The sequence below is a fragment of the Rattus norvegicus genome, chromosome 10, assembly GCF_021556685.1.
Source record: "Rattus norvegicus strain SHRSP/BbbUtx chromosome 10, alternate assembly SHRSP_T2T, whole genome shotgun sequence".
Lineage (NCBI taxonomy): Eukaryota > Metazoa > Chordata > Mammalia > Rodentia > Muridae > Rattus > Rattus norvegicus.
Window position 1 is genome coordinate 68290271 of NC_141543.1, and position 144179 is coordinate 68434449.

General features: G+C 41.4%; 4 protein-coding genes across 25 annotated transcripts in view; 2 read left to right on the forward strand and 2 right to left on the reverse strand.

Moving 5' to 3' along the window:
• Positions 1–7731, forward strand: part of Git1 (GIT ArfGAP 1) — a 14325-nt gene extending 6594 nt beyond the window's left edge. For 2 of the 10 annotated variants that reach the window (XM_087574648.1, XM_087574651.1), the window contains 16 exons: positions 306–523; positions 605–699; positions 1034–1076; positions 2851–2899; positions 3186–3258; positions 3751–3848; positions 4190–4301; positions 4415–4548; positions 4695–4847; positions 4965–5195; positions 5269–5322; positions 5449–5535; positions 5623–5696; positions 5822–6004; positions 6125–6188; positions 6319–7685. In XM_087574648.1, coding sequence (XP_087430774.1) covers positions 306–523; positions 605–699; positions 1034–1076; positions 2851–2899; positions 3186–3258; positions 3751–3848; positions 4190–4301; positions 4415–4548; positions 4695–4847; positions 4965–5195; positions 5269–5322; positions 5449–5535; positions 5623–5696; positions 5822–6004; positions 6125–6188; positions 6319–6531 — 1881 coding nt within the window. In that variant the 3' untranslated portion in view covers positions 6532–7685. 10 annotated transcript variants of the gene reach the window in all.
• A 342-nt stretch (positions 7732–8073) lies between these two features.
• On the reverse strand, positions 8074–14145 carry Tp53i13 (tumor protein p53 inducible protein 13). 6 transcript variants are annotated; one of them, XM_087570588.1, is made up of 8 exons: positions 13887–14145; positions 12977–13092; positions 12039–12107; positions 11802–11828; positions 9691–9819; positions 9042–9248; positions 8426–8960; positions 8074–8348 (listed from the first exon to the last, which is right to left on the reverse strand). In XM_087570588.1, exons 6-8 carry the CDS (start codon positions 9210–9212, stop codon positions 8236–8238), a joined length of 819 nt encoding a protein of 272 aa, XP_087426714.1. In that variant the 5' UTR covers positions 9213–9248; positions 9691–9819; positions 11802–11828; positions 12039–12107; positions 12977–13092; positions 13887–14145; the 3' UTR covers positions 8074–8235.
• A 149-nt stretch (positions 14146–14294) lies between these two features.
• On the forward strand, positions 14295–19681 carry Abhd15 (abhydrolase domain containing 15). The gene is given in 2 exon segments (NM_001107025.1): positions 14295–15227; positions 17531–19681. Coding segments are annotated over 2 exon segments (1380 nt in total). The 5' UTR covers positions 14295–14373; the 3' UTR covers positions 18057–19681.
• A 4476-nt stretch (positions 19682–24157) lies between these two features.
• On the reverse strand, positions 24158–116393 carry Taok1 (TAO kinase 1). Of its 8 annotated transcripts, none has more exons than XM_087570092.1 (23): positions 116347–116393; positions 115717–115773; positions 110095–110157; positions 104011–104080; positions 83926–84147; positions 79955–80026; positions 75263–75364; positions 74386–74431; positions 73001–73097; positions 71037–71150; positions 69232–69323; positions 61997–62090; positions 60068–60149; positions 56836–57003; positions 56333–56536; positions 52121–52255; positions 47215–47451; positions 44639–44767; positions 42808–43011; positions 38806–39045; positions 36343–36555; positions 35211–35393; positions 24162–33436 (listed from the first exon to the last, which is right to left on the reverse strand). In XM_087570092.1, exons 5-23 carry the CDS (start codon positions 84055–84057, stop codon positions 32975–32977), a joined length of 3006 nt encoding a protein of 1001 aa, XP_087426218.1. In that variant the 5' UTR covers positions 84058–84147; positions 104011–104080; positions 110095–110157; positions 115717–115773; positions 116347–116393; the 3' UTR covers positions 24162–32974.
• Positions 116394–144179: the final 27786 nt, after the last annotated feature.

Sequence of the window (144179 nt, forward strand, 5' to 3'; positions counted from 1 at the left end):
GCCACTTGAAAGATAGGAAACCCTGGAGTCCTTGCTTAGCTATCCAGACCTTCATTTCCTCACCTGTAAAATGGGAATGTAGTAACAGGACCTACCTCTGGCTAGTGTCTGCTCCAAGCAAAGACATGGAGGGTAGTGACTGGCAGCTGCTATTATTAATTGGCATTGTCCTCTAGTGGGAAGCCCTCTGGGCCCAGGTTTGGCAAGGCCCCTTGGAGCTGGCAGGTATGCGAGGAGCAGCCAGGTGGGGGGTTCTTGGGTACACGTGTGTCTGTCACACTCACTGCACACTCTGCTCCTCGCAGCAACTGCACTCGAGTGTGCGAACAGGCAACCTGGAGACCTGTCTGCGCCTGCTTTCCCTGGGTGCCCAGGCCAACTTCTTCCACCCAGAAAAGGGCACTACACCTCTACACGTGGCTGCCAAGGCAGGGCAGACACTGCAGGCTGAGCTGCTAGTAGTGTATGGGGCTGACCCAGGCTCCCCTGATGTCAATGGCCGCACACCCATTGACTATGCCAGGTGAGAATCAGCTAAAGGATGAGGCTTAGGTGGAAGGGAGTGACTGCTGCTGTGTGGCTGAGCCATGTCCCCTCCCCACAGGCAGGCGGGGCACCATGAACTGGCAGAAAGGCTAGTTGAGTGCCAGTATGAGCTCACTGACCGGTTGGCCTTCTACCTCTGTGGACGGAAGCCTGGTGAGCAGAGAATGGGCCTGACTAGGTCCGGGCAGGTGGGACCAGACACACCCAGCAGCAGGTGCCATAGTGACAAAGCCAGCTGGGGAACTGTGTTGCTAGGCAACTGGCTCCTGTGAAATTGCTGCAGGCTCTGGGTTGCTGCAAGTATGTTGGGGCCAAGGAGTGGGGGTGGGCCTGACTTGCAGCCAGCTTCCAATGCTCTTGGGGTGTCCTGCCCACCTCCATTCCCTTTGATACTTTCAAGTGTCACACCCTGCTCATGGTGGGAAGCGGGCTCCTGGATGCTGGTGCCACCTGCTATCAGTGACTTGGCATTTTTATTTTTGTTCAGATCACAAGAATGGGCATTACATCATACCACAGATGGCTGACAGGTGAGTGCCCACCTGATGCCCTTTCCAGCTATTAGATGTCAAGGTGACTTGACCCAGAGCCCTGCCCCTTTCCAGGCTTCAGAGGCCTGCCCTCCCACCCTATTCCTGCACTGACTAGCAACACAGAATTTGTAGCCTAGTCCCTATTACTGTAGACCTCAAGGCAGGCGAGAAGTGTCAGTTCAACATCCAACAGTCCGCGTGAACCTTGTGATTATTATCTGGAGGGTTTAGGTACAAGGAAAGACCTAACTAGGTTCGGCCATTGTGTACTACCTGCCATGTAGGCTTTGAATGAAGTAATTCCCTCTGTAGGGAGAAGATAACTACAGGGAATTTGTTGACTTTGGAAATACTGGCCAGACCTCCATTGTGCAGTGTGCAGGGGAATAATGGTGAATTTTTGCCTCTGATCATAGCAGCCCCAAGATAACTCAGCAGTGGAGGATATCCCCAGTCACTTACTCAGTTTACAGGACAAGAATGAGCTGGCGCCACCTAGTGGTCCTCAGGGGACTACAACTTGGTGCCAGGCAGTACCCCTGGCATTAGGAGAGGTTTTCCATCATAGCCTGTGCAGGCAGATGGGTCAGGCTGTGCAGCTCAGATTCCTAAACCCAGAACTCCCCTGTTCCAAGAGCCTGAGACTCAGTTCTTCTTCTCTAATCTGATCTGCCTAGGGGTGGGTGGGTGTGTGTGTGTGTGTGTGTGTGTGTGTGTGAGTGCGCGCGCGCGTGCAGAGTCAACACACACACAGGGACATAGAGTCAGTGGTTGTAACTTAGCACCTCCTCAGAGCCAGCTGCTGCTCTAGAGACACCAAGGTAATGCAGACGTCACCTTGCCCTGAGCTACAACTAAACAGGCAGGACATCAGCAAGAGGTGCTAGGGTGCAGAGGTAGGAACTGCAAGCAACTTGTGTACTACAGCGTAATGTGAGGGAATGAGACTGGGAGAGCCAGGTGAGCATGAACCTCGTGGGGAATCCCAGCAAGGGCACAGCCATCCTGACGGAGTTCAAGCATGGCTGGAATGGATATGTGGCAGTAAGTTACTGTATGACTTGAAGCAGGTTGCCTAGCCTGAGCCTTGGTCATCTCAATGCTAATACTTACCCTTTTGGGAATATTGAGAATAATTAATACAAAAAATACAAAGTACTTAGCATTTTTTAAAGAAAGCATTGTGAAGAAGTATGGTTGAACTATATTTATATTTGGTGTACACATTACTATTGAACTGTTTTAAGACAGAGCGTGTGGCCAGACATGTAGGCACTCTGCCGCTGGATGAGAAAAGGATTTTAAAGACAAGCCTAGAAGTCTAAAAGCCCAGACCAGAGGAAACAGGGCAGAAGTGGGAGGCGAGGCTAGGGTCTGAGGAAGAAGGAAATGGGGGATGGCTTCTTGTAGCTGAGAGTGGACAGAGAAACAAGCTGGGGAGGCAAAGTCTCTTGCGTGTTCTGTTTTGGGTGTGTGTGGAGATGTGTCTGAGCTTGACATGGGAAGGCAAGAGCCGCCTGCCCCTGGGTAATTGCTGCTCTGTCCTGTTCTTCCCTTTGCTGCCTTCCTGGATTAGATCTCGGCAAAAGTGCATGTCTCAGAGGTACCCACACCTGTTGGCTGCAGGCTGTGAAGTTTGGGTGTTGGGGGGGGGGTTGGTGTGTGACCTCGGGGTCTCATCTCCCTGAGTTCCCTGCATGCTTGGGAGGTAACCAGCAGGGCCCAGACCGTCCCTCATGTCTGGCCTCTCTCCTCCCTCCTTTGTCCACAGTTTGGATCTGTCTGAATTGGCCAAAGCTGCCAAGAAGAAGCTACAAGCAGTGAGTCTGCCTCAACAAGCTAGGACTTCTTAGAGCAGCCCTCTCCAGCCTTGCCAGGCTCCTCCCTCCAGTCACCTCCCCATGCCCTTGTCTTGATCCTGGTTCTGCCCTCCAAGTGTGTGTCCAGAGCCTCGCCTCTGGGAGGAGGAAGTAACCTGGACTCTTCCTTGCACATAGAACCTCACCCACCCCTCAGTTCTAGGACAGGCTGGGTGACAGCGGGGTCATGAAACTTCCCACATCACACAGCCTCCTGACAGACCCTGGGCCCCCTCTCTGCCTCTAGCTCAGCAACCGGCTCTTTGAGGAGCTCGCCATGGATGTGTATGACGAAGTGGACCGGAGAGAAAATGATGCAGGTGAGGGAGAAGGGACCTGCCACAAAGAGCCAGGACCCAGTGAACCAGGGAAGGGGGTGCTGCTCAGAGGCCACTGGAGTCCCTGTCACACACGACCCCCTCCCCCATACACCCTTGGGCAGCGCTAAGCTGTCAGCAGCCAGCCGCCTCTCTACCCACCAGGCACTGGGGCTCATCTTGCTCTGGCTGCCTCCCACTCTGGCTGTCTCCTCAGCCATGCTCCACCCCTACCCTGCATCACTCCTCCCTGGCCACAGCCAGATTCCAACCCAAACTCTGGGTCTGGCCTGGTGGGCCCTGCCTTGTTGTGTTGTCAGTGGGCGGGCCTCACTGGGCCTGGCCCAGAGTTTGTGTTGGTGGAGACCCTGCTTCCTGCCACACTGGCCCAGTCTGAATAGAGGAGGGCCTGGGGGGCTCTGCTCAGTGCTTCTCCCCCTCTTCTCTGAGGGTGCATTCACAGTGGGTGATCTGCTCCCTGCCCTTCCCCCACAGTGTGGCTAGCTACCCAGAATCATAGCACCCTGGTGACAGAACGCAGTGCTGTGCCCTTCCTGCCAGTCAACCCTGAATACTCAGCCACTCGGAATCAGGTGAGGAGGGATAGGCAGGAGGCCTGGATGGTTTCCTCTCTGAGAGCCCTGCCCTTCCTGCCAGAGACAAGCTGGCACCCAGGCAGGCTCTCCTGAGGCCTCCCTCAGGATCTGACTAGGAATGGCATGAAGCTATTCTCTAGTACTGGTGGGTACTTCAGCCTCCTAAGGGCTCCCTTGGGTGCCTTTGCTGACCTGGGCTGCCACACTGCTGATGTGGGGCTGGGTGTTTTAGCTACAAATAGGCGGATGACAGGGTCCTGCTTTGTTGTCCTGTTCCAGCCCCTGAGCCAACCAGACCTGTGGTCCCTTATTCTGGCCTTGCCCTTTCTGCCTTGCAGGGACGACAGAAATTGGCTCGTTTTAATGCCCGAGAGTTTGCCACCTTGATCATCGACATCCTCAGTGAGGCCAAACGGAGGCAGCAGGGCAAGAGTCTGAGCAGCCCCACAGGTGGGAGCACGAGCAGGCCACGGCGGTGCTGCAGGCCTCGGTCACCTCTGCCCAGGCACGCGATAAATGTGTGTGACTGAGCAAGCCCTGAGACACAGGTCTTCTGTCTTTAGACAACCTCGAGCTGTCTGCACGGAACCAAAGTGACCTGGACGACCAGCACGACTACGATAGTGTGGCTTCTGACGAAGACACAGACCAGGAGCCCTTGCCCAGTGCTGGCGCCACGCGGAACAATCGTGCCAGGGTCTGAAAACTGACCCTGCTCTTCCCTCCCGTAGTCTCCTCTGTTCCTTCTGGCCTCTCTAGACCCAGCTCCATGTTTTTTAACTCCATGACCTATAGCACTGGTCAACCTCTGTCCCTGAGACTGACTGGCTTCTGTCCCTGCAGAGCATGGACTCCTCAGATCTGTCGGATGGGGCTGTGACGCTGCAGGAGTACCTGGAGCTGAAGAAGGCTCTGGCTACCTCCGAGGCCAAAGTGCAGCAGCTCATGAAAGTCAACAGCAGTCTGAGTGACGAGCTTCGGAAGCTGCAGAGGGAGGTGAGCACTGTGGCCGGGGAGTGGCAGAAAAGCATCCAAGATTCTGGGAGTGGGGTCACCCTTTCCAAAGGTGGTACCTACCTTGACCCAGAGGTGGACACCATTATGTACACTCAGATCCACAAACTGCAGGCAGAGAACCTGCAGCTCCGGCAGCCACCAGGACCAGTGCCTGTACCCTCACTTCCCAGTGAACGGGCAGAACACACACTCATGGGCCCTGGTGGAAGCACCCATCGCAGGGACCGCCAGGCCTTCTCTATGTATGAGCCAGGCTCCGCCCTGAAGCCCTTTGGAGGTGCACCTGGGGATGAGCTCGCCACACGGCTCCAGCCTTTCCACAGCACAGTGAGTAGCCTGCTGGCCTTGGTTGGGGAAAATAGGGTCACAGCTTATCATGACACTGTTCTGCTTCCCTCAGGAGCTGGAAGATGATGCCATCTATTCAGTACATGTCCCTGCTGGCCTTTACCGGGTAAGCAGGACCTGGGGACGGAGGGTGAACCCTGCACCAGTGAGTCACCAGCCCCAATAGCTGTGAAGCTGCACTGGGACACTGAACTACAGTGGGAACTGACTCTGGCCCTTCCCTGGTTTTCAGATCCGGAAGGGGGTGTCTGCCTCTTCTGTGACCTTCACTCCCTCCTCCCCACTACTGTCAAGCTCCCAAGAAGGAAGTCGCCATGCGGTAATGTTCATCCCAGTGCCCAGGGATGGTGTGGGCTTTACAGTTCCAGAATGTGTGCTCACCCATCACCCTTCCCCCCCCCTCCAGAGCAAGCTTTCACGCCACGGCAGTGGCGCAGAGAGTGACTATGAGAACACACAGAGTGGAGAGCCTCTGCTGGGGTGAGCGTCTGTGGGTCCTCCCAGCTCTGCCAGCACCGGGGGGAGGTGGTGAGGGCCCAGCCGTGCAGGTGCAGGCAGGCCATCAGTGACTAGAATGGCTCCTTTTCTCTCCACACGTGGATTAGACTTGAAGGGAAGCGATTCCTAGAGCTGAGCAAGGAGGATGAGCTGCACGCTGAGCTGGAGAGCTTAGATGGAGACCCAGACCCCGGGCTCCCCAGCACAGAAGATGTCATCCTAAAGACAGAGCAGGTCACCAAGAACATTCAGGAGCTATTGCGGGCAGCCCAGGAGTTCAAACATGACAGGTAGGGTGGGCACAGGTTCTTGTTAACCTGTGACTACTGGGTGGAGGGTACTGCTAACTAGGGTCCTCTGATGCTGGGACTCTGAGAAATCCCTCATCCAACTTCTCTCTTCCCTGACAGCTTTGTGCCCTGTTCAGAAAAGATCCATTTGGCTGTGACTGAGATGGCCTCTCTCTTCCCAAAGGTACAGGGGCCACAGATAAGCAGAGTGGGAGGGCCTTCGGGTGGGGCAGAGGCAGGTAAGCTGCCTGGGTGGAGCCAGTCAGAAACCTGGCTTAAAGTCCAGGGCTCATCCTCCTCCCTCCTCCCTCCAGAGGCCAGCCCTGGAGCCTGTGCGCAGTTCACTGCGGCTGCTCAACGCCAGCGCCTACCGGCTGCAGAGTGAATGCCGGAAGACAGTGCCTCCAGAACCTGGCGCCCCTGTGGACTTCCAGCTACTGACTCAGCAGGTGATCCAGTGCGCCTATGACATCGCCAAGGCTGCCAAGCAGCTGGTCACCATCACCACCCGAGAGAAGAAACAGTGACCACTTTCCCTGCCCTTACCCACACCCTGGGACCTCACTGGCCATGGGAGCTGGGCCACTCCAGACACTAACCCACCCCCAACAGAGCCACTGGCACAAGTGCCCTTAGTGCCACCATTCTCCTCTGGCATCCAGGTGCCCTGGTGTCCACACCCCCTTAAGCCCCAAGGATGGGAATGTGAGGTGACAGGACCATCTGTCCCCCACATTCCACGCCCCTCCCTCTGTACATAGCATCCCTGCCCTGCTGATACGCAGGAGCCTCAAGGAGTCCCTCCCAGCTCTTCACCTGCCTTCCAGGGCCCCCTCAGCAAAGGGTGGGACAGGGACACTCCAAGTGGGGCAGCCCCGCCTACTGCACCCTATCCCCATGAGCCAGTTCAGCCCTGGGGGGTCGAGCAGAGGCACCCCCTCCTTTGTGCATTATCTCTGGGTGTCTCTGCCCCGTAGCCAGCAGCCCCCCCGCTGCTCTTTCATGACAAATGGCCCCTGCCAGAGCACAGGCCCCAACTTGTGTGCCAGGGTCCCCAGCAGCAAACACTGGAACGTCTTTCTCTCCCCTACCCCTTAATTTTAACTTTGTGGTAACTGAGTGTCCCTGCGTTCTTACAACTGAGTGTGTGAGCGGCAGTGCCGTTCCAGAGACCTGGTCCACCTGGAGCTCTGAGGGGCAGGGGAACCAGAGTAGTGGGACCAGCATTGGAAGTCAGCTTCCCTCTACCCAACCTGGGACGGGGACTGTCAGGGTCACCAGCTGTGGTCCAGTTGCTACCCCTACTTGTATCCCTATCCTATAAACTTAAAAGGAAAACCACTTCCCTCCATCTCTCCCCATCCCCTGTGGGAAGTGTGCTGACCAGGCAGAGGACAGAGCACCTGCGCCTGGGGCTGGCTCCCCGGGTCCCCAACTCAGCTGGTGGCTGTGGAACTGAGCCCCTCTCCCTAGCCTCTGCAAGGCCAGCACCCACATCACTACCTGTACCTACAGTGACCCACCCAGAAGGCCTGGGGATCTGGCTGCAGCTGAAAAAGCTGGCAAGGCACTGACAGCACCCACCAGCTATTCCCCCAACCACCTTCCTAGCCTGTGGTGGTGGGTAGCTGTCAGAAGGTGTGTCATGTACATTTGTATCAAAAATAAATAAGTGACCATGTGCCACTTCTGATGTCTAGAGGTCAGAGGTGGGGCTCAGCCCGGTATTCAGTTCTTGGTTCAGGTCATTGTCCCTGCTACTTATGTGTCACAGTCCCTGTCTGCAGTCCTTGCGAGGCTGAGGCAGAAGAGCAAATTTAAGGTTGTCTGTGAAGAGTCAGGAGCGTGTGTTGAGCGGGGGACACATGCAAAAAGGTGAGCAAGTGAGGAGTGCCAGCACCGGGGCTGCGCAGGCCAACTACTTCATTTGAAACCGGCCTGATGTGATTCTGATAACCCTGGGACACTGGGTGCCTCGGGGGCCAGCCAGCTCCACTCTAACTCCCCCCAAGGGCTTGTGGCCTGAGGGGAGTGTGACTGCGGGCAGGATACACTCACCCGACTCCGAATTCTACTAAAATAATTTAATTAGAAACAGGAATTTGTATCAGGGAGGCTAGAAGGATGATACTCCCAAGAAACCAAGTGAAGCCTCTCAGGCCTCTCCGCCTGCCGCCAGGGGGCGCCCGCGGATGGCCCACGTGGCAGCGGTCGTAGAGGGGCGGAGCCGCTCAGTCCGAGCTCTCCGAGTCAGGGCCACTATCCGGTGTGGGTGGGAGCAGGGGCCGTCTTCGAGACCGCTTGATCCGGCGCGAGGGCAAGGGCAGCCTCCGTTTCAGGATAGCTGTGGGAAGATGAGAGGTCAAGGGCAAGAAATTCCAGAGATTGGGCGTACCTGCTGGGGGTTGAGGGGCTTCTCACCAGCCACGGTGTCCTGGCTGTCTGACGTGGGCCCCCAGTAGATACTCTCGCTCCTGCGGAAGTTCCGGTGCAGTCTCGTGCAAAGCGTAGCCAAGGTGAGCAGGACCAGCAGGAAGGTCAGGGCCATGGCAGCCCAAGCGGCCTCTTCAGTACGTGGAGTGGGCCCTCGAGCTACCCGGGGAGGCACTGCTGCTCGAGGAGCTGGGGAAACCTGACCCGGACAAGCACAACCTCCAGGGTTGCCTTGCCCACTGGGCATCTGAGCCTCTGTCCTGAACCTACCATTGCCTTCAGTTACCCCAGTCATCAAGGAGACCGGGGCCACAGATGAGGTTCCCAAAGTCCGCTGCTGGGCCTTCAGGCTCTGTGAAGAGGCCAAGGAAACCCTCAGGCCTGAGGGAGTGGATTGTAGACCAAGGGCAGCACGGAGACCCCTTTTCTTGACAACACTGAGTGAGGACCTCCTGGGTCCTCTAGATGTCACCTCTACACCAGGAGGTCGCCAGCTCCGCAGAGCAAAAGCCAGAGTCGGGGCCTAAGGAGAAGAGAAATCAGCCCCTACTCTCTGTTAACCCAATATTCTCTCGCCTCCAAGCCCGGTCCCAGCACCCCTCACCTGTACACAGCGTCTCCCACACAGCTTCCCTCTTCTGGGGGCTGGCATCATGGGAGTGGGCCCAAAAAGATTGTCAGAGAGAAACCACACACTCTTTCTCTGCTTCCGCCTCCGTCGCCGCCACTGCCTCTTCAGCCATTGGGCAGCCCAGGCTGGCTCTATCCAAGCCATCTCCAGTGCAGTCCCCCATGCTGTCAGCACCAAGGGCTATGAAAGAAGGTAAACAGCTAAAAGGGAAGAAGACCCTGCGTGTTTCCCTTTCTCTGCCCATAGTGCATAGCACAACACCCTGGATGTTTTTTTTTGGGGGGGGGTTTGTTTGTTTTTGGGGGGTAGGGCAAGGAGATGAGACAAGTTCTCACTACATAGCCCCCGCTGTTCTGGAATTCAATATGGAGGGTAGGCTGGCCTCAAACTCACAGAGATTTGCCTGCCTCTGCTTCCAGAGTGCTGGGGTTAGAGATGGTGGCTACCAAGCCCAACTTTTTTTTTTTTTCAGAGCTGGGGACCGAACCCAGGGCCTTGCAGTTGCTAGGCAAACGCTCTACCACTGAGCTAAATCCCCAACCCCCCAACTTTTTTTTTTTTACTTTTTACATTTTTGATTTCTTTTTGTTTTTAGCACAGCTTTCACTAACCACTTACTTACCCGGTCCCAAGGGAGACTGAAGTCAGGAATGAGTGTGGGCTTAGCCACACACAAATGGGCCAAGACAGCAAGCTGGAGCTTCAGCCAGAGGTGGGCACAGGGGTGGTAGAAGAAAGTGATACCCTCAGCCTGGAGGGAAAGCAGAGATACAAAGTCAGGCCCAGCCGCTCCCAAAGAATCACAATTTCCCCCATCCTAGGCTCCAGGATAAAGGGGTTATCAGAAAGTGCCTGTCCACTTTCAGGAAAAGGCAAAGGCCTTGAGTACTGAGACATATGCCTCTCTAATTCACCTCTCTTCTCCATCAAGTGCACTGCCCCCACCCCTAAAGATGAACCTCTGGGAAAGGCCTCATAGCTAAGTAACCCCATTAGACTCCAAACATGCTCCCTCACCCCCACGCACACATGGTGCTGGGAATCAACAGCAGGACTCTTACCACTGGCCTGCATCCCTGGCCCTCAATGAACAGGCTTCAGCTGTACATCTGACTGTGCATTAATGGTTCTATAAGTCCCAACTTTAGACTCTACCCCTCATATGAAGACCAAGTCTTCTATTTCTTGATCTAATCCATGCACTCTCCCAGGAGTATCCATTTTGTCTTTTTTTTTTTTTTTTTTTTTTTTTTCCCGGAGCTGAGGACTGAACCCAGGGCCTTGCACTTGCTAGGCAAGCGCTCTACCACTGAGCTAAATCCCCAACCCCTCCCAGGAGTATCCAAAACACAACTTGACTGCACAATCCCAGGATAGGACTAAACCAGAGAAAAGAAGGTAGGTATCTCAGAGGAAATGAGCCTGAATCCACATGTGTGGTAAGAGCCCATCAAGATGGAGATAAACTAAATCAGATGAAGATAATTTACATCTTGACAAGTCAGAAGGGAATTCAGCTACAAATGTGAATTCTAAATATAAATCATAAACTCCAATGGATTATGAACGGAAATAACTGGAGAGGGACTATCTGCAACAAAGAGGCAGCCAAGTCCGACAGTGCGCCTGCTATAACCCTAGCCCTTTAATAGGCAGAGGGATCAGAGCTTTAAGATCATTCTTGGCTATATAACAAGTTCGAAGCCAGTTTGGGCTACATGAAACCACATATTAAAAAGGGGGATGGGGCTGGAGAGATGGCTCAGTGGTTAAGAGCACTGACTGCTCTTCTAGAGGTCCTGAGTTCAATTCCCAGCAACCACATGGTGGCTCACAACCATCTGTAATGGGATCTGATGCCCTCTTCTGCTGTCTGCAGATGGCTGCAGTGCACTCATGTACCTAATATAAATAAATCTTTTTTAAAAAAAAGGGGGGGGGGATGGAGGGACCTGGAGATACAGCTCAGTGGTTAAGAGCTTTTGTTGCTCTTCCAGAGGATCTGGGTTCATTCCCAGTACTAACATAACAGTTCACAACCACTTATAATTCCAGATCCAGGGGATCTGACCACCTCTTCTGAACATACAAACACAAAGTCCCCAGGCAGTGACACACAGGCTTCTAATCCCAGTACACATGCAAATGGATGTCTGTGAGTTCAAGGTCCGGTCTACAGAGCGAGCTCAGAGACAGCCAGTGCTACACAAATGCTATCTCAAAAAAACCAAAAAAGCAAAACTAAACTAAATAAAAAAACAACAAAAAACCCACAGGCAAAAATTCATACCCATAAAATAAATCTAAACAGTTTTAAGAGCATTCATAAAAATTGAACTCGGTTTACAACACATTAAGCGCACACTGCTAACATGATACAGTGTTTTGCGAGCCAAACACTATTCATTCACGTCTCTTGCAGAAAATCAGAGCCTAGAAAGACAAGAGAATCCCAATCACACCAGCATTGGGATGGGGGTTGTCTTGCTACCTTCAGAGTTCCTCTCGGTGTTACTTGCCACGCGTCTAGCTACTCGATAGAACACCTGAGCCCAGACTACCGATCTGTCCTGGGACCCACAAGTGGAAGAAGCCCTACCTCTTTTTGCACAAAGTGGTAGAGGGGTGGAGCTGAGAGCCAAGAGTGACAGAGGTAACCTATGAGAAACATTCTGTCGCCAGGGAAGGATCCCAAGATGAGCCCCTGATTGTACTTACCTGTCCTTGTCTCACCTGTGTGTAAGTCACTCTTGGTAACACCTACACATGGGGAAAGAAGAGAGCAGCTGGGGACTTCGTGTTGGGTGTGAAGAAGGGGACAACTAGCCCCAAGCCCTGGGCTGAGATGCAGACGCTGGAGACTGAGGGCAGGAGAAACCAACAGATGTCCCAATCGGGCGACCACCGAGGGTGCAGCGAGGCCGTTCATAGTTCATACCCTTCTCGTCCTCGGCCGTACAGGGTTCCTACCTGTGGAGGCAGAGGCCACAGGCCTTCGGGACAACGGGTTCCTGCCTCCTCCGCCGGCTCAGCCACCACCTGTGGGTCCAAGGCGAGGAGCTGGGCGTTGGTCTCTGCGAGGGCCCCGCCCTTTCGGTTCCAGAAGTAGAGGCGCAGACCAATGAAGGGGCCTCCGAAACCCCTCGCACGCGCCACTCTTTCCAGGACAAAGTTTAAGCAAAGCGCTTTGAGATCCTTCGGCCAAGACCTTACCAGGAGCCGGTCGCCTTACCTCGTGAAGACTCAGGAGACACACCAGGGCTACCAGAAGCAACCGGGACGGAGGTGGAGGAGGAGGAACCATTTCAGCTGGGCCAGCAGCAGTCCCGCCAACCAGCTAGCTGCAGCGCCACTCGCGCGCGCCCCCGACCTCGCGCCGCTCGCGCGCCCACGTAGACCGCGGCTCGCGCACAGCCCTGCTCCCTCCTCGCCCCGCCTCGTGTCCCGCCCCTCCTACCCCAGGGCCGCCCCCGCCCCGCCCACCGCCTAGCACGCCTTACTCGCCAGGCCGGCGCACGCGTCCTGAGCCCAAAGCCGGAAAAGTTAGTCCCAAAGATCTCCTGGCCTCCAAGCCAGCCGGACCAACTCCCTCGCCCCCGAGATGTGTCCCGGCGCGTTTGCGCAACCATCAGAGCACAACTGTATCGCCTGAGTGGAATCCCGGAATCCCGAAAAGGGCGGGAAGTGAGATCCTTAAGGACCGAGTGACCCAGGCGGAGACTTGTGTGCTCTTCTGGCAAACCCGCTAAGCAGAGAATTATGAAATCCTAGCTGTCCCAGAGAGAGGGTTCAGGCTCTAGCGCTTCGCCTTCTCGCTGCCCCATTCCTGCTCTCGCTAATAATAAGTCCTGAGCCTCGAGCTGTCTTGGGGGTGGGGGGGGCTGGGGGGGGTCTTAGGCTCCTCTTACCTCAGGCCCAGAAGTCCCGAGAAGCCGGAGCTCTCCTGGTTTCCGCTCTCGTTCTTTGCCCAAGATTGATCTGGGAGACAGTGGTCCGAGGGGCTACAGTGCTCAGCTGGGCCTCCCTGCAACGGAGCGCCCGGTTAAGGATTGATGATCAACACAAAAGTTTGAAACAGGCCTGCTAGATGGCTCAGTGGGTAACAGTGCTGGCCTCCAGTCTGACTACCAGAGTTTAATCGGTGAACCTAAGTGGTTTAAGGAAAGGCCTGATTACGGCATGTTGTCCTCTGACCTAGACACACACACACACACACACACACACACACACACACACCTAAATAAATCTTTTTAGGTTCGAAATACATAAAAAAAAAAATAGCTATTCCAGGCATCTCCCCTGTGCCCTGACGTACCAAGGAGATCCTTGCTCATCCACCCTTGCGGGAATGACCAGGTGTTGATCTTACCGAAAGATCCACAATGCACCTCTTTACCAAAGCCCCACCTCGGGGCTAAACATCCCTCAATTCTCTCCCCAACTTATTCTGCAAAATTTGAGGCTCTTTCCTTTCTTGCAACCCTTCCTGGTGAGGAAGTGGAGACGCCAAGCTCTTGAAGAGCGTCCTTGGGGGTGGGCTGGGGAGACCACAAGTGTCTATGGGCTAGTGCCCAGATGCGACAGCCACCTCCCTCAAACTCGCGGTCAGTATCAGATGCTTCAGTCAGCCTCTGGCCAGGTGCAGAGTCCCAACCCTGCTGCGTTACAGAACAGTTCCCGGTCCTGGCTGGGCCGCAGAGCCAGGCAAAGGAGAAGGATTTATATCTCTAGCTGCAAATGCAGCCGCGACTGGGAAAAGTGAAGCCAGCGAGAGATCGGCACTTTGCTCCCTCCCTTCTTGCTTTTTTTGCTACTCACCAATAGTGGATCCTGAGGACGCAGTGACCCAGGGTCTCCCCTGGCAGCCAGACTTCATAGAGGGCAGGGGTAGAAGCAGGCGCCTCACGTTCACCCCGGCCTCCAGGCTCACACACACACCGCCCCCCTCCTCCCACCCCACTCCTTTCCTAGCACTCCCCTTTATTCCGCTCTCTCTGGTTGGCCCTCACGTCCCCGCTCCCCCTTTGCGGCCCGGCTCCCTTTCACCCTCTGCTCCTGCTTGTCGCAATCGCTGTACAAAGGGCTGGGGGCGGGAGTGGGGGGGCGGGCGAGGGGAGCTCGACCCGAACTGGCTGTCTCCGCAGGGCCACGACCAATCCGGAGCGCGCGCGCCCTCCCGCTTGGGAGGACTCTTGACAGCCACGGGCGGCCGGGCGGAGCCGCGGGCAGAGCGGGGAGCTGGGCGAGGGGACAGCTCCGCTCCCCGAAGCCCAGTGCCTCCCGCCGGGGACTGTCCTGCCGAGCCATGCCTCCGTGGCCAGCCGCCCTGGCGCTGCTGCTGGCAGCGCTCGCCCTGCTCCTCCTGCGCCCCTGGAAGCGCGCTGTCGGAGCGCGAACCTCGGTCCGGGACCACGAGGAGCAGGAGGTGGTGAGCGGAGGCCCCGCCGACCACTTCAGCGACCGGCGCGAACCGCTCCCCGGGGGCTGCAGCCTCATTTGCAAGCCGTCCGCTCTGGCCCAGTGCCTGCTGCGCGCTCTGCGACGCTCGGCGGCGCTGGAACCGAGCCCGCGCTCCTGGCTGTCGGGGCCCCACCTGCAGACCTTCTGCCACTTCATCCTGCCTGTAGGGCCTGACCCTGAGCTAGCCCGCGAGTACCTGCAGCTGGCAGATGATGGGCTGGTGGCTCTGGATTGGGTCATAGGACCTTGTGCCAGGGGCCGCCGTGTCACCAACCCTGGGAGCCTTCCTCCAGTACTACTGGTAATCCCCAATGCATGGGGACGCCTCACCCGCAATGTACTGGGGCTCTGCCTGCTCGCCCTGGAGCATGGCTACTACCCGGTCATCTTCCATCGCCGCGGCCACCACGGTTGCCCACTAGTCAGCCCCCGACTACAGCCTTTTGGGGACCCGTCCGACCTCAAGGAGGCTGTGACTTATATTCGCTTCCGACACCCGGCGGCACCCCTGTTCGCGGTGAGCGAGGGTTCAGGATCCGCTCTGCTGCTCTCCTACTTGGGGGAGTGCGGCTCCTCCAGCTATGTAACCGGCGCTGCCTGCATCTCGCCAGTGCTACGCTGTCGCGAGTGGTTCGAGGCTGGCTTGCCTTGGCCTTATGAACGTGGATTCTTGCTGTACCAGAAAATCGCTCTCAGCAGGTGGGTAACGGGAATTGAGGTCTAGAGCTCTGCTTGTATGAAAACAGACCATTGTGGTTAGGTTGGGGCAAAGTTCTCACAAGGTTTCCCAAATTGTTCAAACCCTATAATTGACATAAAGCTATGAAAGTGGGTTTCAAGCCATAGATAGCCCCAGGGCCTCCATTAGGGCCCCATCAGTTCATCTCAGTCTTAGGTGTCCTAGCAACCGGTGGTCAGCAGAGGCCTGCACCTGACATTTACCACTTAGTCCACAGCCAGATAGGTCAGCAAACAGGGCTCTGGAGGCAATTGCAGCCGAGTATCTGTCCAGAATGTTTACTTTCCGACTCTGAGGCAGGAGGCAGCACGAATAAGAGATGTGGCAGCATTTGATTTATTTAATTCTTTAAACTGACAGATGTTTTACATATTTCTAAGAGGCGAGTATGCAACACTTATTCGTGTGTTTGTTCTTTCTGAGTCAAGGTCTCACACGACTCAGGCTTTACAGCTGAGGGGGTGTGTGCCCCTGAACTCCTTCACCTCCTGAGTGCTGAGATTACAGGCATCAGGCACCACACACATCTACTAAAAACAAACAAACAAACAAAACCACTAAACTCTTAGATCTCCAGAGAGCGCGCGATTTTAACACCAGGCAAGACTGTTGCACAGAAACCACTTGAGCACCATTCCAGTCTTCCCTAAGAGATGGCAAAAATGAGGTCAGAGGCATTCTGGCAACAAATAGGAAAACCCAGGACATGGGGTCGGGCCTGGCTGGGGTCAAACCCTGAATTTATAGGCAATCAGCCAGCCCTTTTAAGGCTCACCCCTCTTTCCGTCAGTGGAGTTAATAACACCTCAGCAGGTGGCTGTGACCATTACAGGAAAACCCTGACCTGCCAATTAGAACTCTTTCTTTTTTTCTTTGCCATTTTACCTCCTTCTATTTTGGAAAGGTCAAACCCTGAGGCTGAATGAGAGGTGCTGCCATGGCAACTCAGAGGTGGTTTGGTACAGGGACAGGGTACTCTAGTCTAGCTTAACTGCTGTAGTTTCCACTCCAAAATGACCACCTTTAGTGCTTACCATAGACTCAAACCAGAAAGTTGGGGAAGGGAAATGAAGAGGAAACCAAGGCATTTAGGAACCAGCCACCCTTCCTGTGGAAGTCTGGGGTTGGAAACTCATGCACAGATCTAAAGTCAACTAACAGGGCTGATTAATCTCCCTAAAGGACTGAGCTGGCCACCTGACCTCCTTGTGACCCTTCCAGGCCCTCTCCAGGGATCGGAGAGCCCCCGGCCCCCCATTGTCCCCACTCCCCCCCAGCTCCCCCTCCCACTCCCTGTAATTTGCAGGCCCCTATTTAGGAAATCATCTGATAGACTGATTCTGGTCCCAGTTGTTTTCTCTACCACCAAGCACTTGCTAGGAGCACGTGAGTGCCCCAGGGGTCGGTGTCCCCAACCAAGGTCATACCACCAGGCATCACATCAACCAAAAAACGGGAAGGCAATGGCTGGAATAGAACGGTGATTGATTGTGGGAGAGGGAGAGGCACCACCTCCTAGTTTGGATCGTCTGAGACAGTGAGTTCTCTCAGGAGAAGCCTCAGAGGAGGCAGGTCATGAGTCCCTTACAAAGGGTCAAAAGGTGAGGTTACAGGGAGAGCTGTCTCTAGTCAGCAACTGCAAAGTCAAATGTCCCAGGGACAAATAGTAGGAGTGACAGAGAAAAAATGATCACCCCTATGGAGGAGCCAAACATATGCATTATACCAGAAATTGTCTGACCTTAAATGATGGTCACAATGTGAAAGGGGTTTGGGGGACCAGAAAGATGGTTCAGTGGTTAAGAGCACCATTGCTTTTGTGCAGAGGACCCTGGCTCAACTTCCAGCACCCACATAATGACTCACAACCATCTGTAACTCCAGCTCCAGGGGAGCTTCTGGTTTGCATGGGCTCATGGTTCACATATACATGCAGGCAAAACATTCACACACATGAAACACGTCTTTTAAAGGGGCTGTGTTTTCTTGTGTGTGCAGGGGTAGGGGGGTGAGGGGGCTCTGACTAAGAGACTGAGACTCATTGATTGTCATTGCCTGGAACTCCCAGAGAGCCACTGGGCGGGCTTCTGCCTCTTGAGAGCTGGGATCAAGGACCCTTGCCACCAGACTTCTCTTTTCTGTATTTCAAAAGCCCAACGTCTCTGTGGCTAGACTCTGGCCTGGATGCTGTCTCCACAGTAACTTTACCTGTCATCTAATGTTCTGATTTCTCCATCTCGCTCTCTCATTCACCTGTGGTCAGGTATGCTTCTGCCCTGGAGGACACAGTAGACACCGGCAAGCTCTTCAAGAGCAGCTCCCTTCGAGAGTTTGAGGAGACATTGTTCTGCCACACCAAGAGTTTGCCCATTAGCTGGGATACCTACTGGGATCTCAACGACCCACTCCGGGATGTGGATGAGGCTGCTGTGCCTGTGCTGTGCATCTGCAGTGCTGACGACCCGGTGTGTGGACCACCAGACCGCACTCTGCCTGCGGAACTCTTCCACACCAACCCGTATTTCTTCCTTCTACTCAGTAGCCATGGAGGCCACTGTGGCTTCCTGCGCCCTGAGCCCTTGCCAGCATGGAGTCACGAGATCATCTTGGAGTCCTTCAGGGCCCTGACTGAATTCTTCAGAATGGAAGAGAGAATGAAAGGGCTGAGCAGGCGCAGGACTTCATTTTTAGGGGGCCGGCGTCGCTGGGGGGGCCTGCAGAAGCGAGAGGTTTCCCCTTCTTCCAATCTGGAGGAGATCTTCGACTGGAAGCGTTCTTACACGAGGTGAGAGGTGAGGCTTACCTAGGGAAGACCCTGGACCTGCGAGATAGATCCCACAGTATCACAGCGAAGGGGGAGGGGGGACCTGCACCCCTCTCTTAAAGTGGAGAAAGAACTTCCACCCTGAACGTACTACCTAAAGAAGAATTGCCCTGGCTCTGAGAAACATTGCACATCCTGCTCGGCCCCTGGCCACTGTCTTCTGTCATCAAGTCACAAGCAAAGCAGCAGCCCTGGTGAAGTTTCAGACTGGAGAGAAATTCTGGCTCTCCTAGCTGGGAGTCCAGGCAGGATGAACTTATGAGAGTCGATGGGTGGTTCTGTCCCACATAAATAATCATCTTGGTGACTCTGAGTCTCGAGCTGGAGCCACTCAGTACAGAAAGGACAGGATGTTTGTGTCTCTGTCCCATTTCCCTCATGTGCTCTGCGGTTGTGGTTCTGCTCTGACTCGAATATCAGCAGCTGGGGAAGCAGGCTGTCCCAGTTGCCTAGCTCTCCCCAGTCTGAAAGCCAACAGAGGCAGGAGATGCTGGGCCGAGGCCAGGGTGGAGAGAGCTAGCTAGAATGTGAGTGTCTGTCCCTGCCTCTCATGGTGGATAGAAGCTCCAGGGCTAACCTAGGCCTCTAAGCCAGGCTCTCAAGCTGGTTCAATCCATCTCCTAAAAGTGTTTTAGAAGTAAGAGGTGCTATTACCCAGGGTCTAAGGGTTCTGTTAGATCATGGCTGTGGTAGCCAGGTTAGGCCAAACACACACACACACACACACACTCACACACACACCCCTTCAGTTCTGATCCAGGAGATTCCTCCAGAGAGCAGCAGCCAGATGTCCTCCTCCTGAAATGTGGGCTTTCTCACAGTCAGTGACAAGAGTAACAACCCTCATAAGAGTTTCTGATCAGTGTTCTGGCACTAGCTTCTCCCTTTCCACAGCCAGGCAAGAGATATGGGAGCAGAGGAGGGCAAAAACTCCAAGAGCACGGTGAAGGCAACCCCACTATTCCTGAGTGTCTCACATTACAGCTTTGTCTGCTCAATTATTCAGAAAGCCAAAGCTGTTTTCTGGATCCATTCACTCAGCCAGTGAGTGGCCATTTGGTTTTATGAGGGATAAGGCTGAAGACCAGAGAGCAGTAAGCTAGACGTACATAGCTTGGATTGGACTGAGCCTTTACAAATTATTTTGACAGCTGGACATCTGGATCCATGTATTGTTAAGATTCATAATCTACCCTGAAATTTTGTTTTTTATTTATCCATGGTGCTTGGGCCTTGCTTGCTAGGCAAACCCTCTACCACTGAGCTCTACATCCAGTCCAGAAGTTATTTTTTTAGTTTATCAGTGGGAAAGAAGGCACTTGGTTTAGACTTAAAGAAACAAAACAGTTTGAAAGAGGCCTTCACAGCCAAAGGACAAAGAGAGCTCACAGGTGCACCAGGGCTTCCATTCCAGGTTTGGATAACCTTGTCCTACCTAGTCGGGTTTTCTGTTTGCTTGTTTTGGGCTTTTGTTTTCTGCTTGGCCAGGAACTCACTATGTAGACCAGGCTGCTCAGTACAGAGATCCACCAGAGAACTGGAATTAAAGGCTCTCCACCGAGCCTTCTAATCTTGTTCTTTTAGATTAAGAAACAAGGAAGTAAATCCAAGATATAATCCAGACAACATTCAATCATCTAAGGCACATATCCTATTGTGAAAGAAGTTTTTTCTCTCTTCTCTACTTCTGGCCCCTCCCCCACACCCTCTTCTTTCATCATTTCTGAGCAAGAGAACGAAAAGGAACTGAGCTCTAAAGAGGAAGCTCCTCAGTCGCTGGTGAACCACAGCCACGGTGGAAGGCTAGGTTGGGGGATGGCTGGCATATGGTCACTCAACCCCACCCCCACATTTGGGACAGTAGGGATTTCAGTTAATTAGGGTCCTGCTGCTATTGGATCCCTCAGAAATAATGATAAGATGGGAAACAGCCTGGTGGCAGTTCAACCCTAAGGCTTAAAGTGTCTCTAATGGCAAAAATCTGGGCAATTTTTCAAGATCAGCTACCACAGGACCCATTTCTTCAAGAGAACACTTATGTGAGAAAGCCTGGTTAAGCTCCCCCCCCCGCCTTTTTTTTTTTTTTTTTAAAGAAAAGCAAGCTTGCTAGAGAGGGAGTGTAAAGACTTCATAGTAAGGTTTCTCTTCTTTTTTGTGGAGCTGGTGGTTAAACCCAGAGCCTTGCACAGACCAGACAGCACTTCACCGCGGAGCTCCACCCTCTCCCCTGGCATAGGTCTTGCAGTCCTCAGAGGAATGGCAGAGTAACTCTCCTTCAGGTTATTTGGGCCCCAAGTCCTACTGATTTAACCCTAAGACATTTCCCCTTCTGCTCTTTACACAGGGAGCTCTCAGGGAGGGACCTATTACTTTTTGAGATGGCATCTCACAATAGAACATTGACTGCCCTGCAACTCACTGTATAGACGAGGCTGGCCTCAGACTCACAGAAATCCCCCACTTCTGGATACTGGGATTAAAAGTATGCACCACCATGTGCAGCCTAGGTGATTTACAAAAAGAAAATTCTACCCATTGCTGTGCAGAGACTAGGAGTGAAGGCTAGACATGTAGTTCAGTTAGTCGAGGGCTTACCCATTATTCACAAGGCTCTGACTTCAATCCTTAGCACTGCATGAGCCAGTGTGATGGTGCAGACTTGTAGTCCCAGAGGTAGAAAGCAGAATTGTCATTAGTTCAAGGTCTGCTAGTACTGAGCTTGAGGTCAGCATAGGTTACTTGAGACCTTGCCTCAAAACAAAACAAAAAAAGCAAACAATACACATACACATACACACACACACACACACACACACACACACACACACACACACACACACACAGAAACTAGGGCAAAGGGTCATCTTTGCCAGAAAGTGTGGTTTCTGTTGAAGCAGGAAGGGTTTGGATGACTGCCCTTCATCCAGATTGGGTCAGTTTGGGTAAACAGCTAATCATGTGAAACATATAAGGAGACCCAGGCACACTACCCGGAGAAAGTATGGTTCTTTGGACAATGACAAACAAAAAAACAAGTTCTGATTTTGAGGAAGCAACAACAAAACAAATCCCAAGAAATTCCAAACACCATGACTCTCTATGGTATCCCATCGTTCTGATCCTTGCGTTCTTCCTTCCTTCCTGCCAACCGATTGGTCTCTTCATTACTCACAAGCACCTTTAAAAGGGTAAAGGAAGATGAGCGTGGGGGACTAAAGACTTCAGCAGACATTATCTCAAGAGTAGAGATTGAGCAGAGTGTGGTGCTTTGCCTGTAATCCCAACACTTGAAAGTTTGAGACAGGAAGATCAGAGGCTCAAAGTCAGCCTCAGCTATGTAACAACCCAGGGCTATGTGAGATCTTGTCTCAAAAATCAAAAATAAGTAAATAATGTGAGAAAGAAATGGAGACGAAGTCCTCTGTGTCTATCTGGGAATCAGAGTACAGGAAGCAGACAGTTTGCCTCTGGAAGGCTTTGATTTCTGCTAAGTTCTTACTGCTGATAACAAGACTATGCTAAAGGTTAGGGAGGTGGCTCAGTGGCTTCTGAGCCAAACAAGCATGATGATTTGAGTGAGTCTAGATTGCCAGTACCCAGCTAAACAGAAGGGCACAGAAGGTGTCCTCTGTCTGTAACCTCACATCCTGAGAGTGGGGTGTGGCAGGTAGATTCCTAGAGCTTGATGGCCAGCTAGTCTAGTTAATCAGCAACTCCAGGTTCAGTGAAAGACCCTAGGTCAGTGGGTCAGATGGGGCTAGAAAAGCATTGGCTGCTCTTCCAGAGGACCAGGATTCAATTCCCAGCACCCACATAGCAGCTCATGATTGTCTGTAAGTCTAGTTCTAGGGGATCCAACACCCTCACAAGGACATACATGTAACTAAAATACCAATCAATACTCATAAAGTAAAAATAATCTAAAAAGTAAAATGGAGAGCGATGAAGAACAATGAAGACACCTGACATTCACCACATTGGCTCCACGTACAGCTGCATACATTTGTACACATACATGTACATATGCACACATATACATACCCATCACACATATCCACACAGACCTGCACACATATGCTCATACATGCACACACCCATACCTGTACATGTATACATACATCTGCTCATGTGTACATGCATATATGTGCACATACACTTGTACACATATGCTCATGCATACATGCACCCCCATGTGCACACACATACACCTTCATACATGTGTACATGCACAAAGCATAAACACATATGCATCCATACACATGTATGCACATACATACACTGAACACATGTATACACACATGTACACAAGTAGACACACGTGCATACACATCTGCATGCACATTATATGCAAATGTACACACAACTGCACATGAGTACATGTGGGCACACTCAACCACACACGTGTACACATGTGCACACACCTGTACAATATGTACATACCTGTACAAATATGCACATACACATACAAACACACCCACACAGGTATGCACATGCACATACACATGTACAAACACATACCTGCACACAAGTACAGGGACACATAGCTGTACACTGTAATAAGCTGCATGTACAGCTTTATGATATCAAACAGTACATTAGAAACACTTAGAGAAGTGGCTGGAGACAACAGTATGAGAAAGAGAACACCAAAATTCTCAAGAAGACATCTGCTTTGTGTAAAGACCCAAACTGTTTAAAAAGAGGTATTCAGACAGGAAGTGCTGCCTTGGCTTCACCTCACAGCCACCTGCATCACATACTCCTCTGGGCTCATCTTCCACCTGAACCACAGAGCCTTTGTTAGTCAGAATCACAAAAGTGTGAACAAGCAGATACATGGGGTCGAATGACTACAACTTTTTTTTGCAAGGCCATAGTCAAGGCCCCAGAAGATGAGGTCAGAACATTTTATGAGTTATCATGGCTTGCTTTGAGGAAGATTTGAGAAGGTAGAGCCAAGGAATCTTTGTGCTCCCAAACAGAATGAATGCCTTCATGTTTTCATTGAAGATATTCAAGCTAGACTGCTCTTTGGCATGAATGAGGGTACACACAACTAAGACATGAGAATGGCCTAGATCCAATTGAAGGTATTGTTTTAAGATGTACTTTTATGGAGGCTAGAGAGATGGCTCAGTAATTAAGAACACTGACTGCTTTTCCAGAGGTCCTGAGTTCAATTCCCATCAACCACATGGTGGCTCACAACCACCTGTAATTGATGCCCCCTTCTGGTGTGTCTGAAGAAAGTGATAGTGTATTCATATACATATTTTTAAAAGATCTATTTTTATTATCCTTTACTATCTATGTGCAGATGCTCTGAGAAAGTGAGAGGCATTAGATGCCCTAGGTCAGGAGAGTGGGGATGAGGCTTAGTGGTAGAGCACTTGAATAGCACCCTAAAGACATTGGGTTTAATCCCTAGAACCACTATCACCAGCTAAATCCTCCACGCTGAGCCAGGAGTGGAGGCACACACATCTAGCACTGTACTTGAAGATCAGAAATTATATTTCAGTGAGCTGAATTCTTTTTTAAGGCAGTGTAGCCCTGGCTTTCCTGGAACTCACTCTGTAGACCAGGCTGGCCTCAAACTCAAAGAGATCTGCCTGCCTCTGCCTCCTGAGTGTGAGAATTAAAGGCATGTGCCACCACTGCCCAGTAAACCAAAATATCTTTAATGAAAAAAATTTACTAAAGAAACTGAGTAGGGGGCTGGAAAAACGGGTCAGTGGTTAATAGCACTTGCTCTGCCTAGCATGGTAGAACACGCCTTTAATCCTAGCACCTGGGAGGCAGAGGCAGGCAGAGCTCTAAGAGTTCAAGACCAGCCAAGGCAACACAGAGAAAAGCACTTTCTGTTCTTTCAGAAGACCCAGGTTCAAGTCCCAGCACATGCATTGTGGTTCACCAACAGTCTGTAACTCCTGTTCCACAGGACCCGATGCCTTCTTCTGAATTCTTCAGGCACCAGGGATGCATATAGTGCACAAACAAACATGTAGACAAAGTGTTAACAGAAAAATAAACAATTCTAAAAAATAAATTAAAATGAACAGACACTCTGTGTACTAAAATTACTTTTATTACAGTTGATCTTTTAAACATTTCCTTTGCTATGATACAAAGGATACTTACAAACAAAATATTACATATGACCTGTTTTCGTTCTTAAGGTTCTGACAACTTGGTAACAGCTTTAAATGCACAATCTATACAATTAATACAGGTTATATACGAACTATAAGGTATGCTGAACCAGAAGAATACTGACAATATACTGTACAATAATCCTTACCAGTTAGTGCTGCGGACCATTTCTACCGAAAGGAAAATGCACATCTGCACAGTCCCCTTTACCAGCTGGGCTGACAGAGAGGGAGAGGCTTCCTCCTCATTGCAACCTTTGGTAAGCCTCCACTGTGGGCATGTTTAATCTAAAAATTGAAAGGACTGGGTTTACTCAAAATTATCCACTGTTAAAAGTATTAGGATACTATATGTTCAATATGATAATCTCTTGCCCTTTCCCCAAAAACTATCCCAGTTTTAAAAGACCATTTAAGTCCTTTGTCCACTATGAAAACCCTACAGGCTCAAGGGCTTTAGGAAAAGATGAAGGCTGCCAAAAAAGGAGGCAAGAAACCAAGCCAAAATCTAGGTCTTGCAAAATCATCATTTTTCCCTTCACCAAAGGGAACTAGAAATGTACAAATTCATTGACGAACCTCAATGATAACATATCAGTTAGCTGATAACCCTCATTTATCTGGACCTGACTTATGGGAATAACTGAAACAGACTGTGGATAACATATACCACATTTTGTACAGAACATCTTATCTTGTGAAGTTAAAATATTCCCTTTAGCCACCAAAGCTGGTCCTGGGCTGACAGGTGTGCATTTCTCTCAATGGTCTACTCAGAAATGATAAGGTTACAGCTTTTTTTTTTCTTTTTTTTTCCTTTAAATTTTAAATAAAAAAGCAATTGACTGAAGCATTGTCTCTCTCTCTCTCTCTCTCTCTCTCTCTCTCTCTCTCTCTCTCTCTAGGTAAATAGCAAAAATAAAAATAAAAACCACCCCTGGCATTTGCACAAATAAAGCAATGGAATGCCATGGCTTTTAAGAGGTTAGTACAAAGACTGAAGTGAAGAAAATCTAGAGAAAAACCATGTATTAATTTCCTTCTTTTAAAAAATTTCTATATGTGCAAAAAAAAAAAATCAAAACAAAAACAAAAAACCCCAACAACAACAACATGCTGTTTGAGGAAAACAAAAAGAAATGAGTACATAAAACTAAAAATATAAATAACGTTTGGTGGTTCAGTAAAAGCAAAGACCAACCTGGGTTACAGAAGGGTTATACATTCAAGATGCTTTCAAACCCAGTGGGATAACTTATGTTAAAACTGTGTTAATAGTTAACTTTAAAAATCTCAAGTTTGTTCTTAAATCTTCACAATACAAGCAAAGCTGTTTAAAATATACACTATACATATTTCTCATAGTCTCTCCAACCTCACTAATGCATGTTAGGCTTTTTTCATACACTAAAGAGGGGTTCTCAAAGCTAACTTGCTCATAACAACCTGCATCATTTAAATGTTTTATATGGGTTAAAAACCTTTTCAGACTTACATAAATAGTATTTAGCAACAGAAGTGTTAATTTAAAAACTCTAAAGCATTTACAAATAGGTTGGAATAGCCTAGGGAGTTATGTGCACTGTACTTTAAAATGGTATTTACATCAGACCATTATTTTTGTAAAAATTTCCCTAAATAAAAAAAAAATAAAAAAATTAACCTATTCTAAACTAGCAGAGAAGAATCATAAAGAGTAAACCAAGAACAAAATTATTTTCCGATGGAAACCCCACACATCCCTCCTCACTTGGGTTTTACTCTATGAAACAAACCACTGTGACTCCTAATAGGCTCTTCTATCAAGTGTCAAGATAATGTGGTAAAACGTTTGTTAGATAAATTACTGGCCAAGTGAATTTGAAAAAAAAAAAGTTTTTCCATCTTGTCTCTGGCTTGGATTACATGTGTATTTAACTGGAGGGGCGATCTAAATAGGCACAATTCCCATTTATTGTGAAATAAACGACAAATAAAATAGGAAGAAAGGGTGATAGTTTCTTGGAAGAGTATGAAGTGCAAGGAACAGCACATGTGGAATGAACAGGCAGCAAAAGACAACAGCGTGGCAATACCCCAGGGGTAGCCAATGCCTTGATAACTGACATACCTGTTTGACCCCAAGAAGGGCTAGAAGGGTTCCAATACCTACGCTGTTACTTGAGATAGAGACTGTAAATATTGGGCAGCTGCATCTTTTCAAAATTTTATAATTCGCTCGATGACCATGTGCAATTTATATTAACAATAATGTTCATGCCGAGGCAATGTATTTGAGGGCTAAGAAAAAGCAAAATGTGCCACTGAGAGAAACCTGTTTCCATATAACTGGTCTTCATGCTTTCCAGTGGCTCTAATATACCTTGGATACTAAGCCAAGCCATGCAAAAGCAAAGAGTACATACTTTTCATTAACATTGGTACCTCATTTCTAAACCACTGACTTCAAAGTTGCCATAGAAACATATAACACAATACTGAAAGCATACAATTGAGGGTTCATGGATTTTTAAGAAATGCACTCCCCTCATCTATGTTCAACAGTCTTTTAAATCTTAGCTACAAGGCATATCAGAGGAAGGGAGGTTACGTGGGGGTAATGTCTGAGGAACATACGGAATTCTGGAAGTAGGAAATGTTCCAGAAATGGGATCAATGTGCCAGCAATAAGCAAAGTTCATTTCATTTGAAAATGCAGTTAAAAGAGCCCATGAACAGTCCCAAACCATAAAGTTATCACCTGCATAATTTACATAAACATTAACACACTTGCACTTTATAGACAACACTCTGTAAACATGGCCACTGGGGGAGGAAGACTCCCTACACCTCACTCATGACTGACATGTAATCATATTAAATAAAATTACTTAGCTTCAAAAGATTTCAAACCTGACCAATGATTAAGCTCCATTTCCCCATTTAACAACATTTAGGCATTAATTCTAAAATGTCACCTAGGATGGTCTCAGGGTTATATGCCAGAAGCACAACTAGCAATGGCAGCAACTCCTCTCTAGCTGGCACAGACCTATAAACTTTAGTACAAAACCAGAAACTAGTACAGAAACTAGGTCAATTTGTTAGCTACATATTTACAGATAATTACATGATTTTTCACTCATAATTGTTAAACTACGAGTGAAAGGAAACTGTGCAGGTTGAATTACCCGTACTTTGGGGGGGGGGGGAGATTCTTGATCATCAAGACACCCTTTTTCATTCATTGAGAAGTCTTACCTTCTCTTCTCTCTACACTTCCAACTACCTACAGATGTTAATATTATATCCAGTGGGCATCCTGCTGGAGAGGACTAACCTTTTCCTGTATTAAAGAAGAACCCCTTGTATATTTAAAAGCAAAGCAAAACAAAACCCCCAACACACACACACGCACACACGCACGCACGCACGCATGCACGCGCGCATGCACGGACTTCAGTTTGGATTGCTGGAAACAGTAACAGATGGTGACATAGTACATGGCTCCCCGGGTTCTGCTCTCTGCGTCTATCTCCTAAGATACTTATTTTTGCATGGAGGGCAGTGCAGGTTTCAGAAGCCTGCAACAGGCAGATATGATGCATATTACTTATGCTTATCATCTGAAGGCCAGCACTTGTCTGGAAATCTGAATATAATCAAAGAGGAGAAAAAAGCCAATATAACTTTAAAAGTGGGCTACCAGAATTCAGTAGGAAACATAAATGCACAAAAGGAAGAGTTCTCAGCTTCACTTTTTCTACAGTGTTTAATAAAATTTTCTTTACAAATTAATAGTTATTTCCAACGTAGATCTACTGTAGTGATTTCATAAAAGTGCAGACAACATAACCAGACACAGCAAAACAGACTTCCATCAGTAGTCCTTGCATACAAGAGGCACATATGCTGAGTGGACAGCACACTCTTCATCCTTTAAGGAATCTGAGGGTGAGAAATTTCCAGTTTGTAACAACTCAGGGTGAGTGCCTTTTTAAAAAGGCAATGCTAAAACCATGGAAGGGAGACTTCTGTTATTAGGGACAAAATAAAACAGAATTTGTTTATATTCAATAATGATCTGTATTTTGATAAGCAGCTCAAAGATGACAGCCCAATGCTCCTTAAGACTATTTCTTCCATCATTATAGCAGATTCACACTTAGTAGACCTTAAATATATTATTTTCTGACTTTAATACACATTAGGACACTTCACATTCTGAACATGAGACAAATGCAAAACTATAAAACCTCCAAAAAGAATGGGTTGCTGTGGCTATTGGCATGGTAGCTCATGCCTATAATCCCAGTACTTGAGAGGCTTACAGAAAGACTGCTAGGAATTTGAGGCCAGCCTTGGCTAAACATCAATTACTCCATCAGAAAGGATACATGTCTCGAGAGAAAAGAAGCAAAACTAAGAAGGCATGTTGTGTCAGACCAAATCTCTGCTTGAACAGTATTGAATCAGAAGGGGTAGAAGGTGCACAAAGAACTTACTGTTAGCAAGAAGGTAAGTCAAAAGGAGGCAGCCCTTCAAACCAGTCTACCTTCCCTGGGTGATCATCTCCTGCTCATTTTACAGCTGAGGAGAGCCTCGGTTGTGTTTTAGTTGTAATTCTTTGCTTGGCAGTCTTGACCCTCGACAATAAACATGACTATTAGTATTAGGGATAAAAAGCAAATGAGGATCATGGGACCAACACTAAGAGACCCTAAGTCCGTGAAGACTGTGACTCAGTGGCTCTCTTAACCTCTGCAGAACAATTACTACCAGTGTTCATTGCAGAGTTCATTTCTCTCTGCAGCTTGTAATTTTAGTTGCATTGTAAAACAAACTCAAAGAATAACTGGCTCCTTCCCTAGCACACTTTTACTGCATTGTAACTTATGGTTTCATAGTTGATTTAACTTTCTCCTCAGGCATACAAGTGCTAAAGGGATAGAGAGAATGTATCTACTCATCACCTTCCATAAGTATCAACCCAGAGTACTCACTCTTGCTGTAACATGGGGCGGGAGAGGTGGGGGACAACAATAAAACTTGAGCCCTGGCAGACATGTTTAAAATGAGTTATATCCATCCATCTATACAAACATATAAACACTCATATGTATATACAATATATACATACAAATGAAAATAGCTATACCCAAAATGTGCACATGTAACAGTTTTAAAACACCAGTAGATCATGGTATAATACAATTTATTTCCACTTGTAAATGGCACAAATGGAGAAATGCAAAGGTGTTCAAGTACAATGAAGTCATCTTTACAGGTGAAAATAAATCATATTATTCCAGTGTCCAAAACAATGTACTTAGTTTAAAATGCTAGACATTTACAGAAGCATAAAATTACTAAATTCTGCCTTGTGATCTAAAAATTTTCAATTTTTGAAAAGGATGCACAGAAAAATTGTTAGTAGCAGGATGTGATCTCCAGCTTCTTTAGTGTTATGTTTACTTGATGTCCAGGCAGCCAGAAATCGTAACTATGGACAAAGATTCATTTACTAGCAAGGCCTTGACTTCAGGCTGTATTCCACCTGTGCGTGTGACTTCAAATTCAGGAGTTTTCATCTCTAGATATGGAAATGTGCAGAAGAGCAGGAGCTCTTTTAAAAATAAACATGCTTTCAGCTAACGTTGTTTATACAGTGCAAACACTTTCTGATGTCAAAATTTAGGGTTAGAACTCAGTTTAGAAGAAAAGTTATGTGCAAAGGGCAGGGAATCTAATTAGAAATAAAATGTCTTTTTTTTTTTTTTTTGGTTCTTTTTTTCCGGAGCTGGGGACTGAACCCAGGGCCTTGCGCTTCCTAGGCAAGCGCTCTACCACTGAGCTAAATCCCCAACCCCTAAAATGTCTCAACATATGAGGCTTTGCATTTTTAAAATGCTGACCCCGAAAAAGGGAGAAAAAGAAACATTTCCCTGTAGGTTCTGGATACCAGATATAGATCCACAACTTCTGGTGTGCTACACAAGTTCTCCATGCGTTCATTTTCTTAAACACACACATGAGTGAATACCAGTAACTGGGGAGGAGGTAGTGTTCATCTGGTCAAATGTTGACATTTTTGCATTTTTTCTCTATAAAGTACTTGCCCCATTCAGGGCATTTCAAACCCTTTCAAATTTTCCTGCTACCAGTTTTTACTGTGACAATTCCTGCTGTGTCCATGGTTCCTCTAGAGTTGTTATAAACATAACCTGTTCACTTTAATCACTGTGCAAACTACATGCATCTTAACTAAACTGATGGTACAATTCAGGTATAATGAACAACATGAAAAGATAGGGTGCCACACGATTAGATGAGGCAGAAATTCTTACTGGACAGGACAGTCAGTGTTTAATCACACTAGTATGCGGGCATTATGATCAAAATGGACTCAGTAAATTTGACCAAGTGATGCTCACAATGGGTGATGATAAAGTGTTTCTGGTCATAGTTTGGAGTTTGAAGAGATGTCTTACACACACCTGATCTGCTTTCTCAATCAAACCCTCTGGGAACAGATGGTTGCCGGAATGGTTTTTAAAGATATTATTTTACAGTTTTGAATAGTCTACTAAACTCTAAAGATTTCCTTTATTTTCTCCAAACACAGAATTTTCAATTTGTTTGAAACTCTTTAATGATATTTTGAATGGGGAAAAAAAACAAAAAAAACAAAAAACAAATCTAAAGGCCCTTTTCATTAGTTATAACTTGTCCATGTTTACCTAAAAACTAATGGGGAATATGTTTAAAACCCTGCTTAGAAATGTGTAACTACCATTAACCTTCCACTAGATTTTTAAAGGACTTATACTATAGCATTTACCTTTCTTTTGTTCCTTCTTTTTTTTTTTTTTTTGGAGACACCTGAAGGCAGCCTTGAACCTGAGATTCCTTCCTACCCCTGCCTCCCAAATGCTGGGATTATAGGCATTTGCTACCACATCCTGATCTAATTTTTCTTTTATTTAGTGTTAGAAATCCTCAAACCAGTGTCAGAAGCTTTTGAAGGGGGTAAGTCATGGAGACTGGACTCACATACCTGGACAAGACATAGAATGTGGTTAAGCAAACCAAGAACTTCCATCGTAGATAACAATTTGGTCACGAGTTTGTTCTAATTGTGATTAAGAGAATGCTTACTGTCTACATAAATGAAAAGCAGGACCCAGAGTTAGTAGCAAGAGCTCTTCAAGACAACTGGAAAGGGAGCAGGACAATAACTTACTAAAACAAAAAACAAAAAACTCTGGTCTCTGGCCCCGGTCTACCACCAACTCAAGCTCCACACAAACCATGGGACATTAACTAACACTGATGCAGAACACTGGGTTGATCCTTCATTGAAGAACAGACAAAACACACTCCCCAAATATTAGTGGTACCTGACCACTGCATATTATTTTCAATTTTTGTTGTTTTCTTTCACTCAAACTACCTAGTTTCTTTCTCAGTAGTATTTTAGCACTAAAGCTAGAAACTTCTGAAAGGGAATTTGCTATTATGTGATATTAACATGGACCCGGATGGTCACTAACTCTCAATGAATTAAGAATTTGTAAGGTACTACGGCAACAAAAACAGCAATTAAGCACAGAAGACCTGCAAATGAAGCAACTACAGTGTGAAGATTAGTCAGCAGCTGGTAGTCATTGGCTCAGTGACTCCTGGTGGCAACTATTTAAATAATCAACTACTGCTACTTGTAAACATGGAATCCCAAAGCTAAAAAGGGGATAATAAAATCATGTCTATGTAGTGTGATGAATATTCTACTAGATGGCTGTTCACAATATGGCATCATTCAATGCCTCTGGCATTGGCTTTGTGTTGGCTATGTCTTGGTTTTATACAGAGCAAAGGTACTGTTTGGGGTCTTATAGACGGGGTCAGACGAGATATAGCACAAAAACACAATGTCAGGCAATACAGGCTTTACCTCCTTCTCCCTGCTGAACATTCCTATCTACCACAGGAACTCTCAGGGGCCCATCTGGCCCTCTAGTTTCTCCTCTGCAAGCTCACAGGTTGTTAGTGCAATAGCCACACAGCTTATATCTCTGTAAGCAAGTCCATCTTATACGACCTACGAAATCTGACAAGTTTCTGAAGCACTTAGCAAAGAACTAAGTGATTTTCTACCACTGAAAAGGTAAATGCAATCGTTTAATGTTCATGTCCTTCTGTTTTTTAGTCCAAATGAGGTTGAGAAATCAGATCAATCCATAGATAAAGAAAGCACACTGGTGAGGAATGGAGGTATATTTCAGTAAGAATGTGTTTCAGCATGGATACTGCCTGCTGTCAGTGACTCACAGAATTTGGAATATGAAGGAAGGCTTTACATCTTCCAACAAATTTCTTAGGCTGTGGATACCCTAAAGTGATGATCCAGATTAGTTTGCTTCATTTTATTTTTATATTGTTCAGATAATACCCCTTCTATAAAGCCAATTTTTTTTGCCACATACATGAAATAGTTATCTATTTCCCACTTTAAAATTTTTCCAAAAGTTAAAAACAAAGAAACAAAAAGCCAACCACAAAAACCCCCGGCAGCCAAATACTATGACATCCCAATTAGTAAACACAAAACATAACGCTTTACAAAGACGAATAAAATATACCATATGCACAGCTTCCACCCGGTAGTACCCAAGTGAGGAGGCTGCTGTGCTGATGTCTGTAGGCAGTTTCTTTTGGCAGACAGCTCCAGCGGAATTGCCACTTTCAATTATTATGTGTAAGACATGTGTGACCCATTGGATATTTGTGAAGTGACACTCGTGCTTCTGCTCATGCCCTGTTCCGTCCGTCCCCCAGAAGCTGTCCGCCTCAGAGCCTGGGGGCTATTGCGGACTCCTATACTGCTACCTCGAGGTACCCCTTGCATTGGCCCTGAGGGGTGACCCCATGGTTGGGGTCCGCCTTGCATCGGATGACCCCAAGCTTGTGGTGTGCCACCCATGGGATGACCCCAGTGAGGTCCTGAACCCCCAGTAGGATTGTGAGACCAGCTAGAAGCTCCTGGGTAGCTGTGGCTGAATGCCTCAGGGGAGAGATTAGAAAGGACCATGTTACTAAAACCTAATCTCATGCTTTCAGAGTCAAAAGCTTCAATTTCTCTGGCCTGGCGCTCGAGCAGGCTACGTATTCGTTCTGTGCGTTCATTCTGCAAAGCCAACATCTCTTCTTCAATCTGTCAATAGGAAAAGGGAGCAAAAACATCATTTTATGTTTCAGATCTAAGATCTAAAGCAGCAATACTACTCAAGACAATCAACAGCTATTTTATGGATACTTTAATAATAATAATTATTATTATTTTGGTTTTTCAAGACAGGTCTTCTTTTGTAGCCCTGGCTGTTCTAGAACAAGCTCAATAGAACAGGCTGGCCTGGAACTCATGGAGAACTGCCTCTGCCTGTTCAGTGCTGGGTTTAAAGTTGTGTGCCATCACTGGTGGGCTCCTTTTCTTCCTTGTCTACACAAAGAAACCCTGTCACACTCTCAAAAATAAATAAATAAAATAAAAATTTAAAAAAATGGAGCTAGCATTCCTCCTCTCATAATTCAATAGTCTTCACATAGCTTTCTGGTTGTATTGATACATGATTTCATATAGCCAAGGTTGGCCTCAAAGTTATATAGGCAAGGATGATCCTAAACTCCTATTTTCCTGCCTTCATATCCAAGGGCTGAGATTATAGCTTTGTGCTACCACGTCTGGCTCATTTGTTTGTTTTAAAGTTTTGACACACACAGGCCTTGATAAAAGTAATTGCTTGACAGGTATGGCCCCTGCTTCCTTAGTTTCAGCTTCTCCTTGTACTGAGTGAGGCAGTGGTACATGGCTCATTTTCCTTCTTGGGCCACAGGAATAAGGGTTTGTCCCCACAGCATTTTTTTTTTCTTTTTTTCGGCGCTGGGGACCGAACCCAGGGCCTTGCGCTTGCTAGGCAAGCACTCTACCACTGAGCTAACCCAACCCCCGCCACAGCATTTTTTGTGGTTTACTTTGAGTGTTAATGATGGTGAGGACATGAATGATGGATTTACGGCCAACTCAAACCTTGGAGTGCTTGAACTCAGCAGTGCATATGAACTTCAGCATATGAGAAAGTGCCACCTTCAGAGCTGTTTCAGCAGCTCCACTGTACCTCCAGAGGCAGCCTGTTCTACAGAGCTAGTCTCAAACCTTAGTCTTCCAGTGGCTCATAATCTACCCATTAATTATATTCCATTGAGTTTTAAATGTCATTAGTTAAAAAGTTCATTATTGAGCACAGTGGCTTATGACTTTAATCCCAGGATCAAAGAAGCAGAAGCAGGAGGATCTAATCAATTTGAGGCCAGCCTGGTCTACATAGTGTGTTCCAGGACAGCTAGAGCTATATAGTGAGACCCTGTCTTCAAAATAAAACAAAAAGTAAATAAAAATTACAAGTTCATTATTGAATACTTGAAAAAAAAGGAAAAAAACCCAAAATAACAAATCTACCAAACTCGAATTAAAAAACATTATTATGAAAGAAATCTACTACGAGCCCTGTTGATATCAGTAGAGTTCTTGCCTTGCAAGTGTGAGGCCTTAGGCTCAATCCTCGGGCAAAAAAAAAAAAGCTGTGAACCTGGGTTCACTTGCGCGTACACACACACACACACACACACACACACACACACACACACAAACAAACAAACACATACACACATACACATCATACATATACAATGAAAGAAAATACACCACCACCCAACCCCAAACTTGTGGGCACATACATATATTTAGTTCTTCTGATAAAAACAAATACTAGGAGGGTTGGGGATTTAGCTCAGTGGTAGAGCGCTTGCCTAGCAAGCGCAAGGCCCTGGGTTCGGTCCCCAGCTCCGGAAAAAAAAAAAAAAAAAAAAAAAAAACAAAAAAAAAAACTGAAAAAACAAACACTAGAACAGTTCCCTTTCATTATCTATACCTTCTGTTCTAAGAGTGCTCTCCGAAGGGAGACCCTTTGTTCCAGCTCTCGAAGCTCTCGATCATGTTGGGCCTCAGCCTGCATCTTGATTTTGCTCTGATATGCATTCAACAGCTCCAGTTCCTGCTGTAGCTGCATCTTCAAAACCTGGCATTCTGCTTCCTGTGCTTCATCCAAACGCAGCTGAGAGAAAGAAGAGGAACTGATACATTCTACTGTGAACTATCCATTCGTGACTTACAGAAAAGAAGAATGAGAGAAGACAGACTATATAGTTATATAGTTTGTACGCTATATAACTTCTTTCTTGTAGCATGGCATAAACATCTCCTAAAAGAGAAAGATAATAACCAATATTACATGACAAAAGATCCTATCATAAGCTATTCTTAAGATGCCTGGATAGCGATGCTTTTTCTTAAGAAAAACCTAGAATATTACTGGGTAAAAGGATTCAATCTCTTCTTCCCTAGTGGAAATAATTGAGGACAGAGTCAACAAGCACAGCACACAAGCTGCTTATTTATCTTTGTTCAGTCCAACATCTAAAAATGAATTTTACATTCTTAATAGTTAGAAGCACCTACACAATATCCTGCATTTTACCTCCTGGCTTGCAAAGTCTAAAATATTTGCTATTTCACCCTTTAAGAAAACACTTGCAAAGAATTTCATCTATGCCCTCCAATGTAACCATTTAGATTACTATTCAGAGAATTACATTTCTGAGTCAAGGTTTCTTTTTCTGTATAGCCTTGGCAGTCCTGAAAGTCACTCTATACCCCAGGCTGGCCTAAAACTGAGAAATATGCTTGGCTTTGCCTCTCTAGTGCTGGGATTAAAAGCATGTGCCACCATCTCCCTGCTTACTCATTTGACCTGGATAAGCTGTTGGAACCTACACCTGTATGTAGACATAGGCTCTTATGTCTAAATGTATCAGTGAAATTCTATATACACTATGCTTTTCCCAAACAATGCTAAGAACAGGAAGAGTTTGGATGACTACTATTTTTTCCTGAGCTAATAAAGAGCTATCATCCCCAATTTATCTTTCAATTGCTAGGATTTCATTTGGGTGGTAGTAAGAAAGGGGTACTAAATTTGTTTTGCCTAAACAAAGCAAACTCACAGCTTGTGTGGAGAGCATTTCATTAATGCTATGATCATACTGCTCAGCCAAGATGGCTAACTTCCGAGTCTGTTCCTCCTTGAGTCTTTTCAGAACAGCTTTGTGCTCACTCTTTGGTGTAGTCTCCAGTAGGTGATTCCTTAATGCTTTGTACTGTCTGGTTTGAATTTTGCAGGTATCCTGAAACTGCTTTTTTATTTGGAGTTCTTTAGACTGGAAAGACAAAGGGGGTTGGGGATGGGAGATATGTGAGTGAGTGTCTCAACATACAGCATTTGGCACATGTATACTAAAACCGATATATAAATAAAGTCAGAGAAGAAAATCACAAAGTAATATAAGATTGCAAGTAATTCTTGTATCTGGCAAATACTCATGATGTAAACCTAAATTTCACCTCAAAAATTAAATATTGTAGTTATAAACACTGACAGGCTAAAGTTTCACCAGATGTGTGAGGCAGAAAATAAAACAGGTTTCTTTGGTCATTTAGAACACTTCACTCCAGTTTCTTTTCTTTTCATGATAATCTCAACTCTAACCACTACCTATAATAGATCCTACTTTCTATGGTATCTATGTACAAAACCTCAGATTAATTTTGAAGTGTGCAATAGTAAATAGTTATTACAACTATCTTTTCTTTAATAGAGTTAAGTTAGAATACTCAGCAAGGGTTCATTCCCTCTGTCCTACAATACTAAAGTCCAAACCTGGGGCATCATGACAACTCTCTACCATTAATTCACCAAGCCTTTAAAAAAAAAAAAGATTTATTTTTGAAACAAGGTTTTGAGCTAACCAAGTTGTCCTTGAATTCCTTGTGCTTTAGCCTACTCAGTGCTGAAATTACAGGATGTATGTGTCATCTCAGAAATGGTTTACTTTATTGTTTAACATCTGAAGAAAATCTCTAAAGTCAGTTAACTATTCTTTTAATGCTCAATAAAAGTTAAGGTGCAAGGCAGGGAAAACCTCCTTGGAGTAAAACAAACTCAAATATTTTTTTTTTTAAAGATTTATTTATTATATTTATATTACACTGTAGCTGTTCAGACACACCAGAAGAGGGCATCAGATCTCACCACAGATGGTTATAAGCCACCATGTGGTTGCTGGGATTTGAACTCAGGACCTTCGGAAGAGCAGTCAGTGCTCTTAACCACTGAGCCATCTCTCCAGCCCTCAAATATTTTTGAGAGAGAACTATTGGAAGACTTTGCCTTTAAAAAGTTTTATTCATTTGTTTATTAAGCTGGTTATAAAAATTTACATTTTTAACCCCTGCAATCAGTGGGCCGAGAAACAAGGATCTCTGAGTTCAAGACCACAGAGCAAATTCCAGATAGTCAGGAAACCATGTCTTGAAAAACAAACAAACAAACAAACAAACATACATTAAAGGGAGATATATTTCTATAGCGAATATTAGTTCAGCATAAAAGTGAGAAATAGGGGGCTGGAGAGATGGCTCAGCAGTTAAGAGCACTGACTGCTCTTCCAGAGGTCCTGAGGTCAATTCCCAACAACTACATGGTGGCTCATAACCATTTGTAATGGAATCTGATGCTCTCTTCTGGTGTGTCTGAAGATAGCTACAGTGCACTCACATACATAAACATACACAAAATAAATTAATCTTAAAAAAAAAACTTTAAAAAAAAGTGAGAATATATTCACTTACTATACTGAGACAACAGAACCTATGTTAAAATTAAGTATAATTAAATGAAATTTTTACATATTTGTTCAGGAAATTTAAGAGTCCCAGACGTAGTTACTTAGAACAAAATGAAACTAATAGGTTAGCATGTTGACCTGTAGACTTCAATGTCAGCATCAGACACTGTGCATATTTTTAAAATACTGATTAAGAATTCCCAGGGCTGGGGCTGGAGAGATGGCTCAGAGGTTAAGAGCACTGTCTGCTCTTCCAGAGGTCCTGAGTTCAATTCCCAGCAACCACATGGTGGCTCACAACCATCTATAATCAGGTCTGGTGCCCTCTTCTGGCCTGCAGGCATACATGCAGGCAGAAAGCTGTATGATGTATACATAATAAATAAATAAATGTTTAAAAAAAAAAAAAAAAAAAAAGAATTCCCAGGGCTGGAGAGATGACTCAGAGGTTAAGAGCACTGGCTGCTCTTCCAGAGGTTTGGAGTTCAATTCCCAGTACAAACACGGCAGCTTATTATCTGATATCCTCTTCTGCTATACAGGCATACATGCAAACAAAACACTTATATACATAAAATACAGAAATAAATCTTAAAAGAATTTCCACAGTTGAATTTTCTGGTCATTCTTTTTCTTTGGTACAAAGTATACAAGCAAAGGATGAAGCAACAGGCATTCCATACAGGAACTCAAGTAAGCATGCTAAAAATCAAAGGACTAAGTCAACTCAACCTCTAAATGGTCAGAAACATGCTGCTGTCAAGAAGCTGACACTAACAGTACCTTCAAACTCTTAGGCTGCTGTCGAACTTCCATGACATGTTTCCGTCTTAGTTCCCGTTCCCTTCTCTTATTGTATTCCAGCTGGTTAGTAAGCTCAGTTTGATGTTGCAGTCTGATCAACTCACAGCGCATCTTCTGAATAGTGTTGAGGTGGCGAAACTCCAGTTCTTGCATGGATTCATGCTGTCGCAGTAACATTGCATGTTCTAAGTCCTTCTGAGTCTGCCTTTTGTTTAACTCCTAAAATATAATTCAAAAGACAAAGGTATAATGTATAGCTTTACAAACCAGGAGGGGAAACATTAAAAAGCAAAACAGAAAAGTAACATTAAAGTGTGCATGGAATTAAGCCAGTGCTTCAATATAAATATTAAATTCCCGTGAGTTTTGTGTCTGTTTGTGTGTGTAAGTATTATTTGAACTAAGAACTCTCCCTCCCACTAGGTCTAGTCTATATATTTAATAAGGAATAGATAGATAAGTTCTTAATTAAAAACTTCTTAGAATAATATATAGCACAAGATAGTGTCTAGGAAATGTTATTCTTGCTGGCCATGGTGGCTTACACGTATAATAACAGAATTAGGATTGATAGCTGAGGTCAAGTCTAGCCTTGTCTACATATCAATTTCTAGGTCAGGGCTGTATTGTGAGACAACTGTCTAAAACTAAAATATAATAAAATAAAAAATGTTTAAAGTTATTCTCTTAAACGATTTTTGTCCAAGCCAGGCTATGGTGGTGCATGCCTTTAATCCTGCACTCAGAAGCAAAGGTGGAATGATTGGATCTCTTGAGTTCCAACCAGCCTGGTCTACAGGGCAAGTTCCAGGATAGTCAGAGCTGTACAGAAATCCTGTCTCAAAAAACCAAAACAATTTTCTTGTCCAGATAAAAAGGGGGAGGTGGATTAGATGACTCAGTAACTAAAAGCACTTATTGCTGATGCAAAGGACATGGGTTTGGTTCCCAGCGCCTGCATAGTAGCACATAGCCTCCTCCACGACATTGATACCTGTTCTCTCCATCAGTCACTCTGCAGGCATATGGTGTACATACAATCACTCACACACACACACACAATTAACAAAGTGATTATACACATACATCAGCCCTGCAAACCCTCTCCCTAGGGGCCAACAGTTTATTGCAGATATTTCTCCACTTTATCTTCTTCATTAATTATGATATATCCATTTAACAGAATCTCTCATCTCTCCCTCAAGCATTGGGATTACAAGTGTATGCTACCATACCACAAGACATTTTATTTTTACTGAAAGCTACCACTTTGTGATACAATTTCCAACCATTTCAACAAGACTAGTCATTTAAACTGGTTCCTTCTTTTATTTCTAGGATAGAACTCACAATGTAAATATGATACGTAAACATTTATGGGCATATTTATTTTTTAATTATGTGTACATGTACACACACACACACACACACACACACACACACACACACACACACACCCCAAGACATGTCCTGAGAGGCCAGCTGTCAGATCCCCTTGAGCTGGAGTTATAAGCTGTTATGAGTTGCCTAATATGAATGTTGGGAACTGAATCAGGTCCTCTGGAGCTAAGGCAGCTCTCTTAACTCCTGGACCATCATTTTAGTTTTTCTGTGCATATTTTTAAAAGTTATAGTTCAGGCAGGTGGTAGTATCACATGCCTTTGACCCCAGCACTCAGAAAGGAGAAGCAGGCAGATCTCTGAGTTTGAGGCCAGCCTGGTCTAATTCTAAGACATCCAGGGATACACAGAGAAACCCCATTTTGAAAAACAACTACAGAAAGCTATAGTTCAATCATTTGCTCAAGAATGTTACTAACAATGCCCATTAACAACTAAGCTTACACCTAAGATTGGATGTTAGCATTTTTCTTATAATGTAATTTTAATTTTAAATCCAATCAGTATAATATTTAATTTAAATTTCTTTCTTTTTTGTGGGGTGACATGGTCTCACTATGTAGTCCTGGTAGCCATGAAACTCAAAGATCTGCCTGCTTCTACTTCCCAAGTGCTGTGTCATCCTGGCTAAGTTCAAAAGTCCTTTTTTTTTTTGAAGTTCTCTTGAGTGACATGGATATATGTCTGTGTGTTGTATGGACACTTGGGTCCAGGATCCTGAGTCCAGAGGCATCATATCTGCTACGAATTGAAGATATAGGCAAATATAAGCCTCCCCTCCCACACCCCCCATGTGAGTGCTGAGAACTGAGCTCATCCTTATAAGAGCAGTATATACTTAGAGCTGAGCCATCTCTCCAGCCCCTAAACTTGTTCAGTGAATATATAGCATTAAACTCTAAGTTCAACTTATTTTATTCTATTCTTTGAAATAAATTTATCTATGTTGACACACATTCTGATAAAGATTTTTTTTTTAAGGCAAGACTGGGCTTGGTGGCACAAGCTTTTAATGTCAGTACTCAGGTAACAAAAATGAGTAGATCTCACCATCTTAAAAGAAAACCAGGCTGGTAAGACTGGCAAGATGTCTTAAAGGATAAAGGTGTCTGCTTGTTAAGCCTGAAGTTTAGTCTCCAGGACCCACAAGGTAGAAGGATACAACTAACTCATGTAAGCAGTCTTCTTGTCACTTTATATGCATGTGTCCACCAAAAATAAATATATATAAGCAAAAAAAAAAAAAAAAGACCTTTAATAACACCTGCCCAAATAATAAATATTATTATTAAAAGTGTTAAACGACTTAAGAGGCAGAGGCAGATGGATCTCTGAGGTCAGCCAGATTCTGAGAATACCAGAACAGCCAGGCCTACATAAAGAAACCTGTGTCGAAAAACAGAACAAAAAAACCCAAAAAAACGCTAAATAGTAATACATACCCCTCATGGTACCCATTCCAAATCAGAGATATACAAGTTGCCAAATTTATTTTCTTTCTTTCTTTTTTTTTTTTTTTTTTGGTTCTTTTTTTCGGAGCTGGGGACCGAACCCAGGGCCTTGCGCTTCCTAGGTAAGCGCTCTACCACTGAGCTAAATCCCCAGCCCCCAAATTTATTTTCTTATATTCAAAACTAGGTATTTTTGTCATTCACTTATTATTAATGGGCTATTTACTGAATGCTTGCTATAGACTACACAATGGGCATATGAAAAACTGAACAAAGTCTAACTTTACACAAAGTCAATTCTAAAAAGGGAGGTAGACACACTGACCTCCAAGGTGCTGGTGCATGTGTTATAATATGTATTTATTCTTCATGTATATATAAGGGGGAGGGCACTTTAAAAGATATATTTATTTTTATTTTATGTGCATTGGTTTTTGCCTGCATGTATGTCTTAGGGTGCCAAATGCCCTGGAATCGGAGCTGTAGAGAGCTGTAAGCTGCTATTGAAGGTTTAGGAACTGAACCCCAGGTCCTCTGGGAGAGCTCTTAACTGTTGAACCATCTCTCCAGCTCCAGCAGAATACTTCTAGAGAAAGGAACCGGTATTCAGGGGTTTCTTTCATGTGCTACCACAGGGAAAGAGCTCTTGTGAACATGTATACAATAGTGATTCAGGTACAGAGATTACATGTATAAAAGTGGAAACTTGGAAGTAACTGAAAATTGTCAATTTTCTTTTTCTTTTGAGTTCTCAAGACAAGGCTTCTCTATACAGCCCATGCTGTCCTAGAACTTGCTGTGTAGACCAGATCAACCTCAAACTCAGAAACCCACTTGGCTCTGCTTCCTGAGTGCTGGGGTTAAAGGCATGGCCCACCATGCCCAGTAAGATTTTCAATCTTCAAAAGAGATTCATCAGTAAGGAATTTTATTATAGTTTAAGTTAAAGACCAGTTTGACTTAATTTAGGACAGAAGAGGGGGATGGAGAGATGGTTCAGTGGGTTAAGAGCACTGACTGCTCTTCCAGAACCTACAGAGTAAGGCCTTGTTGAAAACAACAACAAAAGTTTTAGTTTCCAGCATTAAAAGACTTGTTTATTTTTATTACGTCATTTAAATGCACATACCTCCCTGACAAGGTCCTGTTCCAAGTTATGCCGACCAAGTAACATTCTTCTTTTGAAGCGACGACATTCTAGCTCTAGATACTGCCTTTGACGTCGAAGAAGATTAGCTTCTTCTTCTGCCTGAAAATGTTGAATATTCTCCTTCTGCTTTGAAAGCCATTCCTGCTTTTCTTTTTTAGGTGTGCTCTGGTTTTCATTCAGCTCCTGGAAATAAAAGCAAAAAAACAACAACAAAAAAAAATTCAGTTACATAAAAATTAACTATATGAATGTATAATGTAGCATAGTACATTTAACTAGTAATTTTGAGTTTTATTATTGCTAATACTATGTATGCAGCCCAAACTGGTCTTGAATTTACAATCCTCCTGCTTTAGCATCCTTGGTGGTAGAATTATATAACTGGCTATGCTAAATTTATTTATTTATTGTTTGCAGTGAAGGGAACTTAAGTTCCCTTACATTAATCATGCTGAAAGCCACATCTCCCATTTATTACATGGTGAAATTAAAAGCACTTAATTGTGTTTTGTTTCTAATTGTGTTTACTAGACCTAGAAAAAGTAAATATTATGTTCCCTATGTACATCACACAATACATAAAGAGCTTTAGTTTTGCAGTTTAACTTTCATGGTTCCTGGCTTTAAAGCATAGAATGGTCAAAAAATAAAACACCTTTAAAAAGCTTACTAAAACCAGGTGTGGTAGTACATGCATTTACTTCCAACCATTGGGAAGCAGAGGCAGACAGATCTCTGTAAGTTCGAGGCCAGTTTGGTCTACAAAGTGAGTCCAGGACAGCCAGGGCTCTGTTACACAGAAATATAACTGTCTTGAAAAAAAACAAACAACAAAAACAAACAAACAAAAAATGATGATGACAACAACAAAAACTATCCAAAAAGAGACAGGAGTGCTATCAAGTTAAAAAAATTGTTATTTTTAATTGGAATTATAGATAAAATACAGTTAAGCAACATTTAACTCCTTTGTTTTTCAAGATTCTCAAAATTTCTTTTATTTTTTTCTGTAGACAGGATTTCTCTCTATAGAGCTGGCTGTCCTGGAACTCAATTGGTAGACCAGGTGGGCCTTGAACTCAGAGATCTACCTGCCTATGCCTTGAGTGCTGGAATTAAGGGTGTGTTGCCACCACTGCCTGGCTCAAAATTTCGTGAATGGAACTACCATTCATATTGGGCAAAATTGAAAAAATAAAGCAAAACAAAAAAACAAAAACTAATACCATTATTTAAAACAATAAACTTGAAGATACTAATAATTAATACTGGTATATATTTAACCTAATGACCATCAACACCATACAGAATATCAATTGGTTATCTTTCTCAGGTGTAACCTTCTTCAAAAACTATAAAACTGAATCTTTTCCCTGTCATTCAAGAAAGGAATTCTTTATACCTTTATTTTATGAAACATGAGAAAATATAAAAACAAAAAGCACAAAATCTACAAGTATTTTTCTACGTGGTTTTTGAAATAGGCTACTGTTATACAGTCTGGGTTCAAAGTACCAGACTATGGGTGTACAATACCATATCTGGATCAAGGAAATTATTCATTGAGCTCCTATTTCACTAGAAAACTAAGTAAATTATAGATAAGTAATCAATTATATACTCAATACCTTCATGTAAGCAGATATGTATTTTGTGGTCAGAAATAAAATTTTTTTTTTTTTTTTGAGCTGAGGGCCTTGTGCTTGTTAGGCAAGTCCTCAACCCCCACAAATAAATATTTATGCTATCGCTATTGAGTATAGAACCATTAAACACAACTAATAGCAGAAAAACAAGGATTTTTTTGTACCTCCTTAAGCTGCTCTTTTCGAAGTTTATATTCTCTTTTTTGAGACTCCAAAAAGCTATTCAGTTCTTTCTTCTGTTGAGCCTGAATGTGTTGTTGGAATTTTTTCTCCTCGTTGGCCATCACTTTAGCCTATACAGAATTTAAAAAAAGAAAAAATATCAAGTTAGTTAAGCAGATAAATTTAAAGCATAAATTTAATATCACTAAGGAGTCTTTAAGAAAAATAAGAAAACAAAATAAAACAAAAAAACAGAAACAAAAAATACCCAGAACAATAATCTAACCAATTCACTCTCTCATCAGTCAAATTTCAGAGATCAATAGGGTGGAATTAAATTTTTTACATGTGTTTATTGGATCAAAATGTTTTCCTTGTTTTATTTAATAAGAAAATAAATTCCCGTCAGCATGCACTTCTTAGCTTCATTCATCTTCTCTAGTTTTGGTGGCTGTATATATATGGGGCACATGTAGGGCAGTCTCTGAATGGCCGTTCCTTCAGTCTCTGCTCTAAAGAGGAACCAGATACAGAACTCTCCTGAGACACAGCCAGAGCACATCCAATACAGAGGAGAATGCTAGCAGCAAACCACTAAACTGAGAACAGGACCCCCGTTAGAGGAATTAGAGAAAGGACTGAAAGAGCTGAAGGGGCTTGAAACCCCATAAGAACAACAATGCCAACCAACCAGAGCTTCCAGGGACTAAGTCACTACCCAAAAACTATACATAAACTGACCCTGGGCTCCAACTGCATATGTAGCAGAGAATAACCTTCTTGGGGCACCAGTGGAAGGGGAAGCCCTTGGTCCTGCCAAGATTGGTCCCCCAGTGTAGGGGATTGTTGGATGCTGGATATTGAGGACCCCTGGAGTATATGCTCTTAATTGCTAAGCCATTTCTTGGTCCCTATAAACTAAGTCTTTTTATCCGGGCTAATTTATATATAAAATAATGAGTCAATCATCTTCATATTAGATCCTTACCTGTAAGTCATATGAAAATGAATGTTAAATATTATATATGGAGCACATATAATTTGGGGGAGTATATGTTGCTTGAGTATGCACAGGCGGAGGCCAGGTTGATTTTGGGTGTCTTCCTTAATCACTCTCCATATTTTCTGAAATGGTCACTGAACCAAGAGCTCATCTATTCAGATAGAGCAGTTTTAACATTTTGCTGGAAAGCCACTGTTTTGCAGAATGTACATTTTTAACCTTTATATTTCTTCTATAGTGCTGGGATAAAATCTTGAGCCTAGTACATGCTAGGGAAGTTCCCTATCATCTTTATTGAACTCCAGACCTTTTTCTAAAATATTAAACCTTACTGTATGACTGACTCACTCAGGTCATTTGTAAATTGCTAAGTGTGTAGCTCCAACTAGCTTTCCTTCAACTTTCAATCCTGCTTCAGTCTCCCAAAAATGCTGCAGTTATAGTGGGTGCAATGACACCTGGCCTAACCAATTTTAGTTACTTTTTGTTTTTTCAAGACAAGGTTTCTCTGGGTAGCTCTGGCTGTCCTGGAACTCACTCTGTAGACCAGGCTGGCCGCCAATCACAGAGATCTGCCTGCCTAGGCTTATGCTGAGATTAAAAGTGTGCACCACCACCCAGCTCTGAATCACTTTTTAATTTTTAATCGCAATGTAAATCCTATTTAAGGAGTTGCTTTCCTATATATGTCAGTATCTAACACTTCTCAAACTAATACCCATTTTCTCATCACCCAACAGGACTCTGAATATCTGTATATTGTTTCATAAAATTATATCAAAATCAAGTATTAATATTTATGCTATCATTTTCCTAATATTTTTTATTTAACTTGGATAGTGGAGCAGAATCCAGTAGCTATAAAAAATTTTCAATGTAGGTGAGATTATATAATCCCTAAAAAAACTGTTTATGGGGGTTGGGGATTTAGTTCAGCGGTAGAGCACTTGCCTAGCGAGCACAAGGCCCTGGGTTCGGTCCCCAGCTCTGGAAAAAAAAAAGAAAAAAAAAAAGAAAAGAAAAAAAAAAAAAAAACAAAAAAACAAAACAAGGGGCTGGGGATTTAGCTCAGTGGTAGAGCGCTTACCTAGGAAGCGCAAGGCCCTGGGTTCGGTCCCCAGCTCCGAAAAAAAGAACCAAAAACAAAACAAAACAAAACAAAAAAAACCTGTTTATATCTGCATGTCACACATCTGTGGGTACTATACTCTAGGAGGCCAAAAAAGGCAGCTGAAGTTAGGAAGCAGAGGCAAGAAGATCTCTGGCATTGTAAGGCCAGTCAGGGCTACAAACTGAGACCAGTACACCCAATGCTGCTACACAGAGAAACCTCGTCTTGAATTCACCCTGAACCCCCGAAAGCAGCACAGATTCATTTATAAAGCTAAAAAAAAAAAAACATATAGGATTTTTTTTTTTAACAGAAAGCTTTATACAAGTTTACATAAATGCTTCTCTTTCCTGGGTCAATTTACTTAGTTCCTAGGGCTAGATACTTTAAACACCAAAATGCTAATCTAGATAATTCAGAGATGGACGTGGGCTAAAAGAATTTCCTAATACTGAATTGGTCACCTCTTTTTCCATAGAAGCTTGGTGTTTCTTAATAAGTTTCTCCATTTCTGCAGCGAAATTGTTGCGCTGAGTTTCAAGATCTTTGTCTAATCTGAGCCGATGTTCGTCCATTTCTGCCTTCAGTTTATTTTCCAGAGTCATCAGCTGCTTCTGATGCTGTCGCCTCATCCGCTTATAACCAGACATCTGTTCTCTAAGTTCAGAGTCCTGCTCATGTTCTTGCATCTGTCTTGTAACCTAGACATATAATTGAGGAGGAAAAGACAAGAATGCAAAGCAATTTTCTTTCACAAGCACATAGAGACTGTCTAAGAAGAAAAATTGCCAAAAGTTCAAGTATAGATGGGTAGTATGACATATAATGAGTGTAAGGCCAAACAAGCCTTTTTTTTATGTCACAAGACTGTCCCTACTAAACAAAACAATGATAAAGCATTTAGAATATTAACATTACTTAAGGAGATAATTAACAGTTTAAAATTAAAATTTCCAGCAGATATCTTAAAGAAATAGGCTGATTCTAAATGTATATGAAAATATAAAGCATCCAGAATACAAAATATTGATGAAAATAAAGCAGGAAGATGAGCATTATTACACCAACGAAGACAGTATGGTACTAGCACAAGGCTAGGCTAAGTGGATTAAGAAAGAAAACAAAGGGGCTGCCATGGCAGCTCACGCTTCTGACTTAGCACTAGTCAGAGCCAAGTTTTTGAGGCCATTCTGGTCTATAGAGTTCCAGGACAGCTAGGGCTACACGAAGAGAATCATTTGTGTCAAAAAACTGGGGGTAAAAATGGAAGGAGAAAAAGAGAAACAAAAATTAGAAATACCTGTACACAAAGTGTATGCCTAAAGCCTCAACTACTTGAAATAAATCTGAAGTGAAAGATCACTTATGCTAGAGTGCAAGACCAGCCTAAGAGATTGACATAATCTAAAAACCTAACCACAACAACAACAAAAAAATCAAGCCGGGGGGAAATGACCTAAATCAAACTAGACTAGAGCTATGGTTGTGAGCTGCCATGTGATTGCTTCGTTGTTGAATCCTGGTCCTCTGGAAGAACAGCCTCTTCAATGTTGAGCCATCTCTCCAGTTTCAAAAATGTGTTTTTAACAAAAAACAAGTGATTCGCAGCATAGAAAAGAGAAATTATTTTGACCCTCTCAGTTATCATTTTGCATTTAAAAGCTAGTGGAAAAGGGATACCAAACAAGCAAGAGAAACAGAATTAGATTCCAGAATCCGTATATAAAAAGCATGGCATAGTAGTATACTCTTATAATCTACCTTGGTAGACCATGCTTCAAAAACAAAGAAAGCAGAATGATCATTTGGGGTAAAACAAGACTTTCTGTATGATCCATTGTTTTAGAATTCATTACTTTTCAAGATTTAATGAAGAGTAATTTACAAATGTACAAATGAGTGTTTGGCCTACATATGTGTCTCTGTGTACCACATGTATAGAGTGCCTCAAGAGGACAGAAGGGGTGTTCAATCCTCTAGAAGTGAAGGTAGAGACTGTTATACGCCACCATGTGGGTGCTAGGAACCAAATCTGGGTCCTCTGGCAGCAAGTGTTAACACCAGAGCATTCTTTGCAGTCACTATTAAAACTTTTTTTTTTTTTTTTTTTTTTGGTTCTTTTTTTCGGAGCTGGGGACCGAACCCAGGGCCTTGCGCTTCCTAGGTAAGTGCTCTACCACTGAGCTAAATCCCCAGCCCCTATTAAAACTTTTTAAATAATATTTAAATTATGTATGTGGGGAGGGAGTACGTGTACGATAGTGCGAGTGTTCAAGAAGCCTAGAGGTGTGAGCTAGAGTTACAGTCACTTGTGAGCTGCTTGACAGGGGTGCTGGGAACCAAACAAAATAAGGTCAGTATACAGTCTTTTTTTTTTTTTTTTAATTTATTTATCATCTGTGGTCTTTTTTTTTTTTTTTAAAGATTTATCATAAGATAAATGTGAGTACTCTGTCACTGTCTTCAGACAACACCAGAAGAGGGCATCAGATCTCATTACAAGTGGTTGTGAGCCACCATGTGGTTGCTGGGAATTAAACTCAGGACCTCTGAAAGAGCAGTCAGTGCTCTTAACCACTGAGCCATCTCTCCAGCCCCAGTATACAGTCTTAACTGTTAGAACATTTCTCCAGCCTGGTCTACATTTAAGTAGAGAAATACTTCTTGGTCAGGTCCAAAAGAAAAAAGGAAAAAACACCCAACAACAAAAACAACACCCACTAACCATAACAAAGAAAAAAAATAAAGAACTATACATGATTTTAAAATAAAAATTTTTTACATTTACACAGGGGAGTACATGCTGTAGTATATTTGGGCAGGGTAGAAAACCTGAGGCTTCTAGGATCAAACTCATATTGTCAGGCTTGATGGCAAGGTCTTTTATAAACCCATGAGTATAAAGAAATCTTTCTGAGATGACAGAAATTTGACAGCTTATTTGGTGCAAAGGTTAACATAGTTAACAAGTATATAGTTAACAAGTATATAATTATAAAAACTTTAAATTGAGTATAAGATCTATGTAATTTATTATACACAGGTAGAAGGAAGACTGAGTTATTGTATGAAAGTGTAGCTATATTTATTTGTGTAAAAATATCTATACAATTTCAGAATGAAATCTCCTTGAAATAGATGGAGAGATGGCTCAGTGGTTAAGGGACTGACTGCTCTTCCAGAGGTTCTGAGTTTAATTCCTGCAACCACATGGTGGCTCACAGCCATCTGTAATGGGATCTGATGCCCTCTTCTGGTGTGTCTTAAGATGGTGACCATGCACTCATATACATAAAATAAATAAATAAAATCTACTTGAAATAAGTGAAATAACTATTTAAGAATATAAATCATTCCTAGCTTTTTAATTTTTTTCAAGGATTTATTAGTTTCTGTCTACAGGTGTTTTACTTTATAGACAGCTGTACAGCAATGCATGTCTGTCACCTATGGAAGCCAGAAAAGGGTGTTTGATCCACAGGAACTTGAATTACAGATGGCTATGAGCCATCGAATTGAACACAAATCCTTGGGAAGAATAGTCAGTGCTTTTTAACTACTAAGCATTTTTCTAACCCCCTTCACATTTTTACTGAACTTATAACCTAAAAGTGTCTTTAAGTCTAGGAAGCCAAAAATTAGAAAAGAAGAAACTGACATTTAATATGTGTGAGGTCACAAAGACGTTTTCTTGGAAGTTAAAGAGATGGTTCAAAGGTTAAGAGCACTGGATGCTTTCCCAGAAGACCCAGGTCTCTAGTACCCACATAGTAGCTCACAACTTGTGTTGCTAGCACTTTATTAACAGACTCGTGTTCCTAGACCCATAACCACTGTGTTCTTGACTGTACAACATTATCATTTCATGGCCATATATCACTGTATATTTGGCAAACCAGATAGACAACTTTAAAATATTTATTTTGGAGTGTGGTGTTGAGGATAGAACTTAAGAGTCTGGAATATAGGATTTAAATGTTTAACTACTAAGGAAAATTGTCAATTCTTGTTTTGTTTTGTTTCAGGTAAGGTCTCAACTATGTAGTTCAGACTGGCCTTGAACTCAAGATCCTTCTTTATCAATCTTTTAAGTGTTAGAATTACAAATATATGCTGATACTTACTTGGCTCAATCTATATATTCTACTAACATTCATATGGAGTATTAATGTACTTTCCTTTAACTTGAGAAATATTTTATCATGCTTGGTTCTATAGGGTTTCACTGTATTACCATTGCTGTGTTGCCATGCCTATGTTTGCCAGGCTGGTCTTAAACTCACAGATATCTTTTTATCCCAAGTGTTGAGATTAGAGGTGTACACTATGGCTTGCCCAACTGGCTCTCAAAATCTTTTACAATTATATATATATATTTTTAACTGGGTGGATCTTCACAGGAAGGACATCAGGGCAAGCATGCTTATGACTTTGCCTAGTATCCAAAGAGACAGAAAAAGAAAAAAGAATATATATGTTTTTAGTCTGAGCTAGAGAAGTAGATAGGTTTTGCAGTGAAGATCTAAGCATGGCCTGAACAGGGTTTTAGATGCCCAGTAATGTTTGTAATGAAAAAATAAAGTTCATATTCATTGCTACTTGGGAAATGGAAATGACACTTAGAGCATATGCATACAACCGCTTGCCAATTGCAAACAGGTCCTTCTTTCTGGCTACTCTAATAAAGTATCTTTCCCTTACTGTTAATTCTTTTGTCTTTCAACTCTCATTTTTTTTTCCTTCCTTACCCCTACCTCCCATCCCCACCACTACACAGCATTTCTTGTGTATCCCTGGACATCCTGGAATTCACTATATAGAGAGCAGGCTAGTCTCAAACTCAGACCCACAGGCCTCTGCTTCCTGAAGGCTAAGATTAAGAGTTCGTGCTAGCATACCTGGCATGTTAGCTTTCATCTGGCAATAAAACCGGTTCTCTTCTTGTATACATAAGAACTTTAAATGCTTAAATCATGTCACAAGTACTTCTTTTATACCACTAATAAAAACTAATTTGAAGCTGAGCATGGTGGTGAACTCCTTTAGCTCCAGGACTCAGTGAGCAGAGGCAGGTGGACCTCAGTGAGTTCCAGTTTAGCCTGGTCTACATAATAACACCTTGTTCCAAAAACCCAAAATATTAAAATTTTTCTGAATGCCTATTTACTACTTTGTAATTCTCTTAATCATTTTAAAATATTATGTGAATAAACACCTTGCTTTCTTCTAACAGGAAACTTAAATGTTAAATGTTCTGCAAAATAAATCCCATAACAAAAATAAGAAGGTTAGATATATTAGGTTAGATATATTTGAATCCATACCATCAATAGAACAAAGGTATTATTTTGGGAACAGGATAATACATACCAGTGATGCTGTTCGTATAGTTGCAAAGTGTTCTCTATTACGATAATGTGATTTGTGACGAGACACTTGAGGTGGAGACTGTGGATCTGATGCTCTTGTTCTAGGATCTCCTTCTTCTTGGTAATTTTCCTCCTCCTTAAAAGACAGAGACAGAGAAAATATCATGTAAGGTGAATAATTTATTTGAGCATTCAAGGAAAATACTAAAGACAATTTTAATAAGCAATAAAAAAAAAAAACCCACACTATTTAACAAAGCAGAAAGAGAAAATAAAAATACTATTGATTCTTACAACACAAGTAGAGTTAGCTGAAATTATTTCCAGAATACATGAAATAGTATAAATCCAACATAGAAAATATACTCACCTAACCCCACATGTGTGTATGTGTGTGTATTTAAAAATAATAAAAACAAATCCAAAAAGCTTTAATGTAACTTAAAAGTAAAATAAGACAACATGTAATGAATGTTTCAAATGGTAATAAAAAATTATATTCTAGGCAAATCCAAAAAGCTTGAATCGAAGAGATGGCTCAGTAGTTAATAGCATGCACTTTCAAGCAGAGAACCCAAGGTTGATTTCCAGCACTCACACCAGGTAGCTCAGAAGTACCTTTCTCTCCAGCTTTAGGGAATCTGATAACTCTGGCTTTCAGGGGCACCTGTATTTTTTTTTTTAATTTTTAAAAAATATTTTATTTACTTATTATATATGAGTACACTGTAGCTGTCTTCAGACACACCAGAAGAGGGCATCAGATCTCATTACAAATGGTTGTGAGCCACCATGTGGTTGCTGGGATTTGAACTCAGGACCTCGGGAAGAGCAATCGGCGCTCTTAACCACTGAGCCATCTCTCCAGCCCCTGTATTCTTATATATACATATATACACACCCACAGATATATACCTAAAAATAATAAAAACAGAACTGAAAGGTTTTAATATAACTTAAAAGCAAAACAGGACAACATATAGTGAATGTTTCCAATGGTAATAAAAAACTAAACACTTGAGTTTTATAAGTAGTACAGGATAATACTATTTTGCTATAGAAAGAAAATTACTGTAATTGTTACTGGGTGTGGTATGATATCTCAACATCCAGAAGCTGAGACAGCATTGTCGTGACTGTGAAGCCAACCATGACTAGACTAAGACCAAGTATTAAAAGAAAAGGGAAAATTAAGTAGAATTTTTATATAAACAATGATATTATGGATTAACTGTCATCCATAATAGATTTGTGTATCTGTTAAAATATATTAAGGCTGAGCATGGTAGTATATACTTTTAATCCTAGAACTTGGAAAGCAGATGCAGACAGATCTCTTTGAGTTCAAGGACAATTGGATCAATCAACATAGTGAGTTCATAGTGACAAGCTAAAGCCTTACCTTTAAAAAAAAAAAAAAAAAAAAAAAATCGGGGTTGGGGATTTAGCTCAGTGGTAGAGCGCTTGCCTAGGAAGCACAAGGCCCTGGGTTCAGTTTCCAGCTCTGAAAAAAAGAACCAAAAAAAAAAAAAAAAAAAAAAAAAAAAAAAAAATCAGGCTGGGGATTTAGCTCAGTGGTAGAGCGCTTACCTAGGAAGCGCAAGGCCCTGGGTTCGGTCCCCAGCTCCGAAAAAAAGAACCCAAAAAAAAAAAAAAAAAAAAAAAAAAATCAACAATGTTATCCCTTTAGCCATTTAAATTGGCATCACCTACATTCTCAACATTATAAATCTATCAGCACTTTACAACACCTCAAATTTTAGCTCTTTGTATCAGTTAGCAGTATCCTCCATTCCATCATCTATTCAGATCATGGTAACTTTTGATTTAACACATATCCCTATAGATCCTGCTATGTAAATACTTTATTTGCATTTCATTATAAAATATTCATCCATTTGTGTTTGGATTAATGCCTCTGAGCCTTTTGGAGAAAAGTTTCACTATATACCCAAAACTGGCCAGGAATTTGTATTTCCTGCTTTATCTTTCTAAGTGGCTAGGATTAAACACTTGCAGATTCTATTGTATAACTTTATTTCTATTTACAGATAAGTAATTTTCCATTAAATGTATGTGGTAGTTTGAATATTACCCTCATAGGCTCATAAGGAGTGGCTCTATTGGGAGGTATGGCCTTGTTGGATTAGGTATGTCAGTCACCAGGGGTGGGTTTTGGGGTTTCATAAACTAGGTAGGTCAGTGTTGCTCTCTCTTCCTGCTTACAGAACTCTCAGCTACCTCTCCAGTACCATGTCCGCTTGCATGCTGCCATGATCCCTGCATGGACATTATATCTGAACTGTAAGGCAGCCTCAATAAAATGCTGTCCTTTTTAAGAATTTCCTTGGTCACGTCTCTTCACAGCAACACATCCTTAACTAAGACAGATGTATACACTAACTTCTTTATCCATTCGTGTGTTGGTAGGCATATAGTTGTCCCCATCTTTTAGTAATCGTGTTTAATAACTTCTAGATAATACTACAAGTTGTAAAATGAAAAAGATTATTCTCAGATGCAGAGGTGAGAGGACTGATATAAATTTAAGAAGTCTTCATTTTATTTAATTCTATTGGTGAGAATTGAATCCAAGATGACCAGCCTGTTTTGAATTGAATCCAGTAGTATGCTATTCTACTTAAATATCTTCTACTAAACTGTTTTCTTGAGAAAATTAAGTATTTATACTCAAAATTGCAAAGGAGGATTAGGGAAATAGTTCAGTGGACATAGCAATTGTCACACAAGCTTTAAGATTAGAGTTTGAACCACTAATGAACGTGGAAATGCCAGGAGGGCATGGCACAGTCTGTCCATAATTCTAGCCCTCAGATGGTGGAGACATGGGATCCCTGGAGCAATCTGGTGAGCTAAGTTGAGCTTTGGGTTCAACTGAGATCCTGATTCAAAACAATCAGAAAATAACCAAAGGCGACCGCTCAACAAGGGAACTATAAATGTAAACATATGTACACATATGTCACAACAAAAAATTTTTCGCAGAGAATGTAGCAAATGCTCACTTTTACCAAACCCTAAATTTTCAAATGGATTGTTTTATTTTAAATATAAACATGGATAGTACATAGGGCTGGAGAAATGGCTCAATGGTTAAGAGCACTGACTGCTCTTCTAGAGGTCCTGAGTTCAATTCCCAGCAAACACATGGTAGCTCACAACCATCTGTAATGGGATCTGATGCCCTCTTCCGGTGTGTCTGCGGACAGCTACAGTGTACTCACATACATAATTCCTTTTGAAAATTGGGGATACTACAAAAGTTGCTTCAGGCTCATATCAACTCTCTCAGTTTCTAATTACAACTGCTCATAATTTTCATGTACATAATTTTCCCATTTTTCAATAACATCTCAGACAACTACTATGGAAAACAAAAGTAAACTGAATCTAAAGCTTTTTTCTTTTTTGAGGTGGGGGGCAAGTCTCTAGGCAATGATTATTAGAGAGAGAGAGAGAGAGAGGGAGAGAGAGGGGGGGGGGGGGAGAGAGAACACATGAGCGTGAGAGCCTGTGCGCACACACAATTATTTGTATATTTTGAACGCAGACATCCACAGAGTTCAGAAGAGGGCATTCTATCCCTTGGATCTGGAATTATACAGCGGTGTGAAATAAATTGTGAGTGACACAGGTGCTTGTTATGAATCCTGGGAAAGAAATTCAGATCCTCTGGGAAAGCAACAAATAACCTTAACCACTGAGCACACTCAAACTGGTTATTTTTTGATGTTATGGAGTTAGTGGGATGGTGGTAGTAAACAGGGTCTTATGTGACCCAGGCAGACCTCAAATGTATGTAGCTGAGGGAACCCTTGAAATCCTGATCCTCTGGCTGGAGAGATGGCTCAGTGGTTAAGAGCACTGACTACTTTTCCAGAAGTCCTGAGTTCAAATCCAAGCAACTACAGAATGGCTCACAACCATCTGTAATGGGATCTGATGCCCTCTTCTGGTGTGTCTGAAGACAGCTACAGTATACTTATATATAATAAATCAATCTTTGAAAAAAAAAGAAAAAAAGAAAACCTGATCCTCCCAACCACTGAGATTCAAGTGTGCACCACCACACCCAGATTCCAAAGTTCTTAAACTTCAAAGAAAAATCTCTTTAATTAATCAGCCAAAGAAAAGGATGGGTTAACGTTGAGTCTTCGGCTTTTTTCTCCCCAAGAGAAATGAAAGCACTTACAGGTTTTAAGTGGATGACAGAACTGTTAGACATCACTGTATGGTCTCCCTCCATCATGTCTAGCTCACTCTTGTCATCCGATGCATCTGGAAGACTATTAACACTGCTGCTTTGGCTACTGGCACTGATAGACATACTGGGGATAGACTGATTGCTTCCAACACTATTTACTGTTCCTGTCCGGCCACCACCATGATCTTGCTCCTAAGGAAAAAGAGCAATAGATTAAAATATCAAAATCTTTTCTCAATTATAAAGTAGAAACCTGTTTGTGTTTCTTTAGTAAAAGACTTCTGGTGGCCTTTACTGCACAGTATAAAGGGGTTGGATAGTAAGCATATAATAACATGATTAAAGGCCTTTGTTTGTAACTAGAATCTTAGAGAGTTAGTAATAAAAGCAGAGTAGATTGGAACCAGTGACATAACACTGGTTGGCTGGGCAAGTTCTGTAAGAAATCAATAAAACTAAACTCAAAATGTGTGTCACTTTCAGGCATATACCTCCTCTTCTTCCTGTGCTTCTACTGCTGGTCCATTATGTGCCTCCTGGAAAAGGAGTTTCTTCATCTTTCGATATTGTAGATTGTCCAGCTCTCTTACTGCATCCTTTGTCCTTTGAATAAGATCTATTAACACTGTTTCAGGGCGCTCTCGAAGAACAAACATGTGCTAGAAGGACAGAAAATAGTTATTTTTTTTCCCTAATTAGTTCAAATATATTCCTTTCTCATAACCTATAGATAGGATATAGATTCATATAATCTACAGCTATCCAATTTTATTATATCTATGACTTTTGATACTTAGAAAGTAGTAATTTCCACTCAACTTGTGCCTAAATACTCTTGAATAAAATCCTCACCAGGATATTATAGTTGGCCAGTGAAAATTATCAAAGCAAATAAATACTAAGAAAATCCACCAATGATTAAGCTATGCTTGATTTAAGTAGGAAAACTGACAATGAATTAAGTAACTAGAAGTTAGACATTATGGGTTTCTTTTTCTTGAGATGAAGTTTCACTATGATAGCCAGTGCTGGTTTTGAACTTGTGACCCTGAAATATAGGTATAAACAGTCATGCCCAGACTGTTAAAATTTGTTGATAGTGAGTGTTCAGCTGGTCAGGCTTTTATTTCAGATACCATAGATGAGCTTTTCTCCTGGGGCTAAAAAAGCAGTTATTGGTTTTCTATATACTGTGATTGCAAATAATATTATCAAATATATGTATGATGTATGTATGTGTATACCCAGATATTTGTATGTAGGTTTAATTTAGCTGATGTTAATGAAAAAAATTTAACTGTTTTGGAATTCTAAAAGATTAATATAAAATTAGTTCATGAGTATTGTGGAAACAATTCCTAACTAGAGTCAAATTCTCATTATTGCCTAGTCAATATATTTTTATTAAAAATTCTTTTTCTTCCATGTGGAAAGGTTTAATGAGAGAAGAGTAGAAGAGGAGAGGAGTAAATGCTGGCCTTGAGCATGTGGAGGAAAGGGGAGAGAGGAATGGGGAAAGAAGGGACAAAGGGGAAGAGGGCAAGAACAAGAGACAAGAGCAAGAGCTTTAATTAATTTATCTGTATTTAATGACAATGTATTTTGCCTACATGTGTCTTATGCAACAAATGCATGAAGTATCCTTTGAGGTCATATGCCCCAGGAATAGAAGTAGAAAAAATTGTGGGTACAAAAGTCAATTTTGGGGTACTCTGGAAAAACAGCCAGTGTTCTTGATCACCGAGTCATTTCTTCTGCACATACGAGATTTTTAAAAGAGCTGGGGATGTAGTTCAGTTGGTATTTATCTAAGATTCACGAAGTCTTTTATTAAATCCCAGTAGAGCACACAGTATTTGCAATATAAAGGCAGGATCATTCTCAACTACAAACCAAAAGTGAAAGGCCAACCTAGGATACATGAGAGTCCATCTCATAAAACAGACAAAAAACCTTTAGGAATAACAATAGCCAGATGTGACAGTGCATACTTTTTATCCCAACATTGGGGAGGCAAAGACAGAAGGATCTTCCTGAGTTCAAGGCCAGCATGGTTTACATATCAAATTCCAGATAAGTCAAGGCTTAGGGGGACCTTGTGTCAAAACAAAACACTACATTTAATTTAGTAAAACTATTATACTATTACCAGTGTTAAATGGTTAACACTAAAATGAAACACTTGAGAATAGCCAGCTAAGAATAGAATCTATATTTTAAATTTTAATATTGTAAAATGAAATCTGGGGGGAGGGGTTGTTGGGGGGAGGGAGTGAAGGGGAGGCCTATTATTCTGAGGTAGCATCTTAGGTAGTACAGTTATTGATCTTCCTCCATTTGGGATCCAAATTCTAGCTCATTTAATAATAAAATATTATAAATTGTATAGGTTTAGATTGACAAGAACCTTTATTAGTGAATAAAGGTACTTGCCACCAGTCTTAAAACCAGTGTTCTATCTCTGGAACCTATATGGCAGAAGGAGAGAGCTGACTCTCTCACAGGTTGTCTCTGACGTGTGTGTGTGTGTGTGTGCGCGCACGTGCGTGCGTGCGTGTGCGCGCTTGCTTGTCTCTCTCATATAAACACACACACACACAGAGAGAGAGAGAGAGAGAGAGAGAGAGAGAGAGAGAGAGAGAGAGAGAGATCTTTAAAACAAAATGCAGTATCTAAGGTAAAGTTCCCAGGGTTGGGGTCGGGTGGCTCAATTGGAAAAATACCCACCTTCAAATCCCTGAGTTCAATACTCAGAACCACAGATAAAAGCTGTCAAGAGGTAACATAAAAATACTAGCATGTTTAGCTGGGTGTGGTGGTTCACATGTCTAACATTATATTCAGGAGGCAGAGGCAGGGCAATCTCTGTGAGATCAAGGTCAGGATATTAGATCACATTGCTAACCCTAAGACTGTGAACTGGAAAAAATCTTGTGGTGTGATTCAGCCATAGCACAAAAAAAATCTTTAACCCAAGAGCTTTCTATAAACAGGATTACATAAACTCAACTCTAGGACAAGAGACAGAGTAACCAACCACTTGACAGGGAGTGAACATTAAGTTGAAGGGTATAGGAAAAAAGCTTTTTCCTTCTGGAATGTAGGTTGAGGAAGGTCAGCTTTCTCTGTCTTTCTAAGCTAGCAGGCTTTCATACAGCCTCTGGCTCGTGAGTCTTTATTTGGTAAAATCAAATGGCTGAGATTTTTGTTTCTAAGACAACAAAAAAGGTCTGGTAGTAGTAATTTTCAGGACAGCCATAGCTACGCAGTGAGGTACTGTCTCCAAAAAAAAAAAAAAAAAAAAAAAAAACAAAAAACAAACACCCCCCACCAGAGTTAGTATTTAAATGGGCTGGGGAAAATAGATGAATGGTTATGTGTTTAACATGTAATACTATTTGAGTGCCAGCACCAAAAGAATAACAACTTTTAAATTGTTATGTTATAATTACAAAGCCTCTATTACATGTTTATTTATGCACACACATAACACACACACACATGCTTAAGTCAGTTTTCAACTTCCATCGTGTGGACTTCAGGGATTCAATGCAGGTTGTGAGATTTGGCAACAAGTGCCCTCACCTACTGAGTGATCTTACTAGCCCCTAATACAGTATCTTAGTAAAAACTCTTAAAACAGTCAATCCTGATTGAGAAGAAAAAAACAAACCATTTTGAAAAAATTTCTTAAGGGTTAAAAACAAAGTTTTACAGACTGACCTTTAAAAGTTCCTCTGATGTAGGGCGATCTTGAGGGATTTTCTGGAGGCAAGAATCTACAAAGTTTCGAAAATAATCAGACCTATTGTAAAGAAAGTATCAAGTGAACATATTGCTATTTCCTTTAAAAACACATCCAAAAAGGCAATGTCTACACACAGGAGGAAGAATGGAGAAGAAATAACTTCATCTGAAATAAAATTATATTATTTCATGAAAAATAATCTAAAGCAGCCAAATATTCTTTAGCGTTATCCAAAAATAGACTTGCACGTATCATTTAAAAACCCTAAGCTGGGGGTATAATGCATTGGCAGGGTGAATACTTGGTTAGAATTCAAAACAGAAAACAAAATATCCTGTTCCTACATATTTACCTATCAACAATCACCCAATATTGAGTCAAGAGGCGGAAGGCCCAATCAGAGTTCTTCTTCACTCAAATATGGTTTCCCAGTCTCTTCCCCACTTTGTCTCTTATTTGGACACTTTGTATTGTTTTCTACAGAGCATATTTTAGAACAAAATTTTTATTTTCTACAGAAAAGTGGATTTTTGGGGGGAGTTTTTCAAGATAAAGTTTCTCTGTATAGTCCTAGAGTTCACCATGTAGACCAGAGGAAAAGAACATTTTAAAATAACCTGAATATTTGCTGCCCCTGACCAAAAGAATAAGATTCCCACTAAATTTAGAAAGCTGATATATACTTTTAGAATATTTAAAGCCTATAATGTGTGATTATAGAATTATTCATGGGAGGTCAGTGATTAAACGATAATTACTCAATCCAAGTTTATCTCCAATATTCAATGACAACACATTTTTGTTGCTCTTTGAGATAGGGTTTCACAATGTAGTCCAGGCTTGCTTTGAACTTGCGGCACACTCCTGTAACCCAAACCCTGAGATTCTATCAATGAGACTTGTTTTTTGTTGCCTAAGTGGTCAAAAATGAGAGTTTACCTTACATCTCAGAATAGACTTCATACATTTTGTATAATTTTGGAACTGTTAAAGACTATGGGAACTTTCAGAGATGAACTAATATATGTTGCACTATGAAATGAAAATGCAACTTTACAGGCAAGAAGTGTAATTCTGAGAAGGTACAAAATAGTAATGGTTAATCTTATCAACTGCACAGGATTTAGAATCACTCTGGAAATATGCCTCTTAGTGGGTCTATGATGATGCTTCCAGAAAGTATTAACTGAGGAAGTCAGATGCTGAATGTAGCTGGCACCATCCCATGGGCTGGGGTCCCAGAGTGAATAAATGGGGCAAATTAAGTGGTGCTCCAGCATCCATCTCTTTCCAATTCCTCCCTCCAGACACAAAGAAATCAGCTGCCTCATGTTCCTACTGTCATGCCTTCCCCATCATGATGGACTGTACACTAACTGTGATAAACTCTCCTTTAAGTTGCTTTTGTCAGGTAAATTGTTACAGTAATGAGAAAAGTGACTAATGTATAATTTTTTCAATTCATAACAATTCTAGTCCTAAACTGTTAATCTCTTCTCCATGCAGTGTTTTACATGAAGTTCTACCAGATCAATAATTAATACACCAGAAGTAAAATCAGAGCAATATCAAGAGCATATTTTGCTAGAATGTTCCCAAGGCTTTAAATGACATGATAATTCTGAATGAATTAAAACATTTTACTTGTGTATTATACAATATAAATAATAATCTAGTCTTCAAGGAATTACAATTTACAATGATCTATGCATTTTAGTTATAAAATATTAATGCTTAAAAGTTTAAAAGTGTTATTAAATTATGAAGATTATCTGTGTTCCTCAAATTGAAAGAAAAGTAACCTTTTACTTATATAAAATTAAGTCATTTTGATAATGATGTATTATTATATCAATATTCACAAATTTCCCAAAACATTAATCATATCTTGTAGGAATACTCACCATTCATTAGACTGTAGTGTAGGGGATTCATTTTGGGCTATGTGATATAAGGCACTCATTGCATTCATATTAAATAAAGGAGGCTTCCTCTCGGCTATAAAAGAGAAAAATCTTCCTGATAAATGTGAATATAGAAGGACACTTAAATGTTGATCAAAATTTTAAGAACATATTTTGAAAATAACTTTAAACATAATAAAACATTTTAGAGAGACATTTTTTTGTCTCTGTTTTCTTTGAGATAAGGTCTCTTTGAATAGCCCTAGTATCCTTCCGGAACATGCTCTGTAGACCAGGCTGGCTTTCAATCCCCAAAGATTCGCATGCCTCTGCCTCTCAGGTGCTCGGATTAAAGGTGTGGGCTATTATGCCTGACTACAAAGAACTTTTCAGTATGAATCAACTGAGAATAAACTACTGCTCTAATGGCCCAACACCCTAAACACTTCAATATACAAAAACATTTTCTTAAAAACCACACAGTAAGTATTAAATTATACCACTTAATTATTAAATATGCCATCAGAGTTAAAAGTATCTAATACCAAAAGCCCCAATACTGTACTATGGGTTGTTATTTTGGTTTTTAGTTTTTCTTCCTTGGGGGTAGGGGGGGTTGGTTTTATGAGATAGGGTTTCTCTTTGCAGATCTGGCTTTCCTGAACTTGCTCTGTAGACCACGTTGGCCTCAAATTCAAAAGATCTACCTCCCTCTGCCTTGTGAGTGTTGAGATTAGGCGTGTGCAACTGCCACCATTGCCTAGCTGCTATTTATAGCTTTAATCATTTGTGTCTTCTGGTAGTTACTAAGTTTTCAAATTCAGACAAAAAATTGTTCATTAGGGAAGATGCAGGTGGTTGCGCATTCCTGTGCATAGGAACTGATGTGTCCCTGTATTGCTTTCAACCTTACTGTCCTAATACAGGGTCTGTTACTGAACTAGAAACATGATTGTATATGGCTAGCAAATTTTACGTATACGCCAGTTTCTGACGTTCAGTGCTGGGATAACAGGCATGTACTAGATACTGAAATCCTGGGTACCAAGGATTTGTACTCAGATCATGTTTATAAAGCAAGTGCTCCTGTCCACAGAGGCATCTTCCCAGGTACTCTCTTACTGCTCTGGCTCTATTGGAACTCATCATGTGTGGCCAGCCTGGCTCTAAACCATGGTGACCACCTATCTTTAGCTTCCTAAACTTTGGGATTATAAAGGTAAGCTATCACACCTGGCTTCTTTCAATCCTAATATTAAAGATTTGTATTTTCTTTTTCTAACCTAAATGAAAAGAGATGTATCAATTTTAGTGATCTTCATAAAGACTTAGACTTTCTATTTTTCAATTTTCTGCTTGAGTTTCTACTCTGATCTTTGGTTACTATTCTATCTTCTGGTTTTCTTTAAAGAATTATTTACTTTACGTATATGACTACAATGTAGCTGTCTTCAGACACACCAGAAGAGGGCATTGGATCCCATTACAGATGGTTGTGAGCCACTATGTGGTTGCTGGGAATTGAATTCAAGACTTCTAGAAGGCAGTCAGTGCTCTTAACCGCTGAGCCATGTCTCCAGCCCTTCTGTTTATTTTTGAGTGTAGATTATTCCCTTTTCTACTTTTTAAAAGGTGAAAGTTGGGGGAGATGACTCACTGGGTGAAAGCACTTGCCACCATACCTGATGACCTGAGTTCAATCCCCAAGACCCACATAAGTAGAGAAAGGACTCCTCCAGAGCTACCCTTTGACAGAACAAACATGTGCAGACAACCATTGATGCCAGATGGTGTCAGATCCTCTGGTGCTAAAATTATAGGTAATTCTAAAACAAATGATGTGAGGAGGCTAAGTATTGAGGTCTCTATAAAAGTACCAAGGGCTCTTAAGAGCTAAGTTATCACTTTCTGACCCAATTTTACATCTATTCAATGGACAGAATGAAAGAACACATGTATAAACATAAGAGATACAAAAAACACAAATATATTTCTTTGTACATTATTACTGAAAATAATAGGAGGGGGCTGGGGATTTAGCTCAGTGGTAGAGCGCTTGCCTAGCAAGCACAAGGCCCTGGGTTAGGTCCCCAGCTCCGGGAAAAAAAAAAAAAAAGAAAGAAAGAAAGAAAAAGAAAATAATAGGAGGGTATGATGGTGGATGGTTTTAATCCTAGCATTCAGGAGACGGAGTCAGGCAGTCTAGTCTACACAGTAAACTCCAGTATAGTCAGGATTACATACACACTGTCTCAAAAAACAAACAACAAAATCAAAGGAAAAAAATTCAGTATTTCATCTCAGATTCCAATCCCCAGCAACAGTATTTGTTATTCTGAACGCTAACAGTGAGTGATCAGTCTCATCCCTGTCACTTCCTCCCTTGCTTTCTCTTCACTCCATCTTAGTTTCATTCTGCAGGGCAAGCTTACCTAGAAACCGTGGCGCTCCTCTTAGCTCAGCCTCCCAAGTGCTGTGACTACAGGTATAAACCAGCATACCCAGCCTTAAATGTTTATTTGATAAGTTGCATTTAAATGTAACCATGGTATCATTTCTGATGCCTCGCTCTGCCAATCCTCCATTCCATTCCAAACACAGTGAGAATAACTTCTTTTCCTTGTATGACACCTCAACCAAACCAGTCCTCTTCTCTACACTGAGGAACACCTCCTTAGGAAAAGTTCTCATCATTTTTATTAGGCTCTGTCATTACACTAAGTTAACCCAAAATATGGATTGCCTCTATGGCCACTAATTCTATACTTTCCTAACTCCCTTGGTCCTTGATAAATCTAAGCCATTTCCAGGAATGAATGCTTTACTAACTGTACCAGACCTTTTTTTTTTTTTTTTTTTTTCGGAGCTGGGGACCGAACCCAGGGCCTTGCGCTTCCTAGGTAAGCGCTCTACCACTGAGCTAAATCCCCAGCCCCTGTACCAGACCTTTTTAATCTCCACACTAGTCTCTTCATGTGTTTTTGACTTCACACACTATATTACAGGAACACGTTACTACATTCATTTGCATCTGACATCCACACTAGGTTAGTATGGTTGGTTCTCTGGCTAGCAGGTATCCATATTCTATCTCAGAAAACACCGTAAGACTAGTGTAAGGAAAGAGGTGAGGATCATTGAAGATATTTAGGATGAATGGAAGAATAACATCCATTTACATTATTATTGAGGTCTTCAAATTTGGCAGATTCAACTGACCTATTCTCTTCGGGGATTTGTAGTACAGGATAGGCTCAAACTTGCTTTGAAGCTAAGGATAACTTTGAATTTCTGATCATCCTGTCTCATTCTTAAGTTTTATATGGTTCTGGGGAAATCAAACCCAAAACTTCATTCTAGGCAGAAGTTCTGCCTACAGAGCTACATAATCAGTATTTCAACTGATATTTATAGTAAAAAACAAACAAACCTTTTTTGTCTTTTGCCTGGGCATGGTGGTGCATACCTTTAATCCCAGCTTTATGAGGCAAAGGCAGGAGGATCTCTGTGAGCTCCAGGCAAGCCTGGTGTACATAGTGAGATCCAAGACTTTAAAAAAAAATTTTTTTTTAATTTAGTATATCCCTATGTAACCCAGAATGATTTACATATCACTATGTATGCCAAATCAAAACCCTCCTAAATAATCAACCCAAACACTGGTACCAATGAGCCATCAGGACTTGTGTTTATCTCAAAAAACCATTTACCTATTTACTTATTTATTTATTTATTTAAATCTCATGTAGCTCAATTTAAGTTCTAAATCACCATGCAGCTGAGTATGATCCTGAACTCCTGATTCTCTTAAAAGAATTATAGACATGCTGCCATGCAGGGTTTCTGGTTATCAAACCCAAGGCTTCATGATTTCTATCTAGAAAAGTATTCTATCAACCAAACTATAACCCCATCATCTCGAATTCTTTTGAGTTACTACTTAAATTTCATCTAAACAAATAACTTATTTAATTATCATTATTTTTATAAGACAAGCTCTCATTTTGTAGTACTGGTTAGCCTAGAACTCATTCCCACTATGTAGACCAAGCTGGTCTCAAACTCACAGAAATCTGTCCAGGTGCTGAGATTAATAAAGGCACGGTGGCAAATTCCTGGCCAATTTTATTTTATTTTATTTTATTTTTTTGGTTCTTTTTTTCAGAGCTGGGGACCGAACCCAGGGCCTTGCGCTTCCTAGGCAAGCGCTCTACCACTGAGCTAAATCCCCAGCCCCTTTATTTTTTTTAAACTTCAGGTCTTATTTATTATCTTGTATGCAGGGTTTCCCAACTCCAAACTGAACTGTATATCTCTATAACTATGGTTTCATTTGAATAAAGTCTGACTTACCGTGTTCTAAAAGGAAAAAATAAAACTGTTAAAATTATGTAGCCTGACAACATTTTTCACCTCCCGGATACACCAGAAATTAAACAGAGGGATATGAGCATGCTAGACGTGTACCTGGCCAGCTACATCCCTAGTCTTTTCAGTTCTGTTTTGGTTTAGTTTTTGGTTTTTAGACAGGGCTTCCTCTCTAAACTTTCCTTCCCTTGCTGTCCTAAAACTCACTTTACAGACCAGGCTGGCTTCAAACTCAAAAATCCACTTGCCTCTGCCTCCTAAGCACTAGGATTAAAGGTATGCAAGGTTTTTGTTTGTTTTGTTACCACAGGTCTTACTAAATTTCCCAGGATACTTTGAATTCAGGATCATGTCAGGCAGACTTTCAACATGCAATCCTCCTGTCTCAGCCTCCTACAGTAACAGGAGTTAAGGAGTTATCCAACCAGTGCAAAAATGGGCATCTAACTTCTAAATTTAAAAGTAGCTTATAGGGGGTTAGAGAGATGGCTCAGGGGTTAAGAACACTGACTGCTCTTCCAGAGGTCCTGAGTTCAAATCCCAGCAACCACATGGTGGCTCACAACCATCTGTTAATGAGATCTGATGCCCTCTTCTGGTGTGTCTAAAGACAGCTACAATGTACTTATATATAATAAACAAATTTTTTTTTAAAAGTTTAAACGCAAATCAAAACAACCCTAAAATTATACCTCACACCAGTCAGAATGGCTAAGATCAAAAACTCAGGTGACAACAGATGCTGGTGAGAGAATGAGGAACACTGGGGTTGGGGATTTAGCTCAGCGGTAGAGCACTTGCCTAGCAAGTGCAAGGCCCTGGGTTCGGTCCCCAGCTCCGGAAAAAAAAAAAGGAAAAAAAGAAAAAAGAAAAAAAAAGAGAAAATGAGGAATACTCCTCCATTTTTGGTGGGATTGCAAACTGGTACAACCACTCTGGAAATCAGTCCGGAGGTTCCTCAGAAAATTGGACATTGTACTACCTGAGGACCCAGCTATACCTCTCCTGGGCATATACCCAAAAGATGCTCCAACATACAACAAAGACACATGCTCCATCATGTTCATATCATTTATAATAGCCAGAAGCTGAAAAGGACCCAGATGCCCTTCAACAAAGGAATGGATACAGAAGATGTGGTACATCTACACAATGGAGTACTACTTAGCTATCAAAAACAATGACTTCATGAAATTCATAGACAAATGGACTGAACTAGAAAATATCCTGAGTGAGGTAACCCAATCACAGAAAAACACACATGGTATGCACTCACTAATAAGTAGATATTAGCCCAAAAGTTCGAATTACTCAAGATACAATCAACAGACTACATGAAGCTCAAGAAGAAGGATGACCAAAATTCAGATGCTTCACTCTTTCTTAAAAGAGGGAACAAAAATATTCATAGGAGGGGATAGGGAGGCAATGTTTGGAGCAAAGACTGAAGGAATGGCCATTCAGAGCCTGCCTTACGCGTGCTATATATATCCACTAAAACTAGACAAGGAACTGGACATAGCTGTTTCCTGAGACACAGCCAGAGCATGTCAAATACAGAAGCGAATGCTAGTAGCAAACCACTGAACTGAGAACGGGACCCCCCGTTGGGAGGAAGTAGAGAAAGGATTGAAAGAGCTGAAGGGACTTGCAAACCCATAAGAACAATAATGCCAACCAACCAGAGCTCCCAGGGACTAAACCACTACCCAAAGACTATACATGGACTGACCCATGGCTCCAACTGTACATGTAGCAGAGGATGGTCTTGTTGGACACCAATGGAAAGAGAAAACCCTGGCCCTGGCAAGGTTGGAGCCCCATTGTGGGGGAACGTCAGGGTGGAAGGAAGGAGGTTAGATGGGGAGGGGAACACCCTTATCGAAGGGGAGAGGGATGGGACAGGGAGCTTATGCCCAGGAAACCTGGAAAGGGAATAACATTTGAAATGTAAATAAAAAAAAAATTTTTTTTTCTTCTTCTTCTTTTTTCTTTTTTTCGGAGCTGGGGACCGAACCCAGGGCCTTGCCTAGCAAGCGCTCTACCACTGTGCATTTAATCCCCAACCCCCAATCTTTTTTTTTTTTTTTTGGTTCTTTTTTTTTTTTCCCCCCCGGAGCTGGGGACCGAACCCAGGGCCTTGCGCTTGCTAGGCAAGCGCTCTACCACTGAGCTAAATCCCCGACCCCCCCCCCAATCATTTTTTTTTAAAAAGTAATTTATATAGTAGTAAATAATTCATGATTAAGAAACCTTCTGTGGATAATAAATATGGATTAGGTATATTCTAAGTGTTAAAAAAACATTAATTAATATTAGCCATTAAAATTTAAGACCCCAGTGAAAATTCATTTTATACCTAATTTAACAGCAAATATATCTGACCTAATACATACTACATTAATATAAAAACTAGCAGGCAAATAAGACAGAAGCTTTAAATGATTTATTTGTTCCCCTTAAATTTGGGGTTGAAAAGATAGCTCAGTGAATAAGAGAACTAGTTGCTCTTCCAGAAGATCTGAGATTAATACTCAGAAATCAAATGGAGGTTCAAAACCGTCTGCAACTATAGCTGCAGAGGATCCAACATACAGAGAAAAAAATACCCACATCCATATAATAAATAAATTTTTAAAATTGAGATCTAAGATAAAAATCTAACTTAATATATTAACTGAAATAAGACAATGAATCAAAACTTAATTCAACTAGGTATGGTGAAAGAACATTTTTTAATCTTAGTTTTCAGATGGCAGCACTAAGTCTAGCTCTATAAATTTGAGGTCAGCCAAGGCTACACAGTGAGATCCTGTTTCAAAAAAAAAAAAAATAGTTAATCCCTAATAATAAAATCCAGTGCTTACCTAATTCAATACATGTTATTCCAAGAGACCATACATCAACTTTGCCATCATATTGTCCTTCATCCATGGCTAAAATTACTTCTGGGGCCATCCTAAAACATACAATAAATATTCAGTCAGCTAAAAGTGAGAATTTAAGTTCCATCAACATAAACAACATTGATTTGAACCCCAGTCAATATTTATTAACAAAAATTTTTAGTAAGGAACAAATCAGAAGTAAGGTATTTATCAGTGCTCAGAAAACACATTCTCACCATCTGTCACGATCATGTAGCAGCATTCCAAAGGGAGCATCCCAGAGTGGGGTTATATTACAAAATGTTAATACTTGCTCTAAATACTGACTTTTACCGTGGGCAACAAACACTGCCAGATTTTTTTTTTTTTTTTTACCTGAAATGCAAAGGAAGGCACAAGGTCTATCCATAAAATTGAATCCTGACCCTTTAATGTTTCTTTCAGAAAAGGAATAGTCACAAAATTACTCTCTAGTATGTTTTTGTTAGGATGTTTTTGAGACTGTACATTCCAGAGCAATGTTACCACTGTAAGAAGTCTTTCCTTCATAAAATATGGGAGATTTCAAACACGGATAAGGAAAAGGATGCAGTGGACCAAAGGTATTATTTTCAGAATATAACAAGATGGCATAAAGTTTATCTAAAATATTTCCTACAAATTATCATTTCCAGATACATGTAGAATTATTCCTAGACCAGAGCAGACAATAGCTAGAATTCAATAAACGTAACTGGGGTAGAGAGAAATGAGATTATGGAGGACAGAACTAACCCTGTGTTAAGGTGACTGGGTAACCAGGAAGAAAGATCTCATCATACTTCTACTTTTACTTACATCTGAAATTCACAAGCAGAAAACTGAAAACAGGGGGCTGGAGAGATGGCTCAGCGGTTAAGAGCACCCGACTGCTCTTCCAGAGGTCATGAGTTCAATTCCCAGCAACCACATGGTGGCTCACAACCATCTGTAGAGAGATCTGATGCCCTCTTCTGGTGTATCTGAAGACAGCTACAGTGTACTTATATATAATAAATAAATAAATCTTTAAAAAAAAAAAAAAAAAAAAAAAAAAAAAAAAAAAAAAAAAAACTGAAAACAGCAAAACTCCTCCAATTCCACTACCCTTCTATGTACTGACGGACAAAGTAAATGTGTTTTCATAAAACAGGAGAAGAGGGATGCCTGTTGTTTTAAATCAATAGGGAGTTTACAGCCAGTCAGAGCAGCATGAGGAATCATCCCCAGAAAGGAGCAGTGCTGTAGCAGTGGATATGACAAAGCAGTGATGAGCACTTGCTGCTCTGTTCTTCTAGAGGACCTCAGTCGGGTTCCTAACACCCAGATCAGAAGGCTCATCTCTCCAACACCTGCAATTCCAGCTCCAGAGATTTGATGCCCTTCTCTGGTCTACAAGGTCAGTTGAATACATGTGGCTTATCTTACATTCACAAAGACACAAATTTCAAAGTTTATTTTAAAAAGTAAATTTAAAGAAAATGTATTAATGTTTATATGGCATGTCTATTTCCTCTAGTTGAATATGAGCAATGTTTCACTCCTATACCTAATACACAATACACAGAACAAAAAGAAAATAAATTTGGAAAGTATAAAAAGAATGAAAAAGGAAAAGAAAAAAAAAAAGCAGTTTCAAGGGCAAACTTGCAAATTTATACTTAAAATTAACAAAGTGAAAGGTATCCAAAATGATAGTATATTTTCAGGAAAATAACACCTTAGAAAGTATAATCACCATCAATACCAGAAAAGACTATTCTTACCAATATGGTGTTCCCACAAAAGAATTGGCAGGGGAGGCCATGGAAGCAGATCCAAAGTCAGCAAGTTTCACTTGGCCTGGTTCTGTCAGAAGGATATTTCCTGCTTTGATATCTCTGGTTTAAGGGACACAGAAAATTACTCAATTATCCTTCATTAGATTGTGTTTACAAATGATTAAAAAAAATAAAAATATTACAAGAAAAATAAAAAGTAATCAAGTATCACACCATGATAATAAAATTAGACAACAAAAATAGAATTGCAGTGTAAATATGCTAACAATAGAATAGTTAACAAAGCAATAAAAAACCCAGCCAACTCTATTACACTGCTTATCTTTGAGCTTGTTTATGACTATGGAAATGGCTTCAAGTTCAGAAGATTTCTGTTTCCCCTTTAACATTTTTCTTTAGAAAAATAGTAAAGAATCTTATCTTCCAAACTAGGTTTATAACAAAAAATGATTCCGTTTCTCAAATTTTCAGTTTGAGATTAAACATGAAAACTGAAGCACATGGATAATATACTATCAATGGCCCCAAGTTCACATTCAAATTTACTTTTCTGAAACAGCAAATACCCTATCCAAACTAAGCTAAGCTATATGGACATTTACACAACGGGAATATATGTTCCATGAGTGCTAGAATACCTACTTGAATTGTTATATATTTTAATTGTAGGAGTGCTCTGTCTGCATATATATGTGCAGGCCAGAAGAGGGCATCCGATCTCTTTATAGATAGTTGTGAGCTACCATGTGGTTGCTGGGAATTGATCTTGGGACCTCTGTAAGAGCAACCAGTGTTTTTAACTACTGGGCCATCTCATCAGCTCTCCTTTTTACTTTATAAAGCTTAAGAGACAAAAAGCATTTACAAGACTTATGGACTCTTATACGTGTAATACTGAGTATAATACACTTATTTGTCTTTATAAATGATAAAGTACTTTCTCCCTGTGATTGTATGTCTCTCTGTGTGGTGCTAGGCCTTATGCATACGAGGTACTTTGGAGATAAGAAAACACATTCTGATTCCAATTCAGCCATTCCCTCACTTGCTACTATAAGGATTTCTCTTGGATTTCACTTACCCTATCTAAAAATAATGACAATCTATTAACTAAAAATGACTGCCTAGCTTAATATTTACTGCCTGGATCACATACACCATTTTTTAAATGGTAGTATATTTGTGAAACAGACAAAACTAACACTGGATTATACAATGTCTTGACTCTAATGTTATATAATTGTATCAAGGATGATTAGGGGTTTATGTTCAGAATTAAAAGGGTTTTGGTCCAGGTCACGGAATCAATGAAACAAATGTGCCATTATCAGTTATAAAGAAAAAAAGATCCATTAAATTCAAGCTCTAATCTATTTGGCTTTGCAATCTTAAAGGAATTATAGTTACAAGTTAGAGCATCAATTTTACAAGAAGACAGACTTCATGATCCTCAATATCCCTTCCAGTTTGCAAATTAGGTAATTCTTCAGTTAAGTTCCATAAAATACATATGCTTTAGGAAATATAGCTACACACAGGCAAAAGTAACAATTATTGTAAACAGATCAAGGGTATACTGCATTCTTTTTTTTTTTAAAGATTTATTTATTTATTTACTTACTTACTTTACTTTACGTTAGTACACTGTAGCTGTCCTCAGACACACCAGAAGGGGTCATCAGATTTCATTACAGATGGTTGTGAGCCACCCTGTGGTTGCTGGGAATTGAACTCAGGACCTCTGGAAGAGCAACCAGTGCTCTTAACCACTGAGCTATCTCTCCAGCCCTGCATTCTTTCTAATATGTGAACGTTCTAAACAGTGTAAGATTATATAATTCTATTTGGCTAAAGTAAACAAAAATATCAAGAGACATTCAACTCTGTAAAAGTGGTAAATTCAACAATCCATTTGTTTGTCAATGTATAATAACTTTTGAATCACTTACCTATGGATCATGGTATGAGAATGTAAATAAGCTAATCCCTGGAGAGCACCATGTGTAATTGCTGCTATTTCCACTTCTTGTAATGGCTTTTTATGAACTGAAAGTAGAAATTTATTTAAAAATAATCATAGAGAATAATTTTGTTTCAAAAATATACAGAGATGTGTTAGTGGGTAAATTGTAAGCTTCAGGATAAGAGTTGAATGGCCAGAACTACTGGAATGAGAGAACTAAGTCCTTTAAGTTGTCCTCTGGCTTCTACACATGCATTGTGGTATACATGTACATATATGCACACAAGCTATTCACTGAGCTATCGCCCAAGCCCATACAAGAGTTAACTTTTAAAAAGCAGACACTTAGCAAGAGACAATTTCCACAGTGATAAAATAAGGCCACTAAACTTTGTAACTAGTATACATTAATGACAAGTGTTAACATGTACTCATCAGCCAAACGTTCCTCTAAGCTTAACAATATTGAACAATTAACTTAATAACTGTAAAAGAAATAACAAGATAGCCCCCATTTATTTTTAGTTTTTATTAATAGAACAGATCCAACTGAATGACAAAGAAGTCAGAAAAATGCATATAAAGGTTCAATGAGAGAAAATTTGTCTATTTTTTAAGTGTACCAAATTCCATGTGAAGAAAATGGAAAAAGTTAGGGATTTTCTACTTTCTGCAAAATTTTAAATTTAGTTAGTATTAATATTGGTGAAGTAAACGCTATCTGAATTATCACCTTCTAGTACTTTAATAAACAACAGCTAGAGCCAAAGCTGATGGCACATATTTTAGTCATCTCAGGCAGGATAGAGAAGCAGGTGTTCTGTGTGCTCAAGGCCAGCCGAGTTCACAGAGTGAGTTTCAGGGCATCCAAAGTAATATAGAGAGACTCTGTCTCAAAATTTATTTTTGTCTGTCTGTCTACCTAATCTATCTAGCTATTTATTTATTTAACTATTAGTTTTTGTTTTTCGTTGTTGTTTGTTTGTTTGTTTGTTTGTTTTGAGAAAGGGTTTCTCTGTGTAGCCCTAGAACCCTGTCTCAAATTTTATTTTTATTTAGTTATTTACTTATTTATCTTTGGATTTTCTGAGTCAGGGTTTCTGTGCAGCCCTGGCTGTACTGGAATTTTCTCTGTAGAACAGGTTGGCCTCAAACTCAAGAGATCTGCCTCTACCTCCCACATGTTGGGATTAAAGGTACTTGCCACCACAGCCTGGCTTCAAAGTAAAACATATTAACAATATTATGAAACTGTTGTTCTCAAATATTGTTAATATTACATTATGATATTGTTATAATGTTAAATACTGTTAATACTTTATAATTAAGATAATTATAACTTTATGATTACTTTATAATTTACTAGCTTACCTTCTAGTAAATCCGAAGCAGATCCTAAACAATATTCCATTACAAGCTGCATAGAAAAAAAAATTATAATTACATTAAAATATTTTCTAAAGACTTATACCTTAGAGAAACGTATGAGGTCAAGAAGACACCTCAGTCTAAAGAAAAACAAACCTAAGTTATCATCTACTTTTTACAGTAGGTTGCATATTGAGTAATTTGTCAAACATACAAAATTAAGAGAATGAAGCATGAGGACACATGCCAATAATCCCAGTACTTAGAATGCCAAGGCAGAAAATCTAAGGCCAGCATGGACTACACTCAGTGAGTTCTAGGACAGGCTAGGGTACAGAGAAAATCATCTCTGAATGCTATCAAAAAAAAAAAAATTAAGCCAATGATATTTGTCTTTTAATAATGTTAACATGAAATCAATTATACAAGCTGTATATTATATACATACTTTTCTATATAAATACATCTATAATTAATCTAATTCTTATAATACAAGTCACAATTCTCTCCTTTCTAGCCAAGAAATCCTGTATTCTGAAATTTCAACAGGATGTATCAAAACTTCACCAGGATCTTTGTACTTACATATAATAACATACATCTATATCAAAAAGATATGTTCACTTCCATTCTCAAATTATGGCACTAATACTCTTAAGATGTTCACTTGGTATTTCTGAAAGTAGGAATGAACTCTGGAGAAAAGTCTTGAGTATTTCTTTTATATGTTAAGAGTTGGGGGAATACTGTTCTTTCCCGGGATGAACTAACATTTCAAGTGTATGTGCATGTCTTCATATAACTAGTCTGAGACATTGTGAGTTAAGTTATGCTAAACCAAAAACAACTAAGTTACACCAAGAAGAGAATAAATACCAACCCATGCTGTGTGTTCACGTAAATAGCAGCCTTTGTATTCTATACTGTTGGGATGTTTTATTCTTTGTAGAAACTTGACTTCCTTAATAATATCCTGCCATTTCTATGAGGGAGAAAAAAAGGAACAGGAGGAAGAATTATGAACAGGTGATCACAATACATAAGAAAAAACTAATTACTATAAAAAATGATTAGAACATACAATTTATGATCTATACATGAAATGACAAAATAAAGTTTAAATGAATTGTACTCAGCTCACTACTTAATTATATAAGATACAAAAATATTTAAGGACAAATTTCAGTTTAATAATAGACATAATAAATGTGTCCTACTAAGTCTTATAACCAAAGGCTCTCTAAAATTAAAAGCACTTGTTGCTCTTACAGACACCTGAGTTCAAATATTAGTACACTCAAGGCAGCTATAACTGTTTATAACTGTTTGAGGGGATCTACCCTTTTCTGCCTCCAAAGGCACCAACCAGGTACACACAAAGTACACATACATATATACAGGCGAACACTCGTGTACATAAAGGTAAAATCTTAAATCATAGCAAGCACACTGATAATGATATAACACATGGGGATTCTTTCCCTGAGAAGTCCAACGTTTCTATTTTCTTTAAATATGATTTTTTTAAATTAATCAAAATTAATTTTATTAATCTCTTGAACGTTTCATATAATGTACTTTGATTATATTTATCCCCCTACCCTGAACATCTCCCATATTCATCCTACCTCCCTAACCACCCAATTCTCTGTTCCCTCCCTTTCTTGCTTTAAAACCCATCCATCTGGGCAGTAGTGGCACATGCCTTTAATATCAGTACTAGTAGAGAAGCAAGTTCAGATGAACTCTGAGTTCAAGGCCAAAGGCCAGCCTAGTCTAAAAAGTAAATTCCAAGACAGCCAGGGCTACACAGAAAAACTCTGTCTCTAAAACAAGCAAGCAAGCAAACAAAAAGACAACAACAACAAAAACCCTCATCCAGTCCAGCTTGTGCTGCACAAATATTTTTGGGTGTGGGACCTGCCCTACTGAGAAGGGACCTACCAGGAACCACATACTTAAAGAAAACTGACACTCTTTCCTCCAGCAGCAATCAATTGTTCCCTGCCCCATTTGGCCTCTTTGGGGAACGGGCAAATACATGTAGCACAGACTTACATGCACCAAAATACTCGTACACATAAAAAAAAGTGCTAATGGAATAATTATATATAAAAGGTCACAGAAAAAAAGAAATATAACATTTTCCTGACATACTCTGCTAAGATCCCTCCTGCACAAGTATCATGAAATACAGATATTTAGTCCATATCCTTAACAAAACTTCTCTTTTGTGTGAATGTGTAAGATGCACACGTCCATGTGTGAATGCAGGCACATACACGCCATAGTGTATGTGTCAGTAGAATGTTTTGGGAGACAGGGACTTTTCTTTGTTGTTCTTTGCTGTTATGCCAGAATTCTGGGGATTCTGTCTCCACCTCCCATCTAATCATAGGAGCACAGAGATTAGAGATTGGTACCTAACTTTTATGTGGGTTCAGGGGACTCAAATTCAGATCTTCACACTTAGGTAGAAAGTATTTCACACACTGAAAAACCTTTCCAGGCCCTAAACATAATTGCTCATTTTAAATTTTTTTAAGCTTTACTACTGGTGGGCTATAGTTTATAATTAAGAGCAGAAAAAGTATAATAGAGATATTAATAATTATTTTATACTAGGTTTAAAACATGTATCTTTGATATTAGCATACTCTTGATCAAGCACTGCAAAATACGTTGTCTTCTACTGAGGTATATAATAATACATTTAAAATGGCAAGATTCAGAAAATCTTATGAGCTTTAAACTTTATGAGCTTTAATACTCTATAGGGCAAACAAAGTCTTAAAATTTGGATTTCCCGGGGTTGGGGATTTAGCTCAGTGGTAGAGCGCTTGCCTAGCAAGCGCAAGGCCCTGGGTTCGGTCCCCAGCTCCAAAAAAAAAAAAAATTTGGATTTCCCTGTGTAAAGAAAACTCATGAAAGACAGTAACACTAGATCCTAAAGATAATGGAATAATGAAATACTAGTTCAACAGACTTCAACAATTACAAAATACGTCAATCCATTAGGTCTAAATTATTTTAATACAGTAGTAAATAAAATTACACTTCAAAGAAATGTCACTTTTTAGATATCAAAATGATGAAATGATACAGTATTACCATACCCTTGGTGTAATAATCACCAACCTAAGATTTACCACAAAACATATCAAAAATAGGAAACAAATTTGCCAAGTCCAATTCTGGGCATAATACCAAAAGAAATTAGAGCAGACTGTAAGGAATATCTGTGCACTCATATTGATAGCAGCATTATTGACAATAGCCAAAAGATTAAAAGAACCCAAGTCCATTTGTGGGAGGTTTGAATTTAAATGTAAAGTGTGAGCATATGTAGAGATAGATGTAACATATATAAACACAAAGAAATATTTCTCAGTCTCTTAAAGGGGAAGAGAATGTAGTCGCATGTTCTACTGTGTATGAACAATGAGAATATTGCGTGGTACTCTAGTAACAAATACTAAGTGAGTCTACTTCCAGGTATATTTAATCTGCAGTCCTACAGGCTTCATGGGCGACACATAGCTGAAGATAGGCATGAAATGCAGTCTAATAGAAAACTTTAAAGTTAATTAAAAAACTGTTTTTGCAAAATTTCTAATAGTATAAAATAGAGTTCATTCAGGACATGGGGAGGGATTGGGGAGGGGGGCAGTAGAGGCTGGCCATGAGTACAAGGAGAGAGAAGAACGGGGAGTGGGGAAAGAAGGGGAGCAGGAACAAGAGCAGAGAGCAAAAGGGCAAGAATTTTTCTCCAATTTTTAAAACCTCAGTTGCACAGTTCTCCAGCGTGAACTTGTAGATGTCAACAATGTGTCACAGTATCAAAGGCTGCACATGCTTAAATGTACATCCAGTAGACCACTTAATGATAAACAGTACAGTTGTAGATTCTAGGGCTGGGTGTTAGAGAAAAGAATTACTGTTGTTTTGGTGGTCCTGGAGACTGACCCCACAGCATTGTTAAGTGAATAAATATCAACTATGTTACCACTAAAGTCAAATCACCATTCCATACCATGAGTGTACTTCCACTGTCTCAAGATGAAAGAACACTTGAGATGGGTGATGGTAATGGTTATACAACACGCGAGTACTTACATTACTGAGCCATCTACTTAAAGATGGATTAAGATAGCAAATTTTCTTATAAGTATTTTAAACACAACTAAAAAACTGTGTTTAAAATCAAAGACTCTCAGAATTCTAGATTTCAAAAGTAGATTTTTTTTTTTTTTTTGGTTCTTTTTTTTCGGAGCTGGAGACCGAACCCAGGGCCTTGCGCTTCCTAGGCTAGCGCTCTACCACTGAGCTAAATCCCCAACCCCTCAAAAGTAGATTTTATGACTTCATAGTTATACAGATCAAACATAATCTAGAAAAAAGATATTGGAACTAAAGCGTCTAAGTTCTCCTTTTGCTTTTTACGATTATTTCAAATGTATTACCTTTGGATAAAATTTAAAACAGACATGAACCACTTTCTAAGTTATTTTAAAAGGCTATGTCCTTATTAATTTACTATTACATACATCTTAATTTACTTGAGTATCTAGAAACCAAAATAAATATAATTTATTAAACCACAATGTAAAACACTGGAAGCAGAAGGTATGTCACTTATCTTCTGTTTGTGGCTCTAATGAATAACTAAAGGGGCCTCACTCATTTGTAAAAATATTCACTGATGTGTATATGGGTAGAAATCAGGAAACTTAAGTCAGGAGAAATAAAGAGGCTATAAAGAAGAGGGTGAGTTGGGCTGGGGATTTAGCTCAGTGGTAGAGCGCTTACCTAGGAAGCGCAAGGCCCTGGGTTCGGTCCCCAGCTCCGAAAAAAAGAACCAAAAAAAAAAAAAAAAAAAGAGGGTGAGCAAACTGGAGAGATGGTTCAGTGGTTAAGAGCTCTTCCAGAGGTCCTGAGTTCAATCCTTAGCAACCACATGGTGGCTCACAACCATCTGTAGCGGGATCCAATGCCCTCTTCTGGTGTGTCTGAAGACAGCTACAGTGTACTCACATACATAAAATAAATACATCTTTAAAAAAAAAAAAAAAGGTGAGGAAATCGGAAGTAGAAAGATAGAAAGATACAAATGGACTGGAAGGGTAAAAACCAACCACAGAAGATGAGAGGAGGAAAGGAACAAACCACAATTATGTATGCATCAAACTAGGATTTAAAAAACCTGGAATTTAGTATGGCAATTGAAAAAATTTTTTTAAAAAATGAGTGAATAAATGGGGGAAAATCCATTGGTACATTTAGGATTTTTATGCTTTAACACATATCTATTTTAAATTGCCTTACTTTTCTCCCTTATTAAAAATAGTAGGTTTTGCCCAACAATGTTTATGCACACCTTTAATCCTAGCACTTGGGATGCAGAGGCAGACTGATCTCTTCTGAATTGAGTTTGAGGTCATCCTGGTCTACAGAGCAAGTTCCAGGATAGCCAAGGCCACACACAAAGAAGCCCTGTATCAATAAACAACAACAAAAAACCCAACAAGTATGTTTTCCTAATATGCTACAAATATGTACATAATTAACCTACCTCAGTAGACTGCTTTCCACTATAAGACATTTTCTTGATGGCCACCACTTCATTAGTACGCACATCTCGTGCCTTAAAAGGGAAAACAAAACAAACAAACAAAAAGAACCATTATAAAACAGAAACCAACAGATTGAATCTGAGACATTACTTCTTTAAAAGTAAAGGTACTTATAACTAATTCAAAAAAGATCAAAATTACTTTTAGTGGCAAAAGAAATAGGGAAGATATGAGTCAAAAGGAATTAAACAGGAGTCTAAAGATCTAATACCAGCTCAGAACTACAGTTAATAAATTGTTATTAGAAACTTTTGTTAAGTAACTGTCAGCTGCTCTTGTCACATACAAAAGAGCTTGGGGTTGGAGTTCAGTTCCCAGTACTCACAACATTAAGTGGCACACAACCACTTGTAACTACAGTTCCAGGAATCTAATGCAATTTTCTAGCCTCTGCAGACATCTAGCTTCTAAAGCTGTCTCTAGTGTACATGCGTGTTCTCTCTCTCTCTCTCTCTCTCTCTCTCTCTCTCTCTCACTCTCTCTCTCTCTCTCTCTCTCTCTCACACATACACACCACATTTAGCAAATATTTTTTAAAAGATAAAAGTCTCTACTTTAAAAATCAAAATAAAAACAAAAAGTGGGCTTGATAGGTAGCACAATGGTAAAGACTGCTGACTGCTCTTGCAGAGGAACCAAGTTCAATTCCCAGCAACTATAATGGCAGCTAACAACCACTTGTAACTCCAGTTCTGATATCGATACTTCTGGCCTCCACAGGTACTGAGCACATACATGGCATACATAAATGAATGAGGCAACACACCCATACTCAGAAAATAAAAATGAATAAACAGCAAGGTGCACTGCTCCTGGAGTAGTTCTATGGTCTTTACACATAAAGATGCTCCTCAATACACATGTGGAGGGAACAGACATGAGGAGTAGGCTATTTTTTGGAATATAAAAGGGAGGAAAGCCAGGTGGTGATGGTGACTGCAGTGGTGGTAGCACACGCCTTTAATCCCAACAATTAAGCAGAGGCACATAGATCACTGAGTTCAAGGCCAGCTTGGTCTACACAAGTTCTAGGATACCAAGAGTTGCGCGCGCGCGCGCACACACACACACACACACACACTCTCACACACACACACACACACACACACACACACACACACACACACACACACACACACACACACACCTGTCTTAGGGGGACAAAAAGGAAGAGAAGCTGTCTCCTAAGAATGCAATATGACCCTACAACTAAAACCTATTAAAGTTATACACCAATTTAATTTATAAATATAAGCAGAAAGACTAAAAATAAACTAAATTTTATAGCACATGGTGATGTAGATATGGCTCAGTGGGTAAGTCATTTGCCAGCAAGCATGGTAACCTGGACTCAATCCCTGATACCCATATCGTGGAAAGAGAAAACAGACTTCTACAAGCTGTCCTCTGACTTCCAAGGCCCTTCCTCAACAAAGTATATAAATGTAAAAAAGTATTTCTTAGCCTGAATTTTAGATAGACAGAGAGATGGATGGGTGGGTGGGTGTCATGAAAGGAATTCAGAATAAAATATAAATGCAGAACTTGATACTAGGAAAACATTTCATAATTTTATCTTAGTTGTTTGGAGACCAAGTTTCTCTATGTAGCCTTGGCAATAGTTTGCTATGTGACTAGCTATGTAGACTAAGTTAGTCTCAAACTTAGAGATCTGCCTGCCTCTGCTTCCTAAGTGCTGGGATCAAAGGTGAGTGCTAACACATATAAGCTTAAAGGCTGAAGTTTAGGAAAGACTACTTCCAAATCCATACTACAAGGAAAGCCAATACTTACAAAACCAAAATTAGAAAAGAAGTCTTCAAGGCTTCTATAAGGCTTGGAGTTTATATTTGTTGTTTTATTTAAAGTCTTTAAAAATATATATGCCAGGCTGGAAAAGAGCTCTCTCACAAAAAAACTGGTTTGGTTCCCAGCACCGACATCAGAAGGCTTACAAGCAAGCAAAATTCCAGTTTCACAGACTCTGATGACCTTTTCTGGCTTACATGGACACTTGGATGCACATTATACACAAGAACTCATGAAGGCATAAATGTGCACACATGCACCCACGTGTGCACACAAACACTTAAAAAAAAACAATAAATTACTATTTAAAATCTTATCAACTGAATTAAGAAGCTATGTCAATGTTGCTAAAAAATCTACAGTAAGAACAAGATTTCTATTTGTAAAATTACAGTAAAATGTCTGTCAGTTTTGCTGCCACACCTCAAAAGACAAAAAATTGTGGCTAGAGAACATGGGAAGTATTTTAGCTAAGACATTAAATTATAAGGTTCAACATTGGGGCTGGGGATTTAGCTCAGTGGTAGAACGCTTACCTAGGAAGCGCAAGGCCCTGGGTTCGGTCCCCAGCTCCGAAAAAAAGAACAAAAAAAAAAAAAAAAAAAAAAAAAAAAATAAGGTTCAACATTAGCTTCCGTTTCAAGTATGAGAAGTGGGAGTCTAGAATGGATACAGATGAAAACAATATAGCTAAGTTTTTTGTTTTGTTTTGTTTTTTTCTTTTCTTTTTTTCCCCGAGCTGGGGACCGAACCCAGGGCCTAGCAAGCGCTCTACCACTGAGCTAAATCCCCAACCCCATATAGCTAAGTTTTAAATTATGTCTTTTCCTTCAGACAGTTTAATAACTTTAGTCTATAAAAGGAACTGGTAATAGAGACAAGGGAGAGGGGACAAAATATACAAATAATTAATGTGTTCAAGCACAGGAGCCATACACAAAGAAGGAAAATTCAAAAGAATGGCCATAAGGTTGACCTTAAAATAGCATTCTGTATTACAGAGTGAGGGTCCTGAAGCTTTCTGAGGGTGATCTGAGCAAGCAGGCTACGGAAGAGTAAGGAGACTACAGTAAGGCAGCAAACCAGGACTGTCCTATTAAACTGACAGTTTTTCGAGGAAGATTGCATTTCAGAGTCATTCCAGTGTCTGCAGAATAACTAATACAAATCTTGCCGAAAGATATATTCAGAGTGGTATATTTTTATTTCCCTAAGCTCTTATCTTGGTAAAATATTTGGAATTTTGTACTTCGTTGCAAACAAGCTACACTGATGGGATGATGAAAGAGCTTATTAATAGTGAACCTCTTTCAACCACACCTGAGGTGTTTTGAGAAAAGTAACCTAGATAATGACAGGATTGGAGTTAAGGATGGTTCTCAGGGAAACCAGTCCCAGACCAGAGAATTGGAATTAGCATTATGCACCCAACTCTCACCTTAAAAGAAATGATAGTAGCTGAAGGTTAACTTAATCATCAATAGCTCATAATTTTTTTTTTCCTGGAGCTGGGGACTGAACCCAGGGCCTTGCTCTTGCTAGGCAAGCGAATAGCTCATAATTTAAAATCACCTTATGTAATAAAGGACTAGGAATCTGTGAGGAAGATGAGAACACCACTATTTGACCAAGAAACTGACATACCATAACTCCATATAGACAGAAAAGCTCCTGTACCAAGCAGGATTCTAGACCTCATCCTAGGGATCTTTTGACCATATTATTTAAAATAAAATCTTTAATGATTTAATTTAAATCTCTAATGATTTAAAATTTTAATTACACCCAAAGAAAGGGTTGGAGAATCTCAATTCCATAGTTAGTGGAAATAAACCTGGAGCTTTCAATTGGCAACTCAAAGTGGATGGCATTTTTTATAGGCTTGGGCCTAGATGGCAGTATCTCTAGGTAGTTTTGAAATGGAATTGAATTAGAGGACATCCAACTGATGTCAGCTGCAAAAAGCCATTGCCTGCATAATGCATAGTTGACATAGTGTAAAAAGCAGTGAAAGAACGGATTTGTTTTGTAACTCAGCAAGTTTCCTGTCTCTTTACCATTTTTTACGCCAACATCACTGACATCAAGTGTTTTAACTCACAAAATAAACTGCTCCAAAGCTCCCATGGCCGATTTCTCTGAGATCTGTGAAGAGTTTTTCCGGATCTTCTTTGAAGAAGAGCTCTGCGATTTCAGGGTCCTTTAGACTGCCTGCTCTGTTAGTTGATGGCATCCTGCTGAGCAGTCAGCTGTCTGATTCTAATTTTATACTGCTATCCCAAAGCTTGGTTCATCTGTATGAATGAAGCCACACTGGCATAAACTAGGAAAATAAGAGGAAAAAGAAAAAAGAAAATTTAAGAGTTGCTCAGAATAATTAAAAGATCATCCACAGTCATTATCTAGAAAATTGTATCAGGTCTAGAATGTTAAAAAAAAATAGTATAGGCACTTTAAAAGCAAAGCCTTCTATAATACAGTTCATTTTAATTTTAGCTGCACCTTTTAAAACTTGGGAGGCTTTCTACTGCTTAAATTACCCAAATGTGACAAAGTGAGCAGAAGAGACAGCTAACAGACTATTAGAAGAGTATGTGATAACCCATCAGACGTGGCAGCATACACCTTTAATCCTGACACTTAGGAAGCAGTGGCAGGTAGGTCTCTTGGTGTTCCAGGTTGGCCATGGCTATTACTGAGACATCTTTCTTTTAAACAATTTATCTTTATTTTGTAAGTACTGGTGTTTTGTCTACATGTTTATATGTGTGAGGATGTCTGGATACCCTGGAACTGGAGTTAAAGTTGCAAAGCTGCCCTGTGGGTGCTGGGAACTAAACACAGGTCCTTTGGGAGAACAGACAGTGCCCTTAACTACTGAGCCATCTCTCCAGCCCCATGAGGTATATTTTTAATAAAGAAAATAAATTTCTGGAGAGATTGCTCATTAGTTAAGTACATGTACTGCTACTGATTCCTAGCACCCATATTGGACAACTTACAATTGCCTTAATTTTATCTTTGGAGACCTGATATCCTCTTCTGGTTTGTGCATACGCAGTTACACACACATCCACCACCCGACACATATGTACACATAATTTAAAAAGTAACAAAATAAAATTTAACACCCTCCCACACATACACACACAATCACAACAACCCACAATGTATTGGGAAGGTATTTTTTCTTCTTCTTTTTTTTTTTTTTTTTTTTTCCGGAGCTGGGGACCGAACCCAGGGCCTTGCACTTCCTAGGCAAGCGCTCTACCACTGAGCTAAATCCCCAGCCCCGGGAAGGTATTTTTTTACAACAGGAATTTCTTTTATAATTGATGTCCATGTATAGGAAAATACACACAAAAAAATACATGGCTCAGGTAAAGAAAGGGGTTTGCTCCTCAAGTCTGATGATCAAAAGTTCAATCCTAGGAACCTAGAAAAAGTCCCATATAGAAGCTTCTAAGATGTTACACAAGGTAGAAGCAACTTCCCAAAAGTTGTCCTCTGACCCTCACATGTGTCACAAGTACATGCTTACACTGATTCATGTATCTATTTCTTATCTATCTCTACCTTACCTACACACAGACACACACAAATTAAAATTAAAAGAGAAACATGCAAAAGAAAGTCTAAATTTAACAGACAACTGGTTTCTCACAAAATTAATTCACCTGATTAATACAATAAAATATGGCTGTTATCTGAATCCTTCCATATGTAGACTTGGAAAGAACCAGTAAGGGGTTGGGGATTTAGCTCAGTGGTAGAGCGCTTGCCTAGGAAGCGCAAGGCCCTGGGTTCGGTCCCCAGCTCTGAAAAAAAGAACCCCAAAAAAAAAAAAAAAAGAAAGAACCAGTAAATTATTTGATGGTTCTGCTACCAATTCCTTTAAATCAGTTTAGTGCTTAAAAATGGAGTTCATAACTGAGAAGCATAAGGACCTGGGTTCTGGAATAAAACTGGCTAGATATAAATTCCATCACTATTCATAAACTTTGAGTTCATAAACTGTATCCTTTGCTTAATAACTACTTTATATAAAGTACTTTCAAGTGTTAAGTGAGTTACCATATAAAAGCTCAGATTTCTACTATACCTTAGTAAGTAAGCACTGTAACAAGTCAGGTATTTTCTTTTATTTATCCCCCCCCCCCCCCCCCCCCGGAGCTGGGGACCGAACCCAGGGCCTTGCGCTTCCTAGGCAAGCGCTCTACCACTGAGCTAAATCCCCAACCCCAGGTATTTTCTTTTAAATAACTTAATTTCAGGAATCGAAAATAATCTTTTGGGGCTCAGTGGTAGAGCGCTTACCTAGGAAGCGCAAGGCCCTGGGTTCGGTCCCCAGCTCCGAAAAAAAGAACCCCAAAAAAAATAAAATAAAATAAAAATAATCTTTTAGAATGTTTTTCATTAAACTTCTAAAGAGGAAGAGTCACATCCAATTCTTCCTATGCTCTTTATATGACTTCTAAGCCTATCTAATTATAGTGAAGTAAGAGAACAAATTAAAAGTTTTACTTTTTAAATTTTATCTGTATATATAATTTGTATGGTGTATGTATGTGCACCAAATGCATGCTTGATGTCTAATGAGGTCAAAAGAGAATCAGGGGGTTGGGGATTTGGCTCAGTGGTAGAGCGCTTGCCTAGCAAGTGCAAGGCCCTGGGTTCGATCCCCAGCTCCAAAAAAAAAAAAAAAAAAAAAAAAAAAGAGAATCAGAACTGTGGATGATTATGAGACATCATACTGGAAATCAAACCTGAATCCTCTGGAAAAGCAATAAATACTCTAAAACATTGAGCCATCTCTCCAGCCCCAAACAAACCAATTTTAACTCTTGCCAGAAAACTTCTTTGCAAGTACATAAAACATATCCTTTGTATCTCACTGTAACAACACCACACTGCAATAGAGTTATACCTATATATACTTAATATGAAGTCTTTCTTTTCCTACTTTTTCTTTTTATGTTTTATTTTCTTAAAGGCATGATCCTGCCAAATGACCCAGGCATCGCAAACTCATGGTGATCTTCCTGACTCAGTCTTCTTGTAGTGGGATTATAGACAAGTACCATTGTAATGGCACTCAGATGAAGACAAGAAGATAACAAATTCAAGTCCAATCCTAGTTACACAGCAAGTCTGAGGCTACTAACACCAAACCACACATATAATCCTTATTTTTTTAAGACGGGGTTTAACTGTATATGCTATGTAGAGCAGATTGGCCTCAATCTCAGAGAATGGTTGCACCTCCCAAACACTGGGATTACAATCTTCTCTAAGAACCTGAAGAGATGGTTCAGTGATCAGGAGTGCATACTACTCTAGTAGAGGACCTTAGCTCATTTCTAACATCCACATCAGGAAGCTCACAAACACCGTAACTCCGGTTCCAGAGTATCTGACACCCTCTTCTGGCCTTAATGGGCTCCTGCACACATATGGTACACATATGCTCACACATAAACATACATATAAATATTTTAAAAAATATAACTTACTTTAAAATCTCAACATGAGTTTTTGTAATTAAATAACATCTGCATATCCCTAAGACACTCAGGTAATTAACAAGATAAGGTAAAAGAAAGAGAATCACAAGATAATCAGAACACATTCAGTATTTCTTAACAATGTTTGAGTCCACAGTGATTATGTCACAGCATTTCCTTTATGAATCTCTCATTTTTTATAAAAGGACATTATCTGCCCCAAGCAACTGACTTACTATTATAAGGCCCTATCAGTAGAAATTCAGACCTAAAAACACCAAATCTGGAAGAAAAAAAAAAAAATGGATTCTTTAAACACAAAAATGGCAGAGACTGCCTACCTACTCTATCTTTTCTTCAACATATGGAGCATGTTACTATAACAATAACTACAATATTAAACACAACCAACAAAGGTCATCAACAGGATGAACAAATATATGACTCACACTTAACCTATAAAGTAACTGATTTGACGACTAGTTTGATATCATAAACATGTTTATTAATATTTTAGAGATTAGGGGTTGGGGATTTAGCTCAGTGGTAGAGCGCTTGCCTAGGAAGCTCAAGGCCCTGGGTTCGGTCCCCAGCTCCGAAAAAAAAGAAAAAGGAAAAAAAAATTTTAGAGATTAAATATCTTTTCTCAAAAAAATTGTAAGGCCAATTAAGGTTGAGAAATAAACTATAGATACTTTGAACCATCTGCCTAGTATTTCATATAGAAATGAAGGACAAAAACAAAAAAAAAAAGATATTATTCAAAGTATCACTGGGTTCAGAAATGGCATTGCTTGTCTGAAGTACCAACACTTGAGCAAGAAAATTATACACCAGAGGCCAACTTACAGCAAACTCATGTCAAAACGCATATACAGAATCACTAAGTTCTTGGAAACAAGGGAAAGTATAGTAGTATTTTTAAAACTTTAATTTGGTGTATTGATACAGATAAAAATATTATTTTGTTAAAAAACACAGTAAAATAGTAATCATTATATAAAAGTAAAAACTATATCTCCATACATAGATGATCTATGGAAGGAAACAACAGAAACAGTATTTGTAATCAAGGAATCCTTTCTATATTTCAAACATTTATCCTACAAATGTATGTACTACTTCTATTTTAAGTTTTACTTACTATTAATGTATGTGAAAAATGTGTGTGAGGGCAGGCAGACAGGCAGTGCTACAGACCTAGTATAGAGGTCAGGGACAACTTCAAGGGTCAATTTTCATCCTGGGCACCAAAAATGAAAGTTGTCAGGGATGCATGGCAAACATCTTTAGTCACTGTGCCATCTTACTACTTTCTTATCTTAAAGAGCAATTTAGTTATCCAGGTGGCTGGTACACACACCTTTACCTCCAGCACCTGGAGGCAGGGGCAGGAGGATCCCTGTGAGTTTGAGACTAGCCTGGTTTACAAAGTTTGTTCCAGGACAGGACAGCCAAGCCTATATAGGGAGACTCTGTCTCAAAACAATACAAACAAAAAGGTGGAAAGAGAAAATCAAGTCCACAAAGTTGTCTTCTGACTTACACACTAGTACTTACTTATGCCCTCCCTCACTAAATAAAATTTAGAACGTCAACTTATCTTATTATATATAAAAAACATATAAAATAATCTCTCCTACGGTACCATAGACCTGCAAGTTGAGGAAAGAAGATGAAGAGTTCCAACCAAGTCACCCTGCCTAAATAGTGATGCAATCCTACTTCAAAAGGAACAGGAAGGGGCTGGGGATTTAGCTCAGTGGTAGAGCGCTTACCTAGGAAGCGCAAGACCCTGGGTTAGGTCCTCAGCTCCGAAAAAAAGAACCAACAAAAAAAAAAAAAAAAAAAAAAAAAAGGAACAGGAAAAGAGGGAGGGAAGGAGGAAAGAAAGAGGTGAATTGAGGGAAGAGAAAAATGGGAAAGGGAAGAGAGCAGGAGAAGAAGGGGTGAAGGAAAGAAAGGAGAAACAAAGAGAAAGGGGAGACAGGGAAGAAGAAAAGGAGCCACAGTGCAGTCCTAAGAGCCTGGGTCCACTCTTTGGCACTACTCTGTTCAGTGTCTGTCTGTCTGTCTCTGTCTCACTCTCTGCTTCCTTCCTTTCATTTTTACCAATATCCCTGCTTAAATCTCTACCAAAACTTGTTCTTTATACTCCAACCTTGCAGGACAGAATATGGAGAAAAATGTTTTAAACTAAATCTCAAACTTTTAACATGCTATGCAAAAACTAGAAAATGTAGCATGTATTTACATATATATTTGTGTATACACACACACAATGTAGGCTTCCTTTCTTTTTCCATTCTCTTTTGCCTTCTTACATTTAAAAATTACAAGATCATGCAATGGTAAATTTCTTCACATTTAATAGTACAAACTTAATCTGGTTTAAAGTACCATTCCTTGGGGCTGGCTCAGTGGTTGAGGTCACAGAGGTCCCAAGTTCAACTCCCAGCAACCACATGGTGACTCACAATCATCTGTAATGGGATCTGGTGCCCTTTTCTGGCCTGCAGATGTACATATATAGGCAGAGTGCTGTACACATAATAAATAAATCTTTAAAAAATAAAATAGGGGTTGGGGATTTAGCTCAGTGGTAGAGCCCTGGGTTCGGTCCCCAGCTCCGAAAAAAAGAAAAGAAAAAAAATTAAAAAAAATAAATAAAATAAAGCGCCATTACTTAATGCTAACTTTTATCGTTTCATGAAACACTGTACAATAAGAATAGAGCCAGGTACCAAAAAAAAAAACAAAAAAACAAAAAACAAAAAAAAAACCCTGTTAAGTTTTACCAGTAACTTAATAACTAGAGGCAGGAGGATCAGGAAGGAGTAAACATTGAAACCAACCTGGACTATATGATACACTGTCTTCCTTGAGACAGGGTTTTTTGTTTTGTTTTGTTTTGTTTGTTTGTTTTTTGGTTTTTTTGTAGGTCTGTCCAGGCTGGCCTTAAACTAAAAATTCCCCTGCCTGTCTATAACGCCAGCACTGAGAGGATATGAAACAAGATTGGGGCTTACTGGCTAGTAGCCTACCTAAAAAACAGGAAGCTCCAGGATTAGAGTCCTTGTCCCAAAGGCAAAGAGCCACAGAGGAAGACACCTGACAGTATCCTCTGGCTTCCACATTCTTGCATACAGGTGTATGCACATCATACAAAGAACAACTCTAGGCCTACCATGGAAGAAGTTTGCATTAAAAAAAGAGAGGAGGAGGAGGAAGAGACTATGAAAATCTGAACATTCTGGCTCGCAACAGCACCCAACAGGCTGAAGACTGCCTCAAATTCCAGGGCAACCTGGGCTACAGAATGAGTCTGTCTCAAACAAACAGAGTGGGCCAGGTGTGGTGGCACACAGCTTTAATCATTTGGGAGGAAGAGCACAGCCAAAACAATGATTGCTGTGGGTATAAAGGGATTTTTTTTTTTTTTAGTAAGTTAAAATTAGGTATCCTAGGCATCATTTTTATTTAAGATTAAAATAGATATAACCCTACTCTTATTGCATTCTATTTTTTTAAAATATTTATTTATTTTATGTATACGAGTACATTGTATCAGACACACCAGAAGAGGGCATCAGATCTCTTTACAGATGGTTGTGAGCCACCATGTGGTTGCTGGGATTTGAACTCAGTACCTCTGGAAGAGCAGTCAGTGCTCTTAACCGCTGAGCCATCTCTCCAGCCCCCTTATTGCATTCTATTTAGACACCTACAACCTAACTAATAAATATGAAAACCTCACAGGAATTTTTGTCAAAAATGGAAATTATCAGCAAAACAACTATCTCAGATTCAGCAAAATGACACTGAAGACAGATTTCATCTAGAGGCTGGAGAGATGGCTCAGCAGTTAGGAGTACTTCCTGCTCTTCTACAGGACCTGAGCTCAATTCACTCATAACCACTAATAACTCCATTTCCATAGGATCCAACACTTTGAAGCCTACTGTGATATACATTACATAGACCCACACACATACACAAAGACAAATAAATATTTGAGAGGTGGTATCAATTTGAGAGGTGTATAGCTCCTGATCAAAAGCTGAAAACCCAAATTTAAAAGATGTCATGAGACACAGATCACCTCATCCATCCGAGCCTGCCTTCTGAGGACTCTGTAGAGCCTTGCACCTCACACAGGTAGCCTTGCCTAACCCCTACCAGCCAGCCAGGCCACCTGAGAATTCCTGACTACACGCCTAGATTCCCAAACTGTTCTGTCCCCAACCTTTGGTTGACCAGAGCTTTCTAAAGGTTAATGCATCTCTCAAACCTGACCAGAGAAGCTTCTTTCTGCAGACTCACAAATGACTGACATGCAGAGATGAGACTACGGAATGCTCAATCCTAAATGGGACATCAAAATAAAACCCTCTTCTCCAGAGGAGGAGGGCAGAAAGATTCTAAGAGCCAGGTGTAATGTCTGTATTGAACCAGGATTTGCTAGACAGTATAGTTACACTGCACAAATGAACTCACAGTTGCTGGATGACCTACACAAGAGCCTGAATACTAAAACAAGCCAAAATCCCAACACAGATTTAAAAAGGGTGTATAAACAACTGTCCCTATCTGAGTAGCTGACGATTAATGGCTACTTAAAAAAAAAGTCCAAAAAAAAGTCAGTTTTCTTCAGCAATGCCAGCCCTGAGAGGCTACCCAATGCTTCAGGAAATGGTCTTACATCCATGTACATAAAGACAAAACTAAATTATCAAAGTAAGCATTAAATAAAAAAAGAGCAAGCATGCACATGAAGCTGGGAGAAAAAAGTGATAGCATAGGGGAGAAACTGTAGGAGAAGAAATAGAGAAAGACTCAGAGGTTGACAACACTGCAAAACCCAAAATTGTCCATCCCATTCAAAACTGTGTGTAGATCCAATTTCAAAGAATCTGATATCCCTACATAGACATGCATGCAGGCAAAACATCAATGTACATTAAATGAAAATTAATTAATTGAAAAAAGGGGCATGTGCTAGCCATGTATGGTGGCAGGCATGCATGTGAGTATGTATTTATGTATTTATGTATTTATTTATAAACATAATGAATGGGCCAGTGAGATGGCTCAGAGAGTAAAGATGCTTGCTACACAGGCCTGGCAACCTGAATTTGATCCTCAGAACATAAAGATGGATAGAGAGAACCAACAAGCTGTCTTCCAACCTTGATCCATTCAGTATGGCACATGTAACACTGTCACTGTCACCACTACCCACATGCTGCCAACCTCCCCACCCCTGACACAGACACACACACACACACACACACACACACACACACACACTTACTTTAGATCTGTCCTCTTTTTTCTGTCTTTTCACAAAAATTTTATAGTTCTCCAAATAAGAACTATCTTAACACAGTTCAGTCTTACTCCCTATAGTGAAGAAATTTTTTACATTCATTAGCTCTACTAACTAGAATCAATTGTTTATATTATTTTGATTATCGGATGTTAAAGATCATGCAGGCTAGACATCAATCTTGATGACCTGAGTTTCATCCCTGGCTACATGACAGAGAGAATTCAGTTTGGTAAGCTGTCGCTTATGATCATACATGAAACACATATACTCATACACACATATATAATCTCACACAAATAAATATAATACTAAAATAATCTCAGTAGCCATCAAGATGATTCAACTGGTAAAGCTGCTGCTACCAAGTCTAACAACCTAATTTCTGTCCCTATAAAACAAATAGTAGAAAAAGAGACAATTTCCAAAAGTGAATAAATTAATAAAATTAATAATTAACAACAAAAACCTGGGCTGGAGAGATGGCTCAGTGGTTAAGAGCACTAACTGCTCTTCCAGAGGTCCTGAGTTCAAATCCCAGCAACCACATGGTGGCTCACAACCATCTGTAATGAGTTCTGATACTCTCCTCTGGTGTGTCTGAAAACAACTACAGTGTACTTATATACAATAAATAAATCTTTAAAAAAAAAAAAACAACAAAAAACCTCAAGATTTAAATATGCTAAGGCCCTAGAAAAGAGCTAATCAGCATGAGACAAGCAAATTACTCCATTTATCTGATAAAACTCAAATTATGGGCTGGAAAGATGGCTCAGCGGTTAAGAGCATGGACTGCTCTTCCAGAGGTCCTGAGTTCAAATCCCAGCAACCACATGGTGGCTCACAACCATCTGTAATGAGATCTGATCCCCTCTTCTGGTGTGTCTGAAGACAGCTACAGTGTACTTATATCTAATAAATAAAATCTGTAAAAAAAAAAAAAAAAGAATAAGAAGAAAACTCAAGTTTACTATAATCAGTTTGACTTTCTAGTATCTCAAAAGCACTTAACTCAAAATATTCTAGTCACTCACATCAATCTTCTGAGTTTCCTATATAAAATATAAAGCCATCTTAATGGCTATTGAGATTATCATTTTAAAATTATATTTATACATGTGTGGTTGTATGCATGTGCATAAGTGTATGCATTTCATGAATGATCAGAAGACAGCTTACCAAAGTGTACCTAGAAACCTATGAGCTATTGTACTAGTTTGTGTGTATATTTTGCCTGAATATATATATGTTTGTGTACCACACCCACGCTAAGTGTTCCTTGAAGCCAGAAGAGGGCATCGGATCTCTTTGAAACTGGAGCTACAGATGATTTTGAGTTTTATGGGTGCTGAGAATCAAACCTGGGTCCCCTGGAAAAGCAGTGTTCTTAACAAAGACATCTCTCCAGCCCTGAAAATATGGTTTTTTTTTTTAAAGATTTATTTATTTATTATATGTAAGTACACTGTAGCTGTCTTCAGACACACCAGAAGAGGGCATCGGATCTCTTTACAGATGGTTGTGAGCCACCATGTGGTTGCTGGGAATTGAACTCATGACCTCTGGAAGAGCAGTCGGGTGCTCTTAACCACTGAGCCATCTCTCCAGCCCGAAAATATGGTTTTAATAAGCATAAATTATGATTGTTTATAGAAATGTGGCATTCTAAACTTGAATTTTGTCAAATTAAAAATTTCTCAAAGTGTGTATGGTCTGTACAATAGCTGCAAAAAAAGAAAAAGAAAAAACAACTTCTAATATATGTTAAATGTGTGTTAAAACCTAAATCTGAGGGGTTGGGGATTTAGCTCAGTGGTAGAGCGCTTGCCTAGCAAGTGCAAGGCCCTGGGTTCGGTCCCCAGCTCCGAAAAAAAGAAAAAGAAAAAACAAACAAACAAACAAACCCTAAATCTGAGTTTCTGTAGGAATTTGCAAATTTGGAGGCTTTTTTCCTTCCATTTTTTGAGACAGAATTGAAGAGGGTATTGCATCCTCTGAGATATCATCTCGCTCTGTAGACTAGGCTGGCTTCATCAATCTCAGAGATTCTCATATCTCTGTCTCCCATGCACTGGAGTTAAAGTGTACAGCAGCAGCAGCAGCAGCAGCAGCAGCAGCAGCAGCAGCAGCAGCAGCACCACCACCACCACCACCTAGCAAGAATCTATAATTTTAATTAACTATCACCTTTTTTCTTAGTAAGCATTAAGCATTAGAATTTTCTGCAATAATGACAATATGCATGGCTACTGAGCACTTCCAGTGTGGATCTGAGGCTGGAGAAGTGGCTTAGCAGTTAAGCTGCTCTTCTAGAGAACCCAGTTACATCCAGATGATATCTAACAACTCTCAGAGGATGCAACAACCTCTTCTGAGCTCCTTGGGCACTACGTACATGTGCATGCAAAATGCTAAGAAAAATAAAGATTTCAACTAAGAAAACAAATTTCACTTAATTTTAATTAATATAAATTTAAGTTAAATGATAGCTAGAGGCTACTCATATTGAATAGCTTAGTTCTAGCATTCCTATAAAATATTCAATGAGAACATATTAAGTTATGAAGCAGGGCCTCTCTTAATCCTGATTAGCCTGGAATTCACTATGTAGACCACTATATAAGCTAGTAGAAATCACTAGATAACCTTTATATAGGCTAGTCTGAAACTCAGAGATCCATCAGTCTCAGCTTCCTGTTTGGTTTGGTCGGAGTCACCATACCAAGCCTTGGTGACTTTCTTAGTCACATCAGAACACACTACAAATAGCAGACATTTAAAATCAAAATCCTTAACAAAACATACAAACATACAGTCCTCTGAGAGATATCTAGTCCATCTTATTAGTGCCCTCTTTTATTTTATTTTTTTTTTTTTTTGGTTCTTTTTCTTCGGAGCTGGGGACCGAACCCAGGGCCTTGCGCTTCCTAGGTAAGCGCTCTACCACTGAGCTAAATCCCCAGCCCCATTAGTGCCCTCTTAAAACTACTGAACCCTACAAGTAATTTGATAAACAGACGGGGGATATACACCAACAAGACTTGGGTTTCAGTCTTAAAGGATTAGCCAGACACACTTAGTTTTTGATCAAATAGTAACCTGTCCTTCTAACATATTCTATCCTAGAACACTTCCAATCTACCTTTTTTCTCAGCAAATGTCTCCTAGGGATCCTCGGAAACTACTATACTTACTATGCTTTCCCCAGTCCTAATTTAGATTCAGGGTCCCAACTCTACTTCCTTCCTTTTTTTCCTTTTTCTTTCTTCCTTTTTCTTTTTCTTTTCTCCACTCCCCACAAAGGGCAGGTTTCTCTCTACAATAGCCCTAGCTGCCCTAGAACAGATCAGTTGGGAGTATTTGCCTAGAAAGCACATAGTCCTGGGATTAAAGGTGTGTGTGTCATCGCCACTTTCTTACAGTAGGCTACCCACCCACCCCTCATCAATCACTAAGAAAATGCCCTTCTACTGGATCTTAATGGAGGCATTTTCTCAATTGAGGTTTCCCTCCTTTCAGATAATTCTAGCTTATATCAAGCTGACACAAAGTTATCTAGTACATTTGTTTGCATGCTACATATTTTTATATAAGCCATTTGAAATCAAGAAAATACCTATAACTTCATCAACTGTCCACTATTTTTATATTTTTGGCAGTGCTAGAAATGGAACTTAAAACGTTGTGTATGCTAGACAAGTATTAACCCTCTCAACCACCTCCCAAAGGACTAATTTAATTATCCTTTTCTATTTAATGGAGAAAACTGGTCATCTTTTAACACTAAGTCAAAGGGCAATACTTACATATCTAAAGAAAAAACCCAAACCAGAGAACTGGGGATACAAGTCAGTTGAAAAGTATTTGCCTAGAATGCGTAAAGTCCTGGGTTCAATCCTCAGCACAAAACTGGGCATGATGGTGTACAACCATAATGCCACAATGGGAAAGATGACGGCAGCATGGGAGGTGTTAAGAGGAGAATCACAATGTTCAATTAAGTTTGAGGGCTAAATGGACTACATGAGACTCTTTCAAAAAAATATTTTATAGCTAGGTATGTTAGAAAATATTTTGCCAGCACACATCCTGGAGGATTTTGATTTCAAGACAAGCCATTTTAAGATATGGAAGAGACCCTATCCTAAATATATGTGTGTGTGTATGTGTATTATGCAAGTAATTAAGTGTATGAGAAGTGGCCATCACTTTTAATCACTAGAGAAATGCAAGCAAACCAACAAGTACAACTTTACATTCACTAGATGGCTATAAAAATAACTTGTAAGGTATATACTCAAAAAGGCCTGAAAATGGGCCTGGAGAGATGGCTCAGCGGTTAAGAGCACTGACTGCTCTTCCAGAGGTCCTGAGTTCAATTCCCAGCATCCACATGGTGGCTCACAACCATCTGTAAAGAGATCTGATCCCCTCTCTTCTGCTGTATCTGAAGACAGCTACAGTGTACTTATATATAATAAATGAATAAATCTTTAAAAAAAAAAAAAGGCCTGAAAATGGTATACTCAAGTACATTTTTTAAAAGATATTTAGGGGTTGGGGATTTAGCTCAGTGGTAGAGCGCTTGCCTAGCAAGCGCAAGGCCCTGGGTTCGGTCCCCAGCTCTGAAAGAAAGAAAAAAAACAAAAAACAAACAAAAAGATATTTAATATATATAAGTACACTGTAGCCGTCTTCAGGCTCACCTGAAGATTGACTGTAAACTAGGATGACTTTTTTTTTTAAGATTTATTTTATTTATTTCATATATATATGTACACTGTTGCTCCCTTCAGACACACCAGAAGAGGGCATTGGATCCTATTACAGATGGTTGTGAGCTACCATGTGGTTGCTGGGAATTGAACCTCAGGACCTCTGGAAGAGCAGTCAGTGCTCTTAACCATTGAGCCATCTCTTCAGCCCAGACAATTATGTATAAAACTACAAAAAGCACAAAGTATAGCACAGCTCCATGAGCCTATGTAAATCTTAGGCTGTCCCATTGTGTTAGATTACAGTAGAGTCAGAGATTTAGAACCAGAAAGGATCATAGAAATATTATTCTTAAACATGCTGAATAAGAATTGCTGGGGTTGGGGATTTAGCTCAGTGGTAGAGCGCTTGCCTAGGAAGCGCAAGGCCCTGGGTTCGGTCCCCAGCTCCGAAAAAAAGAACCAAAAAAAAAAAAAAAATTGCTAAATAGTTGGTCTGTGAACTCCTTGAGATATATGCAGTATATCTATGCATATATGCATATATATATATATAGAGAGAGAGAGAGACTGCTAGCTGCTATCCAAAGCTTCAAAGAACAAACTTTTATATTTCAATGAGATTCTATTAAACTGTTAGAATTACATGACCTATGTGAGGCACTAAATTAGGAGTACATGATAACTTTCCTGGTAAAACTAAGGCAAAAAATTACACAAAAGGAATGCATCCTGTTACGAACTAAACTAGAACACCAAAATGAGCCAAAAAGAACTCCGGGAGAACAAGGACACAATAATTAGGACACTAGGGACAGAGTTATGGAAGAGTATTTAAACAAATAAAAAAGGATTAAAAAGAAGTACAAAGGAGAACCAAAAAAAAAAAAAAAAAAAAAGATAACCATATTACTAGCAGAGAAGGTATTATAAGAGTGGTGTACTGGGCAATTATGGGTTTTTTAATGCAAAAAAAAAATATGGAGGGGCAATCACAGATAACCTTAAAGAAACTAAACAAAATGTGCCTGGCAAGATGACTCAGAGGGTAATTGCCACACAAGCCTGATGTCCTATGTCTGATTCCCCAGAATTCACCGTGGAAGGCAAGAATCAACCCCTAAAGCTGTCCTTTGATATCCTTTTGCACATTATAGCATATATGTGCACATATACATAAACACATGCATTCATAAAAATATAAATGTATATATACACACTCATAATAATTTAAACTAAGCAAGATAATTTATAAAATAGATTAAGGTAAAGAAGTGAGATCAGATGTAGAAGAGATGATTACTGAGGTAGGGTCAAAAGGTACTAGAATGTTAGAAACTTTCACATATAAATTTTTAGTGCCTTTTTTCCTCCTGCTTAAATAAAAAAATTTTTTTCATAATTTTAAGTGGTAGATTAACTTGTAAATCTTCATTTGTACTTGACTATAACTCTGTAAGTCTGAGTAAGCAGAGAGTGATAGCTCAGTGGTAGAGCACCTAGCTATATGCTTGAGGGACTGTGTTCAATCGCCAGCACAGCAAGAAAAGAGGACTATAGGAGACAAATCAGAGCAATAAATAAGAGGACCAGAATTAGGAGAAAACAAAAGCCATTAAAATTTTTTTACTGTATTATGTGCATGGATGTTTTTGCCTGCATGTATGCCTGTGTACCATGAATATGTACTGGAGTTCATTGTGAATGGCATGTGGGTGCAGAGAGTTGAACTCTGGTCCTCTGGAAGAGCAACCAGTGGTTCTTAACTGCTGAGCTATCTCACAAGCCAACAAAAGCCTTCTGAGTAATACAGAATCAAGACAATACTAGCACAATACACCAAGTACTATTCTCAGGTCTATAAATGAATCTAATCCTCTTATACCAATACTTAGAAACATTATCAGTTCTAATTTATACAGATGATAAAACTGAGACCCAAAAAAATTAAATGACTTCCTCAAGTTCACAAAGCAATAAGAATATCATCCATGTGGGGCATGGTGGTACACACCTTTGATCCCAGCACTTGGGAGGCACAGACAGTAGAATCTGAGTTTGAGGTCAGCCTGGTCTACAGAGTTTGTTCCAGAAAGACAGGCTGTTAAACAGAGAAACCACATCTTGAAAAGAGAGGAGGAAGAGGGCTGGAGAGATGGCTCAGCAGTTAAGAGCACTGGCTGCTCTTCCAGAGGTCCTGAGTTCAATTCCCAGCAACCACATGGCGGCTCACAACCATCTATAAGGGGAAAATCTGATGCCCTCTTCTGGCCTGCAGATGTATAGGCAGCAGAGTACTCATATATTAAATAAGTAACATTTTAAAAAGAATGGATAAAGATCATCCATGGCCATAAATTTTTTCACTATGCCATAGCACATGCATTTAAAAACATGTAAAATAAAAGAAAAAGAATTGAAAGTGAGTACCAACAAGTACAGGTGGACCCAGAAATAGATTGCATCCAACACCAACAGCCTATATCCCAATCCTGTTGATGTCAGCACCTTCCTCAGCAATCAGTCAACATTCTCACCTGGCTATAAACCTTGCTCAGCAAGTATGCCACTTGCACCATCATCCTCAAACCTTCCATTCCTAGAATAAACCTCCATACAAGTAAAAAGTAATTTCTTAAGAATGTTACTATCTCTAACATACTTAAGAAGAAATACTATGAGTTCATGATTTATTGTATATAGATGAGGAATGAAATTAAAAAAAAAATCAAAACCAATCCCAAAGTTTCTAACATAGAGAACTTAAGAAAGGTTAGCACACATACAAAAAAGCTATAAATTTAATTTTTTAAAAAAGAAATAGTTGGGGATATAACTCAGTATCAGAGTTGAGAGTGGGAATGGTATATATGCCTGTATTCTCAGCATTTGGGAGTCTTAAGCAGAAAGGAAATTTCAAGTCAGCCTCAGAAGAGGAGGGAGGAATCTCACTCCCTCAGGAATCATTCTTCCTGGACATCCCTTAACTCTTCATGACCTATACTACAACAGTTCTTTGTACATTCGTTCTATTTAGCACTTCAACATCCACTGTACCAACATGTTTCTCAGTGGTGATTTTGCTCCCCAGATAAGATCTAGCAACATTTGGAGATTCTACCTACTGCCACAACTAGCAGAAAAGGGCTTGCCACTAACAAGATGAGCAGTACTCAGAGATGCTATAATGTATAGCATAGATCCCTGTAACAACCTGCCCTCTCCAAAATGGTGACATAAGGTTGAGAAATCTTGCATTGTATGCATTTATTACCACATCTCTTATCATATTCAACTTCTCAAGAGGGTATCTATCAGGTGTTGCTTATTTCTGTATCCTCCTAGAGTATTTAGTTAACAGCACGTTTTAAAATCCTATGTTACAAATACAGATATATTTTTTTTTCTTTTTTCTTTTTTTCGGAGCTGGGGACCGAACCCAGGGCCTTCTGCTTGCTAGGCAAGCGCTCTACCACTGAGCTAAATCCCCAACCCCTACAGATATATCTTAAATTAGCCTATTTTGATAACCACAGACAGTGCAGAGATCATAGCATTCAGAACAAAACAAAAGAGGCTGAATGGTTCAGCTGTTAAAGGTACTTTTCTGCGAAGACTGATGACCTGAGCTCAATCCAGGGGACCCACATGGTGGAAGCAGAGAGCTGCCCTGCCTTAAGTTGTCCTATGACCTCCCTGTGTGCAGCACAACTGCACACACAGGGTCACCCAAATAAATAAATGTAAAAAATCTTAATGGTAAAAGGACCACTATAGGTATAATGGTTTTGTGCACTGTGTAAAGTTTACCCTTGTGTTATTCAAATGCTGGAATCTCGGCCCTCACTTCTTGTTTCAATCCAGGCACAACTTGTAGTGTTTATACCAACAATCTCCTGTCTCAAGTTTGTGTAAACAGTTCTTACCATTTATTCTCTGCCTTATCAATAAATGCTGATTACCCAATGGCTGAGCATAGAGACTAGGGCAGGATGTCTGGCAACCAGAGGGAGGAGAGGGAGAGAGAGGGAAAAGGGGATACAGATCAGTCCCGAGGGTGGAGGACTGAGAGCCATGAGGAAGGGGTCCAGAAAGAGATCACAGAAACACTGAAGCCTGAAGCCCAGAGGGCCAGATCAATAATATGCAAGTTTCATGGGATGGGGCTGGGAGGTGGCCAGATCAGCAAAGGAAGCTAGGGAAGATCATTTAACTGCTCAGTTACTGAGGTGCGGTTTTGTTTTTTTGTTTGTTTGTTTGTTTTGTTTTGTTTTGTTTTCTGGAGCTGGGGACCGAACCCAGGGCATTGCGGTTGCTAGGCAAGCGCTCTACCACTGAGCTAAATCCCCAACCCGCTGAGGTGTGGTTTTAAATAAATCTTGGTTCTCTGTATGTTTATTGGGGACTAGCAAAAGGTAAAGAAATACAGACACCAGATTAATGCACTGCTAATATTTATATTGAAGATAATTCATTTGCAGACCACTAACCTGTTCACTGTTTATATTTTGTTTTCCTAGCACATGCTATAAAAAAAAATCACAATTTATAAGTTATTTCAAAAAAATTAATCAAATTGATTTCTGTAACAGTACACCACAAATTAAGCCAACCAGTTTACAGAATATGCTTTTTGTTTTAATTAATAAACTTTTTTTTTCTTTTTTTCGGAGCTGGGGATCGAATCCAGGGCCTTGGGCTTGCTAGGCAAGCGCTCTACCACTGAGCTAAATCCCCAACCCCAAACTTTATTTTTTTTAAAATTTGCAAATAAATAAACAAATTGCATACCAGAATTAACCAGACTCAAAATCTATACATTCAATGGACTTCGTGTTATATAGTTAAAAAAGGCATTTGGAATGAAAATTGTAAAGTTTCACATTAAACTTTACACTCTCAGTATTGGATATATTTTATATACTTATCTACCACCAAACCAAACCAAAAAAAAAAAAAAAATCCAAGACAAAATCTTAAGTAAAAAAATAGATTATACTTCAAAGGAGCAAAAGGAGCTAGTTTTGGTAGCTCACCTGTATAATACTGCTGTAACAGAAAGACTGAAGTGAGTTTGAGCCCAATCTAGTCTATGAGCTTCAGACCAGCCTGAAATACAGAATGAGACATCGCTCCCCAGAAGAGAAAGGGAACAAGGGGGCTGGAGAGATGGCTCAGCGGTTAAGAGCGCCCGACCGCTCTTCCAGAGGTCATGAGTTCAATTCCCAGCAACCACATGGTGGCTCACAACCATCTGTTAAGAGATCTGATGCCCTCTTCTGGTGTATCTGAAGACAGCTACAGTGTACTTATATATAATAAATAAATAAATCTTTAAAAAAAAAAAAAAAAGAAAGGGAACAAGGGAAAGCTTTCGAAAATACTTGATTGAATCTTACAATGCTAACCAAAAGTGAAAAAAATGAATACTAAAATCTGGGAGAAAATCTGACTGTGAATTCTTTTCTTTTTTTTCTTTCTTTTTTCTTTTTTTCGGAGCTGGGGACCGAACCCAGGGCCTTGTGCTTGCTAAGCAAGCGCTCTACCACTGAGCTAAATCCCCAACCCCCGACTGTGAATTCTTTTTTTTTTTTTGGTTCTTTTTTTCCGGACGAACCCAGGGCCTTGCGCTTCCTAGGTAAGCGCTCTACCACTGAGCTAAATCCCCAGCCCCAAAATTGAATTTTGGTTGTATTTTTTTTTTTTTTTGGTCTTTTTTTCGGAGCTGGGGACCGAACCCAGGGCCTTGTGCTTCCTAGGCAAGCGCTCTACCGTGAATTCTTTTTTTTTTTTTTTTGGTTCTTTTTTTTTTCGGAGCTGGAGACCGAACCCAGGGCCTTGCACTTCCTAGGTAAGCGCTCTACCACTGAGCTAAATCCCCAGCCCCATCTACGGTGAATTCTTAACTCTAAGAAAAACAAAAAAATCTTGACCTTGTTCAGTAATGATGTTCCCTCAACTTGTCCTGAAATCTATTTGTTTTAATAGAAATAAATTGATAGAAACCAAGCCAAACACAAACTAGAAGGCCAAAATTATAGCATATGCTTATAATCTGAACACTTAAGAGAATCAGGAACTCAACCCCACCCTAGTTTACATACCAAGTTCAAAGCTACCCTAAGAGACAGGGTCAGCAGACAGTCAGGTCACCAAGTCCCCCAAGCCCCCAGATTTATTTATTTATTTATAAGTGTTTTCCTGCATGTACGTATATGCAGCACGTTCATTCCTGATGCCCAAGGAGAACAGAAGAGGCTGTCAGATCCCCTCTAACTGATGTTATAGATGCCTCTAAGTCACCATACGGTATTAGGAATCAAAGCCAAGGCCTATGCAACAACTAGTGCTCTTAACTGTTGAGCCATCTCTCTAGCCCCAAAGTAGTCTTAGCAAAGAAAAAAGTAAAGACTTAAATTACTTCTACAAAGGGATTAAAAGCAATCAAAATACAAAGTCTATATAGTAACACACAGAAGCACTCTATAATCTCTTTAATACTTACATAGCACACTAGTCACATTAATTTTATGAAACTACATACCATAATACTTAAATATTAAATCTATATTGTCAAGCAAGAATAAATGTTATTTTCTTAATATGCTGCAATTAAGTTTCACAGTGTTGCATACCTGTAAGTTGTAGTTACTTGAAAACTGAAGCATGAGGATCACTTGGGCCCAGGAGGTTGTGACCACCACCCTAAGCAACATAGCAGAATCTTGTCATAATTGAAAATAAGAGTAAATAAAAAAAAACTAGATATATACCCTAGTTGGTTGAGTGACTACCTAGTATGTACAAAACCCTGGTCTGATCGGTGCCACATATACCAGAGATAGTGGCATGGTGGCAACCCCAGCACTCAGCTACATAACAACTTGAAGCTAGCCTGAGATCTCAAAAATAAGTTTAAAAAAAATGTTTTTTCCTTTCTGGGTGATAAGGAGAAAGGAATGTATTTCAGGAGCAGTATGAAAACTCACTGAAAACAAGGCACAAGTTCCATTCCTAGCGACCCCCAAAAGCTTTCCCTACTAATTCTACAGTGTACAAGAAAATACAAAGACACTTACACATACGATATAACAAACATTCCTAATATAAATAGCTCTCTCTGGAATTACTTGCAAAAGTCTTTAGAGTATTAGCCCTTCCCAGGATCTCTGATAGAGTCCTTCATACCTATCAAGATTTAAGCCCTAGAAAAGGTAAACATGCCAATTTGAACAAATAGACTAGACAAGGAAATTAGTACAAATTTAAAGGTAGAATTTTGAAAAAGAAAAACACCATAAGCACTCACTCTTCAGAGCCATGCAATTAGAAGTAAAGGGAACGCTTGCTTACTATAGAGACATCTGTTTCCAGTGCAGCCAGGATAGAATTCAAAATAAAAGACTATCAAGGTGTCCAGAAACCTTATGACACACAATATTTCCCTTAATAATCTACCCCTTACTGTACACACTCTGACATTTCCCATATACTTACTATAAACTGAAAGTTTATAAAGTTCACATTAGTCACAACCTAGAAAGCAATGGCTTAGAATAACTGCCAAGCATGAAAAGACCTTAGTGTCCCATGAATAGCTATCTAACTTGAAAAAAAAAAAATTAAGGACATTTAAAAAAGAAAAAATAAAACTCATCCAGAACAAGGACAGGATTTTAACAGCACACAATAATCTCTTAAGAGTTTGAACTACTCAGGCATCACAGCTCATACAGGTTCCCAGTACCTGGAAGGCGAGACAGGACTGACGCAAGTTCAATATCAACCTGCACTATACAGTGAGTTCCAGGCCAGCCTGGGCTACGAAATGACGCCATGTTTCTTTTTTTTTTTTTTTTTTTTTTTTATTTATTATATATAAGTACACTGTAGCTGTCTGCAGATACACCAGAAGAGGGCATCGGATCTCTTTACAGATGGTTGTGAGCCACCATGTGGTTGCTGGGAATTGAACTCATGACCTCTGGAAGAGCAGTCGGGTGCTCTTAACCGCTGAGCCATCTCACCAGCCCGACGCCATGTTTCAAGAAGACAAAATATGGTCTAAAGAGATAGCTCAGCAATTAACAGCGTGAGTTTTTATTGCAGAAGATCTGGGTTCAATTACCACATGACAGCTTACAACATCTGCAACTCCAGTTTCGGGTGATCTGAGAGAGACCCTTTTCTAACCTCTGTAGTTAGAAAGTACTCACTTGACAAACAGACATAAATGCAAGCAAAATACCCATACACATAAAAAAGTAAAAAATTATATTTATATACACACACACTAACATGCCAAATTAATATACTCTGATAATATATTTCAAAGTAAAGACACACCTACAAAGACTAAATAAAAAGCTTAGCTGAGCTGAAGAGATGACTCAGCAGTTAAGAGTACCGGTTACACTTCCAGAAGACCTGGGTTTGATTCTTAGCATTCACATTGAGGGCTCACAACTATGTTAAAACTCCAATTCCAAAAAGATCTGACACCATTTTTTTTGGCCTCTGAGAATACCACATGCACATGGTGGATATACATACACTCTGGGATATATATATATATATATATATATATATATATATATATATATATATATATATATATATATATGAATATAAAGTATTGTTTTAGGGTCAATCAGTGGTAGCACATACCTTTAATCCTAGCCCTTGGGAGGCAGACGTAGAGGCAGGTGGACCTCTCTGAATTTGAGGCCAATTCTGGTCTACCGAGTGAGTTCCTAGACAACCAGGGCTACACAGAGAAACTCTGTCTTGAAAAACAAATTAATAATAATAGGTATGGTCCCATAGATTCATGTGTTTGAATGCTTGGCTATAAGGAGTGACACTATTACAAAGTGTGACCTTGTTGGAGTAAGTATGGCCTTGTTAGAGGAGGTATGTCAGTGTGAGGGCAGGCTGTAAGGTCTCCTATGTTCAAGCTATGCCCAGTATGCCACACAATCTCCTTCTGCTGCCTGCAGATCAAAATGCAGAAGTCCCAGCTCCAACAGCACTATGTCTACCATGCTTCCCACCACGATAATGGACAAAACCTCTGAAACAGTAAGCCATCCCCAATTAAATGTTTTTCCTTTATAAGATTTGCCATGGTCATGGTGCTGAAGAGATGGCTCAGCAGTTTAAGACTCCCAAAACCTACATGGTGGCTTACAACTATCCAGAACCCATAACTCCAGTTCTAAAGTCTCTAACTCTCTCAGCTGACCTCTGAGGGCACCAGACACACATGTATTACATATACATACATACATACATACATACATACATACATACATGCAAAACACTCAAACATAAAATAAGTAAATCTAATAAAATCTAATTTTAAAAAGTGTCACATATAAGTATTCCTGGATGCCTTCAACATCAGGCATGGAAAAAAGAACTCCACTAAGGGGGTAGGGGGACTGGAGAGTTGGCTCAGTGGTAAAGAGCACTAACTGCTCTTCCAGAGGTCCTGAGTTCAATTCCTAACAACCACATGGTGGCTCACAACCATCTGTAATGGGATTCAATGCCCTCTTCTGGTGTGTCTGAAGACAGCTACAATGTATTCATATAAATAAAATAAATAAATCTTAAAAAAAAAAAAAAAGAACTCCAGTAAGAAATTTTACATCAAATTCTTAAATAAGCAAAAAAGTTCTAAAGGGAAAAAATAGAATTTTATTCCTTAGATTAGGCTTTACATTGAACAAAGGGAAAAAACCTCACAGATTTAAAGCTCCAATCAGGCAAGTGGGGTGGTATTTCATTACAGAGTGTTTCAAGGCCCAGGGATCCATTTTTTTTTTCTTTTCTTTTTTTTTTCCGGAGCTGGGGACCAAACCCAGGGCCTTGCGCTTCCTAGGCAAGCGCTCTACCACTGAGCTAAATCCCCAACCCCTAAGAATTATAGTTGTAATTCAGTAGTAGAAGTGCTTTCTTAACATGTGCAAGGTTCTGGGTCCAGCCCAGAGCAGCACAATGATATGCATGTGTATAAGATGCCCAAAAGTATAACCCATTGACGGCTAGCAGGTAAGGGCACATTCCACCGAGCCTGACTACCAAGTTCAATCCCCAAAACCAACAAGGCAGCAGGGTTGGCAACTCCCACAAGTTGTCCTCTGACCTCCACATATGCATACATGTAAACACAAAATAAGTAAATTTAAAATTCATAAATAATTTTCTAAACAAAAAATATAAACTGAACTTCAAAAGTAAAGAATGCAAGCCAGTAACTCAGGAGTCTGAGGCAAGTGAACCCAAAGTTCAAGGTGGACTAGGCAATTTAAAGAGACTGCCTCAACTCAAAATAAAGTTTAAAAAAGGATAGGAGAGGCTAGGGAGATGACAGCTCTAATAGAGAAAGCAAGTTTGGTTCCCAACACCTACAGTGGGGCTCACAACCATCTGTAATGGGATCCGATGCCCCCTTCTGGTGTACCTGAAGACAGTGACAGTCTGAATAAAGCAATGGTGTACTCACATGCATAAAATAAATAATCTACCATACTGCAGATCGTAAGTTCAATTCCCAGTACTGCAAAAAATAAAAACTAATAATAAATTTGTAAAAATACATAGAATGTAATTCACTAGGTTTTCTTGCCCTCCAATAAGGGGATTAAAAAAAAAAACTACACTTTTAGTAGACAAACATTGTATAAGCATTCCTAACCCCTATAACTCACTCTTAAATATTAAACACCCCTATGTTTATTCATAAACATGTATTAACCAACTAATATAAAATCAATGTACAGCTGAGTGTTTGCATGCATCAGTATATCAAGCAGATAAAGTTCATCCTATTTAAATCTAGCAACTCAGTAAATACTATCTTTACAGAAAAAGTTAAGATTTAAAACAGGTAAGGCAGTTCAGGACATACAAAATGCTTCCAGCCAACCCGGATGGTGTAAGTTAATCCTTAGGACATGTGAAAGGAGGGCAAGAATAGACTCTCAAGTTCTTTTAAGCTAAGGAAGGTGTGCAGTTTATAAACGCCATCATGAAAATACAGCAATCAGGCCAGAGAGATGGGTAAGGCCCTGGCTCCCAGGCATAACAGCACAAGCTCAGACTTCAGGATCCACATGGCGAAATCAGAGAATCAACTCCTGCAACTTATGATTCAAATAAAGAAATAAATGTAATAATTTTAAGGTTCAAATTTAAAATATGCCAGTTTTACTATCGTTGATTCTGTTCCCATTCCATTAACTAATAACTATTTCTTAGAAACTGAACTTTGCATGTTTTTCTAAATGTAATTCACCTGCTTACAATTAATTATTTGATCAAAAAATTTAACAGGGACTAGATATGGCTCAGCAATCAAGATAACTTACTGCTCTTGCAAATAAGTTGGTTCATTTCCCAGCACCCACATGGCAGCTCACAACTTATGTCCAAGATCCAAACACATGCAGGCAAAACACCAATGCAGATAGATGAGTGGGTGGATGGATGGATGGATGGATGGACGGACGGATGGACAGACGGACACACACACTTATAAAAAGAAAAAAGTGGCCCTTCTTTGCTTAAAAATAAGCCAGGAAACTTAAATATGATGCTGCACACCTATAATCCCAGCACCTAGGAAGTCCATTCTGGACAACATAGCAAAAAGTGGGAAAAGCTGAAGAAGTGCTGATAAAATTCAGTTAGTGGAGTGTTAGCCACCTGTGCAGAGTCTTGGGTTCAATCCCCAGCACTTGCAAAAAAGATGTAGTGGAATATGCCTATTATTCCAGCTCTGAGAGGTGAAGCAGGAAGCAGAAATTTAGTCATCCTCAGCTATACAGCCAAGTTCATGGCCAGCCCGGCTACATAAACCCTGACTTGATAAATATATACATAGCACATAACTGATGCTTGTTTTAAGATGGAGTTTCCTGGGCTGGAGAGATGGCTCAGCGGTTAAGAGCACCCGACTGCTCTTCCAGAGGTCATGAGTTCAATTCCCAGCAACCACATGGTGGCTCACAACCATCTGTAATGGGATCTGATGCCCTCTTCTGGTGTATCTGAAGACAACTACAGTGTACTTACATATAATAAATGAATAAAAAAAAAAAAAAGATGGAGTTTCCTCAGGTTTCCCAGACTGGCCTAGAACTCAAGAGATTCTGCTACTTCAGGCTCTCAAGTAGCAAACTGGTATGTTTAACAGAGTAGCATGCGTACTAAAGCAAGGTATTTAGTAATGTATACTCTTACTTATTTATAGACAAGGTTTTCATTTTAAGAAAGGCTTTCACCGGGGTTAGGGATTTAGCTCAGTGGTAGAGCACTTGCCTAGCAAGCACAAGGCCCTGGGTTCAGCCCCCAGCTCCAAAAAAAAGAAAAAGGAAAAAAAAAAAAAAAAAAAAAAAGAAAGGCTTTCATCTTTTATTGACCACCTAATTTTGTCACTATTTAGACTATAATTCAGAAAAACAAAAATCTGCTTCTTCTACAAATGGAAGAGACTGATACAGAAACAAATACTTGTTACCAAATGATGAGAGAAACATCTCAACTGAAAGTGTTTCTAGTAGCCAGGAATTCTTGTTTGTTTTTTTTTTTAAAGCACTGAGACACCATTAACAAAACTAAACATCAAATTTTATCACTAAAAATTCAATACTTTAGCCCACCCATAAAATAAAATGGAATGAAACAATATAGTTTTTTATCTTCTCACTTACATTTCATAACAGGAAATCTTGAATATATTTTTTAAAAATCCAGCCATGAACAAGTTCAGAAACCTAAAAGGTAGATGAACATATGTTGGCACTCTATTTAATGGGACAGTCCCAATTTTATGTAGAACTTGACTATACAAACTTGAATTAAATGATCATTCATATGATTCTGAACTGAACAGCAGTCCCTTCACCAAAAAGCTCCTAATTTCTAAATAGTTAAGTTAGAAAAAGTGAAGCTTGTTGTTATAATAGACTACTGATAACCAAAGAAAGATGAATGGGAAATAACCTAATTTTAATACATAAATCAGCCAAACACAGAAGAGCATTTCTAGATGACATGAAGAAAATAATCTTAATCCTACTTCAAATGTCAACAGCTGACCCATATATAACATTTAGTTTTACTATTCATAGCTAGGAAAAAACATCTTTTTTTTTTAGTTAGTCTGTAGTCCTAGCTGGCTTGGAACTCACTATATAGATCATCCTGCCTTGGCTCCCAAGTGCTGGGGGCTACAATTATGTAACCTATTTATATTCTTTCTCTCCCCACCCCCTCTCTTTCTGAAAGAGAAAATCTCACTGCGTAAGACCTGGCTGCCTGAGAACTTGCTATGTAAACCAAAGATCCACACACCTCCCAAGTGCTGGCATTAAAGGTGTCGTCCACCACTAAAACAGAGTACAACCAGCAAATTATTAAACTATACTGTAGCTCTTATGGCTAGTTAGGAGCATTCAATCTTAACCTGAGTGGAAGCAAATGCCTGTAATCCCAAAACCCAAAGGTAAGAACAGGAGAAACACCTTGAATTCAAGGGCCACAAGGTAAATCTGGGAGCCAGTGTAGGCTACTACATAATGTACCAAGACCCAGACTCAAAAATATAATTAGTTAATTAAAATAAAATAATGTTGTTAACACTTGCTGTTGTTCTTGGAAACAACCAGGGTTCAGTTCTCAGCACCACATGGCAGCTCACAACCATCTATAAGTCCTTTTCCAGGGGGATCTGATGCCCTCTTCTGGACTCTTTGGGCACCAGGCAGACATGGTACACTTACATATTTACATTCATGCAAAACAGTAATACACATTTGAAAGAGAGAAAGAGGGCTGGGGATTTAGCTCAGTGGTAGAGCACTTGCCTAGCAAACACAAGGCCCTGGGTTCGGTCCCCAGCTCCGAAAAATAGGAAAAAAAAAAAAAAGAAAGAGAGAAAGAGAGAGGGAGGCAGAGAGGAAATAGTGAAAGAGTATGTTCTCTAGTAAACACCAAATTTAAATATCCCAATTAGTGTTCATTGTTAGTAGAGTAACATTATAAGATGGGACTAAATATGCCTTGATATACATACAGATAAATTAGGACAGGGTCTTTTATAGCTCAGTCTGGCTTCAAACTTAATCAGTAGCTAAGATGGTCTTTAACTTTTGGATCTTCCTGCCTCCACCTTCATCCTGGAATTACAGGCCCCTGACAGAATTACAAGCATGTTCTACCATACCCAATTTATAGTGTTAGAGACTAAACCTAGAACTTTAAGCTTATCACTGACTTACATCCCTAGCCTTAAGATGTACTTATTTTGTATTAACATACAAGTAATTATCATATCCAAAATTCTCCAGAAATCTGTGTTATAGAATATATAGTGATTGTTTTCTATTTAGTTTTTACACATATTTGGTTCTGTATACTACTATATCTCCTTTAAACTTTTCAAACAGCAAGGATGTAACTCAGTGGTAAGAATACTTACCTAGCATCCTTAAAACCCTGGGTTTCAGAACAGCAAAATACGTAACTTTCATCAGTTTAAAGTTGAGACATCTTTATAACGGAAGCAGTGTTTTGATACTATTAAGATATTCTGGGGTTGGGGATTTAGCTCAGTGGTAGAGCGCTTGCCTAGGAAGCGCAAGGCCCTGGGTTCGGTCCCCAGGAAAAAAAAGAACCAAAAAAAAAAAAAAAAAAGATATTCTTGGTGTAAGGGAGATGGCTCAGTGTGTAACAACAGTTGCTGAACAAGCATGAGGGTCTGAGTTCAAATTTCTAGAATCCATATAAAAACCTAGCTATGCCCATGAGCTCCTCCCCAGCACTGTGGGAGGCAAAGAGAGAAGAATCAATGGGTCTTGTTGTCCCATCAGCCTACCCCCAGATTCAGCCAAGATACCCTAGTTTTAAAGGGATAAGACAGACAGTGATAAAGGAGGACACAACATCCTCCTCTAGCACTCCCACTCCCTCTCTGTCTTCCTCTCCCTCTCACACAGACACATTTTTTTTTTAAAAGACCAGTCTGAGGGAGCACACCTGTAATCCCAGTTCAAGAGTCAGAAGCAGGGGCTGGGGATTTAGCTCAGTGGTAGAGCGCTTACCTAGGAAGCACAAGGCCCTGGGTTCGGTCCCCAGCTCCGAAAAAAAAGAACCAAAAAAAAAAAAAAAAAAAAAAAAAAAGAGTCAGAAGCAAGCCTCTTCAGCAAGTTCAGGATACCCTGGTCTACTACTGTTTCAGCAGTATTGAGTGAGATGCTTAAAAAAATTAAAAAGCAATTTTAAAAAGTACTTTGATTATTAAAAGTCTCTAAACCAGTTGATCCTTAGAAATTCCTCTATTTATAAAACATGAGAATAATAACCAAATTAACAAATCAGATAACAGAATGCCAAAAATTAGGTCATTAAAAGGGAATCCAAAGAAAGAGGCAGTTGTGAAAGAACAGGAAGTGATGTACACTCCATTTTGTGGATGAACTATTTAGAAACATAAGCACCACACTAATCTGGAATCAACTCAGACTAACAGCGCTCAGTATTGTCTGACAGTGCCATCGGGGGTCATGAAATAACCCTCAGGCAGTTTTTTCCTTAATAATGAATTTATTTAACTGATCACCAACCTACTTTTGCCATTTTTTGGGAAGAGCTCCTACCAGCTATAACAATGCCTTAGTTCTAATATGAATCAGTAAAGCAATTAACCTATACCCTGTGTGTGTACATCCTTAAATTTTATAGCTATTGTTAAATCCACACTTCTTGCATCTTTCCAAGATAAAAACAATCACTCTTTACTATGCAGTATGTTTAGATTCATACTTGCTACTATCATACAATAAACCTTAAAGCAGAAAATTAAGTATTAAAACAATTTTTCCTGAATGAGGAGAAAGCTACATATTCTGCTAACAGGACAACATGCACTTTATGTCATGAAGTAAAAGCTCGATGAACTCGGGCACAGAAGGCTGAGGCAGAAGGACTGCCACAAGTTCAAGGCCAGGTAGGACTGCACAAAAAGAACATGCCTCAACAAAAACAAATTCTAGGCACACAATGGCACAGGTGAGATAGGAGGTTCAGTTCAGGACTAGCCTCAGTTACACAATATTTGAAGACAATCTAGACTACATGAGATCTTGTTTCCCCAACACCATCCTCAAAAAAAAAAGAAAGAGAAAGAGAAAGAGAAAGAGAAAGAGAAAGAGAGAGAGAGAGAGAGAGAGAGAGAGAGAGAGAGAGAGAGAGATTTAAATGATTGGTGCTATCAACTGAGATGAATATTAAAAGAATAAATAAGGCAGAAATTTTCAATTTTTGAGAAAAACATTATGCAGCTTCCCAAATATCATGAAATAAATAAAAGAATTTAGGACAGGCATGGTGGCCCACAACTTTAATCCCAGCACACAGCATGCAGAGACAGGTAGATCTCTTATTAATTTGAGGCCTACCTGACCTGCATACTAAGTTGCAGGCCAGCTAGGGAACTCATTCGCCACTATATACACAGTATAGTGAGATGCTGTTTCCAAAAAAGAAAAGTTTAAATTGGAATATGAAGGCACACACCTGTAATTCTAGACTTGGAGGCTGGAGACAGAGTTATCAGGATTTCAGGAGTTTGAAGTTATCCTCAGCTACACAGTTAAACCAGCCTGGACTACATGAGAAGAACTTAAGTCAATGCCTAGCAGTGCTGCTACATCTTTAATCCCTTTATTCATAATTTAAAAATAACTCATTAAGTAAAGCTTAGACACTAAAAGGGATATTAATAAAATATCAAGATAATTCACTAGCAGAGTTTAGCAATCTTTTATTACTACTAATATTCACATGTAGAACATTTCGAAACACTTCACTAGTAAATTGAAACAATTTTAAAAAATGGACCCCGGTGTGGAGGCTTACACCTGTAATCCCAGCACAAAAGAGGGTCAGAGGCAGAATTGCTGAGTTCAAGACAGTTTGAATATAGAGACCCTATCTATAAAGTGGGGAGGATTGTACATCAAGATTCTGTTAAAGAGAGAAAAAGTTAAAAGAAAAAAAAAAAAAAACCATAGATCAAGACTTCTTCAGGACTTGAAGGCTAAGTTTTTGTTCAAAAGGCACTTAACAGAATGCTAAAACTGTTATTTTTGCTTCTACTCTACCAACCACAAAAATCAACAAGTACTGCAAACCAGACAAGATGGTTTCTTTTAAAATAAGTATGACATGAAGTAAAAAAGAAAAATGAATATAGAATATAGATCATAACATAACTGGGTGCATTACCTTACATCTCCTTAAGAAGGAACAACTGCTTCATGAAAGTTTATAACATAATAATATTCAGAAATTTTCTGTACCAATGTTATGCAAAATAGTATTAACCTTAAAAAGTCACAGCCCAGGGTAAACGTCTGACTATCCGAGTTTAAATGCAATAATTTCTAATAATTCTCAAAGAACTACAAAAGCCAACGGGGGAAAAGGGAAAAGAATGGGAGAGATTTTATTTAAATCCTAACGAAAACTACCAGACCCTTCAACAGTCCATCCAGGAATTCTCGTCTTTCTCAAAACAGAGAGAGAGAGAGACATCAGAACTGTTCTAACATGAAGCCATATTCCAACAGTAACAAGAAGAGCGGACATACTTCCCATGGACATATCTAAGGGGAAGAATCCAAACAGTATTGTCATCGATTTAAAACCAAAGGGAAAAAAACCTAACCTCTCGAAGGGAAGCACTATTACTTGCCTCTCCTGCCCCCCACCCCCACTTCAGTGTATACATGGGTATGTGTACGAAGAAACTGACTTGGACTCCTGCAGCACTGCAGTAGATTACTGACCGGGGGTGGGGGGGGTAGAGGATGCTTCCATCGCCCCTTACTTTAGAAAGGTATAGATTTCCTTGGGGAAGGAGTGGAAATCATCCACTTGGTTACCCAGAGCATTCTCCATTCCCAAGAACACAGACGCTACAAAGGAGGAGGAGCGGGATAAGAGGAGAGACCAGAAAGGGACCTCGCGCCTTTAAATCGGGGTGCACGTCAACTCAAATCTCCCTACCAGAGCCACACCTTCTTAGAAACATCCCCTTCCACCACCTCTTCCGGTGACCCTTAGGAAAAAGGAATGCAATTGCTCTGGCCCCTCAAAACAGGAGGGCGCCCAGCTCACCAGTTTCTTCACCCCACCCACAGATTCAGACCCTCCCTGTCTCCCTCCCCCACTCTACCCCCAGATCTCTTCTTTCACCCAGAGAGGCCTGAGTGGGCAGAATTTCCCCGCCCCCTCCATGTCTTCCTTTCCCAAAGCAGAGGTGCCCTTACCCCTTCGCCGGCAGGTCGGGGGCAGACCGGCGCAGACCCCTGGAGCGCTCCGTTGGCCTCAGCGCTGGAGAGCGAGGAGGAGGAGGGGGCCCAGCGACAGACCGCCGCCCCCCCCCCAGCCACCCAGCCCAAGCTCTGCGACAAGGGGCCGGGGGGAGGGAGGGGGGGGACGAGGGGACGACCGGGGTCGAGGAGGCGCCCTTAACGCTCGGGCTCAGTTAAGATGGCGCGGGGGAAGTGCCGGGAGTCGCCGCCGCCGCCGCCGCCGCCTCGGGGGAACCGGCCCGGGCCTCGGCCGCCTCCGGTCCCCACAGCCGAGGCCCTGTCGGTCCCCCGCCGCGGCCCCTTGGCGGGCGGGCCCACGCGCACCCCTCCGCCACCACCACCACCCCTGGAAAGGGGGCGCTCACAAAGAGAAGAGAGGCCGCGGGCCGGCGGGCGGCGGGGCGGGGTCCCCAGGGGCCGAGAGGCCTGGGAGGTTCGCGACTGCTCCGCGCTCTCGGCCCACGCAGGGCGCTAGGCAAACGGGACCCCTCCTCTCTCCTCAAGCGGGCAGCGGCACCGACTCACTCTCTTCGCCACCCTCCCTCTCTCCTTCCAAGCCCTGAAGCCACAGAGCTCGGCCGCTGCCCAGGTTCCCCCCCCTTCCCGACACCACTCCCCTCCTCCCGACAGACATCTCAGCCTCAGATCTCGCGAGACTTCTTGCCTGACAGGCCCGACCCTGCGCGAGACACGACTGCCTGCGCGCGCGGGCGCGCGACCTCGGGAGCGCGCGAATACTTATGATGGGCGGAGTGGCCCGGGTTACCCTGAATGTTAGGTTTGGTCCAGTCCCACCCTCAACTCGCCATTACCACGCGGGCGTCAGGTGCGTGCTATTCATCCCGGAAATCCTGGGGAGAAGAGCTCTTTGCAGTCTTCTTCCTTCTTCCCACCTCCAGAACATCAGCCTCCCACTAATAACTGCCAAAGGGAAACTTTGCTCCAGAGTATAGAACATCTCATTCCTACACACCTTAGTTGGACTCCTCGTGGGATCCAGGGATAAACTTGGCAGCATAATCACTATGTACCTGCGTTTGTGCGGTTCTGATAGTTAAATAGTTTGAGAATGACAGTTAGACTTGCATATAAGCCATCCTATATTTTTATGATGGAAGAAAAGGACCCTCAAAGGGCTTTGTAGACTTAGAGTGAGTAAAAAACCTTCTTAAGTATAAAGGAAGCAAATTTGACCAGGCACGGTGTGGTATCCCATTAAACCCAGTAATCAGGAAACAGACCTAATACATTCTGGGTTAGTCAGGGATACACAGTGAAACCCAGTCTAAAAAAAATCAAAATAACTTTTTTTTAAAAGCAGCAAACTAAAATACCTTATATAGGAAAGAGGTAAATATGGGTTTAGAAGCGATTTTAAACACACACACACACACACACACACACACACACACACACACACACGGGTCTTCAGTCACCCCTTATCCTGGCTAGCCTAGGACTCTGTAGAACCAACTGTAACTATTTTTGAGAAACTAACAAGTGAGCTGGTGGTGGTGGGTACAACTGTATTCTGTAATCCCACCACATAAGAGGTGGAGGCAGGAAATCATGAGCCTAGTTAGAGGCCAGCTTGAGCTATATTTTAACAACCTCTCTAGATATTGATACAAAGATGAGATAGATAGATAGATAGATAGATAGATAGATAGATTGATTAGAGGGTTCAGAAATTGAGAACAAGTACTGCTTGCTCTTGCAGTATACAGTTTTCCAGTACCCATGTGGAGCAACTCATAACCAACTAACTCCACAATATCTGATGCCCTCAGGTTCCCTTTATGGGCTCCTACATTTGTGTGAATGTACATGCCCTCGAATACGCTCTGCTCTGCTCTTTTCTTCCTCCTCCTCCTCCTCCTCCTCCTCCTCCTCTTCTTCTTCTTCTTTTTCTTCTTCTTCTTCTTCTTCTTCTTCTTCTCTCTCTCTCTCTCTCTCTCTCTCTCTCTCTCTCTCTCTCTCTCTCTCTCTCTCTAATTAAAAATGAAATCTTTTTAAAAAACAGAAAACTCCAGCTGATGAGATGGTTCAGCGGTTAAGAGCACTGGCTGCTCTTCCAGAGGTTCTGAGTTCAATTCCCAGCAACCACACGGTGGCTCACAACCATCTGTAATGAGATCTGATGCCCTCTTCTGGTGTGTCTGAAGACAGCTACAGTGTACTCATATACATAAAATAAATCTTAAAAAAAAAACAAACAAACAAAAAAAAAAAAACAGGAAATTCTTTTTTTTTTCCGGGGCTGGGGACCGAACCCAGGACCTTGCGCTTCCTAGTCAAGCGCTCTACCACTGAGCCAAATCCCCAACCCCAAAACAGGAAATTCTTTTAGCGGGGTATGGTGATGCACAATTTTAGTTCCAATACTCAGGTGACAGAGACAGGAGGATCTCTGCTAAGTTGGAGACCAGGCTTATCTACAAGACAATTTTCAGGACAGCCAGGGCTGGCTACATAGAGAGACCCTGTCTGAAGAAACAAACTATTATACATTATACAAACAGACAGACAGACATAGTGTGTGTGTGTGTGTGTGTGTGTGTGTGTGTGTGTGTTTGCTTGTTTTTGAGATAGAATTTTATATAACCCAGATTGACTCAAATTCCTTATGCTAGGATAAACTTCGCTTTGAACTGCTGATTCTGCTGCATCCAAAACACACAACAAAATGCTGGGAGAGGTATAGCCATGGGCCACCATACTAGGAACATACACACACACACACACACACACACACACACACACACACACACACACACGCCTAAAGTCGTTTAAGAAAAACAATATGCTGGGGCTAGGGCGATGACTCAGCTGATACAGTGCCTGCCCCAGGAGCAGGTGGTCATTAGTTTGGATCCCCAGCACCCACATGGTATGCACCTATAATCCCCATACTGGGGAGGAGGAGATGAGAGGATGCCAGGGACTGCAAACAGTCAGTCCAGCCAAATAGGGCAAATTCTAGTCTTAAGACACTTTGTTTCAAAAAGTAAAGTGAAAGGTTAGCAAGATGACTCAGTGGGTAAAAGATCTTGCTTGAAAAACCTGAGGATCTGAGTAACTCAGAACTCAGATTCCACAAAGTTCTCCTCTGATCTCCATAGCTCTACATTGCAATATTTCTACCTACATACATACATATACCCACATACTAAAAATACATAGTTTTTAAAACTGGAGAGCTGCTAGGCATGGTGACTTATACCTTCAGACCCAGCACTTGAGAGACAGGAAGGTAGACCTCTGTGAGTTTAAGCCCAGCCTGGGCTACAGAGTGAGTTCTAGGACAGCCAGAGCTACAGACAGAAAGCCTATATCAAAATAAAAATAAAAAGGGAGAGCCATAAGAGAAAACACCCGGTGGGGGTGTTTAGCATCTAGCTTTGGTATATACAGGCTTCCATACACATGCACACACATACACAGAATTATGGACTGGCTGGGTGGTAGCACACAACTGAAATCTTGCCCCTTGGAAGGCTGAGGCAGGAAGATTGAATTCCAGGCCAACCTTGGCTACAGGGTAAGACCAAGTGTTAACGATGACAACAAAGAGGAAAATCTCTGGGCTAGGGGGAGTTCAGATGTACAACAGTTGCCTAACACACAAAAGGTCCTAAATTACCCTGGCACCACAATGGTGGCTCTTTAACCAACATAATAGTGGTAACAAAGGGGTTGGGGATTTAGCTCAGTGGTAGAGCGCCCTGGGTTCAGTCCCCAGCTCCGAAAAAAGAAAAAAAAAAAAAAAAAACAGTGGCAACAAATAGATCTGTCCTGGGAGTTTTATGAGTAAAACTTTACTGAGAGGAAAAAAAAAAGCAATTTAATTTGAAGATTTCAAGATTTCAGTAAACTGAGGGAGTTGATTGGCCAGGATCAGAAAAGCAAACCTCTGCTTCAGTGGGGTGTGACTTGTTCTCAACACTTTTGTTGGGATCAAGAGCCTTGAACGGAGTCATTTGTTCCTCTTCCTGCCTGTACCCTCACCCACTCTCAAGTGACACCTTTCTTTCAGCATAAACCACAGCATCAGTCTCTCCTTGGAGATGGAGGGACACTGTTCATCGTCTTTCCCCTTCACAACCTGTCATTTTGGGCAATTTATCAATCTCTCACTGCCACTGAAACCTGGTCATATTGACCCTGGTTGCTCTATCTAGTGAAGACATTTAATCTTTTTCTTCCTGTAATTCACGATATTTGACATCGCTGACATTCCCTCCTCCTAGAAACTATTCCTCCTTGCCTTTTCAACGCCCCTCAAAAAAAAAAAAAAAAGTTTTCTTTCTTTTCCGACAAGGACCTTCTTCCTCCACCTAGCACTTAAAATACATGTATCTCTAATTTTGATCTGTTTCACAAGAGATTGTCACAAGAATTTTTCATAGCCTAGGGCTACAGTAGTAGAACACATGTGCTCATCATATGGAAATCTGAGCTCAAACACCAGGACACACACATACAATGATCTCTGCCTCCAAGTTGTTTCATATATAGGACTAGAAAGAGATTTGAACCCTCCCATAGTATTTTTATGGAAAACTTTAAACAGAAACGAGAGTTAGTACAGAATAGTAATCCCTCTGCCTGTTAGCCAACTTGACTTATTTGCAACTTTTTTTTGTTTGTTTACATGAGACAAGTTCTCTTGCATCCCAGATATTTTATTATTATGGGATCCCAGGCATCTCATAACATTAATCTATTTATTTATTTATGTGTTTGTTTTTTATTTGCCTTTCTTTCTTTCTTTCTTTCCTTCTTTCTTTTTTTTTTTCTGGAGCTGGGGACCGAACCCAGGGCCTTGTGCTTGCTAGGCAAGTGCTCTACCGCTGAGCTAACTCCCCAACCCTTGCCTTTCTTTCTTTTGGTGGGAGGGCGGTTGTTTTGTTTTGTATTTCAAGACAGGGTCTATGTATCCCTGGCTGTCCTAGAACTCCTTCTGTAGACCAGGCTGGCCTTGAACTCAGAGGCCTGCCTCCAAGGGCTGGAATTAAAGGCCTGTGCCACCACTGCCCGGCTTTGTTACAATATCTTTATACAACTTGTCTAAAAATTTTAATAGCTTTTAATATTCCACCTATGTCATTTATCTCAATAATTTCCAAAATATCATTTACAGTTCATTTACCAGAATCGGGATCTGAACATGATTCACACTTGGTTAATAAACGCTTCACCCCCTTCATATTTTCATGTACAAAAAGTTCCCAGATACTTGTGCCTTCTTAGTTTGTCTTTTTTTTTTTCCTTTCTTTTTTTTTTCATCATTCGTTTAACATTTACTTGCTGAAGAAATTAGATCATAATAGGAGCCATAGCTCATGCCCATAATCCCAGCACTCAGGAGGCTGAGGCAGGAGGATTGCTTCAAGTTCAAGGACAGCCTAAGCTAATGTGGAAGCCTGTCTCAGAAAGACAAACAAGGAGGAAGGGAAAGAAGGAGGGAGGGAGGGAAGAAGGGAAGGAAGGAAGGAAGGAATTCTCTATAGAATTTTTCCACATTCTGGACTTAACCACATCCTCATGATATCATTATTCACATTTGCTTCAAAGCTCAAGTTTCCTGGAAATTAGTAGTTAAATCTAGAGGCTTGACCGTATTTAGGATACAATTATCTTTGTGAGAATGCTGTGTGGATGCTGTTTATAAAATTTGGAGGGGGGGCTGGGGATTTAGCTCAGTGGTAGAGCGCTTACCTAGGAAGCGCAAGGCCCTGGGTTCGGTCCCCAGCTCCGAAAAAAAAAAAAAAAGAACCAAAAAAAAAAAAAAATTTGGAGGGACTGTTTGATTAGTTGACTGATTTATATGTATTTATTATTTGTTTATCTGTTTTTGAGTCGAGGTCTCTCTGTGTACCCCTGGATATCCTGGAGCTCAATTATGTATAAGAGGCTGGCCCCAAACTTACCAAGGTTCTCCTGCCTCTGTCTCGAATGTTGTTCTTTATATTCTTTAACTGAGTGGGCATGGGTGTGGATGGATGGGTGTGGGTGCGTGGTGTGTGTGTGCTGGGGTGTGGGGGGTGCTGGGGTGTGAGGATGTGCTGGGGTGTGGGGGTGTGTGTGCTGGGGTGTGGGGGTGAGGTGGGGTGTGGGTGTGATGGCCTGTATGTGCATGTGAGTAAGAATCCCTACAGAGGGGGTTGGGGATTTAGCTCAGTGGTAGAGCGCTTGCCTAGCAAGCGCAAGGCCCTGGGTTCCGTCCCCAGCTCCGAAAAAGAAAAAAAAAAAAGAGAAAAGAATTCCTACAGAGGCCAGAGAGCTCAGAACACCCTATGGCTGGAGTTACAGGAAGTTATGAACCCATTCAGATTCCCGGGAGCTATATTTGCTACAGACTGGTTTTGTTTTGTTTTTTGATACAGGGTTTCCATAAAGTACCTCAGGCTGGCCTTGAACTCATTACATATCCCAGGCAGGCTAACTTCAAAGTTGTGGCCATCCTCCTCCCCCAATCTTCAACGTGCTAAATTACAGATATGCACTCCATGGTTGACTCCCATCTAGTGATTTTATATTTTGTCTGCCACTAATCCACTCATATTTAACTTCTACCTCAGCTATGACAGGTAGATCCATTCCTCCCCATTTTCCTGCACAAGCTGTTTCAAGTTGCTTAGGGCTGGGAGTTGAACTCAGACTCTCAAACCAAACCAAAATAAATAAATAAACAAATAACGTTCCCACCATCCTGACCTATTACTATAGTATTAACTATTAATACACTGTTGCCAGGATGTAGATCAAATTCCTAAGCCTTCTCTAATTCACTAATGCCCTACAAAATTCAAGTTAAATGTCATCTCACTTGAAAGTACTTTCCATATCTCATCTAGGTTTCCTTTGAATCTATAAATTGGAGCTAGAGAATTGTTGGGAGAAAAACAAATAATACCAATGTTTTGACCTTGAATAGAAAACTTATTCTCAAAGTGACAAAACTCTACCAACATTAATATTTCCATTTACAAGTAGCCAAGGTACCAAGAGCTTGCTTCATATACTCCAAATTATACAGCTGGTAGATAAGGGCAGGGCTAGTATCGGGACCTAGGATAAATGAATCCAAAGCACAGGCTCTCATATTGTATTGTCAACTACTATTGACCAAAGATATGCATGATATATACATTTCTGGAATGTGTCAGAGGTTCCCAAGTATATGTCATGTCTGTTAGTAGTTGTCATACACAGATCTGTATATGGAAAAGATAGTTTGTCAGTGTGTCATCAGGTGCACTGAAAAACACAAGTATCTATCCAATGGAAGGAACCCTTCAGTGTTGTAACCCAGTAGACCGAGTCATGGTGACCTCAATTCAACAAATACTTACTAGCATGAGATATGGTGGCTCATGCCTACTGATCCTAGAACTCAGGAGGCTGATGCAGGGGGGACTGCACTCTTCACTCAAGGGTTTTAGACAGATATGCAGATGTGAGAAGCAATTCCACAGGCTAAAGCTGAACGTGTACAGTGACTTTGGGTGGGGGTTGGTGGTTTTGTGGTTTGTTTGGTTTGTTGTTTTCAAGACAGGACCTCACTATGTAGCTCTGGATGTCCTGGAACTCGCTGTGTAGACCAGGCTGGCCTCAAAGTCAGAGATCCACCTGCCTCTGCTTCCCAAGCACTAAGATTAAAGGCATGTGCCACAAAGCCTGGCTTTGTTGTTTGTTTTCTTTTTCTTTCTTTCTTTCTTTTTTTTTTTTTTTTTTTTTTTTTCCGGAGCTGGGGACCGAACCCAGGGCCTTGCGCTTCCTAGGCAAGCGCTCTACCACTGAGCTAAATCCCCAGCCCCCTCAAGTTACTTCTTAGGCTCTATATTCTCTAGGATAGGATGCAAGTCATGACCATGTTTTTAAAACACCAGTCTTATGCTCAAAGTTGTAGGTTTGATTCCAGAAATTGGAGAACAGGGAGAGAAGAAAGGACGGAGGGGTTGGAAGGCACACAGGTGGGGAATACTGGGGGTGCAATCTTTTAAAACATTCTGCATGTGGGAAGGAACGAATGCTTCCATTTTAAACCACAAGAATCAATGAGTGTTGGGTCAAAGTACCAAAGGATGATAGGATGAAATTCAGTCTGAGAAAGTCCTGACCTGGAAAGCTTGCAGTCTCAAGTATCAGATAAGCTTCTGCACCAAGCCATAAATAAGTTAAAACAGCTACCTAAAAGATACCCCGCCTTGCAGAAATTCAGCAGTGGATAGAAAAGAGGTACGGCAGCCATTTAAAACACTGACTTGACAGTGGTGGCACACACCTTTGATCCCAGCACTCGGGAGGCAGAGGCAGGCAGACCTCTGTGAGTTCAAGGCCAGCCTGGTCTTCAAAGTTCCAGGACATGGAGGACTGCCCAGTGAAACCTGTCTCCAAACAACCAAACTCAGAAAAAAAAAAAACATACTATTGACTTGGTAGCCCCAGTCCCATCAGCCATTGTCAGTGACCGCTCACTTTTTACCATTAAAATAACTATACTGAGCACAAGTCTCTCCATCTGTGAAATAGGGTTAATTGAGGACTATAGACACAGCTCTTTAGTGAAACGCTTGCTTGACATGCACAAGGCTCTGAAATCCATTTGAAGTACCACTGAAGATATGGATTTGACATTAACCCCCCTCAGACACTTACAGGAGGCATAAATCAACATGTAAAACGCTTAGCTAAGCACTGTGCAGAACCCATGGAAGATGTTTGACATAGTTAGCTTTTATTGCCTATGTGTAAGGGGGTAAATATTTACTCCACTGCTCTGACACTACTCGACTGGCAGGCATGCCATGATCAGTGTCTTACAACTGGGATTGTCTGGAACATCTGTGACGATGGGAGAGGTTGGGCAGCATGTTTGTGGACTGAGAGGTTTTGTTGGAATGTATCTTCAAGACCAATTGGTGATTTTTGTCATGGCTTTTCTTTGCCTGACATCTGCTAAGATTAAAAAACAAAAAGCTATGTGAATTCTTACCAGCATTGTGCCAAACGGTTTATGAAACAGAAATAGCCCACATTCAAACCATGGAAAAGCCAATGGTTTTAACACCTGAAATTATCTTTGGGCTTTGTTTGTTTGTTTAAGACAGTCTCTAGTTCTTCCAGCTGGCTTAGAGCTTGTGGTGAAGTCAGGATGACCATGAGAAAATCCTTGACCTTTCTGATCCTCCTGTTGTAATCATAAACGTGTACTGGGGATCAAAACTCAGAGCTTTGTCCATGCTAGACAGCACCCTACCGACTGAAATACATCCCCAGCCCGACCTCAAGTTTCTGCTTCCCCTGCCTCCCCAGCTCCAGTGGTAAGATGACAAGCATACGGCTGCCATGTTTGCCTTAGGATTTTTTTATTGTTGTTGGTGGTGGTTTTGTCTGTTTGTTTGGTTTGGTTTTTTGTTTTGTTTCATTTTGTCTTGTTTTGTTTTGTTTTGAGACAGGGTTTTTCTTGTAACCCTGGCTGACTTGGAACTCACTCCACCTGCCTCTGCCTCCCAAGTGCTGGGATTAAAGGAGTGTGCCACACCCAGAGATTGGTTTTAACTAAGTAGTAATACTGAACCAATAAGACATCTTTTGATTTTGGTTGAATGTGGCCATTCAACCTAGTATAGTAGTGCATGGCTATAATCCCAGTATTCTGGAGGATCAGGAGCTCAAAAGTATGCTTCGTGCTGCCTTTAATCCCAGCACTAGGAAAACAGAAGCAGGTGGTTATCAGAGTTCAAGGCCAGCCTGGTCTACAGAGCATGCTCCAGCACAGTGAAAGCTACACAAAGAAACCCTGTCTCAAAAACAAACAAGCAAACAAACAAGCAAAACTTATGTTGACTTGAGGACAGCTTGTGTTATCTGAGTCCCTATCTCAAAAAGAAAAAAAGGAAAAAAGTGACAATTCAAATTAAAATGGGGGGGGGAGATCCATATATTTATTACACCCTGAAAATTCAGGGTCTTAAAACCTAAATGAGCTGTACAGACTACTTAGCTCACATGTACAATGTCCTGACTTTGATCCCCATGTTGAGGGAGTATAAAAAATTCATGAATTTGTTTGTTTATTTTTGCAGTGCTGGGGATCAAACCAAAGACCTGTGCATACTAGGCAAGCCCTCTACCACTGAGTTATATGCCCATCCCTGTTACTTTTGCGTTTTTTGTGTGTGTGTGTGTGTGTGTGTGTGTGTACACACATATATATTGTGCTCAGCTCCCAGGCCCTGGTATGCTCCATTAGATTTTGTTTTAAATGTCCACAGTAAGAACAAGGGTAGGCTGATAAATGTGGGTTCTTAGGTGCTTCCCATTACTGCCATTAGTGTTATGTACTCCACTATAGTAAATATTACTATTGACAGCGTATACACATTGGCACACTGGAAAGAAACCTAAATGTTTTCTCATATTAGGATGCAGTTTTCCCCTTTTTTTTTTTGGTTCTTTTTTTCGGAGCTGGGGACCGAACCCAGGGCCTTGCGCTTCCTAGGTAAGCGCTCTACCACTGAGCTAAATCCCCAGCCCCTCAAGTACTCCTTTTATTGATATGTTTTTTTAAATGGTTATTTATTATGAATGTGTAATTGAATGGTGTATGTGCGGTGGTTAGTGGTTGACATTTAGGAGTAGGTTCCTTCTCTCCAGTGTGAGTTCTAGGGATCAAATCCATTAGGCATGACAGCAGTGCCTTTATCCACTGAGTCATCTGGTCAACCCTAAAACGGTTTTCATACTTACTAATAACAAAAGCCTTTTTCTCATAGTTCCAGTTTTATACAATATTTCAGCTTGCTTAATATATGACCTTCTCCTACATGAACTGCTTTTCCCTTACACACTGCCCAGAAACTTCTGAGCAGGGGCAGATGATCTAATTACCAAATGGCACTATGTAAATGGCCACTTGTCTGTATCTCCTTTTCATAAGTTCTCCTGACACAGTGCACGGATATTATAAATACAGAATTGAGGGCATCTGGGGCACCAATGAGACAGCCCAATGGCTAGAGGCCTGTGAACCAGCTGTGAGAACCTGAGATTAATCCCCAGGACCTACATGGTACAGGGAGGAAGGCAACTCTCAGGAGTTGCTCTCTGATCACTATACACTTGCTGTGACACACACATATACACTCGAACACACACACACACACACACACACACACGAGAGAGAGAGAGAGAGAGAGAGAGAGAGAGAGAGAGAGAGAGATGCAGGATGGACAGAAACAACAGATGTTCTTTACAAAGCACAAGTGATGTTGGTGAAGCTAAACGATGCAGCTCTGTGACATGCCAGGTAAAGAAGAAGATAAAGAAGCCTATTGTGGTCAGGTGAAAGGAAATAGACAGGGCATGCTCTCACTACAAGGTCATCATCGTCATCATCATAGTCATCATCATCACCACCACCACCACCATCACCATCATCACCATCATCACCACCATCACCATCATCACCACCATCACCATCATCACCACCATCACCATCATCACCATCATCACCACCATCACCATCATCACCACCATCACCATCACCACCATCATCCTCATCATCACCACCACCATCATCCTCATCATCACCACCACCACCATCACCACCATCATCCTCATCACCACCACCACCATCATCATCATCACCACCACCACCACCATCACCACCACCATCATCACCACCATCATCACCACCATCATCACCATCATCATCATCACCACCACCATCATCATCATTTTTTGAGACAGGTTTTTTTTTTTTTTTTTGGTTCTTTTTTTTCGGAGCTGGGGACCGAACCCAGGGCCTTGCGCTTCCTAGGCAAGCGCTCTACCACTGAGCTAAATCCCCAACCCCTTGAGACAGGTTTTCTCTGTATAGCCTTGGCTGTCCTGGAACTCACTCAGTAAACCAAGCTGGCTTCAAGCTGTCAGAGATCCACCTGCCTCTCTGCCTCTGCCTCTCCAGTGCTGGGATTAAAGGCATGCAAAATCCATCACCTGACAGGATATAAATGTGTGTGTGTGTGTGTGTGTGTGTGTGTGTGTGTGTGTGTGTGTGTAATTTTATTTCTATGGGAGTTTGTCTACATGTACGTGTGTGAACCACATACATGTAGTACCCACAGAGGCCAAAAGATTCCCCTGAAACTACAGTTACAGACAGTTGTGAGCTACCATGTGCTGAGAATAAAACCCAAGTCCTCTGGAAGAGCAGCCCATGCTCTAAATGGCTGAGCCACCTCTCCAGCCCCAGGATATACTTTTGAGACTAAATTTCACAGAGACAATCACCTAGAAAATACATGACTCATGTGAGTTGTAACTGTGGCATGTCCATCCCCCGGAGACGAGACGCATTCTAAACATTCCTAGAACCTCAGTCAACCCTGAAAACACCTGGCACGTGCAAGCACCCAGAAATACCCACAGGTCAAACACACGGTACCAAGATAACTGCATTTTTCTGAGGACTCCAGCACGGCAGCCTATGTTTGCACAGAGTTTTCTATTCTCCTCGCTTCCCAGTGGCTTCTCTCCCTTATAGTGGAGGTGAACAGGACCAACACACTCAGTTTGATTACCACTTCCTACGCTCACCCCAGCTTCTAGGGCATTGTGGGAAATGTCTGTGGCAGGACTGAACTGATAGGCAAGTAAGTACTCACTGAATGTCAGCTATGCCCAAGACAGCCAGGCTCTGGATGTGGAGGTAAGAGAGCAGTCCTACTGAAGAGCACAGTCTTATGGGAAAGAAAACTCTGGTTCTGAATGACACAAAGCCAGACACAAAGCACCTTAAGAAAAAAATGACTATTTTGGCTTACAGATGCTTTTCAATCATTTTTAGATGAGAAGTGATTGGGGCATTGTGCTCAGTTGGTAAAATTACAGGAGGGTGCCTGCTCCATAAGGACAAGCATCTGAGCTTGGATCCTTAAACACAAGTAAAAGGTCTAGCGCCTGCAGGAGCAGTTAAGTAATCAGTTAGTTCACTGATTTTTAAAAGCTGGGCTTGGGGTCGCATGCCTTTACGTCTAACACTTGGGAGGCAGAGGCAGGTGAATCTCTTTGAGTTCCAGGCCAGTCCAGTTTACATGGTGACTTCTAGGACAGCCAAGCTATGTAGAGAGACCTTGTCTCAAAAGACAAAAAAACAGAAGGTAGAGAGCAATTAAGGAAGATACCCAACCTTAACCTCTATCCTCCATGCATATAGCAATGTACATGATACATACACGCATGCATGCATACATACACACACTTGCATACATACATAATACATACATATACACACATGCATGCATGCATACACACAGAGACATGCATACATACATACATGCATGCACACATGCGTACATACATGCATACATACACACACACACACATACACACTTATGTGGGAAATAGCTCAAGGTTTGCCTACACAATGTCCTGGGTTTAAGTCCCAGCACTTCATCAATCAAGGCATGGTAGTATACAACCATAATCTAAGAATCTGAGTAATAGGTTTGGGGATTTAGCTCAGTGGTGGAGTGCTTGCCTAGCAAGCTCAAGGCCCTGGGTTCGGTCCCCAGCTCCGGAAAAAAAAGAAAAAAAAAAAAAAGAAGAAGAATCTGAGTAATAGTGACGAGATGATCAGAAGTTTGAGTTCAAGAAGGCAAGGTGCAATGCATGAGCCTTTCACAAGGAAAACAAAAAGAGATCCAAGGGGAAGGGTGTCTCGGCAGTTACAGAGTTTAAATAATCTGGTTGTGATTCTAGGACAAGTCTTCCACTGTGTTCCCTCTGGCTTGGGACTTTACAGCCAGAGGCAGCAGAAATTCCAGTTCTTAAGTTCTCTCAAGCATGTGAAAATACACTTGACGGCTAGCACGCTGTCGGACCCTTAACAATTTAGTCAAGTTTTCGGTGTCAGGTTGGCAATAAAGTTCAATGGTAGAATACAAAGCATTTGTGAGGCTATGGGCTAGATCTCTCTCTACTTCAATTCTACCATTGATAAAACGGAATAATAATCATACTTACTTAATACAGTTATTGTGAACACAGTAAAATAAGTTCAGTGTTTCCAACTCTGCACAATACAGAATAAACAATAAGCTTTAATTAACAAACATGAATTAATTAGATTAATAATAACATTAACTATTGAACAAAATAAACTATTTCATTATTGTTGCCACCATTAGAAACTCTCAAGGGAAAGAGGAAGAGAAATTATTTCTTCAAAATGCCAGGGAAAACCTTATAATATCCATTGGCCCTGACTGAATCTGAAGGACTCACTTGCCATTCTTGAGCCAGACCTAGGGGAACAGTGGACATCATGGTTTACTCTAACAAATACATCCCATCCCTAGAACACACTAAATTCAGCATTACCATTCCTGAGTAGAGGAGGGGCTGTTTCCCAGGAAGAAACTAAGGTACAGTGGCCAGAAAGAAAGACAATGGTTGCTAGCTAGAGAAGACAAGAGATGAGTACCATGATTGGCTTTGTGGGGCAGTCTGACTGGTACCATGATCATGATATCATCAAAGCTGATCTGAGGAACTCTGATCTAGACCAGAAAGAACTGAAGAATTGAGGAACCCTCCACACACACCACACACACACACACACACACACACACACACACACACACACACACACCACACACACTCTGTACACAACCCTCTTTTTGCACCTCCTAGTGCTGTTACATCACTGTCCCAGGTAACATTTTCCATTCTCTATGAACTCTCGAGGGTTTTATTTGAACTTTCTCTCCTAACTTTGCCATTCAAAACAGCCAGCTGAAGCCGGAGGTGCAGAGCAGGGGTGTAGAACTGGCTTGGCCTGTGTACCACCTTCGTTCATCCCCCAGCACTGAGGACACACACCAACACACACAGACATGCACTCACTCCACCAGTTAGCATGGTGCTTCACACCTATAGCAACAACACCCAGGAGGCTGAGACGGGAGGAATATGAGTTTAAAGCCATTAAAGACAGCCTGGGCTACAGACATGAGACTCAGTTTCAAGAAACAAAACAAGGCCTAGAGAGATAGCTTAGTGAGCAAGGCACTGGCTGCCAAGCCTAACGACCCAAATTTAATCCCCTTTTCTATAGAGGGCTGGGGAAATGACTCAGTCAGTTCAAGAAGGAGGACCTGTGATCAGTGATCTAGTCTTCAGTACTTACTTAAGAGCTGGGTGCCAAAGCTGAAGAGATGGCTCGATAGTTAAGAGCGCTTGTTGCTCTCTTGCAGAGGTCCAAGGGTTCGTTCTCAGCACCCACATGGTGGCTCACAACCAACCACAACACCAGTGCCGAGGGATCCGAGGCCCTCGGCATGAATGCAGTGCACACACACAGGTAGGCAAACACTCATATACTCAGGAAATAAAAATAAATGGATCTAAAAATAGAAAGCAAGCTGGGCGCTGAGGCCTACACCTATAATCCCACAACTGGGGAGGTGGACACAGCTGGAAGGTTCTTGGGGCTGGCCAGCCAGTCATTCTATCCAGATCTGCAAGCATCAGGTTCAGTGAAAGACCTGGTTTCAGAAACTAAAGTGGACAGTCATTCGCAAAGACACCAGATGTCAACCTCTGGTGTAAAGTTTATATATTTAATATAAATATGATCAGTGAATTAAGCCCGTGGCTGCATTTCTTTACCTCATGCTGGTCTCCAATAACTGCACAGAGAAACCAAGATTTATTTAAAACTGCAGCTCGCTAGCTGAGCAGCTAAATGATCTGCCTTAGCCTTCCATGGTGATCTGGCCATGTCTCAGCCCCATCCCATGATACTTGCATATTATTATTGATCCGGCTCTCTGGGCTTCAGGTGTGTTTCCATGATCTCTCTCCCTTTTTCACAGCTCCAAATCCTCCTTCCTCCGGTATGGTCTGAATCTCCCTCTCTCTCCCCTCTCTCCCAATAGGTTGGCAGACATCCTGCCCCTATTCTCTATCCTGGCCAGCCATTGAGTAATCAGCATTTATTGACAAGGCAGAGAATAAATGATAAGAGTTGTTTACCTAAACTTGAAACAGGAGATTCTTGATATAAGCATTACAATGTCATGTCCGGAATGAAACAAGGTGTGAGGGAGGCCAGAGAAATCAGCATTTGAATAACACAAGGGTAAACTTTACACACTGTACAAAAACATCATGCCTACACTCTGGCCTCCACATGCATATAATACATATGCATGTAAACATATGAGCACAAAAGAATAAGAATTTTTTTTTCTTTTTTTTTTTTCGGAGCTGGGGACCGAATCCAGGGCCTTGGGCTCGCTAGGCAAGCGCTCTACCACTGAGCTAAATCCCCAACCCCAAGAATTTTTTTTTTAAAGATTTATTCATTTATTATATATAAGTACACTGTAGCTGTCTTCAGATACACCAGAAGAGAGAATCGGATCTCTTTACAGATGGTTGTGAGCCACCATGTGGTTGCTGGGAATTGAGCTCATGACCTCTGGAAGAGCAGTCGGGTGCTCTTAACCGCTGAGCCATCTCTCCAGCCCCCAAGAATTTTTTTAAATCCCAAACAAACCCCTTCCAAAAAAAAAAAAAAAAAAAGAAATGTGTCTTGGGTTGGGACTAGAGCTCAGTTGGAAGAGTTCTTAGCCTGTAAGAAGCTCTGAGTTTAATCTCCAGCTCTCTGTAAACCAGATATGGTAGATTACAGCTGCAATCCTAGTGCAGGTAGACACAGAAGGATCAGAAGATCAAGATCATCCTTGGCTCCAAAGTAAGTTTCAGGCCAGCCTGGACTACATAAGACTGTCTCAAAAAGAAGAGGAAGAAGAAAGAAAGGAAGGAAAAGGAAGAGGATGCTGTGTCACATTCTCATGTGCCCATGGCACTTCTAGCTCTGATGACTCCCACATCATTACCAAACTGCACAGTCAGCTCTTGCAGACACAAATGCAAAGATTTCCCATCCCCACTCTGCTCACAATCTAGATAATGTCTTGGGAAAGCTGGCCTTCCTCTCAGACTGTGTTCTTCAAACAAGGGGAAGAGCAGAGGACCCAGACACTTTGGTTTCCTGGGTGGGAATGCTGCAGCTGTGAGAAACCCAACGTTGTAAATTGTCAGATGGTGACTGCCCATGAAACCTGTCAAGATGCCTGACAGCTCAGCTGAGAACCTAATTACCAGTTACAAAGAAAGACAGGAAAAACATGTTGCCAGAGAGTGCCTGGTCAGACAGAGTGAGGTGCAGCGTCCTGAGGTGCAGCCTCCTTCTCGCTTCAACTAGAGCAAAGCACACGAGTATGGTTGACACTGCGAATGTTTACTGTCTGAACAAAGGAACCATGTCCAGCCACAGCCCTTTGTCCGCTGAGCCCTTAGTAGTCACATAAACTGAACAGTGGCATTTGACCTGACAGCACAAACACTTCTGGTATTTTCTTTTTCTTTCCTTCTTTCTTCCTTTCATTTTTATTTTTGTTTTTATTTTTCAGGATAGGGTTTCTCTGTATAACCCTGGGTGTCCTGGAACTCACTCTGCAAGCCAGGCTGACCTTGAACTCACAGAGCTCCACCTGCCTCTGTGAGAACCTGGCCCACTTCTGGTCTTCCTCGATGCCAAGGACAATACCGACCTATGCTTAACTTTTCACCCATGGTTTACACAGACTTCAACCGATCCTCCTTGTTTCCTGAAGTGAAGAAGATCCTTTAAGAGGGATGACAACGTACTGAAAGTCACACAGCCAGTCCTCAGCCCAGCATCCGATCTTCCAAGAAAGAATATAGAAGCATTATAAGAAAACCATGGGGGGTTGGGGATTTAGCTCAGCGGTAGAGCAAGGAAGGCCCTGGGTTCGTCCCCAGCTCCGGAAAAAAAAAAAAAAAAAAGAAAAGAAAAGAAAAGAAATTAGAAAACCATGGGCACAGTGGATAGAGACATCCGTGGCCAAGCCTGATGGCCTGAGTTTAAACCCCAGGATCCACTTGATGGAAGGAGAGAGCAACTCCTACAGTCTGTCCTGAGACCTCTATATCCATGACATCATGACATCATGCACATCACTCCTCCACATACACAGGAAAAATAGATGTAAAAAAGTAATAATAACTTTCAAAATGAGAGAGAGAGAGAGAGAGAGAGAGAGAGAGAGAGAGAGAGAGAGAGAGAATGGAAACCATTATGTTAGGGCTGATGAGATGGATCATGCCACTGAGTCTGATGATTTGAATTCAATACTTTCGACCTGTGATAAAAAACCAGATTCCTGAAAGTTGTCCTCTGACCTTTTCAGACATGATATGGCATGCATGTACACACACACACACACACACACACACACACACACACACACACATATACACATGAATAAATAAGTATAAATAAAAAGAGAAAGGCAAAACCTTCACTAAGAATCCCCAAGTTAGGGGACTGGAGAGATGGCTCAGTGGTTAAGAGCACTGGCTGCTCTTCCAGAGGTCCTGAGTTCAATTCCCAGCAACCACATGGTGTCTCACAACCATCTGTAATGGGATCCAGTGCCCTCTTCTTGGTGTGCCTAAAGATAGTTACAGTGTACTCATACATATAAAACAAACAAATAATTCTTAAAGAAAAAAAAAAAAGGAATTCCCAAGTTACAGAAAACCAGGGTTAGCCTTTCTCTTCAGTCCCGGTACCGCTAGAAAACCGTGACCTAGCACTCACACCAAAGGAAGCAAATATATATATATATGGTCAGAGTCCTTACTTCCTGCTCAGGGAGGCTAGTTGTCTGAACTGGCACTCTAGTAACAGCCAATCCACTATTTGTGGTAGCTCATACCTGCAGTCCTCACTGCCTGGGATGCCGAGGTGGGAGGATCGTGTTTGTCTACTCGTACAAGGCCCTGGATTTAGCTTCCAGAATAATTTTCTTTTAAATAGCCTGGTACACATATATGAAAAAATAAGTTAAAATAAGTAAATAAATTAAAAGTGGCTGGTGCAGATAGAAGGCACTCCAGCATTTCTAACAGGATTCAGAATCACAAAGAACAGTGAAGTGGGATGGAAAATAGGAGGATTGAACGGGAAGAAGCGGCCAGGGAGAAGGGAATCTGGCTAAGAACTCTAAAAGACTTGGAGAGTCCTTCCGGGAGACCTCCTACCAAGACCTACAGAAGAGAGAGCTTGTAGAAGCTATATTCTTTTCTTTCCCTTTCTCCATTTACCAGTTATGTTCTCTTCTGTAAAAGGATTAGCAGGATGAGCTCAGTGGGAAAGGAGGCCCCTGTGGGATCCTGTTACCAGCCATCTGTGTTCTGTTCTTTACTTTCGAACAAGACAGCTCCAAAACTCTGAACTGGAGAGGGAGTTGGAGCTGCATACAGATCAGCGGAGCCGTTGCTACCCGCTCTGACGCCTGCGGGATGACTCAATCCTGTGTGCTGGAGGACTCAGCTGTGGTCCCCTGGAGCCTCCTACTCTAGGGAGGAAAAATCAGAGGTGTGGGAAAGTGGTTTGGGAAAAGGGAAGGAGGAGGACCCTACCTAGCTTTTGGGGCAGGAAGTCTGGCTAGAAAGATGGATTGGGAGACCCTGAGACTTGAGAGTTCCAGCTTATGATAGGGGAAGGATTTTAGATAACAGCGTGAACACAATCTTCTGTAGGTTTTAGCTGTTCTCCAAGAAGGGTATACATACCGTGTGGAGGATGGCAGCCAGTAGAAGCCATATGGCCGTGTCCCCAGGAATTCAGTTCAAACGCAAACCTCACTCACCTCCCAGGTGGGTTTTATCCAGGTACAGGCAGCTCCCGCTATTTCCTGGCTTTCAGAGGGTCGCGCCGACTCTTCCTGGCCCTACTGGGCACCATTAATACTTCAGAACGTGTTTGTGCTGAACAGTTGCTAGCATCAGACCTCTCCCCTGGTCATTCACTCAGATCTCTGAGCTACAGGCAATTAGAAGAAGAAACCATGCCAGGAAGCTCCTAGGTAGCCTTCCTGTTTGCCCTGCTTTCAGCTGCTTGCGTATCCATAGTGCCAAGAGGCATCTGGATTTACCCTATGCTAATACATAAACACGCCGCTCCACCCCCCAACAACCCCAGGCTTCCCTCAGAGAACTGTCTTTTCATTTGGCTTCTTATCACTCACCAATAAACAGTCCCGGCCCCCACCACCACCACCGGGGTTTGGCTTCCTGTTGCCATGGCAACTCAAAAGCAACGGGTTGGAGCTGCCAATAAAGGCATCTGCGAGAGCTCCCTACAGCCAGACTCCTTTAAAAACAATAGTACAAAGTGGAATCACCACTACATCCACCCTCCCCTTCCACCCCACATACACCCTTCATTGTTGGGTTGATGGAGAAACTGGCACTTTTTGGAATAACCAAGAAAGTGGTCGCTTAGCCCCAGAGGAAAGGTTTTCATACCGTATACAATGCTTTCTCTAGATACTAGCCTGGAAAGCTGGCCAACCTGTCAGGTGTTTGCAGCTGTACAAAGGCCAAGAAATTTACAAAATAAGTCTGCCTGTGCCCTTTCCTTGTGTTTCGACTGGTTGTGCTCACAGGGAGGAATCTGGCTATTTCAGGAATAGAACTGCTGGCTGGCTTCACACAAAGGGCTCTGAGAGATGGCTCTGCAGTTAAAAGCACTGGCTGTTCTTCCAGAGGTCGTAGGTTTGAGTTTCCCAGCACGCACATGGAGGCTCACAACTGTCCATAACTCTGGCTCTAAGGAATCCGACACACTCTTCTTGTCTCCAAAGGCACCAGGCACACATGTGATGCACAAATATAAAGAACCGATACACATAAAGATTAAATTTAAATTAAAAAAAAAGCATGTGCGGACTCTTGATACATGGGATAATACATGTAAAAAAATGCTCTGAACAAGTAGAAGCAGGAGTGACAGCTCAATGGTCAAGAGCAGTTGCTACTGTTGCAGAGGTCCTAGTTGGCAATATATATATTTAAGGTACTCACCACATAGTACCTATCATTCTTGCTACATCACCCTGCAGTTCAGGCTATATGACAAAAATTGCTAAGTGCTTATTCTCTACAGCCAAGCTTCCTGATTGAATCCCTTCTGTCCCCTTGCTTTGCAACCATTGTCAAGGTTTTCTCCGCTCCATTTTCCCTGCCTGTCAAAGGAGGAGTGTAACAGTAGCTATTCAGAGGGCTTTCACATAGATCAGAATCTATAAAGTGGAGAGAGCAGTGTCTGCCTTCCTGTGCCAAGTATCTCCTATATCAGCATTTACTGCTGGACACACTGTGCGGCTGGGGGCAGCAGACAAGGTATCCTGTCCTCAAATAACTTAGTCTAAGTTATACATAGAGGTGCACTTTAATTTGAGCCCTCAGGAGGCAGAGGCAGGTGTATCTCTGTGAATTCAAGGCCGGCCTGATTTACATAGTGAGTTCCAGAGTTTCACAGGGAAACCCTATCTAGTTAAAGAAAAGAAAAGAAAAAAAAAGATAAAATTCCAGAGAAGACCCACCCACGTAAGTCCTGGGAAACGTGGCTCCTCCAGAAGAGAGAAAACAGGAGGGGGCCAGGAGCTGCCTTGAGGGATACCTAACTTTTCCCCAAACGTGAACATAGATAGATGGTTCACGTGTCAGTTAGGCATTTGAGTTACAAAAAAGCAACCCACTCCACTTAGCTCGGGCATTTTAGTCTAAGGATAGATATCCCAGACAGGCCATTGGAGCCAGGCAGCATTTTGGCATTGTTACCCTAATGCTTAGTCATTAGCATGACTTAGCTGTTTCCCATTGCTGGGGCCTCTTTTACAATTATCAGTTGCTTCCTTTCTTTAAAATTAAAATGTTTGTTTTTAGTACAGTTTTTCTTCAGCGTTGGAGATTAAACTCAGAGTCTAGTAACATTCTACAACTGAGTCTAGCCTCTGTTTTCCATTTTCTTCTTTGACATACTGAGCTCACAGTTTCTTTTTAGCAAAGAAAATTTTAGCTCCCGTTGTTCCACATTGTCTTGCTTGCTGTTATGGCAAGTGCTGGGGGACAGTACTTAGGTTTTCCAGTGCTGAGCGAGCACAGAGCCGGGATGGAGCCTAGCTCCTCTGGTGCTAAGCAGGGACTCTCCCGACGAACTATAGCCAGCGCTTTCCTCTTCTAAATTTAGATTTTTAGAGATCAAAAGATAATGTGCCTGGGTGTGGTGGCTCTTGTCTTTAATCCCCCGCACTTGGGAGGCTGAAGCAGGAGGCCTGCAAATTCCAGGGAAGCCTTTTACTACATCTTAAGTTTGTGCTGGCTGTTTTTTTTTTTTTTTTTTTTTTTTTTTTGGTTCTTTTTTTCGGAGCTGGGGACCGAACCCAGGGCCTTGCGCTTCCTAGGTAAGTGCTCTACCACTGAGCTAAATCCCCAGCCCCTTGTGCTGGCTGGTTTTAATGTCAACTTGACAGAAACTAGAGTCCTTTTTAGAAGGGAGAGTCCCAACTGCAAAATGTCCCACCAGATTGTCCTGTGGGCAAGCCTGTGGCACACTTCTTTTTTTTTTTTTTTTTTTTTTTTCTTTTCCTTTTTTTTTCCGGAGCTGGGGACCGAACCCAGGGCCTCACGGTTGCTAGGCAAGCGCTCTACCACTGAGCTAAATCCCCAGCCCCTGAGCTAAATCCCCAGCCCCTGAGCTAAATCCCCAGCCCCTACACTTCTTGATTGATGATGTGGGAGGGTCCAGCTCATGGTCCAGCTCATGGTTGGTGGTACCACCCCTGGGTAGGGTCCTGGGGTGTATAAGAAAACAGGTTAAACCAGGTGTTGGTGGCACTGGCCTGCTTTTAATCCCAGCACTAAGGAGGCAGAGGCAGGTAAATCTCTGAGTTTGAGGCCAGTCTGGTCTACAAAGTGAATTCCAGGGCAGTCTAGGCTACATTAAGAAACCCTGTCTTGAAAAACAAACAAAAACCCAACAAGAACAAAAACAGAGAAAGGAGGAGGATGAAGAGAGGGAAAGGAGGAAGAGGCAGGTTAAGCAAGCTATGAGAAACAAGCCAATAAGCAGTATGCTTCCAGGTTCCTGCCTTGCTGGAGTTGTGCCTTGATTTTTCCTCAGTCTTTGGACTTTGATGTGGAAGTGTAAAACCAGCCAAAAAAGTGCCTGGTGAAACCCTGTCTCAGAACAACAAATCCAGGTGTGGTGGCAAATACCTGTGACCCCAGTGCTTGAGAGACAGAGAAAAGGAAGGTCAGGGACCCAAGGCCAGTTTTGCTTAGATAGTGAGCTTGAAGCCAGCCTGGGCTATATGAAATCTGTCTCAAGGAAACAGAGATGGGGTGAGTGGGGTAGGGATGGGAGAAGCAGCAGGATGCCTTAGCAGGTAAAGGGCTTGCTGACAGGAAATGCAAGCTAAAAGACAGAGTTGGATTCCTAGAACCCACGGACAGGTGGAAGAAGAAAGGAGATAATTGGCTTTGCAAAGCTTCACTCTGACCTCCACAAAGATACTCTATACACAAGCACACGTACACATACATACACACATATACACACATACACACACATATACACACCACACAGAGAGACAGACACACACACACACCATACACACCACACACACACAGACACATACATACACATACATACACACATACATACACACACCATACACACCACACACACACAGACACATACATACACACACATACATACACACACATACATACATACATATATACACACATACATACACACACCATACACACCACACACACAGACAGACACATACATACACACACATACATACATACATACACACATGCACACACACACATACACACACACAGTAAAGTCAAATGAGGGAGAGAGGAAGAGCGAAGAAGGACAGAGGGAAGGAGGGAGAGAATGAAAGAGAGAGAGAGAGAGAGAGAGAGAGAGAAGGGAGGAGGGAGGGAGGGAGAGAGAAGACAGAATCTGAACCTACCGTTTCTATGCCAGGCATGTTATAAATCAATAGTCAGGTTCTAGTATGGGGCTGAGGGTGAAACTCAGTGGTAGAGTGCTTTCCTAGCACAGAGGCTCTGGTTCAATGTCATACACAGAAAATAAATAAATCTAAAACTTAAAAAAAAAAAAAAAGGTTTCTCTGTAGCCCTGGCTGACATGGAATTCACTCTGCAGACAGGGCTGGACTCAAACTCAAAAACTCTGCCTGCCTCTGCCTCCCACATGCTGGGATTAAAGGCGTGTGCCACCATGCCTGTCTGAAAAACATCTTAAGAATAGTAGGATACGGGGCTGGGGATTTAGCTCAGTGGTAGAGCGCTTACCTAGGAAGCGCAAGGCCCTGGGTTCGGTCTCCAGCTCCGAAAAAAAAGAACCCAAAAAAAAAAAAAAAGAATAGTAGGATACTTATTATAAAAGCAATGGAAGGCTGGGCAGTGGCGGCACAGTCTTACTAAGATATAGACTAGATAGGAATTACAGATGAATACTATGCGAACGAGTGGGATGATTTGCACGCTTCTGATTGGCTGGTCCTGCCACCCAGCTTTTCCACCATGCTACTTCCGGAGCAGAGGGTAAAAGGATAAAATTAGGGGGGAAGACCAAGGGCAAGTGGGGAGAGTCTCGTATGCCATTCTCATTAGCTCGGGTTTTACTCTGGAGCTTTTGAGAAGCTATTGGAAATGTATGAGCCAGAAATATCTTAGACAGATAGATATATTTGTTAGCAAATTCAAGGCTTACTTCTCTTTAGCACTCAGAATTCCTCCAGGGCTAATTAGCCTGTTTGGGAGTGACACTGCTCCAGTCTTTTCATATTCTGCCCTCTAGTGGTAAGAAATTAAACAGTTATTTCAGTAAGCACCACTGGGAAAGATTTTGTTTATTTGCTGTTTGATTTTTGTTTTGTTTTAAATTTGAGGTGAAGGAGCTGGAGAGACGTTCAGCGGTTCCCAGCACCTAAACCGTGGTTCACAACCACCTGTAACTTCAGTTCCAGACACTTTCTTCTGACCTCCACAGCATCAGGCATACATGTGGTGGACATACTTGCAGACAAAGCACTCAGACACATAAAATAAACACATTTGAAGAAATGATACCTGCTTTCCCCACACTCAACTTGTAATCGATCAGCGTTTGTATATATTTTTAGATTTATTTATTTAGTGTGTGGGGGTGGGGGGGGGTGTAGGTCATCCGACAACTTGAAGGAGTTAGTTTTCTTTCCATTATGTGGTCCTGGGGATCAGGCTGGGAGGGAAGAGCCACCAGAACCATCTTCCCAACCCTGTTTATTTATTTATTTTTATTTTTATTATTTTTTTAAGACACTGTTTCTGTTTAGACAATGCTGGCCTCAAAAGCCATACGTATCCAAGACTAACCCTGAACTCCTGATCCTCCTGCCTCTCTGCCTCCTAGGTACAGGGATAACCGACCTAAGTCACCTCACACAACCACGCAACTGTACACCAACTGATTTGCTCTGAATGTCAGGAACTCTTGTTTCTCTTACAAAGACTCTTCCAGCCGAGACCACACATTCATTCCAGGATCTCTCTCAGCTCCTGAACATCACTCACCGGCTGGTTTCTCACACTCACCCCCACTCCCATCCCACCACACCCCTCCGCACCCTACCCCTCCTTTCCCCTCCCCACCTTCACAGTTTTGGCTGCTTTTCCGTTCCCGGACTATGCAGATTTCTCAGCCGGCAGCCATGAGCAGTCAGCAAAGGCCGAGTCTGCTGCCACCAGGTGGTACTGTGGGGAAGTGCATATTTTTCTTGGAACCATTTCTTCTCAGAAAGTTCTTAAAACTTGGTGTTTTTAAGGGCTTGGCATCTACTTCTCTGCATCTGAGTTGTAAAAGGATAGTGCTCTCCTAGGCTCAAATCTAAAGAATGAATGTGGAGAAACAGGAATCAAGAGTTGGGTCTAGGGCTGGAGAGATGGCTCAGCGGTTAAGAGCACTGACTGCTCTTCCAGAGGTCCTGAGTTCAAATCCCAGCAACCACATGGTGGCTCACAACCATCTGTAATGAGATCTGATGCCCTCTTCTGGTGTGTCTGAAGACAGCTACAGTGTACTCACATACATTAAATAAATAAATTAAAAAAAAAGAGTTGGGTCTAGATAGATGGTTCAGAGGTAAAGAACACTTTCTGCTCTTGCAGAGGACCAGGGTTTTGTTCCTAGTCCCCACCTGGTCATTCACAACCGGCTGTTACTCTAGTTGCAGAGGACTAAATTCTTTCTTCTGGTCTCTGAAGACAACAGGCATGGTATTCATATATGTAAACACTCATGAAATAAAAATCAATAAAAATCTTTCACAAAATCGCAAGAGCTGCTCCCTCCCCCACTTGCACAATGAACTTATCATTATTGACATTGCACGGGTATGAGCAACAAACAGGCTCACAGCAGCTTCGAGAAGGGCAGGTCTGTCGAGGCATTTTTCCTGTTTTATTTGAAAGGAATTCCCTCCTCTATACCTTCACCCTCAGTCCCTTGCCCAAAGTCCCTTGACAGAGCCGGGACGATGCCTTTCATGGTAGGAATAGAAGCAATCCATGTATGTTAAAGCTGGCAAGATGGTTCAGGGGTAAAGCACCATGTAAATCTGACTGCCATAGTTGGATCCCTGGAACCCTCAAAGAACAGAGAGAACTGACTCCTAAAAGTTGTCCTCTGGACCTGTCCCTGAGGCACTGCAAACTGAGGCACGTGCTTGTACAACAAACATGGCAATGATAAGTAGAATAAATTTAAAGAAGGAACCTATGTTGTCTGGGGGAAAAATCAGGATATCTTCTCAAGATTTATTTATTTATTTTATGTGAAGAGGGCGCTGGATCCAATTACAAATGGTTGTGAGCCAGCCCCTGTGTGGTTGCTGGGAATTGAACTCATGACCTCTGGAAGAGCAGCCAGTGCTCTTAACCCGGGAGCCATCTCTCCAGCCCAGGATATCTTCTCAAAACCTCAGTTGATTCAATGGCACTGCCGCTTCAGCCTCTGAAGAAGTTGGGTCACCAATCCCCTCGATCCTTGACTCGGCACTCAATGACGAAGTGGACCTGTAAATCTTAGCTACCCCCTGAAGGGGAGATTTTGTGACTGACCACTGATGCGGTTTTCTTTTTTTTTTTTTTTTTTGGTTCTTTTTTTTTTTTTTTTGGAGCTGGGGACTGAACCCAGGGCCTTGCGCTTCCTAGGTAAGCGCTCTACCACTGAGCTAAATCCCCAGCCCCCTGATGCGGTTTTCTTTTTTTTTTCTTTTTTTTTTTTTTTGGTTCTTTTTTTTTCGGAGCTGGGGACCGAACCCAGGGCCTTGCGCTTCCTAGGCAAGCGCTCTACCACTGAGCTAAATCCCCAACCCCCCCTGATGCGGTTTTCTTTTTTTTTTTTTTTTTTTTTTTTTTTTCCGGAGCTGGGGACCGAACCCAGGGCCTTGCGCTCGCTAGGCAAGCGCTCTACCGCTGAGCTAAATCCCCAACCCCCTGATGCGGTTTTCTAATCAAGCATACGCCCCACGTGTAGGGAGTTTACTCCGGAAATTCTCTAAAGTCAGAGGATTTAAAGTTTTAATGGGTCCCTTTCCTCCATCCGAGCTCTCTGTTCACCCAGGAATTTGTGATGGAAACAATCCTGCGTGCCGGGGAAGAGCTGCACACCAGTGCTGCAGAGGGCAGAGCGGCCGTTGCCATGGGCAGATGTGAGAGTGTCTGTCCAGAACAGTCTGTACCGAGTGCATAGAACTCAAAGCTGCTTAGATTCGGAGCTGATGGGATTTAAGCTGAGCTAGTTCCTCCGTGCTACAGACGAGGAAACAAGACTCAAGATAGAGTCAGCTACCCTGGACGCTTGGGGCTCGCAGAAACGGATCCATCGGCAGAAGAGCATACGCTGGCTGGACCCAGGCCTCCCTGCACATATGTACCAGATGTGCAGCTTGGTCTTCATGTGGGTCCTGAACAACTGGAGTGGGGGCTGTCCCCAAAGCTGTTGCCTGTACACGGGATAAGTTCTACTAGCTGTGCTGCCTTGTTTTGCGGCACAGAGACTTGATCTGCCACCATGGGGGGATACCCAAAGGTGACCCCACCGGGAGAAAGGGATGGGAGAGGGGTTGTGGGAAGGGATGACTGGGATTGAGGCAGTGAGGGGATATAAAGTGAATAAGTAAATATATATATATATACATTTATCTTATAAATATAAATATATTTATATAGATAGATATATTTATCTAATATAGATGTATTAGATATATATCTAATAATATATATATATATATATATATATATATATATATATATATATATATATATATATATATCTTAGGTAAGGATTTTACCAAGGTCCCAGGGAAAGGAACTGTCAGATTTGTAGTTTTTGCAATGCATTTTATACTACCCTTTGCAATAAAGTACCTACC

Bases quoted from the DNA above. Each gene is read 5' to 3' on its own strand.
- Tp53i13 (XM_087570583.1), bottom strand. From the start codon at position 12,372: ATGGTTCCTCCTCCTCCACCTCCGTCCCGGTTGCTTCTGGTAGCCCTG. The intron at 9,249-9,690 runs GTAAGTAAGTGG...CTTCTTTCATAG, and splicing joins TCAGTCTCCCTTGGGACCGG to CCCTTGGTGCTGACAGCATG. The intron at 8,961-9,041 runs GTGAGGGGTGCT...TCTTCTCCTTAG, and splicing joins GTGGGAGACGCTGTGTACAG to GCCCCGACTCTGGCTTTTGC.
- Taok1 (XM_087570096.1), bottom strand. From the start codon at position 84,057: ATGCCATCAACTAACAGAGCAGGCAGTCTAAAGGACCCTGAAATCGCA. The intron at 62,091-69,231 runs GTAAGCACTGGA...TCTCTTTTATAG, and splicing joins AATAACATGTATTGAATTAG to CCGAGAGGAAGCCTCCTTTA. The intron at 43,012-44,638 runs GTACAAAAAAAT...TTTTATTTCCAG, and splicing joins GAAAAGAGCAGCTTAAGGAG to GAGCTGAATGAAAACCAGAG.